We start from the raw sequence: 120758 nt of genomic DNA on the forward strand, positions 1-120758 counted from the left end.
TTTTGAAATATAAAAAAATAAGGTAAATGATGATTATAGATATATTGAGAAAGGTATGAATAAAAGATAATGATATTACGGGCGCTTCAGTATAAATTTACGGAATAATTTTGGCTGATAAAAATTATGGTGTAATATATGAAATAATAAAATGAATATAATAAACTGGGAAAGGAGAGTTAAGAAGATAAAAAAAAAAAAGGTTTATAGCCGAATATGTGCATTGATCCAGAACTAGAAACAGTCTAGCCGTTTTAAAAAACGATTAAACCAATTTAATAAAATGGTCACATTATTTTTCAAAATAATTAAACTGTTTTGCTACTATTTCTCTTAAAGCTGGCAATATAGCTAAGAGAGGGAAATAATGTTTTCTCATTTTTCTTCTTTCCTTTCACCATTTAAGAGTTAGAGAAGTGATAAATAAGAGTGAAAATAAAAGGTTTTGAGAGAGAAAAACACATCCACACTAAAAATTAAAAAAATCAAAGAGAGAGAAGATTGAGTAAGAGAGAGAAAGTGAAGAAAGAAGAGGAAAAAAAGGTGGACATGGAAAATTTTGACTGGTTGGAACTCCAAGCTGAGAATATTACTTGGTAAGGAGTTTTAAACCTAATCTAGCAAGCTTATATGATAAGGAAGGTAATTGAAGTTGAATTCTTGAATTTTGTGTTAGGTTTTACAGTAGAAATTTAGGGGAAATACAAATTAACTGTAGATTGAGTCAATTGGATAAGATTAGGTTGTGATGGTTGCTTAATTAGGAAGAAATAATGAAGAAAACTAGGGTGTACCTAAGGGCTCAATGGCTAGCCAATAGGGGACCAAACTACACGTGATGAATTTGTGTTTATTCAAGCATAATGATGATATATTAGTGTGTGTGTGTGTGTGTGTGAGAGAGAGAGAGAGAGAGAGAGAGAGAGAGAGAAGAATAAATATATAATGTGTCTTATATGAGATAAATTGAAGAGAACTTACATCCTTTTTTGTTGTGCATGTTTCAACAAAATGGGAATAATGATGAAAATTGAGATTTATGAATGTAAAATGATTTAAAATTTGTATAAATTAGTGATGAATGTGTTAAGGAATGAATGGATTTGTTGTGTCTTTTCGGAAGGAAATGAAAGTTTAATATAAGTTGAATAATAAACGATGGTTAATTGAAAGAAAATAACTTAGTATATTATTATATGAAATGTACATGAAATGAAAAATAATGTGGTATACTTGTGAATCTAGGGGAGGTCACGAGAGTTGTGCAATATTAGAAAGGCACTACTAGAACTTCGACAGCAGTTACCTACCTGTTTACCATGTTCATTATACTAGATATTGCAATTGTAAAAAAGTATTGTGATTTCAATTGTGGATTAAAGATGTGAGGAACTAGATTTCCTGATAATGGAACTAGTGCCCGGTAATGGGCAGAGGAACTAGTTTTCCCGGTAATGAGCAGAGAAACTAGTTTTCCCGATGATAAGACTAGCGCATGGTAATGGGGTGAAGAAATTAGATATCTAGTGAAGGATTTATTGCTTGAAAATAGACAGGGAGATTAGTCGTTTAGTGATGGGATATTTATGGATAAGGGTAATGTGAGTAAATGCCAGAAGATGTAAGATTATTCCCCAAAAAAGGGTTAGTAGTAATGGGTCAAGCTGACCCGGGGTTCAAGTTGAATTAGAAGGAATTCGATTGATTCATAAAAAGGAAACTAATTGCAATAGATAAAATATGGTGGAATTGCATAATTAAGTTGTATTCTTATTTGATTAATTTATGTAACAACTTGATTTTATTATGTGATAATCAATTCCAAGTACCTTTCATCAACGAGCGGAATGATAGAGTTTTTTTTAGAATACTTTTGCTAAGATTTAATGAACATGTAATCAATAATCCTTTTGTATTGTAATTTGGGAAGGTAATAAATATTAACCTTATTGTAAGACATATTACTATACTTAGACATCTTTGTAGATTTCTAATATTTTATCAGTTGTTTTGTTGTATTAAAATTATGAATGCACGTGGTTATATTGTGTCACTTTCATATAAATTGATTGTGTGCATATATATGTATATCATCTGCAAGAAATATAATAGTGGACTATAACGAATGAAACATTGTAAATTAAGGTTGGAATGTATTCTAATCTGATAACGAGATGAGTCTAGGATGATTGGACCACCTTTGAGATGTGTATTAATGAGAATTAATGTGTAACAAGAATAAGTTGATAACTTGGGATCTCCTGATATAGAGGAGACTTCGCTGAAATTTTGATAGAAATGTCATTCATTTCATGAGAAATATATGTAATATTGAAAACTAGAAAATGATAAACAAAATGATAATTTAAGGTTCTGGCTTAATCTAGTTGACCATTCGAACAAAACACAATTCCTAAATACATGGAATTAACATGAAGAAATCATGTAGTGATTGTATGTAAATATTGGGGATGTTATACAACAACCTAGAGTCCCTAAATCATTATTGGCTTCCATTTGTTTTTTCATGTTCATGTGTAGAAACTTGATATTTTGTTAGTTCTCTTTCAAAAATAAGACAAGGAAGATCATAAGAATTTGATCATTCTAAAAAGTTTGCTTTGTTTTTTTTTCATGTCATAATTACCAACAATAACATCAATATAAAGTTCAATATTCAAATAAAACTTTATAGTTGTCTTGGTTTTATTACCTTTGAACACTAATGAACTAACAAAGAGGGGAGTTTGTTCAAAAATCGGAACCTTTTCAACCTAGATGGAAATAGGATCCAGATGGAAAGACTTAGGATTAAGTTTAGAATAAAATTATTTCTATGCTTTTTCTTTACTATAATGGACAATCTTGTATATCTGTGTACTTTTTGACAATTCCAACAACACAATTTCAACTTTTTTTTTTAATGAAATCTAGTTTGTTTTCATCTTAGTACAGTAATTTCTAAACAAAAATTATTTTTTATTTGCTTGGATAATTTATGAACAAAATTATTCATTCAATTTAAACAACTAGTTGTATTAAATTAACAACTCAAATCCTTATTATAATAGAGAAAAGAAATTCTAAGTTGTATTGTGATAAATAACCTAATTAGTAGGTCTAAAGTGTAGTCCGTATACACTAGAGCATTTTCCTTACGATCTCCAAGTTGATCCTCTAACCTCTTTATGAGTATCATTTTCCATTTCTTTTTTTTTTTATGTAGGGTTAATATCTTTTCAAATATCGATCATTGATTGATTAAGAATGTAATTCTTCATATTGGTTTGCTAGATGATATGGACCTATGTTTAGAACTTTGACAATAATGTGTAGACCCTTCTAGTTTGGAGACCATTAGTAAGATTTTAAGCCTTTATGGTAAAATAGTAATATGGTTTTCCATACCAGATCACTTACTAAGGAACTTTTTTACCAAACATATTTATTGTATGCTTACTCAACATTTTCCTTGTGATAAATGATCTAATACAACATGTCTCACTTCATCTAAATACTTTAACTATGTCAGCATAACATTATGTTTTCTTTCTAAGCGATTGTACCATGAGCTTCCATATGTAATATATCATTATGATCAAGTTCTAAGATTGTTTTTTAAAGTTATAGATAATTTTGTTGGTTAATTCAACTTGCTCGTTAACTTAGGCATAATAAGGAGTAGAATAAGTAATTTTAAATTCATATTCTTATAGAAATTGCTTCATATATTTCTTAGGAAATTAATCTTTAATTAGTTATGATTGATTTTAGAAGTCCAAGCCTATGAGTGATTTATTCATTGATGAATATGATCATTTTATCTTGATTGAGCAATTGGTTTAAAGAAGAGGGGTTTTTATTCGTGAAAAATATAACAACTTTAAATTCGTGATTTGTAGCAAAACTCGTGAATTTCTATCTTATGCCGAGACTAGATCGAGTCGTGATTATAGCTATAAATTGCAAATGAATGTTAAAAGAATAATGGAAAGCAAAATGTCACTACTTTATTTTTAAATGCGAAAGTTAATAGTCAATTATTCGAATAACATGATGTTGCTATCACTTTCGGCATAAATGACGAATTGGTATAATCTAGGAAACAATGAGTCGAGAGCTCCAAGAGAAAAACCCACGCTAGTTACGTTCCCATATGGTCATCAAAAGTCTTAAAAGAAACCATTTCTTGCAAAATTGACTTGTGTTTATAAAAATTCTTTATTTGTTTACCAAAAAAAAAAGAAATTTGTAATTGCATCCTAAGTTTATATATATATTAGCAATTAAATTCAAATATTCCTCGCATTTTTTGAAGTGGGTCCTTTTGTAAATTCCTATTAGCATCTTCCACCTGATATGTATTTTCTATGCATTAAAAGTTGTGATTGTTTTTTAAAATGCTCTTTACTCAGAAATGTATCAAAATAATATTTTTTTTATTTTTTAAAAATTATTTTTAATATCAGCACATCAAAATGATCTGAAAACACATAAAAATATTAATATGAAGTAAAGAAAAAAAATTTAATTTTTTCATAAACACTTTTGAAACACAAAAACAAACATGGAAATTTAAAAAAAATGGATGGAAAAGTTAATGACATGAACAAAAGGACTTGATGGAGAATTGTCTATAACATTTGTGACCGAATTGGTAGAATCTATAAATTTAGGATTCAATTGAAATAAATAAACAAATTGAGAATTCCCCAAGATGTTCTTTTGCGTGTATTGCCTGCCCAAGTGACGGATATAAAACAAGATATAGGTGGATGGAAGAATCATGTCATGTGGATTAGCTGATATAAAATAGTGTATATCTATGCACTATGCACGCTTTCAATCGTCCGCTAGTCTAGTCTATGACTCACTTTCAAAGTAAGCCTTACACTTTCAATAGTCCGCTAGTGACTCACGTGGGCACGTCATGTGTGTGAGATAAAATAAAATTAATTAGTCCACATTAATCAACATCGTTCATGGCAATATTTATTTTCAGCAACTGCCTGAATAGATGAATCCCAAGACGACCCCTATATTTTATTTTATTATCAACGTATACTAAAAGACTTTGGGATTTAAATACTTTATCCTTTTACGATTTATTTTTTAAGGTTTTTTTTTAATTTTATTATTTAATATTGAATGTAATGGATATTGAATTTCATAATTTGTTTCAACTTATTTTTTATAGAGTTATTCCAATTTTGTGATCCGAGTTTAACAGGTTAACTCGGGTTGACTCAGCTTGTTTTTTGTTTTTTTTCAATTGTTTTTTTTTCTTAACTTCATCTTTCAACATTAGGTTGATTGAGAATTTAGTTTCATATCTTTTTTATCTGCTTTCTATGGGGTTATTATGGTTTCACAACCCATTTTGCGAGTTAATCCAATTGTCTCAAGTTTTTTTTTCTATTTTAATTGTTTTTCAATCATATCTTTCAATATTGGGTTAATTGAAAATTATACTTCATAATTTATTTTGGTTTGCTATCTATGAAGTTATCCTATTCTTATGACTCGGGTCATGAATTTGTTTGGTTGACTCAATGGTTTTTTCATGTCTTTTTTTTTTATTTCATCCTTCAACATTGAGTTGATTGAGAATTGAGTTTCATAATTTATTTTAATTTTTTTATGTGGTTATTTTGGTTTCATAATTAATGTTTTGCAGGTTAACTTAGGTTGACTCAACTCATTTTTCTAATTGAATATTATTTTTAATTTTATCATTTAATATTTGATTGATTAAGAATTGAACTTTATATATATATATATATATATATATAAAAGTATGCTATAAACACTAAATTTTTTTTTTCAAGAATACACATTATTAATCATTAAAGCAACAAGATCCATGGACAAATTTCATATTAAAAAAATTAATTTTTCTTGGAAAAACAATATTCAAAAAACATTGTTAACTAGAATATTATAATAACGGTTTTACCCCTCCATCTAAAAAATCTAATACTGGTTTCAAGAACATTAAAATCTTTTGACAAAACCCATTATTTATTAACAAATTGACCAGAAAAAAATAAGTTTTTCTCTATCTTGTTGTACAATGAAACGATCAAAATACTATTGGAAACAAAAAATTTAAACCTAGTGTTAAGGTGTAATTTTGTATTTTTACAATGATTTTTTTATTATTATAAGTCAGGACTATTTGGTATTTGACCAGATATAAAAGAATAATAAACAATTATAATACAATTTGGTTCTCATTTTTATTTTTATTTTTTTCTCTTTATTAATGTGATCTTTCTTTTCAATTTTATTTTTCAATAAAAAAATTCTTTTTATTTTTTATGTCAATTTTAATTCTCATTCTTTTAGTCTTTTTGCTAAATTGATTTTTTATTTCAATTTCACTATTCGATCCAATATAAAATTTATTTTATTTTTATTTTTATTTTTAATTTTTATTCTTTTAATCGCTATTTTTATAATCATTTTGTATAATTGAAATTAATTTTTGAGAATTGAGCTTTATGAGTTTTTTAGATAAGATGCTTTGGGTCTAATGACTTGGATTACAAGTTTGAAAAGTTGACATGTGTTGATTTTTTCTTAAAAACATTTGCTTTATAATTTTTTTTATTTTTTTGTATTAAATTATTACAGTTTCATAACATAGACCGCGGATTTAACGGAATATCCCGAGTTAACTCAACTCTGATTACTAGTATTATAAGTTTGTCATGCCAACTCAGATTGACCATGGTCCTTTTTTTTTATCCAGTTTTATTATTCTATATTTAATGGGTTGTGAATTGAGTTGCATCATTTGTTTTTTTTTTAAATAATTTTTTTTTCATGTTATCTTAATTATTTTTTTAAAATTTGATTTATCTACTATTATCTTCTATATTTTTTTATTTAGAATCGATTTAAATCTATGACTCGAGCTGTATATTTTTCTTTTTTTAAAAAAACACGTTTGTCCAGTTAGTGCTTATTAATAGGTAGTACAGATAGCATGGATCAATTGAACTCATTTTCTGCAATTCATTTCTCAACATTAAAGTAAATAATTATCATTAATTAATTAATTAAGACAATACAAAGAAGGCGTGGCATTGGATCCTAACATCAGGCACCCAAAACACAAAGCAGAGAGAGACCGAAGACGTACGTGAAGAAGAAGAAGAAGAAGATTAGTGTCAAACTGTTCAAAAAAAAAAGGGAAGAAATTATAACTCCCAATCTCATAAGTGGGTAGGGGTCGTAGAGGATAAGAAAGCCATTTTCTTTCCATAATTCCTCCTACATACGCTCTCTGCTTTGTCTTTTCTCTTCCTCACAATTGCCCCTCCTCCTTTCTCTCTGTGTTTGTACAGCTTTTAAAATAAATAAATATTATCTTTGAACAACCCCCATCTTCTCTCTTTCATCCTCTCCTCCGAAAACCACACTTTTCTTCTTTTTATGTCTGGAACTAGAATGTTGTGGAGATGCAGGAAACTCAAGGACGCAACGAATCCTCTGGTACTCTCTTCCCGTTTCGAATCCCCGGTCCGTTTCTCAAGAGGAATCTCCACGCACCTGAACTACTTAAACATCGGGTGTAACCGCCGGAAGGAATCATTGATCGGAATCCAAGAGCGCTACAAGTGGGAGAATTCCAAGGACGACAGCAATGTTCGGAAAATTAGGGCAGAAGCGAATTGTCCGAGGTGCTCTAAACACATGGATGTGCTCTTCTCCAATCGGAGTTTCGTATTTAGTAATAATTCTAATCTTGATCATCATCATCATCATCATTTGAGTCGCAATAATGATACTGCTAATAATAATACTAATAATACTACAACTGCTGATACTGGCGCTTGTAATGGAAATGGGCATAATAATAATTATCAGGCTGTGAATTTCTGTCCTAATTGTAAGACAGCCTATTATTTTAGGCCGGATAAGATTGCGCCGTTACAAGGCAGTTTTGTTGAGATTGGTAGGATTAGTAATAAGGGGAATGGGAAAAATGGGAATAAGGGAGGTAAGGAAGGGAGTAATGGTGGTGAAGAGGGGGCGGATTATGCCAATGTTACTAATACTATTAATAATAGGTTAAGGGTGTCGTTCTGGGAGACGTTGAGGTCTTATGGAGGGGATCCGCCGGAGAATTGGCCTCAGGGGATTCCTCCTCCGCCACCCCCGGGTGGGAATGGGTTGGCTGTGCATACGCCTCCTGGTCCGCCGTTTGCTCCGGGGGTTAGCGTGGTTAGGGCTTTTAAGCCAGGTGGAGAAAAGAGTGGAGGTGGTGGTGGGAATGGAGGTGGTGAGAAGAATGGTGCTGGATGGGGTGGGTCAAATTTGGGGAAGGAATTGCCGACGCCAAAGGAGATTTGCAAAGGTCTTGATAAGTTTGTTATTGGACAAGACAGAGCAAAAAAGGTTTGCTTTTTTTAACTACATTTCGTTCGTATTTGGGTTTTTGATCTCGCTAGTTGGTATTCGGTTGCAATCAGTTTCTGAGTTTCGATGCTTATAAGTTTTTTGAATTATTAACAGATGTTTGTTGATTATGGTTTATCATTGTGTGTCAAAGATTTCACACTGGTATTTGGGTACTTATGAAGGCTGTCCTGTTAGAGTTTTTGTTGCATTGTATTTAGAAACCCTTTTCAAATTGTCTTGTCAAGTCAATCATCACACTTTTATTCTTTCTTTTCATCTTGGATTGTTTTTGATGAATGTGTCATAGTTGTTTGTTTTCTGGGACATTGTCGACATGACTTTGTTAAGATGCTTGTTGTATCAGTTGTTTGAACCAACATAAGCGAAGTGCTCTGGTAAATTGAATATAGCATGTTGAAGATATCAAATGTTTCTGGTTTGGGGAACTGAGTGATAAAACATCATTTATTTAACAGACACACTGTCAGTTTCCTGAAAGCTTGTTTTTGGATTCATGCTTGACATAGCCTTGAGCAGCTTGTAGTCTTTTGAGAGTACTCAACAAGTGATTCATGTTTATGTTGTAGGTGCTTTCTGTGGCTGTCTACAACCATTATAAGAGGGTTTACCATTCCTCCTTGCGGAAAGGGTTAGTTTCCAGTTACATTCTTGTCTTCTCATAATGCTGCTATTGAAATAATTGAACCATAGAATTGATAATGATTGGTGCTTTATTTCATTACCTTGAATAGCAACGTTTAGTATAATTTTAATTGGTTTAAAAAAGTGGTCTCAGATTATCGCAGTTAATTGACTTGTGAAAGAATACTGAAGTGATGTATTCTAATACTAGGCCAGGAGCAGAATCAGGAACTTTGGAGGCTATAGATGATGAAGACAATGTGGAACTGGAAAAAAGCAATGTACTCTTGATGGGCCCAACTGGCTCAGGTAATGACTCTACACTTTCTCTATGTATTTCAAGTCCCTGTGACTTGCTGTGAAAATCAGTGCTTACCACATTGTTATTTTGTTAGTCCTGCTTTCAAGCTTCTGAATTCTGAATTCTGGACTTCTGTTCTAACTTATATATGAAATAGGGAAGACATTGTTGGCAAAAACACTAGCACGCTTTGTGAATGTGCCATTCGTGATTGCTGATGCAACAACACTAACCCAGGCAAGTCTGCTTTGTATTGATATCTTACTTCAAAGACTAGAAATACCTCATGGTTGTTTTTATTTCACAGTTGGTATTGGACATTCACATATAAATTTGAACTTTCACATTTAGGCAATCTTGAATAATCATATGATTTCTTTGTTTTCAACATGCCTGCATATTTGATGTCTTTCATTAAATCTAATCATGTTTTATTGAAAAGGGAAAATTGGCACCCTCATTGATGGAACTCATTTGTTTCTCTCATATCTTATTCTATTCACAAAAGGGAAGGAAGTCCTAGAGTTGTAATGTATACTTATATCCAACTGTTCAAAGTAAAACTGCTGGGTGTCATTTTAGTTTCTTTTGTCTTGCTATGTATTTTTCCATGGTCACATGATTCTTGATCTTTCTCTCTGTACCTATTCGCAGGCTCATTACTGTTTAACTGAATGAGGCAACTAATTTTTGCAGGCTGGTTATGTTGGTGAAGATGTTGAATCAATATTGTATAAATTACTCTCGGTATATCTCACCTTTTATCTTTTGAACTTATGTAAATTCTCGTTGTTGTTTCTTAGCCTTGGAGTTGCATTGTCTATCCACTTGGTGCCTTTTTGTAGAGGTTCAGTTTCACCAGTCCTGATTTGAGTGAATTTGTGTCTAATTGTGCCTTTGCTATACATTATAAGATACATGTATTTTCTTGACGGAGGAAGGAGGTTGCCAACGATAATTACTGTTCTTCAAAGTAAATATGCCTTTACGAGGCAAAGGAAATTATCTCACTTAGGAAGCAGCAGTGGAATTCATCAAAGAACTTACTAGCTAGAAATAGAATATTTGGTAATTATGGATTTTGATGTTAAACAGGAAACAGCCATGGACGCATTGTAGTTGTAGGAATTAACACTCTAGGTTCTAACCAAGGTTATCCTGGCCTATAAAAAAATGCTAGTTATTTTTTTTTCCTATTTTTTTAAAACAATAAAACTCTGATGAATAAGAGTCATCAAGGCAGTCACAGCAGCTTGTTAAGAAAAATTTGGATATTTTTGGTGGTAGTATTTGAACTTTTTAGGTTCGATTGTCTTAATTGCCGGGGCCTTGAATACTTGAAATATTGTGATAAATAAAGAGGGGGAAAAGTAATTGCAATGCTGATTCATACAGGACCATTTATGTTTCTACTGAAAGGACATAATGGGAGACAAAATATTGAACTAATTTTATTGTTAAACATTCTTGAATTTGTTAGTTGTCTGAGAAATTTTAACTCAATTAATGTTTGTTTGAAATTGTGTTCTCTTCATTTTTCCTTCTGGAGGCTGGGGTTGAATTTAATGCTCAAAAACTCATTCTGGATGGGTTTGGGTAGACTTGTTCAGCTAACACTAGCATAATCCTGTTCCAGAATTGTTTTTGGGTGGGCATTGACTGGTTTCCATCTAGTAATCATGTTCCAGAATTTTGCAGCTCTTCCTGAATTAATCACAGTTCCAGTTTGATCGATTGTTACCTTCGATAAAAGTTTTAACTATTGTTTATGCACATGTACATACAAGTCATTCAAGTTTTAACTATTGTTTATATTTTTTTTAAGTATTCATTCTTCCAGAAATTAAACTTATAGCATTGAAATCTACTGAAGTTGAGATTTTTTCCCTTCAAATTACATTTGTATAAAGTGCAATCAAAGCTATGATCTGTCCCTTTTAAGTGCACGTAGTTGTGTGCTTCAGTTCATGTGTTTATTTATGAGAGGAATAGCCCTTTCAGTTGTCTCTAATAATTTTTTTGGGTATTTCATGTATTCATTCATCTCCATCCCAAACTTTTGCTTTCGTGCATGAATTCAAAGAAGTCTAATGTGCATTGATTCAAAGAGACCTAACATGCTTTCCTCTATTGATGAACACTACTATTTATCATTATTCAACATCTAACCATCTTTATGGGATGAAATTCTTTTTACTGGAATGTTGGCTGCAACTCATTATCAAGCATTTGAATTGTGTACTGACTACATATCTGATGGATGTTTATCCCAAACAGGGTTTGCCTGGAACTAACATTATAATTATGCTGAAGTGTCCTGTTGTAGCAAACTATTCTCTGTTAAGCAGGTGTTTTTTTTTTTATTTAAAAGTTTGATCAGTATAGTTTCTGTTCATGCTTGCTTCACATAATGATGTTTTTATTTTGACGTAGCTCATTCCCAAACACATGCTCTCACAACTTATTAGCTGAATTTAATAAGAATGGAAAACCCCTTGACTTTTCACATATTACAGAACTTACATAGAGTTCCTTCTTGATTTTAGGCAGCTGAATTTAATGTGCAAGCAGCTCAACAAGGAATGGTCTACATTGATGAAGTTGATAAGATAACAAAGAAGGTTCTGTTAATTTTCCATCTTACCATTTAGTTTATGTAACATTCGATGTACACAATCTCTTAAGACTTAAATGTTGTGACAATTTTGCAGGCTGAGAGCTTAAACATAAGCAGGGATGTTTCTGGTGAGGGTGTCCAACAGGCATTATTGAAAATGCTGGAAGGAACTGTGAGTACATGAAACTATACTGCTTACCATTTGTTTACTAGATATCTTGCTACTGTTTCACCTCTGTGAGGCTGATTGCAGAAATTTTACTGAATGATTTGTATGAAATTGTACTTGTCCCATATGATATTCTTATTGTATTCTGGCTTCATTTAGTTGCTGTTTCTATCAAGATATTTGGATTCCTTAGCAATTATGCTGATAATAATTTAAGATATCATGCTGGATATATCATACAAGTCAGAGGTGACATATTGCAATGTAATGAATCTTAAGTTAAATGTCATAAAGTTTTGAAAGAGTAAAAGGTATGCTGGATATATCATATAAGTCAGAGGTGACATATTGCAATTTAATGAATCTTAAATTAAATGTCATAATGTTTTGAAAGAGTCAAAGGTAACCTCTTCATAGAGACCAGTAGACTGGTGAACAGGAGTACTCTTTTGCAGATACCTTTAACAACAGCGTTAATTTGAAAGAGTGAATTGGAGATGGTGTAAGATAAAAGAGATTCGATGGAGTCTATAGGTGGACATTTAATGGGAAGACATTTTTCATTATAGGGATGAATTCCATTTTTTATTATTGGAATGCTTGAACTGCAGGTTCAGCAAATGAAGTAATTTATTCACTTTTTGGACAGAAAGGGGTCAAACAAAAAAGTTGGTTGATAATTTATGATCTTTCAGAAAGCTTCAGGGAGAATTTGAAGTTGAATTGCTGTTAACTTTCTGACAATAAGGGATTGAACTTTGGAAGTTGGTTTAGTAACCCAGTATGCTTGGAAACCACTGCTGAGCTTTAACTTCAAAATTTGTGGTAATTATGATGGTACTGTGCTACTTTTTTAATTAAGAGGAAGTTCTGCTCTTCTGATGTCCAGATGATGCAGGATCTTAATATTCTGCTCCTAAACACTGAGGTTTACAGAAGTTATAGTTGGTTTTGGGTGTAACTAAAGAGATGTTTTGTAGTTTAGGTAGATTTTTTTAAGGATAATTATACTATTCAGGAAGTAAACAAATCAAGAACTAAAGATCTTCAGGAGAAGTCGATTGGTAAAAGGAAAAGAAACCTAGAATCACACCAGGGATCCTAGAAATCACTCCTAGGTATTCTTAGGCATCACACCTATCAAAGTTTGCTGAAATTTCTATAACATACATATTCCTTCCTTTAAAATTGGGATTATGAGTTCTATATATGGATAAGCCAATAAGGAGGTGACTTGTGGAGGTGTTTGAGGAGGTGCAGCATAGCTAGTGTTAGCTGGCCATTTAACTTCTTAATAGTGAAGTGGTGAAGTAGCTAACTAGATTTTACAAAATGACAAAATTACCTCGATGAAAATGAAAATTACAAACTGCCCTGTTAAAACCCCCAAATCCTACACTACTAGTTAACTAAAAATCTTATTTAAACAAGTTCTAGATGAGATTCTAGCCAAATAATGATGTTGATGCAGACAATACAAGAAGCAGAATTACTGTATTTCTATGTGGTTTTTGTAGACAAGGGCAATTCTGTAATTCAGATTTCTTGGAAATATTCAAGGTAAGGTTTATTTCTATTAGCATTTTATTAGTTCTACAAGTAAACAGGTTTTTTAGGTTTTTCCTATTCTAAGTATGAATGATACTCCCACTGGTCAAACATTGTTTCATGAATATGTGGCTCTTATATTCAAGTTTTGATCTTAAATTTAATTGAAGTGCAGGGACCTTTTATGGCCACAACAAATCTCAATGTATTGGTACTAAATTAATGTAATAAACTTATCCATGATAGATTTGAGATCAACTCTTCAAATTCAAGAGATGATAGTTTGATTCTAACAATGGTCAAAAAGTCTCCATTGCTTTGTTCATTTTTCTTTGTTGAATGGATTGCTTGATTTTTAGAACGGAAAAGCTCTTTGAAAGTTTAACCTACTCAACTGCATTGTATATCATACCTAACTATAACTAATCAGAATATAATCTGTTTTAATTACTAGAACTAACCAGAATACAATTAATTTCAGTTAGTTTTTTTTTTATCCTTTCCCAAAATTTAAGAAATCCATATCCTTCATTTTGTTTTTTCATAGAAAATCCATGGCCTTAAACTCTATTATTTACCATTTCTCTTTATGCCAATTCTCATCTTCCTTAATAATTTTAAAAGGAAAGACACAATAGGGTGTGATGCGTGATGTGTGCTCATTTTTTTGAAGTTGTGTTATAAAGGCGCCATGCATTAGAACAAAGTGGTGTGTATTATAATCCATGTTTTAAATTATATTAAGAGTAGTTTTTACTTAACTAATTGAAAAAAGAAAGATATAATGCTACATTTAAATAAGGGATAGCTATAGAACCACGTAGAATTACCAGACTAAAATTAGAATGTTGGGACCAAAGTTAGTGGGTAATGGGGAGTTATGTTTTTTCCCTTGAACCTATATTTTTAGACTCAATGATAACAAGGAAAAGTAAAATGTGTTCTTAGGTATCCATTTATATTCGAAAATTTTAAAAGATCCCTCATGCCATCACCTATTCTCTAATGGCTAGGAAATTGAGAATTCAACGCTTTATTATGTTCCCTAAGGGCACAAGTTAGCCGAACCAAGTATTATATTATATATAATTGTTGTGTCAACAACTTAATGCTTTCATTGGCTTACAATTTAAATTATTATTTTTATCGAAATCACTTTTGTGATCAAAACTTATCATGGTTTCTTTGACATGGCAGTATTACTTCTTGCTTATCATATTCCACTTCTGTTTCGAAGCTAAGAAAGATGATTTATTATTCTGGATGTGAAAAACAAAAAAAACAAAACAGCATTGCACGATTTTGCTTTCTGCTAGCTAAATTTTTTACGCTTTGCAACCCTCTGATTACATTATATTGAGGAGTTGGTACCCCTGAAAAAGAAATGAATTCTAATATGTTGACAGGTATTCAGGCATTTACAGGTTGCTATGCTACTGACATCATGCAATTCTATAATATTCGTAGCACATGGCAAGTCCTATGGTTGTAACTTTTCTTAGTTGACTAAGAAGAATTTTTCATCTGCATTTTACACTATAAGTCTTGCCCATAAAAACTTAATTTAGGTGACGAAAGACAAGGATTCAGTTGCCACATTTAACAGTGTTTTTCTTATAGTGGTTATCTGCAAACTGCAGGTACAAGTGTGAGTTTACTGATGGGTTTTTGTGAAACACAGGTTGCCATATAGGCTTTGCGTGTTGCATTTTTTTCATTATTGTTTTCCTGTACCATATTTTTGTTGTTTTGAAATTTTAGTTACTGTTGCTGCAGCACTTTGTGAACAGTTTGCTGCAGAGGTTTACATGAAAATCTTTAGTGGTTGGATTTTTTTCCCCAGAGATATTAAAGAATGTGAAACTTGTTATAAAATTGCTAAAGCAGAACTTCCTGTTTCCAGATAGTAAATGTTCCTGAGAAGGGGGCAAGGAAGCATCCTCGGGGTGATAACATACAGGTATATGGTCTCAAAATGGTTCTCCTTTTCCTTTTCGTCCTTGAATTTTTGTCATATGCAATGTGTCCTTTATGAGGTAGAGTCTACTGCTTGAGAAATGCTCATCCTAGAATCTTCTTATTTTTGTATTGCTGATAGCTTTTATTTTGTTGGAACCAGATTAAGCATTATCGTACTCCAGATTTCTAACGTAGCATCATTTTATTTATGCATTCCTTTCATTGAGCTCATGAATAATTTCTTTTATATTCTTTCCTCCCAAGTTGGAAAGATATTAAATGCTTGCTTATATTTTTGGTTGGGACCTCTTATGTATTTGCAGCATCCTATTAATTCATATTTCAGAAAATTAATAATAACCAGCAATGATGTTGCCTTGTGAGGATTATTCACCATCATCATAATCAGAGAATTGGCACTATTTTTGTCTTGCTGCTGCTTTACAAATTTAATCATAAATTCATATAAATGTTCTGCAGATAGATACAAAAAATATCCTCTTTATATGTGGTGGAGCATTTGTTGATCTTGAAAAGACCATTTCAGAGAGGTAATTATCTGCAAATATAGTTTTCGTCTGTTTCAGGGTATCTAATCTGAAAATATTTCATGACATTTTATCAGACGACAAGATTCATCAATTGGATTTGGAGCACCTGTGCGTGCTAATATGAGAGCAGGTGGAGTAACCAATGCTGCAATCACTTCATCTTTGCTAGAATCTGTAAGAATGAAGACCTTCCTATGTTAGTGAAATGGGAGTTTAATATTTATAGAGTTTCTACCTTTCTATGTAATATTTCAAGTTTTCAACATAATTAATGATGTTAGTTGTTAAGCATGGAAGGAAGTTACTGGTGAAACCTTTCCTTAAAACTTGAAAAGTAAATTTTGCATTGTCAGGTTGAGAGTGCTGATCTTATTGCTTATGGCCTTATACCGGAGTTTATTGGACGCTTTCCAATATTAGTTAGTTTGGCAGCTCTAACTGAGGATCAACTTGTTAAGGTAATACTCTGTTATACTGGTATTTTTGTGTTTTTATTTTTTATTTTTTATTTTAATACGCCCTGTGCCAGTCTATATTTGTTATCATCCCATTTTGGGCTGTTTGTGAATGACGAGGAACCATTCAGAATGTGAGAGAATAATTAGCAACTGAATGTAGGAATTTATGATGTTACAAACATGTAGGAGAAGCAGTTACATTCAAACTCTAATTATTCACACTACTAGTTTACTGAAAAGAAAAGAAATTTCTTTCAGCTCACTCAAGTTTGCTAATTTAGTTTGTGCTAGTAAGCCTCATTTTTTTTTTACTCTGATTTTCATCATCGCCCTAAGAAGTTAAAGAGTGTCTTTTCTAAGATAGCAGTATATATTTCTGTAGCTAGGAAATTACTGACTTGACATTAATATTTGGGAAATTTTCTTTGGCTTGTAAAATTTCACCACCCATTTTGGTTTGATTAAAATGGAAACATTAGAACACCCCTGCCCTTCCAAATGCGCACCTCAATCTGTGCTTATCATGTATTTTGCTTAATGCACTTAATATTCTTAGTTTCTCCTAGAAATGAGCAGGCCGGATTTGAAATTATAGTTTTCATTATAAAACATTTTCTTGCTAAGGTAAATTTCTGGGCTTCTCTTTACAGGTCCTCATGGAACCGAGAAATGCCCTTGGTAAACAGTATAAGAAGTTGTTTAGCATGAATAACGTACGACTCTCTCTCTCTCTCTCTCTCTCTGATCATTTAGTAGTTAGATTCATTTGATTACTTTTGTGTAATGGTTATTTACCACTTGTATAATTCCAGGTGAAGCTACATTTTACTGATAAGGCACTAAGACTAATTGCGAAAAAGGCAATGGCTAAGAATACTGGTGCCAGGGGTTTAAGATCCATACTTGAAAGCATTCTAACTGAAGCCATGTATGAGGTATGTGATTCCCCAAGGCTTATAAGTAGATATTATCCACCATCTCTATAAAGCATTTGATTATGGATATTGACATATTTAAAGGTTTTGTTGCTTATTTGCTTCAGATCCCAGACATCAAAACAGGAAGTGATAGAGTAGATGCTGTTGTAATTGATGAGGAGTCTGTAGGTTCAGTGCATGCTCCTGGAAGTGGTGGGAAAATCCTGCGTGGAGATGGTGCATTGGAGCATTACCTAGCAGAATATAAGGTAAAGAATTTAGTGGTATGGTTTCAATTTATAGATTAGTCTACGACCATTGGTATGCTTTTATGTGAACTATTTTGTGTTATTTAATAAATCATTATTGTGACAGGAACTGGCTGAGTAGAATCTGTTGGTTGAAAGTCACTTCTAACCACCCTTCATACATTTAATCACCAGCTTCCTTGGTTTTATTTTGAGTAGTATTTTGCCTGTTGAACAATGGACTTCATCAGACAAATTATTGCTTAGTTTTTAATCTATATTATTTGGGATTATTCTGGTTGACATGTGTTTTTGTACTGTAAAAGACTACTAATTGAGCATTTCTTATTTATGTTATAGGACACTGTTGAGGCAGCTGATGGGGAGTTGCAGGACGCTGAATCAGAGGTTTCATCAAGAGCAATGAGCATGTAGCACTACTACAAAGATAACTGTTAACTTAAAGTTACAATTCCTCTTTTTATTTGTAAAAATCAAATTCATGATTGGATGTAATAATCCCTTGTAAAACAGCATAGTTTCTGGTTGAAAAGTTAATTGGATAATAGGAAAAGTAAATGAGGAAAATACGTAGGACATTGTACAAAAGTTCTATTCATTCTCTTTAAGGAGACCTAATTTGTCAATTTTCAATTTTATTTCGTGTTTCCACATACGCATCTCCTTTCACTCCCCGCTGGCCATGCTCCAGAGAAAGCTAAACTCCAGGCCATCTAGTGGAGCTATGAATTATGTTTTCATCATGTGCACTAACTTGCCTTGCAGAGAACTTGTCGTGGATAACTCCATGGAGGTTGGATTTCTGTAATGTTCCTATTTTCAGTAGCTGTGCTTGGACACAGAAGAAGATTTTGAAGGTGCGTAATGCCCTAATCAAGCCAAGAACTGGTAAGATGAGTCAATGCTCATCCCAAGAGGTAATTGTTCCTTTGATATATGACGTTCTGGCATGATGTCAGGTACGGCTTCTACCGGCAAAGGAGCTTGAAGTCTAAAGCGTTTGACCTTGTGTTTGTAAGAGGTATAGTTAAATGAAAACTGGTGCTCCTTTACTTGGAAATTCTGTCATTTTGACAGGGGGTTAGGCCCCCAATCTAATAAGTTGGTGTTCCATGAATGTCAGTTCAAGATGCACCAAAGGATCCTCCCCTGCCAGGATTCGTGGCCCTAGTTGATGCTATGTTCTGTTTTATTACCTCCTTCCTGCCCCCTAAGCTAATATTTTGAGAGTGTGGGATTCATATTTGTGCACTCCGATTTTCATGGCTCTGGTCTTCTGTTTTCACTATGCTTTCTCCTCTCTAGCAAGTATCAAAACTTGTGAGAATCAAGATTTTGTTGTGTTTATTATTAAGCTCAATGTATACGCCAAACAGTGTTGGAGTGATGCACTCAGTCTTCACAACGGTTCTCCATTTCATGTATTTTGCTGGTGATTTGAACCCGTACGATGTTGATAGGGATGGCATCAATGTTGAGATGTTCTATGGATGAAGTCATAGTAATTTAACAACCATACTAATATTGTCTGTTTCGGAAAAGAATCAATAGAAAAAGAAAGAATTTTTTCTGATGATTGATTCAACCTCTAATAGAAACGATGTGTCAAGGTTATATTTCATAGTCTGCTTATGTGTTTTCCTTTTCTCCTCCTCTGTGGGTAGTAAAATTGGACGGACCACTATCAAGTTTTGTTTTAATTTGGGGCCGCCCGGATGGTTAGACAGCCTCTGATCCTGCAGTAACGTCTCACAAAACATTGCTGTGATTTTTGGTGACTCTGCTTTCACTTTTTTAGTTCTTGTTACCCCTACCCATTTCCACTGACATGCCATCGTAGAATAGCCCAAAGAGCTGCAAAGTTCTGTGAAGTTACTTCAAAATCAGCGAAGTCACTTGATTTATTCAAGAGAGAGGGGCTGTCCTTCACTCTATGAGCTCCTAAAAAAACATAAACAGAAGAAAGAGTCACTAGTTATTTGTCAAAGCGTCTGAAACAACTTTTTTTTCGTAAATATTGATAATTCTTTTTTTTTTTTCCCAACGAAAAAGGTGTAAAATTCATTCTGTTTTGGTTGAAATAGCAGGTATATCTCATGTAATTTTAAAAAAATTAGAATAAATTCCATCCTGTTCATATCTTAGATCATTCTGAATTTTTCTTCTAAATTTTTATCTGACATGTTTCAGGTTTATCCTATTCATTTTGTTTCAGATAAAAGTTTGATAACACTAAAGTGTAATTTTATTATTAATCGAGTAAGATAAAGAGACAAAGTGTATTTGATTTGAAGATTTGGTGATTGTTTTTCAAAAATACAACACGTTTTAAGTATAAACCATACTTCTAAAAACTAAAAATACATGTTTTTTTTATTTAAAAAAAACACAAACTATGTCTCATCCACTCCACCTAAAGAGATATCCAAAGGACCTCTTTCCTGTCTAGCTGAAGGAAAGGACACAATACAACTTAGTCCAGCAGCGACATGATTCTTCTTGATTATCTGAGCCAATAAATAAATTTAAGTTAACCATTGATGAGCGTTGCTTGAAATATAAGTTAGTTACCTGGAAAATATAAGGCAACATTCTACATTTCAATGTAGCAACAATTCGTTAAAGATAAGTTAAATTCAGGTAATAACTTTTATTGTTTGTATTTTTTAAATATAAATTCTGTTTTTGTATCTATAACATTTGAATTTATTGAATTTTTATATTAATTAGTTGCATGGTGGGAGAAATTTAGCGATAATACTATAAAATATCAAAAGTTTGCATTAATCAATGTTAAATTACTTTAAATTAAATTTTCTTTAATCTTGACTATTTAAAAATACTTTAAATTTTAAAATTATGTTTAGATGCTTTATATTGTGAGTCTATTGTATAATTTGAATTAATTTATTTTTACATTTGAAATGAAATAATATCTGTTGAAATGCACACATATACATAATACATGATCTTGAAATAGAAGGTCGAAATGCTCTAGAATCAAAATTTATCATTTAAAAAAAAAAAACACCAACAAAATAAAATTGACTACCTTAATTTAAAGTGAAGTTGTTGGTGGAGTGGTTATTCATGTAATCTTTCTTTGAAGATAACAAAAGTTGTTATTATACTACTAAATTTGTTGATTTTTTTCTTTCTTTTTTATCGTTACTTTAATTATGGAAAGAAGGTGGAAAAAATCGAACACAAATAGGAAATAGATCCACTTGTTAAAATTAGATATATGGAATTTCTAGCTTAAAAAGATTTTAAGATGATATAATTTTTTTTTAAAAAAACAATGACTTCTTGAACTGTCCTAGATCAACTATAGCTAAACTGCGAAACCGATGATCCAAGTTATGGATCCAATTAGATTAATAACTTCATCTTTTTAAAACAATTCTTGGTTTAATTATACCAAAAAACATATACTTGCAGAAAAGCAACCAAATAAAATTTTAAAAACAAATATGATCAAGATGGGCTATAAAAAAATGTTTGCTAATTTTATAAAAAAACAACTATAATCTTATTTGAAAACAAATTAAAAATTAAATGATTTTTAATAAAATAATATCTAAAACATAATATAATTAATATATTTGAAAATGATATTCTTAATTAATAAAAGAAATAAATAAAATAATATAATTAATATATTTGAAAATATTTTTTGTAAAATAAATTTAAACTAAAAAAAATATTAAATAAAATCCTAGGCATGCAGGTTGGGTGCCCTATTACTCCTGGTCTATCAAAAACTTGTCAGGTCAGCCTGCGCGACTTGGTCTTTTTTATTTTTATTTTAAAAAGGATGGATGAATATTGATTTTATAAAATACAACAGACGACGTATCATTTGTATGCTCAATTTTCAACCACTGGAAAGGTGGCTGGAAAATCTAAAAGACTTAAAAAACCTAAAAGAATGGATGAATTAGGGCTTTATCTAAGATTCTAACACTTTTTTTTTATAAGTTTCTCAATTACTTTAAGAATGCTAAAATTCACACAATATTCAAAAATAATTTTATCTTTTTAAATTCGACAACAAGGACAATTAATCAAAGCACAAGTAAATTGAGATAGATTGAGAGAGATAAACACACTGATTTTTATAGTGGTTTGGACAACCCCCTTCTCCACTCCTCGAATCTTTATTCAAGTATTCATTATTACACAAAATACTCTTAAAGGGAGAGACCTTAACAATTACACAATTTTTTTTCCGGTTCAAGATTTAAACCCAATTCTTTTACGGGCTTAGGAACCAAACTTTTATCATAATCTTGTTATGGGTTCATGATTCAAAACCAATCATTTTACAGGCTAATGATCAAATCTAACTTAACAATCTTTCTTAAGGAAAAGACTAGAATCTTTATCTGGCTTATAACCAAATAAATAACCAAGTGGGTTTAAGTGCCACTTATACTTTCACAAATAATATATCTCTAACAAGAGAATGATCACACCTTACTCAAGAAAAGATTACAAAGATTAAGCTCATGTATTTATGGAAATGTAATATAACTCAAAAAGGTGAAAGAGAGATTTTGATGCAATTAAGATTTAAAGTTTTTTCAAGAGAATGATTAAAGCTTTTTAGAATAAGAGAAATCCAAAGCATCAAGATGTAAGACATAAAGATATTGAAAAGTTAAGAGAGATCTTACATGAAATCAATTGATTATTTATAGGAAAACTCCATTCCTAGCCATTATTAATCAGAGGAAAAAGGAGAAGAAATTCTTGACATTTAATGTCACACATTCATATTTATATATATATTTTAATGAAAACAATAAAATGAAAATATACTAATAATATATTTGGTTGAGAATAAGCTTTAAACAAGTTTTATACGAAGAACATATCAACAAACATGGTGAATTCTATGAAAAAAATCAATCAAAAAGTCCAAGAAGAAAGCAAAGTGAAGACTTAAATAAAGTGTTCATTCTAGTGCTCATCTTAATCTTTATATTCTACATGATAATACAATTAAAATGAACTCACACACTTCACTTTGCATGCATTAAAGGATTGATACATAATATGATATAATCTAAGATAGACAATTCTAAGAATTCACTAAGATTAATCCGTTAAAATTAGAATTTTACTGGTACCAGTTGACCGTTTGATATGACCAAATGAACTAGTTGATTGCTTATTCATTAGTGATGAATACTTGGAAATTCTTTAGAAACCGGTCGATTAATTAGCTTGACCAATCTAAACCGGTAGACCATTTGAGTTGTTAATGGGATTATAACAGCTATCAATGACTAGTTTTTCTTAGAAATATATATTTAGCTTACATAATTGCAAAATCAGAGAGATATTCTAAATATATATTATCTATTTGAAGAGTAAAAACACTTCAAAATCATCAATTACTCTAATTGGTGCTATTAAACCTTCATAATCTAGCACAAGAGTATTCAATCTTATTCTCACTACACTTAAACACCTTCAAACCCTGTAAGTGTTATCTTATGAGATATAAATATATTAGAACTTTCAAGTGTATTATCCACTCTATTGAGAGACTTAGTTGTGATACCAAAATCACTCTTATAAACTTTTGAGAGTTAGGTAAAAACTCTTGGTATTGGTGAAGTAATTTTACCAAGGAAAGATCTTGAAGAGGGTACATCTTCAAGTGGAAAAAATCTTGAAAATGACATATCTTTAAGTGGTGTAGAAATCTAGAAGAGGGAATATCTTCAAGTGGTGTAAAAATCTTGGTGTGGATTCATCAAGTGGCTATTGTACTATTGAACTAGGACTAGTGAAGGAATACAATACTGAAATATGGGTTAATATTTGAGATGTGAACGTAGGCTTGCCAAACCATGTTAAAAACAAGTTTTCATATTCTCTCCCTTATCTATTTACTTTAAACACTTTAATTATATTGTTGATTATTGTGTTTACTTGAAGCAATTTGTGTTATTTGTAGAAATTAATGATACACCTAATTCACGCCCCTCTTAAGTGTTAAGTTGTCTTAATCATTGAACAACAATTATAAGGTATTTTTAGGAAGAAAAGAATTGTTGCAAAAGCTTGCATCTTAGCTAAAATAGCTCTTGAGTGTTTAGTAAACTTGTTCCAAAATAGATATAAAACTTTTAGTGTGATAAAAAGTGCAAGGACATAATTGACCAAATATATGTTATCCATTTAAAAGCATTATAGTGATAAATACCACAACATGTGATAAAATAATTTTTCATAAGGTAATTTTCACTATGTATTAATTTTGGCAATGAAAATATTTTTGTATGAGAATTTGAAAATAAAATATTTAAGGATGAAAATAATTTTTGTGATGCCAAGTTAAATCCTATAAAGATTTGATTACATATATATTAAGCTTAGACATCTTCAAGCCTATATAGCATCCAAGGAGTTTATATAACATTCAAACGATATGTAGAAATCCCTACAACATTAAATTCTTGGACAAGCATATTAAATCAATTATTTATTGTTATCATAAAAACAAATAAGCCATATGTGATTAAAGATCTCAAAGCTAATAATCTTCTCGTTTTGATGATGACAAACAATAACAACCAATTAATAGATATATATACCAAATAAAATTGTATTCCTCCTATCACAAGCAATATGTGTTAATATGCATCATTAATAAATAAAGCTCGCCTTATCACATGCAGGTCTAAACAAACCCAAAGGGTCATAAGAAAACCAAGAAAAGATTGAAAAGCATAAAGTGGCTAAAAAACTCTAGTTTAAAGGTAAAAAATTTTAAAAAAGTAAAAAAATAAAAATTTTAAAAAATATATTTTAGGGTAACAAATGGATAAGCAATTTGAAGGTGGCAAAAATAGATTGAAGTGGGACTTAATCACACAAATTAGATGAAATTAAAAAGTTTAGGAATTCAATGGTACCAATAGAAGGCTTAACTAGAGAAGAACATTGAAGATTAGGGCTTAGTTGTGGAAAAATGTTGAAGATTATGATGAATCTATAAAACTTGGGACTTAATTGAACTTTTGATATTCTTGATTGGCTTAGTCGCAGGTTTAATTGGAGGAAAAATCAAGTTTGGAATTCAATTTAACCAAAATTGGAAGTTCTAGAACCCAATTGAACTTTGGTTTGGCTTAATCAATTCCATCAGGGATACAATTGAAGAAAATCAAAGTTTAAAAGTCAATTCAGGTCAAAATTACAAGAATTAAAAGTTCAAGGACAAAATTGAAAAATTACAAAACCAAAGACTAAAGTGTAAAAGACGCCAAAAGCTAAGGGTCCAATTAAAAATTCCAGGGTGGTATTGTTGAGATGATTTCCAAGGATGAAAACTGATTGAGGGTTTAATAATGAAGTTTCAAGAGACAGGAGACCAAAATTGAATTGGAAAAGATTGAAAACCCTAATTAACTTAGGGTTAAAATCTTTAATGAAACAATGTGTTTTGAGTAAAATAGTGGGCAATAAAGAGAAATAATGTCATTTTGATTGTGTTCAAAAAAAAATATCGATTGTATACCGTTCATCTTTCTCAAATAACCTTATGGAGCCTGGTCGAGTTCACACCTTTCGAGCCACTGTTCACCCTAATCTTTGAACCAAACCATATTAAAACTAGTACATTCAATGACCTTGATATTCCACTGCACAACTAGAATTTTTTAATTTATCAACAAAATATTTTGTCTATGGTTAAACATTGAATTTGCCGGGATAAATTTTACGGACGGGCTTATAGACGGTTACTGTCCATCAAAAAAACTTGGACTAAAATTTTTTTATTTAAGTATTTTTCACCTAAAAACATAAAGAAACATCCCATAATCGGGAAAAAAAAAACATATAATCTCAAATCAACCTTTAATTAATAAAAAGAATCCCTAGTCTCGATTAATTTTTTCTAACAAAATGCTTAAAAATACAAAAAAAAAATTCCTCTCGTCAAATAAAATCTATTGACAACAATATCAACTAACCAACAATTTTTCCTCTTTTCCCTTATTTTTCAAGGACTCAATTATCTCTCAAATTTAAACACTGAAATATAAACAAAATAAAATTTTAGACCACAAACTAAAATATTAGAACTAAAAGGACTAAAAAAGAAGTCAATATAGAATATATGAACATAACTCAATTTTTTCGCACAAATTTTAAAAAATACATGCAATTTTTTTTCTTTTTTTTTAGTTTGGTCTTTTTTTCTATTAATTGTGTATTTATGCTTAAAATTAAAACTTTATCTTATTAAATTGTCCTTTGAAAATCTAATAAAAACCTTTAATCCTCAAGATCATTTAAATAGAAGAAATAATAAACTTAAAAAACACACCACAAAACAACACATGCAAGGATGCAATAAAAGAAGTTTGATGACAAAAATGAAAAGAGAAAAAAAAAAAAACCCCTACAATCCACGTTGAAAATGAAGAGTGTGTACAGTACAACGGTACAAGTAACCACCATAACTTTTAATTTATTTTGAAATTATTATTATTATATATAGAGGTTTGTACTTGAGACATTTTATGAGAAGGGGGAAATAATACCAGTTGAGCTATGGCTCGTTGGCAAAAATTATGTAGTTTACAATATATTTATTGGAGAAGGAGGAGCCACAAACTGAACTAAGCTACACAGACTTGAAGAGATTATTACTCAAAGTTATAGTGCTTGTCTACACCAACTGCAACATCCCAAGTGCAGCTCATTCCTTTTGGGAACTCAACCAAGTCACCGGCAGTAATCTCAACAGGCTCTTCTGCCCCATCAGGATACACCTTTACTTTGCCTTCCAGAAGATAGCATGTCTCTTTGGCAGAATATGTCCATGGAAATTTGCTGGGAGGACAACCCCACCTGTAAAAAATTGTACACAATCAACATCCAAATGTAGGAATTTCTATTGATGCGTGGAAAAAAAAACACAACTATAAGAGGCAGAACCTCCTTTTCCTTTTTTCTCCCCTCTTCTTTCAGTATGTGCAACTTTTGCAACTCATCAAATTCCAAAGTTCTTTAGAGTATTCATCTTAAACTAAAAAGCACAAGCACATTGTTCTAAAGATCTAAAATTAAAATATAAACTACTTCTTAGCTTTTAACTACATGAAAGGTTCCCAACACAAGCCAAGTGCATAATGGTGTGTAAGTATGCGTGTTGCAATATGTAGTTGTGTGTATGTGCTTGTTTTAAGATCAACACACAGAGTGTGTAGTTATATCACATTTAATTGCTCCAGAAAAGAAAACATAGGAATTGGAAAATCCAATCAGAGCTTCCATGCACGCAGAGATTCAGGTTTATGCAGAACATACAATAAAAAAATTCACAAGATTCCAGGAAAACCAACATCCAAACACAAAACGATCCAATCATCTTCCCAGCACAGAGGGATCAGTTTTGAGAACGGCCATTTAGAAAAAGAAGTAAGCAGTACAAGTGAGGTTGGTTCTCAAGATATTGAGGTTGCAGAAGGTGGGATCACTCCTAAAAGCAAGATTAATCTTATATATGAGAACAAGTATCCAACAATGGCAATAAACTTGGATGACTTCCGTTAGCAAAAGATAGCAATCCAGGAAACAGGAATCTGAATAGACAGAAACCTTGCCATGCCCCAAGGAAAAACTAAGAACAGGGGCATGGCCGACTCACAGTTTAGGTAAATTCTTCGGTCATTTCGTTAGTTTTTAAGGGCCCCTCAAAGTTTTTTTGTGATGGGAATTGCCTAACAGCACTCCAAAGTGAACACTAGACTTAAATGAACAATTCAAGAGACAAACTTGCTTCTTTAAAGGGGCCAGCTTTCGGAAGCAAAGCTTATTCCTTTCACACATAATGCGCATCGATCACCTTCCTTTTCTTCTTCTTTTTTTTTTTGGACATTGAGCGATCATTTTCTTTGCACAAGTGTATTGCTGGGAATCAAGTTTCAAAAACACCATAATTCCCCGCCACAGCTCCAAGATTATTGCTTTGATTTAAAACAAATGCGCAGTTGAAGAACAATGAACCAAACAATATCATTGAACCATTCATTGGAAGGGTTAAATGCTATCAATTATAGATCTAGATTTCAACAAGAAACTGCAAACCTACACCTCTTTTTAACATCAAATTGGTACATAATTTTACGTATAAATAAGTTTCATGGATAATATAGTTTCGACATTCTACTCTTTCCTAAATCTGAAACTTTAACTTCTCATACATAAGGTTAATGGATAATTATGAAAAAAATGGTACATAAACCCGTTACAGAAAACGTAGTAATGAAAGCAAAACAACAACTAAAACTTTAGCTGCAAATTCAAAAACAAAGATATGGAAACAGATCGAGGGCTTTAGAGTTACTTACTTGGGCCACTTGCGGACACCAAGTTCAGTAAGTTTGGACTCCGGAGGATTCCTAACAACCTTAATTCCAGACTTCTCAATAGTCAAGGTCTCTGCTTTTACTATTGGTTTTGCCATACGCCTCAAGCCCACCTTTGTTCTTCTTCTTGCACTTGAAAAAGGAAGAGAAGCACCAAAAGATATAGATGAGTCGATACGTTGTTGACCCTTTTGGCTTTGAGGACCGAGCCTAGACTGGTTCAACAATATTAGTAAACTGGTGCTACTGCCACTCGCACATGCCATTTCGTTTTTCTATTACTCTTTGAGTACAGTGGTTTCTCGGTGGAAAGTGCCGAAGGGGTCTGGAGAGGGTTGATTGATTTTTTTCCATGGCTGGTCTCAGTCCCATTTCATTATGGGCCACTCATCCATCATCTTTCGGTTTACCCATTAGTTTTCCATTATTTCTTAAGGCTCGCAATTTTTGCATCAACTTTCTTTTCACTTTCGCGGATTTTTTTTTGTTTCCAATAAATTTTGTTTTTAATCAGCCCTTTTGTAACTTCAAGTTTTTTGTTCCAAATAATTCTATGGTAAAGTCAAACAATTTAAAAATTTTTGGGTATTATATCATTGTATTTGATTTGATGAGTTTTACTTCCACACGTATTTTTGGCAATATAATATTATAAAAATGTATATTCGTAATTAAAACCAAATTTAAATTGTACTATAATCCTAAAATAAAACTTAAACATATCCACATTTATTTATTACAATTTTAAATATAAATAGCATATCACCCCAACATAAAATAGAATATATGGAAAATTGAGTCTTTAAAGAAAAATTATAAAATATAAATTCGTTCTTAAAATTTGAATAAGTGGTTAGTTATAATTCAAGGAAAGATAAAAATCACCCTTAATGTATCTTTTTCAATAAAAAAATATATTTTCTATATGTTTTTTTCTTAAATTTATTTTATATATACCATGTCTAAATTATTTTCTAAACTTATTGACAAGTTAATTATTGTTAATGGAGTGTTCGTATAGTTAAAGTTGACCTCTAAATCAAGAGTCTTACAACTTGATGAATTTTTAGTTCTTTAAATTAATTAACTATTTATTTGTTTATAATTTTCATCCTTCATCATTTTTTATTTTTCTTATTCACTTTGCATAGGATTTTTTAGTTATTTTAAAAATAACACAGGTTGCCTCAATTTTTTTTGCCTTTATTAAATTTAGCTTTGTAAAGAAATTTTATTTTTAAATTAAATTAAATTAATAGATCTCATCCTCCAACATTTAATTCTTCAAGTGTTGAGTTTCTAGGTTAAGTCCAGATCAAGAATTTAATAAATTGTGGATTTGAGAGTTTAACTTGAGTTTAAAATGTTTACTCGGACTTACTTGATTTTTTTTTATTTTTTTAAGTTTTTTTTTGTGATTTTATCTTCCAACATTCATTTTATTCTCTTTTTATGAGATTTTGTTTTTAAATAACAAGGGTTGCCTTAGGTTTTTTTGGTATTTGTTAAATTTAGCTTTTTTAAAATGAATTTTGTTTTTTTAATTAAACTCAATTAATTGATTTCATTCTCTGACATTAATTGGGCGAATGTTGAGCTTATTAATTTAGTTAATGTCTATAATTTAACGGGTCGTAAGTTTAAGAGATTAACCCGGCTTTACAAAGTTCACTCATGCTTGCTTGGTTTTTTTTCTTCTTTTTTATGTTTAATTTTTTTTAATTTCATCAACCAGTATTTTTTTGTTCGTTTTCTATTGGATTTTTCTGTGGTTTCGAAAGTAACAAGGGTTAACTCGAAATGTTTTTCGATCTTTGTTGAATCTAGCTTTTTCAAAAGAAATTTTATTTTTTAGTTAAATTAAATTAATTACGTGAGAGTAAGCATGAGATGCTCGACTTATGGTATTTTGTTTTTGTTTGCTTTTTAGATCATTTCTCTGATAACAAATGCGACCTTTTCAGTTACCAAATTCTTAGATTTTTCTTACTACTTTTAAAACGTTAATATCACATGAATATGCTTTTGTACGTTGGCAAAAAAACTAACATGTCTCGCAGCGTAGCCCGAGCCATTTATCTAGTAAATATATATTTCAGGTTAAGTTCGGGTGATTTTTAGATCGAGTTTAATAATATCCATACCTTACCCATTATTCATCGGGTCCAAAAAATATTCATTCATTCAGGTCGAGTCAGGTCGATATCTATTGAGTTTGGATTAATGCCCTGTTTGTTTTTGCGTTTTAAAAACGCTTTTAAAAAAATTAATTTTTCTTATTTTTTATTTGCTTTAGATTAATATTTTTTTTTGTATTTTCAGATCATTTTGATGCGTTGATATTACAAATAATTTTTAAAAAATAATATAAATATTATTTTGATGTATTTTCAAGTAAAATCATTTTAAAATACAACCACAACAACACTTATCCCTAAATATATGGCCGAAAACTATTCCCAAACAGATAGACCCAAATTTCCCTGTGGACCACTGGATTTCATAATAGTGTACTTGACCGTTGATAACATAGGGGTAAAACTTAAAACTCCAAAGAGCTGAGTTAGAACAATAGTACTCTAACAAGGTTGTTTTCTCCCTCTTATACAAGTGTTGTGAGTGACCTCAGAGTTTGAAATAGTTTACACTAGTTAATGTCTTTGAGTTAGGGTAGTGTTTCGAGTTAATTTTAAACGTAAGAAAAGAAAGTTTATATGATTTTCATTATTATAAATACTTAATACAAATAAAATTAATTTATCTTAAATTTAATAAAAAAAAGGATAAATTATAATAATCTATTGGAGGTATTATAAGATTATAAAAGCCACCAAAAGAATTATTACTACTTAAAAAAAACAATTAAACAAAAAAAATAAAAATTAAAGAGAATATATTAATTAAAAAAATTAAAATAAAATTAATGAGTTAAAAATTAAAAAGACAAAACATTGTTGGATCATATTCAAAACCTATTTTTATATACATTCATAAGAATTCTAATGATTTATATTCTTGAATAAAAATGTATTTTTCAATCCAAATTTCATTTTTTTTTATATAAGAATTCATAACAATTCTAAAACATGTCTTTTTTATATAAGAACCAAAGTGTTTTAAATAAAAACTTATCATGGTTTTTATAAAAACAAAACAAAAAAAGAAGAATAACTTTATATTTTTATGAGACATTATAAGAAAATAAAAGAATGATTGATTTGATAAAAATACATAAAAAATAACAATGAAAAAATAAAAATAAAATATTTTATTCTCAATGGATATTCCTTGTTGAATTTTCTAAAAAAATCAGGATGTTAGATTTATATATAATCATTCATGAAATAATTTTTAATATTACCATAAAAAACTATAATCTTATTTAAAAGTTATGACAAGATAGGAAAATTTTATAAATATTATCTTGATGGTCTTATTTGAAGAAATCTTTAAAAATAATTAATTAGAATAAGAAAATAGAAGGGAATGGGCCAAATTTTTTTTTTTTAAAAAAAAAATAGGCTAGGGGTTGAGTGAAAGGAGAGTTAGAGAAAGGTAGGAGAATCGAAAACACAAAAGGATGAAGAATATAGAGGGCCGACTGGGATAGCAGTAAAAGGAGAGAAAAACCTAGAGGATGAGTAATATCACTCCCTTGTTTATTGCTTTATGATTTCAAGATAAGGGAGAGGGAGAAACCTCAAAGTAAAAGACTTATGGTTTTTACAATTGTAAATTCACAAAAGCTAAATGAGAAGGTTGAAGAAGAATAGGGAATGAAGGGGACACAATTTTAGAATCTTTACTAGAAAAAAAAATGATGTATATGGATGAACAAACCCTAATTAAAGGCCGGCCAAATCGAAAGAAAGAAAAGAATATGAAATGAAGTGATGGAATGTATAGATTGTGATCTTGTTAAACATCTAGAAACATGTTTGAGCTGAAATAAAAATTATATTATGTTAATGCCTAGATTTTTGCTTATGTGATTGATGAACAAATGTGATTATAGCATGCTATTGTGAACATACTTGTGATATAAATGATGAATTGCATGTGTAAATTAGAAAAAAAAATAGGCTACAATGTCCACCCACGAGAAAAAACCATGAAAGAAAACTTTGCATGATGAACGCCCTTAAAGAAACAAGATATAAGGTGGAAATGGAACTCTTGCTTAATGTGGATTTGCTATTAATTTGTGTTGATGAATTGGAATAATACAATTAGGAATATGGAATGCATGATTGTTAACAACACTGTTCGGCCATGGAATAATGATTAGGAGAACTTTTAGGAATTGTATATGTTGAGACTTGATTGTGTATTGTTTGATAACCTTTTGATAAACTTGAAGAGATTATGGAATGTATATGGTTACGTAGTGAACTAGAATGTAACAACCCGACTTTTTCATAGCCAAAATCGATGTAATTTTGTTTTTTGTAAGTCATTAGGTTCTTGATACTTTTCACAATATCATTTTGTGAATTTATAAATATATTTCATTTATTAGCAAGGCACAACCCATACAGGGTAAAGTAAATCAACATCCCATAAAAGTGACAATACACATTCTCGCAACGATATTTAGGGTTTATTGTAACAGAATTCATCTCATAGTATAGTGCAATACTCATGGGATTTCATAATAGAACATTCTCATAAAAAAGAATATCACATACATCCATTCACCACATCATGTTTACAAGATCGTACTTTCACATTCGTATTTTGTTACAATTTTCGATACAAGTCTTTACAAAAATATCGAATGACAAATATTCAACTAGTTCGTTCGTTCTTATCAAACACATAACACCTAAAACATACTATTACATAGCACATTTTGAAAGTATGAGAGCTCGTGGAACAGGCTTTCCTACGCACCTTGATTGTGTGATGTCGTTGTTACAAAAACAATATGGATACAAGGATTGTAAATAATCTAAACATAATAATAATAAACAATTAAAAGGATGTTATTGTTACTTTTCGTTATAAACTGAAAATGAGTACATTCTTTCATTTACTTCTCATATGTGTTGTACAATCCTTATTATTTCGCTAAATATATTATTCTCACTCATATGCCCCAACCTCTCCATAGGATTTGTGGGGTCGAAGTTTAATAATTGGTCGGGGTTAATTACTTCACGTTAACCCATTCATCCACCTTGGATGCTTTTAGTTGTAGCTAATCGTAACATCTAATCTCGGTCATTTATCTCGGATGCCATTAACCAAAATGAATCTCAAAATCAAACCCATCATCTCTTACATATACTATTAGCCGAAACTAATTATCATAATCAACTTGGCCATCCATCTAGGATGCCATTAGCCTAAACTAATCATCATATTCAACCCAATCATCCCTTTAGGATGCCATTCACCGAGACTAATCATCAATGCAACCTGGTTGTTCATCTAGGATGTCATTAGCCGAAACTAATCATCAACGTAACCCGACCATCCTCTTAGGATGCTATTAGCCGAAGCGAATCATCAAACGCAACTCGCTCATCCATCTTGGATGCCATTAGCTGAAACTAATCATCAATCACAACCCGATCATTCATCTCGGATGCTATTAGGCTAATCATTAATCATAACCCAGTCATCCATCTCGGATGCTATTAGCTGAAGTTATTCAATAACTCAATCAACATTTCATAATAGGTTTAACATTCATCAACAACTTAACCAACATTTCCTAATCGATTTAACATTCATTAACAAATCAATCAGCATTCTATAGTCGATTTAACATTCATCGACAACTCAATCAATATTTCATAATCAGTTTAACATTTGTTAACAACTCAATCAACATTCCATAGTCGGTTTAACATTCATCGACAACTCAATCAACATTTCATAATCGTTTTTACATTTGTCAACAACTCAATAACCATTTCATAGTCGGTTTAACATTCATCAACAACCCCAATTCATCAACAACTCGATCAACATTTCATAGTTGGTTTAACATTCTTCACAACGCAATAATATATCATCCCTAAACAAGTCATTTCATAACATTAACATTATACAAAGAAAAAAAAGGTGGAAACCACCTACCTGCTCCTCCTGTGGGATGTTCTTATTCGGTCGCGAGTCCGATCCCGGTCATACCACCTACCACATCAATGGTCACAAATCTGTATATTTGCATTCGGTAATCACACGGCTCATCACCATACAAATTTCAAGAATACATATGTTCACATTCTAGTGTTCATAGATTACAATCATACAATGCAATCATTTTAATTATTGAACCAGTTCTGATATGTAATCTGCTGCAAAAATTCATCAACGAAACTTGTTCGCGGGTGATGCAGAGTCGTCAGTGAACTGATTCGCTGGGACACAGAATCGTTAGCAAAATTGGTTCGCCGATGACGCACACTCGTCAACGTACTGATTCGCTAGAACACATAATTTAGCAGCAAAATTGGTTCGCTGGTGATGCAAACTCGTCAGCGAACTGATTAGCTGGAACATAAAATCATCAGCAACACTAGTTCGCTAGGGACGCAAACTTGTTAGTGAATTGATTCACTGGAACACAAAATCATTAGCAAAACTGGTTCGCTGGTGACTCTCATTCGGCAGAAATCGCCATCGCATATAGGCCACTACTGACACAGAAATTGTTGACAAGAACTGAGTCACTACCGACTCAGAAATCATCAATACAACACAGTTTTGAAGCTGATGCTGAAATCATCAGAGCATTAGTTTTCGACTAACACATAAATCGTTGATGAAAACTAAGCCGTGATCGACTCAACAATCATCTACGCAACACAGTTGCACAGCTGAAGCTAAAATCTTCAGCGTACGTGGTTTACAGCTAACTCAGAATTCATTGACGTCTTTGGCAAACAAGGTGAAGGACTGACTTTATTAACTTCCTTCAAGATCAATACTAACATGGAATGATTTGAAGAAAAAGTTGGAAAAATTCTTTCCAGCATCACGGGCTGGAACAATTTGTAAATAAATTAGTGGAATTCACCAAAACAATGGGGAAACGTTATATGAATACTGGGAATGTTTTGATCAGTTATGCGCAAGTTGCCCACATCACCAAATTTCTAACCAATTATTGTTGCAATAATTTCATGAAGGATTATTTCCCATGGACTGAAGCATGATAGATGCTATATGTGGTGGTGCACTTGTAGAAAAGACTCTTGTACAAGCAAGGTAAATGAGGTGATGCATTCTAATATTGAGACATAACTTTCAGAACTAACTTCTCTTGTGAGACAAGTAGTGTTGGGACAAGTTAGGCAATCCAAAATGTATGGCATTTATGCAGTCCCAAAACATTCTACTAATATGTGCCCACAACTTTAAAAAGATACAACCCCTTAAGGTGAATGCGATAAGTGGGTTTGGCAGTAAACTAAGGAAATATGAACCATATTCAAACCATTACACCCCTAGTTGGATAGATCACCCAAACCTTAAATATGGTCAGCCCTCAAACCAGCAACCATTTCGGTCATATGCCAATGGCAATCCAACTTTTCCTCCTCGAACATCAAATTCAGGTATGTATTTAGAAAAAATTGTGAAATTTTTAGCCACTAATATGTAGATGCTCCAACAAGAAACAAGAGCTAGCATTCAGAATTTGGAGACTCAAATTTCACAACTTGCATCGCATGTAAGAAGCATTGAGGCAAATAAAAGGAAGCTGTCATCTTAAGCTGAAATTAATCAAAAAGAAAACGCAAGTGCTATTACTCTTAAAAGTGGAAAGGAAGTACAGACCATGTTGCTAGTCCCAACGCTAGAATCAGTAACAAATATGCTGCTAGTTGCAAACCAGATTCATCAGGAAATATACCACTAGTTGCAACCCCAGATTCAGCAGCTACTATGGTACAGACTACCCAGCTAGCTGCAATGCCAGGATTAGCAACTATTATGGTGCAGGTCATATTGTCAGCTGCAACACTAGATTCAGTAGCTATCAGAAATAACAAGCTGGAAATAGAACAAATAATTTTGGATGCACTACGAACAGAGCCAGATTCAGCAGCTACTGTGGTGCAAACTACCCTGCCAGCTGCAACACCAGAATCAACAGCAAATATGTTGCCATCTTCAACACCAGAATCAACAGCAACCAAGAAGAACAAGCTGGAAATAGAATCAACAATCTTGGATGCACCGAGAACAGAGTTAAGTGGTAAGTCCATCTTTCCTATTAATAAGAATCTGGTTGCACCTCCATTTCCTGGTAGATTAAAGAAGGCAAAGAAGGAAGAGTCAGAACATGATATTTTTTAAACCTTTTGAAAGGTTGAAGTTAACATTACACTATTGGATGCGATCAAACAAATTCCATAATATGCAAAATTTCTTAAGGAATTGTGCACCAATAAAAAGAAGTTGAACATTGATAAGAAAATAAGAGTTGGAGAGAACGTGTTTGCAGTCATATAAAGAAAACTGCCTAAAAATACAAAGACCCATGTATGTTCACTATACCATCTGTAATTGGAAATCATAGGGTATAAAGAGTTATACTTGATTTAGGAGCTTTGATCAATGTTATGCCACTTTCAATTTATAAGGTTTTAAATCTAGGACCTTTAAAAGAAACAAAGGTAATAATTCAATTGGTAGATAGGTCTAATTCATACCCAAAAGGTGTTGTTGAGGATGTTTTAATTAGAATAAATGAATTGATTTTTCCTATGGAATTTTATATTATAGATATGGATGATCATTTGCGTTAAACTTAACTCATATATTGTTAAGCAGACAATTTATGAAAACAACAAGAACTAAGATCAATGTGTATAAATGAATTTTATCTTGTGAGTTTGATGGGGAAATAGTAACATTTAATATTTTTTATGCTATGAAATATCCTGATGACTCTGAATCTGTTTTTCATATTAATGTAATTGACCCCATTGTGCAAAATGATTTTGAACAATTGTTTTTGCAAGATGAGTTGAACTTTGTATTATAGCAAAGCAAGACAGATAGGGATGCAAGGCTAGAGAATAATGAAGACATAAAAGAAGCAGTTATGTCTTTGCATTCACTATCTCAAATGCCAAACAGGTTAGTAAACTCTCCTTTGTAACTACCGAATTCTCTTGAAAGGGTTTCACCTTATGTTGAACAAGCTCCAAAGTTGGAATTGAAGTCTTTGCCCAAGCATTTGAAGTATAAGTACTTAGGAGAAAGTGAGACATTATCGGTGATCATTGCAAATGATCTCACGACAACAAGAAAAGAAAAATTGTTGAGAGTTTTAAGAGAATGTAAAACAGCTACCGGATGAACCTTAGCTGATATAAAAGGCATAAATCTTGCAATCTTCATGTATACAATCTTACTAAAAGATGATGCCAAACCCGTGAGAGAGCCTCAACGTAAGCTGAACCCAACCATGAAGGAAGTGGTAATGAAGGAAATTCTGAAGCTACTTGACCAAGGAATCATCTATCTCATATCCGATAGTCAATGGGTTAGTCTAGTACATGTAGTTCCTAAGAAGACAAGTTTGACTCTTGTTCCCAATGAACAAAATAAACTTGTTCCCATAAGAGTTCAGAATGGGTGGAGAATGTGCATAAATTTCAGGAAATTAAATGTTACCACAAGAAAAGATCATTTCGCAATTCTTTTCATTAATGAAATGCTAGAAATACTGGCAGGTAAGTCATTTTTCTATTTCTTAGATGGGTTTTCTAGTTATTATCAAATTGTTATAGCTCGCGAACATTAGGAAAAAACAATTTTCACCTATCCATTTGGGACCTTCACTTACAGACATATGCGTTTTAGATTGTATAATGCTCTTAGTACGTTTTAGAGATGCATGATGAGCATTTTTTATGACTTAATTGGAAATTGCAATGAAATTTTTATGGATGACTTTACTGTTTATGACAATTCTTTTGATTAATATAATTTGACCAAGTTTTGAAACGATGCATTAACACCAACTTGGTTCTAAATTATGAAAAATATCATTTCATGGTCCAATAAGGAATTGTTTTTGGTCATGTAGTTTCAACTAGGGGTATTGAGGTTGATAAGGCCAAGGTTGATTTGATTACAATCTTACTATATCCTACTAATGTTAAGGACATTCGTAATTTTCTTGGCCATGCAGATTTTTATAGGAGGTTGGTTCATCAAAGATTTTAAAAAAACTACACAACCATTGTCAAGGTTATTGCAAAAGGATGTATCATTTGACTTCAAGGAAGATTGTCAAATAACATTTGACAAAATTGAAGACATTGTTCATTTCAACGCCGATTATACAACCACCAAATTAGGATATGCCTTTTGAGATCATATGCGATGCTAGTAATTATGTTGTAGGAGTTGTACTTAGCCAATAAAGAAAAAGAAAAGTCATGTCATTTGCTATGCGTGAAGGACACTAAACTTTGCTCAATACAACTATTCAACCACTAAAAAGGAGCTTTTAGCTATTGTATTTGTCGTAGACAAGTTTAGATCATATTTATTAGGATCTAAAGTGATTGTTTTTTCTGATGGATTCTTTTGTTGCAAGAGTTTGATTTGGAAATCAAGGATTGAAGAGGAGCTGAAAATTTTATGGTAGATCATTTGTGTAGAATTGTATGTGAGGAAGAACCATTGCCCATTGTCGAAACATTCCCCGATGAGCAGCTACTGCATCTGCAAGGTAAGGAACCTTGGTTTGCTGATATGGTAAATTTCATAGTTATTGGAATGTTACCTAATGATTTGAATAAGGCAAAGAAAAACAAAATAAAGCTACCAGTATTAATGATTCTAAGGTTGTTGTAGGATTTCTCAAATCTAACATTTTCAGTAGGTTTGGAATTCCAAGAGCAATGATAAGTGATTAAGGTCCCTATTTTTGAAACCGAACTGTTGAAGCATTGATGCGAAAATATAGAGTACATCGAGTAGCCACAACTTTCCACCCACAAACCAACGGACAAACTGAGGTTTCAAACCGAGAAATAAAGCACATCTTGGAAAAGATGGTGAACCCCAACCGAAAGGATTGGAGCCTGCATTTAAAGGATGCACTTTGGGCATACTGTATAACATACAAAACTCCAAATAGAATGTCACTATATAGGTTGGTTTTCACTAAGTTATGTCATTTACTAGTGGAAATTGAACATCGTGCCTTCTGGGCAGTGAAACAATGCAATCTTGATGCTAAAAAGGCGGGAGAAGAATGAAAGTTACAGCTACAAGAACTTGAAGAAATTCGATTGGAAGCATATGACAATGCAAGGCTATATAGAGAGCGAACCAAATCTCTTCATGATAAGTTTTTACAGCGCAAACAATTTTTTATTGCGCAGAAAGTATTACTTTTCAACTCTAGATTGAAATTCATGCCTGTAAAATTACGATCAAGATGGATTAGACCATTTGTTGTTTTAAACGTTTTTTCTCATGATGCGAAAATATGGAGTACATCGAGTAGCCACAACTTTCCACCCACAAACCAACCGAGAAATAAAGCACATCTTGGAAAAGATGGTGAACTCTAACCGAAAGGATTGGAGCCTGTATTTAAAGGATGCACTTTGGGCATACTGTATAACATACAAAACTCCAATCAGAATGTCACTGTATAGGTTAGTTTTCACTAAGTTATGTCATTTACTAGTGGAAATTGAACATCGTGCCTTCTGGGTAGTGAAACAATGCAATCTTGATGCTGAAAAGGCGGGAGAAGAATGAAAGTTACAGCTACAAGAACTTGAAGAAATTCGATTGGAAGCATATGACAATGCAAGGCTATATAGAGAGCGAACCAAATCTCTTCATGATAAGTTTTTACAGCGCAAACAATTTTTTGTTGCACATAAAGTATTACTTTTCAACTCTAGATTGAAATTCATGCCTGGAAAATTACGATCAAGATGGATTAGACCATTTGTTGTTTTAAATGTTTTTTCTCATGGTGCTATTGATATCCAAAGCATTTTAACTAAAAAAGTTTTCAAGGTGAATGGCCACAGACTTGAGCCTTTTCGTTGAGAATTTTGAAGACACTACTGAGAAGGAAGTAAAATTGGTTGATCCAATATACAAGGATGCATGACACGTAGAAAACTCTGTCTAGCCAAAGACAATGAAGAAAGACAATTTAGAGAGGCAACCCAGCGTGGAGACATTCCACACAAAAAAAAAAAAAGAAAAAAAAATTGCAATCATGGATGCCAAAATAAGGCAAACCCAATAGGTTATTAGGGCAGTTTTCTTTATTTCTCCATCTCTCTTTACTATGTCCATTGAGGACAATGTCCATGCTAAGTATGAGGGACGTAGGGGCTGTCTATAGTGGTAGCACTGTGCTATGTTTTTATCATTCATATTTTGATGAAATAATGCTCTGATTCATGCTCTGTTCTAGCAATTTTTTTTGTAAAATGCACCCGTATCTTGATAGCAGGTTAATCTTTGAGGGGCTATGTTACATCTTTAGCAAAACCAAAATTTGTTATGTTTGGAAATGTTTTGATTGTTAATATCATTAATGAATTTTCAATTGAGTTTATAAAAAAAATCATAACATGATTGAATTGTGACCTTGTTTTTTAAGATTGTTTAGTCAAGCTATGTTCTATGGTTTAAAGTAACTGGATTTAATAGACACAAACCTGTGAGACTTTGAGCTTTATGACCGACACATCTATATCAGTCTCTATTTTCCTTTTATGTGTGATTTTCTTCCATTGGTTTTGTTCCCCTAGAACTTGCTCTGATTCTAATCAAGACCATACTTCTACATGCATACATGAACATGATTAAGATATTTTTTTGTTATGTACCTTATATAGCCTAGCAACCCACCTTTGGATAAATTGTTTCCTTGAAACCTCTTTTGAGTTGATGGACTTTTTCTTTGATTATAAACTCACAATACAAGCCGTAAACAATATAGTGTCTCACCTAAGCTGTAGAACTAATGGAACATCATAAATCATTATATAAGCATAGGAATACATGAAATAAATGTAGGGGTGTTTTGAATTCAGAGACGCTATGTCAGGTGCAGAAGAAAAAAATGAAAAAAAGGAAAGAAAGGAAAGAAAAAAGATAAAAAGGTCTTGTAAAGGTTTGAAGTTTTAAAAAGGTAAAATATCATCCATTAGTTTGAACCAAAATCTTGTTCTGTTGGACAATAAATTTTCCAATAAAGAAGGACAATGTAGCTTTAATTTTTGCCAAGTTCAAAATGGTTGGAGGGAGTGTTTAATATTCTGTCTTGTTTTGGGGTTATTTTGTTTTGTTGGTTTCAGCGGCTTTTAAGCTACCTTTCCAAAGATCTCCTACCTTGAACCAAGCCACATTACAACCCTTGAAAATACCTTATGATTTGTGAAATGCATGTAATCTAAATGACGGAGAGTGAGATGACTTGCAAGCTTATGGTAGATCATTTCCATTGGAAGGAATTGGAGTAAAACACTAACCTTTTAAACACATAAGAATTGAGCGATTATTCTTGTAGGGCCTACTATTTGGTTGTTTTATTCTGAAATAAAAACGCTTGATAAACAATTTTAAAGTGATTGGAATTTAATTCATGATATGTTATGATGTTTTAAGAATTTAATTGTTGTTCGTTGATGGCATTACATTTTTTACATTGAAAAAGTAAAATTGAAATTTTGTCTGAGGACGTGCAAAAGCTAAGTGTGGGGGGATTTGATTAGTGTAAAATATACATATGTTTTTACTCCTTTTACACTATGCTTTTTAATACATTCTGAGCTTAATTGAGTTTATTGGAAGTTATTTTGAGTTTGGCATGCCTAATAGACTTTGTGAATTAACTGTTAAAGATAAGAAATTCTGCATTTTATGTTTTGGACCTAGCTTTTTGTGATAGGATTTTGTCCAAGTTAGAGTTCTCGAATGAGAATGTGGGGTTAATCTAAGTCGAAGTATACATGTCAAGCTTTTCAGGAAGGTATTATGGGAAAAAATCCGATCTCATTTGGATCTCTAATCAAACCTGCAATCTTGGGCCAGAATTCTACTCGCAGCAAGATTCTCTGCTTTCACACTAGATATTCAAACGGGAATATCTTGAGCTTCAGATATTGAAATCATACAATTTAAAAGCCCAATATTACATTCCTTTTATGCCGAAGTCTAAAGGAAATAAATAAGAAGGTGACTTACCTTACGATTTTAAGTAGTCTTAGGAAAGGTTTTAGTAGTTTCTTTTTCTTTCTATCTGTTCCAGCCGGCCCTCTAGGCTCCTTTTTCTTTCATGTTTTTGGTTTTTCTCTTATTTTTCTAACTCACCTATCACTCAACACTCAAGAAAGTCGGCATGCAAGCTAGTTGGGTTCAGTTTTCTCCTTAAGAAGGAGTGTGTGTTGCAACAATGGTTGCTGTTGATTATGGAGGAGAGGTCTAGGCTCCTTTTTCTTCCATGTTTTAGGTTTTCTCTCATTTTCCTAACTTACCTCTCACTCAATACTCAAGGAGGTTGGTATGCAAGCTAGTTGGGTTTAGTTTTCTCCTTGGGAAGGAGTGTGTGCTATAGCAATAGCTGCTGCCGGTTTCGGGGGAGAGGAAGAGTCATCTCTTTCCCTCCCTTACATTTATATCACTCATAAATGTAATGGGGATGTGGGGGGGGGGGTTTGTTTACCTTATTCTTATTCCTCTTTTGGTTAATCTAGAACTGATTTCCCCCCTCCCAAATCCTCCCTAGAGTAGGCCAACTTGATCCACTTAATTCTTGCTTAGTATAGGTCGACTTTTTACCTAAATATTTATCGACTTTTACAATAATCATACAAAAATATAAAAAAATTTAGTAATCTTGCAATCACAACAAAAAACTAGCATGCATACTAAAAAAAATATAAACTTACAAAACATATAGGATAAATATTCCTAGCATACAAACTAAACAATTATAGAAATTATACTCAATATCTCTCCACAAACACCAAACTTAAGCTTTAGAGTAGAAAGAATAAGTATAAGAGCAAGTCTAAGAAAAACCAACAATAAATGGAAGTTATTTACTCCTTTTACTCTATGTTTTTTAATGTATTTTAAGCTTAATTGAGTTTATTGGAAGTTATTTTTATGAGTTTGGCATGCCTAAGAGACTTTGTGAATTAATTGCTAAAGATAAGAAATTCTGCATTTTATGTTTTGGACCTAACTTCTTGTGACAGGTGTTTTGCCAAGTTAGAGTTCTTGAATGAGAACGTGGGCTTAATCTAAGTCGAAGTATACATGTCAAGCTTTCCAGGAAGGTATTATGAGCAAAACTTTGATCTCATTTGGATCTCTAATCAAACCTGCAAACTCAGGCCAGAATTCTACTTGCGGTAGGATTCATTGCTTTCACACTAGATATTCAAATAAGAATATCTTGAGCTTTTGATATCAAAATCAGGAGATTTAAAAGCCAAAATTCATATATACATCCAAGACTACAACTTTCATTAAGGACTCAAAGTCAGATAAAATCGTTTTCAAGGCCAAACTCTGGACATAATCTGAAGGATGAGATGGGTCTCCTGATCTGATCAGGAAACTAACGGTACCGAGCATTCCATTACGACTGAGAGTCTGGCATAAAAACAGTGGGCCTTAGGACCCAAGAAAGATTCAAATCAAGCCTCTAACATGCAATGATTGAATGAATACAGCTGGGATGATCAGATATTGCAAGAAACCAAGTTAGAAACAAAGTCTAAGTTGCAGCAGAGTTGGAATTATAGTACAGTTGTGATACCAACAGAGTCAGTTTTCAACACAAATTTTAAGAGATTTATCCAACTTTAAGGACCAGATAAAGAAGTAACAAATTAAGTATCATGAAGACTTCTAATTAGCCTAATAGTCCTGAAGAAATTTCGTTGCCAAGTGAGAGGATAAATAGAGTAGAATACAACTGAAATAGGGTTCGACGAACATTCCTTTCTTCTCTGCATTTGTCAATTTTCCAGCAACTATGAAATAAACTCCTGAATTTGGTTCAAGAGGGATACACAACATCTCTATTAGCAAGTTGTGAGAAGTAACGTTATCATTGTAATTCTTTCAGATTCAAGTATTTATTTTTTCTTGTTTAGAATTATGCTATTGATTATTATTCAACCTTATTGAATTGTTTTGAGATGACATGTATGGTTTCTAGTTTCTTTCAATTCATAATTGCTGCAACTCTCATCTTGATTTGTTAGGGAAGAATAAATCAAGTTAAATTGTCAAGCTTTTAAACGTTTGATTAGAATAAATGCACAAATTTTATTCCTAGACTACTGTCGACTGAATGAAAATTGCTTTCAATATTACATTTGCTAAATGATAAGAAATTGATTAGAGAGCTTTTTCTAATTAATATACTCTAATCTCATCGATTTTCCTCAACTTTAAAGGATATCAAATTTATTTGTTTGATGTGAAAGAATATTTATTTTACTTCGATGATCAACATAATTATAGGAATGGATGTGTGGACCCTTGAACTGATTTAATGACATATCAATTTATTGCTTTTGAAATTATTGTTTCTTGAATTTTTCATTCAAATCCCCCGTTCTTTCTCATTTCAGTATATTGTAGGAAGATTAAACGAAATTTCCCTTGGGTTCAACCTGGTTTTCATGATCATACTACAAAATTATTTTGTTTGTGATAATTAAGTCAGTATTATATTTTAGTGATTTCGACGACCGACCATGATTTCTCTAAAAAATCATGCTAGGTAATAAATCAAGATTTATTAATTTTTATTTAAAATTATAATTCACATAACTTGACATGTCATGCCACACATATCACAAGACTTAAGCTGGTATGAAGAATATGCATTATTATTATTATTCTTTTTCTCATTTGTGTTTACAATAGTCATAACATTCATTTTAAAGAGGTCATCACAAAGACACTCATATCCTATAAACACTCTATTTTTAAAGAGTACTTGACCACAAGTGAAAAAATTTCTTCAAAATCAATTCTTTTTTTTTTTTACTGAAACCTTACACAACCATTTTGCCTTGTGCCTTAGCTATAAGCAATTTTCTTTAATTTTTAACCTAAACATCCATTTCAGTGCTCTCCTACCTTTACAAAGCTTCACTAACTTGAAAGTGTGGTTCTTATGCAAGAATTTCATCTTTTCTTACATTGCTTTGTCTTACTTTCAATCTTACAAAGCTTCACTAACTTGCTTTACAAAGGCATTAAGGGTAACTGTGAAAAGGTCTTTGATCCGCATTAGCAGAAATAAAATTAGCGGACACTATTTTTTCTTTTTGTTCAAAGTCTTCAATTGTTTGATATTCAAAGACAAGATCTCTACTTCTAACAACTTTTTTTTTTTTACCTAACCTACAACCAAACTCATCATTTTTTAACCCAGGAAAACACATTGATTTGTCTTACTTTCAATCTTAGACATTTCATCTCTAGAAACATGTATAAATGGCCTGCATATCGAACACTTTTTTGAAACATCTTTTCATTTCCATACTCTCTCTAAAACATCAAAGTCAAGAGAAACATCAAAGTCAAGAGGAGCTGATGGAGAAAGGTTTATCAAGGAAACTTTAATCTCCAAAATAATTTAGAGCTTATATCAAATTCTTTCAACAATGGTTATGTTCATTCTCTCAACCACTCCATTTTGTTATGGAGTCTTTTGAACCATCTTCTCCAACTTAATACCATTTTTCTTATAGTAGTTTTTAAAAGGACCGTATTAACTACCATTGTTAGCTTAAATACATTTCAACTTTCTACTAGTTTTCCTTTTAACTTTGGCATGAAAATCCTTAAAAACATCACGCACCTGATCTTTGGATTTTAAATATTTAGCCTAAATTGTCCGGGAATGATCATCAATAAAAATAACAAATTATAAAGAACCTCTAAGAGACTTATTAGTCATAAAACAAACATTAATATGAATGAAATCAAGAACATGTGATCTTCTATATTAAGGTGATATTTAAAATGTTACTCTATATTGTTTGTTAGCTAAATAATGAGTGCAAGTGTTCAAATTCATACCTTTTAAGGGAAGGTAGTTTTTCTTGGAAAGGATGCCATGACCTTTCTCATTTAAGTTTCTAAGACGCTTATGTTGTAAATCGATGAAGGCATCTTTAATTGCATTCACCTCCCTCTTAATCACATTAGCTTGTGATATATAAAGACCCATATTTTTTTTAGCAATAATTAAAGAACTTTTGGAGAGCTTCCATTTACTATTCCTAAACTAGTTATGATAGCCTTCTTCATCAAGTATACCTGTAATAATTAGGTGCATATGTATATTGGGCATATGCCCAACATCTTTGAGTTGCAACTTGCACCCAGTAATGGTTTCTAACCAAATATCTCTAATGCCCATAACACTAACCATACCTTGATTTTCCATCCTAACTTGACCAAATCCACCAACAATGTAGGATGTAAATTCACATGATATCTGATCGCAAAAGTCTTAATTTGTACACTTTTTTTAGCAAATATTTTTTTCCAACATCTTCCAAACCTTGTAGTAGTCATGTTCCTAAGAAATATGGTTGATGGGCTTATAAGATACCCACTTTGTAACATTAGCAGTCACTTTTCTGTTTTTCAGTTAAGCACATTTCATTTTGCCTCCTCCATATCTACAGGCTTCTTTGTTTTGCAGCTATGGCCCAAGACTTGTTTAGGTCCATACTTTCGGGTTTATTAGTATAGGTTTTGGGTTAATTTTATAAGAATATTAATTTTAGCTCGCAAGGGTAGGTCCATTAGGGTTTTTATTTTCAAGAGTTTAAATACTCTTTATAAGGACATAATATTCAGACTTGATAATACTATTGCTACCAAATTTATTCAGCTTGTGTGAGAGAGATTCTCGTATTTTTTGGTTATTTAATGAACTAAACTGACTTATCAAATATTAACTGGCTTTGTGACATCTTCTTCAACTTCTCGTTCACAAATTAATATTCATAGAGTGAGGGTTCTTATTCCAATAATACTAGTGTCTTGGGACATGATTCATTGTTTCACACTTCTATCAAATTTATTTCTACTTTTTTTCATTGTCAATCTTGTTGTGAGTTGCATATTCACCTAATTACGAGGTTCGCATTATTACTTTTCTAATGGATTTCTTTAATTGACCATTTCCTGAAATTGACTTGCTTGATTTGCTAAATCTGCAATGGTAAGAGGCACACAAATATACAGGACAAAAAAAGAGTTTTGTAAATATTTTTGTATTCTCTTTTTATGATTTCCAAAATCTTCACATTTCTAATTCAATATTTAGTTCTTACCCACCATCTTGAAGAAACATTGCGCTTCACCAAAGCAATAAATTTAAACCACTATCCAAATATGGAAATCGTGTGACAGCCAATGAGACGCGTAAGTAACTATAAATCACCTTCAAAAGCACTACTAAAAAAAGGGTCAATAGCATCTAAAATTAGCAATGGAATATTTCAGATGCAAATTTAGCAACTGATTAGTAACGGATTACATATATATTAATTTTTTAATATTAGCAATGGATTTAGCAACAGAAAATCAGTTGCTAAAAAATAAATTAATATATTAAAAATCAACAATGGATTATCCGTTGCTAATACTGTGGCACACGGTTTACAGTCACTGTGCTGATAAAAAGAGAAAAAAAATTTTGACTTATATATAATAATAATAATAATAATAACGTGTCAATAATTAATTGGTACAAGTATATCTTGCAAAAAAAAAAAAAAAAAAACAAAAGAAAACCGTGTGACCTCACATGGGAGGAGACAATTACTCCAACTCAAAATCAGACAACTTTCATTCTCCAAATAAAGAACCCTAACCCCATCGATCTATCCCTTTCTTCTTTTTCCAGAAACCCACCGCATCTTCTGTCACTTTCTCTTAAATTGTTCTCCATGAACATGTAATTTCAAAATGTCCTCTTCCAATAACCCCACTTTTACTTTCTTTAACTTCTTCTGTGCTATGCTCCCAAGGAATCCACTTACAAAGAACAAATTTCATCTTGCAAGGAATACAGTACAACAAATTAAGACAGGTATAATTAAAAACCCATATTTGAGAGATTTTATTTATAATTTAGAGATAATATTTTTTTTATTAACTAATTTTATTGATGAGAAGAATAATTTTGTTCGATTTTTTGCAAATTATTTGTTAAATATGGCTGTTATCACATGCTAATATTTTTAATTATTAATGTAATGTATTTCATTTTAAATTTATTAATTGGGTGAGGTATGAAAAACAAATATACAGAGAGGGGGGGTTGAGCTTTGTGTTGCAGAGCATGCATAACAGAGCATGGAGAATGTTGCAGAAAGTAAAGGAAATTAGGAATTCAATTGTACAGTTACATGCAATAAAGATAAATGTAGGCTTACAGACATTGTTTACATATAGAGAATAATAGTGGTATAGCGGGCTTTATTATAGTAGTTTAGGGTTTTGGTTTGAAATCACTGCCAACCCATTATGTTAAAAGTAGGGATTGATGATAAATATTTGTATTTCTTCGAACACAAAAAGATTCAAATGATCAAGAAATTCAAAGAAACTTCTACATTTATGATTGCTTTATTTTGGTAGCCCTTTGAGTGATTTTCGTCATTTCTAGTGTTAAATTTCTAGATCTGTGTTTGGTACTTCCAATAGAGTTAACATATTTTTAACTGGTTTTTGATGAAATTTTCGGTTTGTTTTTCAGTAACCTAAAATGGCCAGATGTTTATTTATCTGCTTAAGTGTAGGCTTAAAAACTTCATTTCAAGGAAAGAAAAGGATTATATAACATATTTATTAACACTATTATTCTTACTCATTTTTTTTTTTAATTTCAGATTGTTGAACCCATCATCACATTACTTATTTGTATTTGGAGTTGTCAAGTTTTTGGGTTGTGCATATTGCTCCTCTAAGTTTGTCAATGCAACTTACTTTTTATTAATTTTGGAATTACAAAAGATCTAGATACATTTAATGATAATAATAAAAATCCTTTTCTATTTAATTTTACTTCCGCTTAAAGTCAATTACATTCTCTCATATCTTTTATTTTTTCAATTACATTCGCTTATGTTATATTTTATATGTAACAACATTATTATTAAATTTAGTCATTTCAATTACAAAATATTTAGATGTATTATTGTTAGTGACATGATACTTTATTGTAGTAGAGAATGCATTTTTGAGTGAGCTTCGTCCATTTATGGATGTTTCAATTCATTTTTTTCATTTCATTGGTGTCATCCAATTAGGTTTGTATCAAGTTTTTTTTGGTTTAATTAGATTACTAAAAACTTAGTCGAGCAAACACTTTCAAAATTATAATTAAAATAAAATGCAAATCAACTACACCTCACCGAATTAGCTGTAAAACACTAAGCTAAATCAAACCTGTTATTGGTTACACTTGAGTATAATATATATATATATATATATATATATATATATAAAGTAACCTCTGCATTAGTTCTCTTTAGTTCATGAGGTGGCAGGATTGATGTGTATTGTGTAGGAATAATTTGGATGGCATTGAAAGATTCATTACGGCAATTTGACATGTTTTATTATTTCTTCGTACAGTAATGTTGGTCAATAAAATATAGTATATTTCACTGCCAACATATAGTCACATTATATTGCTAATAACTCTCATTATTTTACACCGTAAATGGAACCTTATTTTCTAGAAGCAAGCAATCGCATACACAACTTCTTGGATAAGCCTCCTGTATAAAATCTATATGAGAGCAGTGCATGAGATGAGAAGTTAACAACTAGGTATATATGAAACTCCAAAATCATACGCACACATAAATTAATAGTTTTTAGTAAAACTTTATATATAATTTAAATAATTTAAAATTTTAATACAAACATTCATTATATCCATAGATCTTCATCAACCAACAATTAACAAATTTAAAATAAATAATATATCGGTGTTTCATCTCAAATAAAAAAATATCTCAATTGATAATTTTATTAACAATGCTTACACTGGATTTTTCTCAAATTCAGTAATATTTTAATTAATGTTAAATTAAATCACATCTTATGATCTCTCAATTAGAGAACGTAAAAACATTTAGCAATAAAAGATGTATTATAAGAGTTTTTCATTTATAACTTATTAGCTAGTTATTAATGAAGTTATTTTGATAATTTATTATATAAAGTTTTAAATATAGATTAAGAAATATATTAAATAATATTCTATTTTTTTTTGTTTTAATTATGTTAATTATATTAATATGGACGATCGATCATGGATGTATCACCGTCGTAGGGATGGTCATATTTGTCAGGAATTTATTGCGGGTGTACGAAGATTTATCAATTTTGCATTTTCAATTGATGAAAATGTATCTGGAGGTAAAATTAGATGTCCTTGTGTTAGGTGCAAAAATCAAAAGTTTTTAATGGAAGAAGATGTTTAAAAGCACCTGTTTTCAAGAGGATTTTTACTTGATTATGAAAATTGGATTGTACATGGAGAGCCTTATGTTTCAGAACCAATAATTGCTGGACCTTCATCAGTTGGGTGCAGTCATGTTGTGAATGGTGTTTTTGAAGAAAATTCATATAGGAATATGGTTCTGCATGCAATGGGGGTTGGTGATGCATACTCTAATGATAGAGTTTCTAGTCTTATGGTAGCAGAGGAACTTCCGAATCTAGAGGCAGATAAATTTTATAAATTACTTAAAGCTGCAGAGGAGTCTTTATGGGATGGGTGTACCAAGCAATCTAAATTATCTACTTGTGTACAATTGCTTAATATGAAGTCAACTCTAAATTTAACTCAGACTGCCTTTAACAAATTTACTGAATTTACAAAAAGTTACATGCTTGATAATGGAAATTTGGTTTCAAATTTCTATGATGCCAAGAAATTTATGCGGCCACTTGGACTTGGTTATGATAAATATGATGTGTGTCCTAATTATTATATGTTGTACTATAAGGTAGATGCAATGAAAACAAATTGTGATTTTTGTGAAAGTTTACGATACAAACCTAGAAATCCCACTAGTAAAAGTTCTAATAAGTCAGAGAATAACAAAGCCTTTAGATCAAAGCATGGGGGAAAATAACCTTTTTTTACTGTCATCGACGATTCCTACCTATGGATCAACCATATAGATATCAATCAGACAAGTTTTTGAAAGTAGTAACAGAATGGCTCCCTTCTTTACCTCGTCGATTTGGTTCAAAAATGTTATTTGAAGTGTCTAATTTTACGAAGAGGCATATTAGAAGTTCATCTCACAATGACAAAATTCCAGGCTTTAGTGTTAAACACAATTGGGTGAAGAAAAGCATTTTCTGGGAGCTTCCATATTGGCATACAAATTTGATTTGTCATAATCTTGATGTCATGCACATTGAAAAAAATTTCTTTAACAATATTTTTTATACAGTAATGGATTGTCCTGATAGAAGCAAGGACAATGTAAAGGCTAGGTTGGATATTCAGTTGTATTGTAAGAAGCCTAACTTACATTTGCAACAAGATGCAAGTGGTCGGGTTTACAAACCTAAAGGCACTTATTATCTCTTCAAGAAACAACAACAAGAAGTGTTGTCATGGATGAAAGAATTGTCCTTTCTTGATGGCTATGCTTCAAACATCTCACGGTGTGTAAAAGAGGCACAATGTAAGGTTTCAGGCATGAAAAATCATGATTGTCATGTTTTTATGCAAAGACTTCTTCCAATTGCTTTTCGACCTTACTTGCCTAAGCCACTGTGGGAGTCATTAACTGAATTGTCAGTATTTTTTCAGGACATTAGTGCCACAAGTTTAAATGTCCAACACATGGAGTTATTGCAGATGAATATCATTGAAATTATTTGCAAACTTGAAAGGATTTTTCCTCCATCCTTCTTTGACTTTATGGAACACTTGACAATACATTTACCTTATGAGGCAAAAGTCGGAGGACCCGTTCAATATCGATGGATGTATCCATTTGAACGGTATGTTTTCATGTCATATTATTTTTTATTCTTTTCCATTTTTTCTCAAACTTATTGATATCAATGATATAGGTCAAACTTATTGATATCAATGATATAGGTGTATGTTTTATTTGAAGAAAAAAGTGACCAATAAAGCTAAAGTTGAGGGTTCCATATGTGATACATATTTGACTAATGAAATTACCAATTTTGCATCTTATTATTTTGGTGATGACGTGCAAACAATATGGAATCGAGTTCCAATGAATAATGATGGTGGTCTTAAAAGTCTTGATAGACAACTTTCAATTTTTTCTTACTCGGGGAAAAAATTATCCAGAAGATCGTATAGAAGACAATTGTCACATGCTGAAATGAAAATTGCACATAACTATATTTGTTTCAACTGTGAAGAATTGAAGCCCTATTTAAAGTAAGTATGAAATATTTTTTTTACTTTATTCTTAATAATTTAATTTTAAAAATAAACTATTTATAATTTAGGTAATGTCATCAAGAGCTAAAGTCACAACAACCACATGCGAGCGATGCTGAAATAGAAGAATTATGCGAGGAGATCTTTCTAATTTGGTTAAAAAATAATGTAAGTAGTTTTATATAATGATTTTTTTAATGCAATTTTATTCTTTTAAGAAATTATTTTATTTTTGAAAAAAAAATATTAATTATGGTGTTAAATGTTATGGTAGGTTGAATATCAATCAAATGGAATTGGGAATCAAATCTTTGCACTTGCTATGGGCCCTTCAAATTTAGTTAAATGTTATAATGGGTATTATGTGAATGGTTTCAAATTTCACACTTAAAGTTATGGTCGATTTAAAAAGACGATGAATAGCAGGGTTTGTGTGAAAGGAAGTTGGTATGATGACAATGAATATGATTATTATGGAATGCTTGAAGAAGTTGTTCGGCTAAAATATTTGGGGAGTAAGTGCAAACTATTCATGTTTAAATGCCATTGGTATGATACAAGAAGAAGAATTAGAATGCATCGTTCAAATGGTTTGGTTGAAATCAAGCATACTTCTCGACTATATGGAAATGAACATTTTGTGCTAGCACAACAATGTCAACAAGTCTACTATACATGTCCACCTGATAATAAATCTTCTGAATGATGGGCGGTAATTAAGACAACTTCTAGAAGTCTCTATAACGTTGACATGAGTGAATTTATTGAAGATGATAACAATATGAGATCATTTGATGTCGCTCAGTCAGATGAGATTTCTCAACCATGTCGTGTCCTTCCTACTCAAACACTTGATGATCCAAATATGGTTGTTGAAGCATCATATTATACAGAAATCAACCATTGTGAATTGCTTTAGTTACAAGCAAATTCAGTAGAAGTTGAAAGGGCTTCAGATGAAGAATTTGATGATGATGTTAATGGTGATTACGATAATGATGATGTGGTTATGAGTGATGATAATGATGAGCAACATGATGATGATATATTGTAAAATTTATTTTTTATTTATTGTATTTGGACTTATTTTTAAGTGATGTAAGTTATGTTTGTATTAATGGTATTAATTAAAAATAATTATTTTGTTCATTTTTATTTTCTTATTGTATTAATTAGTTCGTATTCAATAATTAAAAATAATTCGGTTATATTTATTTTATAATGTTGTTTATTGGTGTTAATTTTTTATTCTATTTCAGGTATCTAGCTAAGACCACTTCATCTAGATCAAATGGCCCTTCATCTGGGCCGAATAGCCAAGCATCCTTTTCTCATCAACCTTTTCATCATGAGTTGCATGATTGTCATAATCCTACTTGGAATGCATATCATACTCGGCAAGATTATGGGCGGAGGGATGATTATCGATCGTACGAGGGTTTTCGCTTTCAAGATTTACTTCAAACTCAAGAAAGTTTCCCTCAAGATCACCCATATACTTTTGAAGGATATAATGTTGATGAGGGTTATTATGATTGGAGGGGCAAGGATGTTAGAAGAGATGAGAGAGTTGAGGAAGATAGAGGAGAAAAATATTAGAGAGTAGATAGTGATAATGATGAAGATGAGGGAGATAATGTTAATGCAAGAGGATTAGGTGATGAGGGAGATGATTGTAATGTTAGAGATTTAGAGGATCGAGATGACATCCCATCAATCCATGGTTCAACATCTTCTCCATTGCATCATGAGCAACGGGTTCAAAAGAAGGGTTTTGACACACATAAGGATCCAATTACGAAAAACAAAGAGCTTTATTTATATGGAACAACAGAGTAAGTTGAAATTTATAAGGTTATTGTGTTTTATAATTATTTTTTAAGCTTTATTAATTTAATGAATCTTTGTCATTTTTTTAAGCTTCAATAACTCATCGTGTGGGCGTGAGATTAGACTTATTTTGAGGTCAAAGTTTAAAGGACCATGGCACAATTGGGAAAAAGTTGGTTCAACTTATAAGGACGAACTCTTTAAAGAGTTTAAGGTATGAGATTATATATTTTTATTTTAGACATAATTATGTTAACTTATTAATTAATATTATGAGACTTGAATATATTAATAAATATACGTATTAAGAGATTGTTTAATGGATGGGATGTGATCCAGGATGATTGAATCAAGATGGGAATTGTAATGACATATAATAGAAGTGTTGTCGATAACTTGGTACCAATAAAAATAGAGGAGACTCTGCTGAATTTTTTTTAAACAAAATTCCATAATCTTAGATATATCATTCAATACTTGATATTAGTAAAGAAATGTTTGAGATTTCATGATATTATATTTGAGGATGTTACATTCTTTTTTTCTATACACATCATATCTTAGATATAAGGATTATTACTGTAGTAAAAAATAGTTTTTTTTTTATGGAAGTGAAGACTAAAATGAAATACGAACCTCTTAGATACAATTAATATAAAGAATAGTTTTTTATTGATTGAAAACATAAATTAATATATAATTGTTTTTGCATCTCTAACGACTTCAATTAGGTTAGAACATGTCATGTTATTATGATATAAGACAAATTAATTCTATTTTAGGAATGTATTAAGAAATGGTAAGGTATATACCAAAAAAATATTATAATAATTAGAATATAAGACATTAAATTCCATTTTATGATGTAGTTAAGAAGTTTTTATTTTATCAATATTTTTTGTTCATCTTTTTTACTATTGATTGTGCGATTGTAATTATATAGGCTAGTTAACAACTATGTTGAGCTTTGTTTGTTTTTTTATAGAAAAAATATATATTTTCTGAGGATGATGAACCAATTGTTCGTAAGATTTGGGAAGATAAGACTAGAATTGCTTTGAATCAGCAGTTGACACGAGTTCATAAAAGAGCTATGTCTGACAGAAATACCACAAATATTATGGATTGCATTAATAAAGGTCCAGTTTGGATACACAATGACGACTGGAATCAAATGATTAAAGAAATTTGGTCCACCCCAGAATTTCAAAGGAGATCAAAATCTACAAGAAATAATCGGTTAACTGAAACAGATGGTAAATTAAGCACTCATTCTGGAGGTACGGTGTCATTTGCATCATATCGAGCTAGCATGGTGAGGATTGTTTATATTTGTTATAATGGACTTCAAATTTTTATATTTATATTTTCTAATATTTTTTGTTTGTTGATATCAAGAAAAAGCAGGTGGAAAAGAACCTCTATAGGATGATGTGTTTTTGGTGTTGCATCAGAGTGTCAAGCAGCCTGAAACATTAACAAGTCTAAAAAAGTTGTTGTAAGTATTTTTTAATGTAATTTAATATTATTTAAAATTTAAATGAATTTATTATTATATTTAATTTTATTGTAGGAGAATTACAAAAAAGAGATGATTTCAAGATATGGAGTTGATCGGGAAAATCATCCTTAATTTGATGGAGCAGTTTGGTGTGTGGCTATAGGAGGAGTTACAAAGGGTAGAATATATGGTGCACCTGGTATGTCGAAATCCATGGTTAGTACGAGTGCTTCATCACAATCTTATACGATGGAGTCAACACCTCCTAGCTCATCAATGCAGGCATTGAAAGAGCAAATAAAGGGAAGAGATGGTCATATTTTATCATTACAACAGGAGATGACCCCAATCAAAAAATTTCTTAGTAATATGGGATACCAAGCTTGGGCATCAAATATGGACCAAAGTATGTCGGCACCTATGGCTTCATCTATGCCATCACATGTGGCTCCACAGATGACGACACCTATGTATCCCCTGTCTATTCCAGTATATCGACCTAGGTCTCGACCACCATATACCGATCCCACCTTATGATGGTCAGTATTGTTTTGGTTTGTTTCCACCACCACCCCAATCACCACCTTTATGATAGAACATATTTATTAAATCGTGACTTATCTATTTTGATGTAAGTTTAATGAGATTTAGAAATTTATTATGAAATTTATTTTTATTTGAGTTATTATTTTTTATAAAATAATTTCTATTATTAATTTATGTTCTTTATATATTTATATCTATAATTTTTGAAATATCCACAAATAATAAAAAAAAAATTCAATAGATAGGAAAAATAATTAAAAAAATTCGGACAAATCAGCAACGGATCAGCAACACAGTTTCCATTGCTGATCTGCAACGGATCAGCAACGCAATATCCGTTGCTGGTCAACAATGATGATTAGCAATAGAATATCTATTGCTGATTTATACAATAATCAATCGAATTTCAACAACGGATAATTTGTTATTAAACAATTAGCAATGGATAATATGTTGTTAAAAAATTAGTATTTATTATTTGTATCTAAAATTATCTGTTGCTAATTTCGTTACTGAGTTTTATCAACAATAAATTTTAATAGTATCTGCAATGTACTAGTTAGTTGCTAATAGGATTTTTTTTTTCAGTAGTGAAGGTTGGATTCATCTGGCACTTTCACATACCTCACAATCGTAAGAATTGTAATGGAAACTCATTCTGTGTGAAGGCACCAGATATCCTGACGTGCCCTTTCAAGTTGCATCTAGTGGATACTAGCGCTAATCAAAATTGTGTGACTGCAACTAATCTTGTTGAAAAAAAATGAAACTATGGAATTTGCAGAAGATTTTTACCTAGAGATGATCTTAAGTTATTTCTAACACCTCGGTGGTTTATCAGAAGTACCACCCCATAACACTGACAAGCAAACGGCGGGCATGTACACATCATAGAGATTCAGAGAGAGCTACATTTTGTACCTGAGAGCCGAAAGTGAAATTCACCGAAGCTTATGAGAAAGAAGGCCCATCTTCCATTACTCCTTGGTTCATCCCTCTCATTGTAAAAGTTGTCCCCTATGGTATTCAGCATATGCTACCATATCCCTCTAGAATATCCAGTGAAACTTGGGAGAAACCACAGACACAAAATAGACAAATATCAACCAAGCGAGCAATCCTACAACAGCTGGAAAAAAAACAAAGAATTTTGTTTCTGGACAAAACTCATTATATGCACAACATCCTTTAATAGTAGTGATCCCTGAAGCTAAGGACATTAACTGACAGGAAAATATTGCACTTGGAATAAATAATCTTAAGACAATAATAGCCAAGGCATGGCGAGTTTTTCTCCCTCTCTCTCTATCATGAGGTCGATTTACTCATGTCTTGGTAACGACGAGTTTTTTAAGAAAAAACGTTAGCCACATTGGGTATTTCTTGTGCATATAGGATAAAGACTGCCATTGTGTTACGCTTAAGTTCCTGCCTTATATTATGCATTGACTTCCTTTGCATCACCGATACATCTCCATTTCTCAAATCAGATTGTGAGAAAATATCACTCCAAGCATGTCTGACGGAACACGTGATATCTTTTCAGCTCTTGACAATGTATGGGATTTTTCATTGACGCTTATGATCTGTTGCATTGCATCACTGCTGTGACTAAGCTTATCGGCCGCCTGTACTACTTTGACCCAGTTAAGGGTGCCACAGGTAAACTTCCGACAAACATCAACAATGCGATAACTGGGGTGGCTTTATGTGGAACTCTAGCAGGGAAACTCTTCTTCGGGTGGCTTGGGGATAAACTTGGCAGGAAGAAAGTTTACGGCATCACTCTAGTTACTATGGTGGGGTGTGCCTTGGCTTCTGGCCTTTCCTTTGGATCCACAGCGACGAGTGTGGTTGGTAGTCTCTGCTTCTTCCGCTTCTGGCTTGGTTTTGGCATTGGAGGAGACTATCCTCTCTCAGCTGTGATTATGTCTGAATATGCGAATCAAAAAACTCGTGGAGCATTCATTGCAGCTGTCTTTGCAATGCAAGGAGTAGGAATAATGTTTGCCGGAGCTGTATCCACAATCGTCTCCATGTCATTCTTGAGTGCTTTCCCAGCTCCTCCATTTAGTAAAAGCCAATGTGATATCAACTCAGCCCGAAACAGATTTTGCTTGGCGGATCGTGCTCATGTTTGGTGCAATCCCAGCAGCTTTAACCTATTATTGGCGTATGAAAATGCCAGAAACAGCTAGGCACTCTGCCTGAGTTGAGGGAAACCACAAGAAGGCTGCTAAAGATATGGCCAAAGTTCTTGAAAAGGATATTACTATTGATGAAGCAACTTCCAAGGCTCCTGTTAATCCCAAATCTTCATATGGGTTATTTTCTCAAGAATTTCTTAGAAATCATGGCGCTCAACTTCTTGGGACAGCCAGCACCTGGTTCCTATTGGATATTGCCTTCTATAGTCTCAATTTATAGAGATGTCTATCCATCTGCTGGATTGATAAATATGGCCTCGTCAATGAATGCAATAGAGGAGATGTACCATCTGTCCAGAGCAATGTCCTTAATCGCGCTCGTTGCAATTGTTCCTGTTATTGGTTATTATAGAATCTACGAAAATATTATAAGCATACTCTTATTTTGAAATCTTCACCATTACTATATATATATATATATATATATATATATATAAAGGTTTGCTAACCATTAGGTTAAGCATCCTATTTATTCTCAACGTGGTATCAGAATCTTCTGCCATCAGAATTCTTCTCTCCCTCTCCCCCTTACAGCTGGCCTTCTCTCTACTTTTCCTAATTGGATTCTATTGCTGCTGCCGCTGAATTCTCCCTCACCACCAGTGGTGCAGCCCAGTCGGCCAGCTATCTACAAGTTGTTGCCAGTGGTGTCATTCCTCCACAACAGCAGCCTCCACTTAAAGATCACGTCTCTGACTCTTTCTCGCAAGTTTCTGTTGTTCCTCTGCAAATTATGGAAACACAAACTCCAACTATCATTGCATTATTAAACACCCACCAAGTTGTTTCGTTGAAACTTACGAATGCAGATGAAACCCTATCTCCTTAGTCAAGGTGTTTTTCACTTTGTTGACGGCTCAATATTGTGTCCTCCGTCTCATGTTTCTGACAGTTCTGCTGGTTCTTCCTCTACAATCAGCCCTTCTTTTCTTCGTTGGAAACAACATGATCAACTTATTTTGAGTGCATTACTCTCCTCTATCTTTGTGGATGTGTTGCATCTCGTGGTAGATTGTCATACCTCGCAATGTATTTGGCACACTCTTGAGAAAGCTCTTGCGTCTCCGTCTAACGCATCATGCAACTCCATGATTCCTTTCAAGATCTTCGACAAGGTGACTCATTGGTAAGTATATACATGCAGCAAACCAAATCGTTATTTGATGAATTGGCTACTGCTGGTTGCCCCATGTCCCTTGAAGACTTTAACCTCTATATGTTTCGTGGCCTTTGTGGTGAGTACAAAGACTTGGTAACGAGTCTTATAACCAAGGCAAAATCATTGTCGTATGCTAATCTACACAATCATCTTCTTACCTATGAATTTCTGCACAAGAACTTTCTTCAGTCCATAGACGTCACTGCCTCTCTATTGCCACAACCACTACTATTGCCAACACCACAACTCTCTGCTCATCTTGCCATGTCTCATCACAGCTCAAACTTCAGTCGTAACAGGGGTCGTTCTTGTGGTAATTGGCGTCCCAATAACAACTACTACACTCACTAGAATAAAAGCCAATCTGCTACAGACTGGCGGCCAAACAATTGGCAGCAGAACAGACGCAACACATGGGCTGACTAGTGGTGTGTACAACAGCATGTCCGCTGCTAATTATGCTCCAATTGCAGTCACACAACTCCCCATTATCCCGAGTTTTGCAGTAGTACCCAGCAGCCCTCTGCTCACCTTGTTGTTGGGAATGTTTCTGCTGCGACTTGGTTCCCTGACACTGGCACGAATCAACACGTCACACCTGATCTTGCAACTCTGACCGATTCTACACCCTATCTTGGTAATGATCATTTGCATGTTGGTGACAGTAAGGGCCTTGACATATCACATATTTGACATGCTACGTTACATTCCCCAAAACACATTTTTACATTATCTAATGTTCTCAATGTGCCTCATATTACCAAACTGTTGATATCTGTTTAGAAATTCTGTCGTGATAATGATGTTTACTTTGAATTTCACGCTTCTGTGTTTTATGTCAAAGATCTCATCACCAAGGAAGTTCTCCATTCTGGTCAGAGTAATGATGGTCTTTATGTCCTCCCCGAGTCTTCTTCCACGTCAATTCCTCAAGCTTTTTGGTCTCCTTGCATCTTTGCGACTGACGACATGTGGCATCATTGTTTGGGTCATCCAACCCCTTGCATTTTAAATTTGTTAGTTTCTGGCAATAAAATCGTATGTACTTCTAGACGTTCTTTTGCTTAGTGTCAAACTTGTCCTTTAGGTAAGTTGTTGCATCTGTCGTTACAACCTACGGGTCACAAAACAATTGTCCCACTTGATTTAATATTTAGTGATGTTTAGGGTCCTGCCCTTATGTTTTCCTCTAATGGCATTCATTACTTTGTTATATTTGTCGATGCACATATCAAACATATATGGTATTATCCGCTTATTGTCAAATCTGATGTGTTTTCCATCTTTCAATGTTTTCAAACACTTGTTGAGCGTTAGTTTTCAGTTAAAATTAAATTTGTTCAAACTAATTAGGGCTGTAAATATCGCAACTTAAATAAATTATTTCAGACCATTAGTATTCATCATCGATTAATCTGTCATCATACTCATGAACAAAATGGCATCGTTGAGCGTTGTCATCGATATATTCTTAAAACTAGCCTCACCCTTTTAGGCCAATGTAGTGCACCATTGTAATTTTGGAACTATGCTTTTGAGTCATTAGCATATCTTATTAATCGCATGTCTACTCTTGTTCTCCAAAATAAATCTCCGTGTGAGTGTTTGTTTTGCCGTACTTCTGATTATAATTTTCTGCGTACTTTTGGGTTTCTTTGTTTTTTCTTTTTGTGCCCATACCATGCTCACAAATTGGATTTCCGTTCTTCTCCATTTGTGTTCTTAGGATATAGCTCATCTCATCTTGGTTATCGTTGTCTTGATTTAGCATCTCATCGTATTTATGTATCTCGTCATGTTCGTTTTTATGAAAATATCTTTCCTTTTGCGAATTCTGGACAGATAACACATTCACCAGTACCCTCCACACAGCCTATACACTTACCACCCTTGAAACCTCCCTAACTCTTTCAGCCTACAACTTTACCAACCGGCCCAAACAACACCCAGGTTCTGCCATTTGCCGCACCCCAACAGACCCCCAACTTGCCCACAGATTCTGCATCCCCTTCATCCCCTTTCAGCCTTGCCATACTGTCACCAGCTGCTTGTTTTTCCAATGATCATTATGCAGGAACAGGTTCTCCATCGCTAGATGCTCTTGCCTTCAGGTCTGTTGTTGCAGAACAACCCAGTTTTGCAGCAAATTCGCCGGTGTCTACTACAAACTCTAAATCCTATTATCCTAAATTCTAGTTGATATTGAACCTCAATAGTTTTGTAATTAGGTGATTGCAATTTGAAATGGTATTTGATAACAAAATAAAAATATTCAAAAGTAAAAGAATCACCAAAAATTAAGCTTCTAATGTCTGACTTAACTCTTTTAACTCCTCCTATAATAGCAGTCTGTTTCCATATTTGTTTAACTACTCTTATAGCAGCAGTCTGTTTCCATCCCCTTTTAACTCCTCCTATAGCAGCAGTATGTTGTGCAACTGCAAGTTCTTGCTTGATAGAGATTATCAAACTATTATCCATATGCATGATCCTTATGCATCATCATCAACAAAATATGTATTGCAATAGGGTTTTATCATTCAACATTGGATCAGTTGAGAATTGAGCTTCATAATCCATTTGGATATGCTTTTTATGAGAATATATTGGTCTCACGATCAAGGTCACAAGTTTTGACATTTTAACCTTGGTTAAATCAGGTTATTTTTTTATTTTCTTTTTAAGAGATTATATCGGTCTCATGACCCGAGTCATGAGTCCTTCAACATTGGAATTGCTTTTTATTGGGTTGTCCCCGTCTCATAACCCGAGTCGCAGGTTTGACAGGTTAATTCAATTGACTTATTTTTTCTACCTTTTTTTTTAATTGACTTTTTTTTTTCCAATTTCATCAATTAATATTGTGTTTGATTGGGAATTAGGCTTCATGACTTGTTTCAGTTTGTTTTTAATTAGGTTATCTTGGTCTCATGACCTAGAAATAGTGCCTAATAGATAACTCATATTGACTTGGCTTACTTTTTATGTTATTTTTTTAATTAAGATTTTTACAAATTTTATCATTCAACATTAGGTCCAACACTAGTGATTGAGAATCAAGCTTTATAATTTGTTTTGACTTTCTCTCTATGAGATTATCTCAATTTCAAGACCAAAGTTGTAGATTTAACAGGTTAACTTAGGTTAAATCATGTCATTTTGTATTTTTTTTTTCTATAAGATCATCTCGATCTAATGACTCAGGTCATGAGTTTGGTGGATTGACTCAAGTTGTGTTTTTGTGTTTTTTTTAATTGATTTTTTTAATCTTATCTTTTAATATTAGGCTGGTTAGGGATCAGAATTCATAATTTGTTTCAATTTGCTTTTCATGGGGTTATCTCGGTCTTATGATCCAGGTTGCAAGTTTGACATGTTAACTCGGGTTGTTGATTTAGGTTCTTTTTTTAATTGATTTTTTTTCAATTTTATCCTTCAATATTGGGTTGATTGCGAGACTTCATAATTTATTTTGATTTACTTTCTATAGGTTATCATAGTCTCATAACCAGGGTTATAAATTTAACACGTTAACTCGTGTTGTCCCTGGTCAATCTAGTATGTTGTTATTTTAATATTAAAAAAAGATATCACCTTAAAATTTTATTTAGTCAAATATTGTTTTTAAAAGTTGTATAAGTGTTTTTGGACTAGTAAAATTAATCGGGTTACATTGAATAAATACTCATATAATTTAATTTTTTTTAATAGGAAAACAAACATATATTAGCGACATTTGATTATTTTTTTTTATATTTTAAAAAAATTTACACTCTCAGCGTGGTGCAGGTAAAGCATCTAGAATGTTATAAAATAGAAAGCGATTGGATCATCTAATGGAAAAATAAATAATGCAACTAAGAAAGAGGGGCGAAAGGGTGGGACAGTGCAGGTGAAACATAAGAGAAGGGAAACAACATGAATCAAAGGTATCAAAATCAGAAAAGAATTGCAAATATTTCGAGAAAATAAAGTAAGAGAGAAGAGGTGAAAGGACAACCTCGGGAACTAAAATGGCACGAAGTTGGTGTCAACTCAAAAACTGTATCAAATAAGGAATTATAAAAACAGAAAATGGAAAAATGAACCTAAGAAGCACTATAATTAAAGAGGGTAAGAGAAGGGGGGAGGAAAACAAAACGGGCAAATCCAAAAGCTAAAGCATCAAAGATAAAAGGCGGGAAAAGAAGAAAGAAAGAATAGCTAGGCATGCAAGAGCGATGAAAAAGAACAGAGATAGATGCTAAAATGAAGGGCAAAGTATGTCTTTAAGAGTGAAATAGTAGTTTGGAAGAATTGAACAAATGTTTTCCATATCACAACTTCAGTAGTGCTTTGATAGCTGCTAGGCCTTGTAGTTTTCCGAACAAACACATGTCTAAATATTTTCCTGCATGCATAATGATCCACCACGAAATTGCAAGCCTTTGGTTTCGGAAAAGAAATAAGTTGAAGTAGGGTTTGTCATCTTCTTACATGTATCAAGGGTTTTAATATTGTACGTTGATTAATGTCAACTGCTTGCTAAAGACACAAGTCAAGTTTGTAAAATGGAACTTCTGGTGGCAAAACCCGATCCTCAATACATAATATATACCACATTGCCATGCAAAATATTAGCATGAAGAAAGAAGCAAATCTGGGTTTGCACCACTGCCCTTTTAAGCCAGTTGAAGCAGGAACAACAACATCGAGGTATTAGATAACCAGTATATATGATTATTTTCATCTTGGTTCTGCCCAGATCGTTTCCCATTTTTGTAGGACAACTAGGAATGTTTAGAAAAGGAAGCAAAATCCAGAAACAAATGTTTATAAAAGCACACGAAATTTCTTCGACAGAGTTAAGAAAAATCTTGCTGCATTTTGGTGAGAGGGTGGGGTGATACTGGGAAAGCAACATCAGCACGGAGGTGATTGATGAAATACTTGGCTAAGGATGTACCTTGGGTGTGCTGCAACAGCCAGTCATGGAAGAAGGCACGAGAAAAATAGAGAAATACAGACACAAATGTTTAGAAAAAGGGGGGAGAAATTTGCTATTAATCTATACACTTCTCCGGGCACAAGGAGAAGTCAACAGTGAGGAGTAAGAAGAAAGGAGAAGTTGAAACTGAAAAATTGCTTGAATTACCATGAGATGTGCAAAACTGACTTCTCTTAGTTTTTTCTTTTGTCAAGGTTAATAAAAGAGGTAAAATACTCTGCCTCCATCTTGGTATTTATAAAATTTTAAAACTAATAGACATGTAACTTTCCTTACACCTATTCTTTCCTAGTCAAGACTTTATTTTACCTTGTTAATTGTACTGTTATTTCTCGGTAATTTAGGTAGAGAAGAAAAAAATAGGGGTGGGGGTAAGGTGTAAGAAATTCTTATCCGAATTATCCATTATATATGTTTGATTGGATGAAGTTGTTGACATTTAGAGTTACACTTTCTTGTTTTTATATATTTAATGATAATAATAAAATAAAAAATAAACACTACTAAAAACAGGGGCTATTAGCATCTGAATTTAGCAACGGATAATTCCGTTGCTAAATTCAGTAACAGATTTGCAACGGATTACATTTATATTATTTTTTTAATATTAGCAACAGACTTTAACAACGGAAAATCCGTTGCTAAAAACAACGTAAAGTTTGCAACGAATTATCTGTTGCTAATTGAAAAAATAATTATTTAAATATTAATATAAAACCAAAATTATATAAACCATTGATTACTTTTGATATGATAAAATCTCAACCGTTAATTCAACACCCCCCGGTTTCTAAAACAGAGAAAACAAAACCAACAGTTGAAAATTAATTAATTCCCAGTCTCCTTCATACCTAATAACATCCATAAATGTAGAAAAATCACCCTCTCTTCATCGATTTGATTTTCCTTTTATCCCAAACTTTTCATCTTCTTCTCATTCGTCTTCAGCATCGTTAATTTTTTTCTTTCATCTTCTTCTCCTTCATCTTAACAGTTTCAATCTTTCTCTGTAAACCACCAAAAACACAGACTCATGGCAACATCGCACCAGACCCATCATTATCACCCTTTCTCTTTGTAAACGGGTTGGGTTTTGCACTCTCTTCTTCAATAAATCAGGTAATTAATTTAGAATTTATGTTTTTCTCCGTTGCAATTTAACTTACACTAACAAGTTTTAACCTAACTTTCACAATCTCAGGTGTTGTTCTGGATTATGCGAAAGCAATACAGGAAAGTGTTTTTGAGCAACTTCGTGTTGTTCGTGATGGTCAACTACGGATAGTCTTCTCTCCAGATTTGAAGGTTAAACTTTGGAGAAATTCCCTTTCGCTTTTATAAGCTTCTAAATTCTTCAGGAAGTGTTAGCTGAATTCCTGTCTTCTAAATTCTTCAGGAAGTGTTGGCTGATTTCTTCTGTCTTCTGTTCCTCCATTATTTTGCCAGATATGCTCATGGGAGTTTTGTGCTCGACGGCATGAAGAGCTTATACCTCGAAGATTGTTGATACCACAGGTTACCCTCACTTCACTTAATTAGTTACTTTTAATTCCTGTTGGAAACCATTTTTTACCCACACTATTTTAGCTGATTGACACTGATATGTTCAATATTCAGTAATATATGTACCTTTTTGTGCACAAGTTATTCATTTTGATGATGGGTTAAGTAGGTTAAAAATTGCTATTTTAATCAATCTTTTTCAATCAACATGCTTGATGCATGTGGAATAACATTGATCAGTGTAATCCTTGTATGTTGTTTATTCGAAGTGAAATTAATTGAATTTGTTTGTGGCTTTTGGTGTTAGCTTGTTAGAAATAATGCTTAGAATCAGTTTTGGTATGAAAGAGCACCATTACTAAGTTTTTATTCTTTCTTCTTACTTGTCATGTCATCTTTATGTACTGATGCTTGTTTAACTCATAGCACTAGGAAGATTTGTGCTTCCATAGAGATGGTCAGTGGATCAGGATCAGATAAATAAATTGAATTGGACCTTGATGTAGCTGATTTTGTGATACTTGTGTTGTAGTTTGATTCTATATTTGTTGATTCTATATGGACATGCTGTTAGCAAAGTCTGGTTCGTGGCCCTTTTCATTTCCATAAAAGGCTAAAACAACTTAAATATCCAGTTTATCATGAACAAACATTGATTTTAAGTAATGCCCTGTGGAAACTTTTTGCTTGTGTGGTTGTGTTTATTATGTGTTATTTTCTATATGGTTTATAGCCCTGTGGAAACATTGATCAAGAATTCAGGTTTTTCTGTGATATGGTATCTAGGGGCTATAAGATGATTCCTACTTACAAATATAAATCAAGTATTCAGTGTTTTTCTTTACATTTTGCAGGTAAGTCAGCTTGGTGTTGCAGCTCAAAAGTATCAGGCTGCCACTCAAACTGCATCGTCCAATTTATCTGTCCCAAAGTTGCAAAATAATTGTACCATGTAAGTTGTCTCGCTACATTGTGTTTATTCCATGAGCCTTTGGTTGAGCATGCAGTATCGATAGTGACAAAGCTGCTGCAATTATTTGAGTACCATTGCTCTGGCAATCAAGCTCAATGATTTTCAATATTTCCATTAGATATGTACAACGATCTTTCATTCATTTTGTCAAGCTGAATTTATATGGTGTGATTGTGATATTGAACACAAATGTAAATTAATACTTGGTTACAATGTTTCTTCTCATCTTTGCTTAGGATGTCCATGAGAGATATGAGACTAGACTATCAGTTACTACATTTCAAACATAGTTTTTCTATTCTTCATTAGATGATTTAAGAGATGGTTGAAGGGATGTTTCTAGTTATGTCTTGATTGAGTTTGCATTTACTTAGATTTATGACATGTAAGGGATAAAATTTACATTTATCACAAAGTGATAAAAATTATGCACCTTTCCATTCATCCTTTGTGGTTGACCATTTGTTTCATAGTTTGTAGACTTATTTTCTCTACATCTGCTGGAATTTGTGTTTTTATGAGTTCTGCATCCATTCATTTATGAACTGTTATACATGAAAGCAATGGGCAATGTCATTTTTTGTAATACATGTATGGTGCTGTACATGCCTTCTATTTGTTAATCGATGAGTTATCCTTCTTTAGGTTTGTTGCATCAGCTCGACAACTGGCAAAAGCCTTGGAAGTGCCATTAGTAAACGATCTAGGATATACTAAGAGATATGTAAGGTGCCTTCAGGTGATTTCGTAAATTCGTTTAGATTTGGAACTTTTTTCCCATTATTTGATGCATATGTGCTCTCCTATGCTGTCCTTTTGCTCATTGCAATGAATTTGTACCAAGTAGTCATGCCTAGACAGAATTGCCTTCCATAATATGGTTGCTCGTGAATCTTTGCTCAACTTTCTCAACTAGATTTTTCAGGTGTTAATTTATCTGTTATTTTTGGTATGATTGTACTTGAGGACATATTACATGATGAACATGGATGGCTCACCTTCCTACAAGATTTGGCAGTTGCTTTACTTTTTCAACAACTTTCATTATACTTTACTAAATTCCATTAGATACAACAGTATAAGAGCTGATTTTGTACTGGAATATCATGATTTCTATATGCTTCTAGCTTGCCTCTATGCAAATATGTTTTCTTTTTACCCCAGCTTACATTGTATTGCCTCATCCTCTATTCATTATAGTAATTAATATCCTCTATTCACTATAGATTAATTAATATCTCTATAATATATTGTGGCATTGATTTGCCATTGTAATTATAAATTTTCTTATTTACCATGGTTGTTTGAAATTGTGGCTTGGAAATATCTTTAGGTCTGAACTACTGGTTTTATTGTAACAAACAACTTTTGCAATGATCTGGGGTTGTAAATTTTTGATAATGTAATGAATGCTGGTTGAAGTTGGATGGCTTCTACCTACTTATCCCATGCTTTAACAAATCTGTCACAACCAGCTGAAAATGATCTTAATTATTTTGTCAACATTTACCTATGATTCCTTAAAGTCTGGATATGGCACTGAAAAGATTTTTAACTGTAAGAATGTCAAATGGATAATGGTGATTTCAAGGATGTTTAATGAGGTTGCTAAATTTATCTGCTGTCTGATTGATTTTTTTCTCTCATAATAATTTGTTCCATATCATTGCAGATATCAGAAGTGATAAATGGTATGAAAGACTTGATTGATTATTGCCGAGAAACAGGAACTGGACCAATGGGTATGTTTGACGAGTTCTTACTTGGGCTATTATTTTATTATTTTTACTTTTATGTTGGTGATTTTTTGAAGGTGTCCCCGTGAATGTTTCCTGTAAAAATTCATGCCCATGGTGCTGTTGCTGTGATAATCATACTTATCACCATCATACCATACTTGTCCTATGTTGTCATGTTGGGCACTGAATTATTTATTTACTTATTTTGTTTCAGAGAGTTTGGCCAAGTTCCCTCGGAGGACAGGTTCTTCATCTGGGTTCCATAGTCAAGCTCCACAGCCTGAGGGACAGCAGCAACAACAACTGCAAACAATACCCCAGAACTCAAATAGTGATCGAAGTTCAGCCCAAGTCCCAATGCAAATCACTGCTAGCAATGGTATGGCTAGTGTAAATAACTCACTCACCACAGCATCTACAACCACGTCTGCCAGCACTATTGTGGGGCTTCTCCACCAAAATTCAATGAATTCAAGACACCAAAATTCTATGAATAATGCAAGCAGTCCCTATGGAGGAAACTCTGTTCAGATTCCATCTCCTGGTTACTCCACCTCGACCACTATATCATGATTCATCTTGTGTCGATCCACAATATCATGGTTCGTCTCCGCAACCAGCACCATGATTGTATCTTTTGTTGTTTTTTTTTTATTGTATTTCGACTTATTTGTATTCATGCAAGTTTAACTAAATTTTTATAATAAGAATATTATTTTTATTTCATTTTTTATTAGTGATACAGTTATTTTTAATATTAATTTATGTTGGTTATATATATTCCACAATTTTTAAAATATCCATAAATAATTAATTAAACAAATTAAAAGTCATTTTGATAAATAAATAAAAAATTAATTTAATAAAAATAATATAGTCAGCAATGGATTATCCGTTGCTGATTGTAAATAATTCATCAATCAGCAACGGATAATCCGTTGCTGATTCACAAAACCAGCAACGGATTTTTCGTTGATCCGTTGCTAAAAAATCAGCAACGACAAATCTGCATATGATATTTGCCGTTGCTGATTCCGTTGCTAAATTGTTTTAGCAACGGATTTTAATGTTATTTGCAACGGAGTAGTTAGTTGCTAATTACTATATTTTTTAGTAGTGAAACTAATAATATATTCAATTAAGAGTTACTTTTAAACAAGTTTTAACAAAGAATATATCATTAAGCATGGTGTATTCTGTGAAGAAATCAATTAAGAAGTCTAGCGAAAATATAAAATGAAGACTTAAAATAAGTGTTCATTTTAGTACTTAAATATAATTTATTTTTTTATCATACTTGATAGCACAATTAAAATGAATCCACACATTTCATTTTGTATGCATTAAATGATTGATAAATAAAATTTAAGATAGACAGTTCTAAAAATTCATCTAAGTTAAATTGTTAAAATCTCAAATTTTGTATGAACCAATCGACCGTTTGGTGTTACCAAATAAACCGGTCAATCATCAGTATTGGCCATAAACAACTAGTTCTATTTAGAAACATATATATAGCTTGTCAACATTTTCAACATGTATATTTTCAAGGCTTATCTCTTTAAAATATCATTACACTTTTTCTTTTTTAAAATATATTTACTTAAACATCGAAGAATCCCCAAATTTACCAAAGAAGGTTTTTTTATAGATACCAATCACCAGCCACTTTGACTAGAAAAAAGTAATCAAATTACTAGAATCAAGAGTTAATTAATTATTCAATATATAAATCTTGTTATTAATCCACTTGAATTTTGAATTTTGAATTTTTTTAGATATAAAAAAAGAGAGAGATCCATGAAAATAATGATCGAGGAGGGCAAGGGCTATATTTATTTTTTAATTTTATTATGGTAAATTTTTTCAGACACAAGAGAGAAAAGGGAAGGTAGAAAGTTGCAAAGAATTGTTTTAATTTAATATAGAAGATGTTGATGTGTAATAAGTTAATGAGATGTTATAAGTCTCCAAGCAATAATATTTACTAATTGCAACTTGAACATCTATGCACGTTTTCCTCCTTAAGATATCCAAATAAGGCCACCCCAGGAATGGACTCTGCGTAGCAACTTTTTAAACCCAAAAAAGTGGGAACAAAACAGGACTTCAAGACCCAAGCCTAGCCCTCTTTGTGTAGTGTTGCAGTGCTTCTGCTTGCCACGTGGCCTCTTACCTTTCATGTTTTTTTATCTTTTCAACTACTACTTTGTGCTGTCTATATATATATTTGCAGCAGATACCCTCACGCTTCACACTTCTCTGATATTTCTGCGATACAGACAAATAGAAAGAAAGAAATGGCAATCATTGCTGTTTCAGCGCCAAGAGGGGCTCGATTCTCTTGCTTTAATACTAACCCTCTTCCTCAGGTGACGACTCCTTTCTTATATCTTTGTTCTTTTAATGTCCAGTCTATTGATTCATGTGTGTCCAGAAAGAAATGGCAATAATTGCTGTTTCAGCGCCTAGAAATCTTGTCTTGATGAACTGCTGTTTGTTTCAAAAGTTACCAATTCCAAGCAGGAGATCAAGTAAGCTCAATTTTCGCTCAAAGGGTTTTACCCCTTTTGCCCGATATGCTCAAACACAGCAGGATCTTTTCTCTTCTCGTCTCCAAGGTATTTGTGGTTATCAATATGTTTGACATAATGAAATTATTCTTTTGGAACTCCCTTTCTATCAGATTTTGGAGCCCCCCCAATTCACCTTTATATTCCCCCACTGTAGAAAGACCTAATAAACCTCTTGTTACTTCTACTCCTTTTTGCTGGTATTATACTTCTTTATTGAAAACTTATATATGTTGATGCTATCAGATAGTATTGAAAACTTGCCCAAACTGGTGGAGGATATTGTTCAGACATCTATCAACACCGGTCCACGGGGAGCCCTAAGGTTAGCTCAGGGCGTTCAAGCATTTCTTGGAGGTGGTGGCGAATGGCTGGCAGATGTATCGAAGGTAGTTCGCGCTTCAATAATCTTTTCTCACCCCTTTGAAATCCATAACATTGCATTATTTTAACACAAATAAATAAATAAATAAAACAGTTCCAGTCTTGCATACAATGTATGGATGAGTAATGGCGAGGATTATCTCGTTTGCATGCACTTCTAGTTTTCTGTATGATGCCTGGAAATATTTCTGTAGGATGGCTAGAAACATCAGCAGAGATGTAATTGCTTAGTCAATTGATCTCATTGTGAGAAATGGTTAAGCCAATGAGATTGTGCAAAATTGAACAGCGTTTTTGAACGTGTTTCTTTTCCTTTGGACAAGACTCTGGTTGTAGAGGTTGGAATTCCCGTCTTCTTGAACAGGAGTTAATTTTTGTTTCCTTTTACTGCATATTTATCTTTTAAATCCCATGTATGGCGGGCTTCCAACATACTTCAACCAAATTCTTCAGTGATTCCTATCACCAGGACTGAGTGGTTGAAGGTTAATTTATTTAGTTGAATGGGATCAAGCATTTTAACATAGCATAGCTTTGAAGCATAGTGGCCATGGAATTATCCCAGGTTCAGTTCCTTCTGGCATTGCATCATTTAAAGCAAAAATATGATGCAGAATGAGTGTTGAAGATTTTCTTCGAAAATTATGTATTCCCAGGATGCAATGCTCTCTGGTATGATGAGGGCATTGGCACTTTATTTTCCTGTCCTGTTCTCAGAAGTTCTACCGTGAAAGACTGCTTCGTAGTTGAGATTTTAGGTGGGCCTCTCTTAGATACTTTTGCTAGTTTGTTTCTCTACTCTCTTAGGGTATAACTTGGATTCTAATTTGTTTTTCCCCTACTGAGAATAATTGTAAATCTTGAATTACATCTATATTTAGAATCCAATGATGCATATTATATTGTCTGTGGATGCTAGTGCATTAAACTCATGTAAGTTCTTTCACCCACTTTATATTGATGTCTGTACTGAAATCATTTTCAAACTCCATTAGATGGTTCCTTAAGTTAATGCCAGGGTTAAAAATTGAGGATTAGTAATGTGCTCTGACAGAGGGTTTATAAGACATCCCAAATGATGTGACTATTAGTGCTTACGAGTGTGATTTAGATGGGCATTTATCTAAAAAGGGTCTTGTTCATTTGGATCAGTTCTTAGAAGAGATCTGAGGATGTTAAAATTGTTCTATTTGTCGCATGCTTTACACACACACATTCCTTTTTCCTTAGTTTTCTTTCTCATGATCCCTATGGATGACATCACTATTAGTTTAAGTTCTGATGCAAGCCACTTTTTGCAACAAACAAGGATGTGGATGTCATGGCCTTTGCCAAAGACCTGGACAAGATATTTTCATCAATACAGGCAAGCATCAATACTCGAAATACTCTCTTTAAAGTTTTTGTAATATTCTGTATTGATCATTTGAAATCTATTGGAATGCTACTTTAAAACACGCTTTATTAAAGCCTCAAACACAGTTTATTACTCTAATGCAGGATTTGGATACTGAATTAATTGTTGCAACTGCCAGGGATACAACTACAAATGCAACCGCTGTATCTGCCAATGCAGTTGTTGATGAGAGGCAATTGAATGCACTTTTTCTTGATGTGGTAAGCTGATCTTTCTTCAGCCTAAATATCTAACGATTTAAGTTTGAACATTATGCAAATAAATGTAGTGCAAACTGATTACTATGTTTACTGTTTTCCTGGCAGTTAAATTGTGATTTTAGGACACAGTGTGCATCATGCCAGACCCATTGGTGATCTCTTAAATACAGTGATAAAAAAACACATAAACCATTCAAACGCCCACCTTTTTGTCAGCTATCACCGGGTTTGCAGATTGCTAAAAAATTTTTTATTGCTATACCTGTAACCCATAGGTAATGTTTGTGAAATGATAGTGTGCAGCCAGGATAGATGTTTAGTTTTAACTATTTATCACAGGGGGGAAATTAGTAAACTTTTGTTTTGAGAAGCCAAAGGATCGGATTTATTTTGGACAAGAAAATTATTATGAATAAAAACACAATATAGAAAGTTTAGTATAGACTGAAGCTTGCTAAATTTGCAGAAAGTTTCCGAAGTATTTGGTAAGGGTAATTACAAATACCTAGAATTGGATGGGGAAGCTCAATCTTGGAAAAACCAGAGAATGGTGGTAGCCCGAGGAAAAGCGAATTCAGAAAGGAATGGTGTGGATTTTGACAGTGATGAAGAGAATGGGAATGGAGGAGGGGGAGGAGATCAGGAACCGTTTGATTGGGAAAAGGAGATGAGGAAGAGAGTGAAGGAGATTGAAGAGAGGAGAGAGTTGGTGAAGAAAGCTGAGGAGTTGCAGAACAGAATATTTGATGATAATAGCCAAGAAGAAAAAGAAGAGAGCGAGGAAGAGAAGAAGGAGAGAGTGAGAAAAGAGCTCGAAAAGGTTACACTACTACTATTTTTTTCTTCTAATTACTCTTTTGTATTTGTTTTCCTAGTTTTTATTGTTACCTTTTGTTTTCAAGCAGGTGGCCATGGAACAGGCAGAGAGAAGAAAGACAGCTGAATTGATGTTCGAATTAGGGCAAAAAGCTTATGGAAAAGGCATGTACGTAAGGGCTATTGAGTTTCTTGAAGCCTCACTTACGATCATTCCAAGGTCGACACTGTTTGGTGGTGAGGTTGGTAATATAGTTTAATTTTAGTCTTTGCTTTGCTTTCTTTCAACATAACATTTTGATCATGGAGTGAGAAATAATAGGTTAAAATTTTGTTGTTTAGATACAAATATGGCTGGCTATGGCTTATGAGGCTAATAATCGACATGCTGACTGCATTGCTCTTTACAAGCAATTGGAAATGAAGCACCCTAGTATTAGCATTCGACGTCAAGCTGCAAATCTTCGATATATATTGCAGGCACCTAAGCTTAAGATATCCCAGGAGGAGATGGTCACCATTCCACTCATTGGTTCAACATATGACAGGTTGTAAGTTTTTTCATCTAACTGTTCAAATTAATTCCTGTTTTCAATATTTTTAATGCTGCGATATAAGATTTTGTTATTAGAGATAAATTGGCTAAATCAATAATTATAAAATCAGTCAGTTTGATGATATCTGTTCATTTAGTTTGCACATTCCAAACAATATTTTCAACTCTTTTTGGCTTCATTTCATGTTCTTTTATACAAACAAAACCATGTAGTAAATTTGGTAATTCTTTTGAAGTTAGCTATAGAATCCTTTTTGTTTAGCCAAACTGCTGGAATCCATTTATACCTTCTAGTTGAATGATTTCTTCTGCATGAGTCTAACTTTCCTAGATTAACCGTTCTCTTGCTTATGCACATGCATTAAACACTGGTACAATACTTGTGCAATTATCTTCTTTTCTTTTTCATTTTTTTCTCTTTTTTGGGTGGGGAGATTCATATGTGCATTAGATCAATGAACGAAGTTAATATCAGCTAAACTTATGTTGCAACACAAAGAATGCCAAGTAGAGGTTAACAAAACTGAATAACAAATGACAACTAAAATACAACCTGAAACTAATTACAATGAAGACATGCAAATTGAACAACTACTAGCAAAGAGCAGACTGATCTAATCTACAGTTAAAAGCTAAACTTTGTTGCAACACAGAGAATGCCAGCTAGAGGTTAACAAAACTAAAAACAAATGACAAAAAAAATACAACCTGAAACTGATTACAATAAAGGCATGCAAACTGAACAACTACTAGCAAAGAGCAGACTTATCTAATCTTCAGATAAACACCAATCTTTGCTCTCTATCTCTCTCTCTCTATTTAAACCTTACATTGAAGATTTGCTGCATTCATCCTCATTTTTATAAATGAACTAATGAGGACAATGCTCTTCATAGTTTTAAGGTTGGAAGTGTGTTATCTCCAATTCCTTCCAAACCCAAACCTACTGGAAGGGTAAAATTATCTTGTAAATTCTGTAAAGCTCAATTGAAATCCTGCATCCAGTCCCTCAGAAGTCTGAATGTGCCTCAATTTGACTGAGCTTTCACCCATAGCTGCTTGGTATAGGACAGTAGAAGATAATGTGGTATATAGTCATACTGGCATTACAAAAGAGCAACTTAGGATCAATATTTGACCCCCAATCAACCTGTCTCTCTTTAGCAAAAGCTATTAAGAAGAGCCTGCCATGAAATAAAGTTGAGTTAGGTATTATACGAGAACCCCAAGGTATCCTTGGACTTTTCCATCTAACAAAAACCCAACCTTTGTTTATTGTTGACTGCTTATTAGGAGATATCTTTCAAAATCCAAGCCCTCCTTTTGCAGATTAGGGGAATAAACCAAACATAGCGGGTTAAAAAGAGGGATTAAATCATAGACCTGGAAGGAGGCCATTGCCAGTCACGGAACTCCATAGAAGCTGAAACTTTAGATTGAATTGGCAGATTCAAATAATAGACAATCCTATGTTAGTACAACTGCAAAAGAGGACCGTAAGGGTACTGTGAATCCCACCGCAAGTATTTCTTTCCAGTACTTTTATAAAATCTTTAGATTGAACTGGCAGATTCAAATACAATGGCCATCTCACTAGTTATTGGCCTTAGGTTCAAAATATTTTTCCTGTTTCAATGGCAATCATCTGGAACATTAATGCTCCAAAACCTTCTTTTATTTATGATATGGATCCAAGCAACCAGTAGAGAAGGTGATGTAGAATCTGTAGATGAATCGAATAGGAAAAAAAAAAAAAAAACAATTTATAATGTTGTGGGGTAGTTGTGCCATAGTGGAGAAGGGAAGCAGTAGAGAGAGGCGTGGGAGGAGCAGACAATCTTGGTAGATGAGTGTGTCATAGGTGAGGACTATCATAGAACTTGAATGTCTTGCTAAGGTGCATATTCATTGGCACAAACCCAAAGAAATAGGAAAACCAAATCCGAACATGAATAGGAAAACTTGCTGAATAGGACATAACAGTAGATTCTTTATAAACCAATTTTAACTACTCAATTGTACATACTAATATCTCTAAATAGTACTAAAAATCTTGAAAACTTCTCAAAGTTAAAATATTAATTAATTTCCCTTGTAGTCCTTCATTCCCCAATATGGTGCCTTTAAGGAAAAGACTAAAAAAATATTCCTGAGGATAGCAGCTTGATTCCAATCAGAAATGATTCTAATACCCAGCCCACCCTCCTGTTTAGGTCTGCCTAACAAAACCCCAACCTGCTTTGGCTCCTTTTACAGAGCCTGATTTCTGCTTCCAGAAAAAGGCACAACATTTCCGTCTCACCTTCTTTATAAGACTCTTGGGAGAATTGGTATTCTGGGCCAATAACTTTGAGTGTTAAAGAGACCAGAAATCATAAGCTGAACTCTTCCAGCAAAACTCGAGAATATAGAGGTCCGGTTATCTATCCTTGCAGTGATACTCTCCTCAAGTGGATGACCAGCTGAATTAGAGGCACTTCCTGAAACCTCACTGGCAATTTGCCTACTTTGAATCTTGATTACTGAAGAATGTTTTATTTGTGGAAATAAAATCAAGATTAGTAGGTACATTTTACACATCAATGGATTGGTTTTGTCAGCAGGAGAACTGATCAAAGAGTTTTCCTTTGAGTACTAATCGATCCCTTTCTACCATTCTAGAAAGTGTACGTCTCATCTTAAAAAACAGAGATTAGTCAACTTGCCTTTTGTGCACTTTGGATGATAGAGCATAGTGCCTTCTAGAGCAGCCTTGTCTAACAATTTGTAGAGAATTTGCATTGAGATGATAGAAAGGTTAGGAGATAATGGATCCCATTGCCTTAGTCCTTTCTGATCTCTAAATCAGCTGCATAAACTTTCTTTGCTACAAACTGAATACCTGGGAGAAGTCACTTGTGCCTTAATCCATGAAATAAAAGGTACGAATAAGATTTTCCAGAAACAAATATCTTGTTTTTATAACAAATCTATTATTTGGAGCTTGCCATTATTACAGATTTCCATATGCTTTAGTGATCTTGAAGACCCCTCTATATTCTTATTGGATAATTTATATTAAGATGTATTAGATGAAGCACTAACCTCCATATCTTCATTTAAATGACCTCTGGACACCTGGAAATCTGAATTTCCAGATTTCCCTCTTTTCCTGCCTTACCTTACTTCAGAAACAGCTACCAGTGAGCTTGCTGAGACATTTTAGTATGTGATATGTACTAATGGATATCTTTCACAAGGAATGAGCAAGGATTACTCAATCACTCAAATGTGTTTTTCCCAGAGCACTACCAATACTGAGCATCCTTTCAGCTTCAATTGTCTCAAACTTGTTTGAAATCCTTTGGATTCTGAACTGAATTAGTTATTCTCATGTCCAATTTTGATCTCAAGTTGTTTGAATTGACGAGCAATTTATGACCCTTTATTGATCTCTACTTGTTTTTGAAAATTTAGTCTTGCCATCAGTTCATCATGTGATTGTGATTTACTTTTAATTCTTTCTTAGTCCTCACAATGGTAGACTGCTTTCCTGGAATTTCCACATCAAACTTGGCCATGCTGTGGTGTGTCTAGCTCTAGATGGTCCAGACTTGGACTTGATGGAAGCTAGCTGTGTATCTTTGCAGGGTTATCACCCATTTGCAGGCTTTAGTGATATTGGTGATGTCATTTCTTGGTTCTGGATGCTAGCTGTGTAGCTTTGCAGGGTTATCACCTATTTGCCTTGCTTTAGTGATGTTTTGTAATTGGTGATATCATTTTAGGTCATGGTTTTATAGAGATTAATAAGCATTAGGCTTCTCCAGAATGTGAAAATCGGTGGAAAGAATTGTAATTATAATTGATCTTAAATAATGGATGATGTAGCTGTCTTGAGGAATTTTTTGTTGATCCATGAATCAGCTTTAACAACAGCTTTGAAACCCCATTATTTGATGCATATGCTGCGATTTAAGAAAAAAGTGGTGATCTCAGCATCCTGCTATCATTTCACGCGTCTTGAAGTTGTTTGGAAAGTATATCCATGTTGAATCACTCATCCGTCTTGTCTTAATAATCACGTACAACGTGTACATTATGTTTTACCAACAGTTTCTCTTCATTTGGTGCTTTGTTGAGTATTACTCTCCTTTTGGTTGATAAATTGTTTCCCCGTGCCTTGAAAATTATCTGAACGCCCCTCAATATCATCACTACTCAGTTGATTCCTAGCACTTAGAGAAGTGACAAGGTGGGATGTGTTTAATGCAGCTATGCGGCATCATGGAGTGATAAGTACAAGGAGAAGGATCAAGAGAGAAGTTGGACAACATCCAATCAATTGCCATCATCTAGAGATTTTATGGGGGACTTTCTGGTCTGGCGACCTCCAACTGGACTGGAGAAAAATCGAGCTTTTTGGTTTGCTTTAGCTTTGTGGATGGGATTGGTTGGAGTTGCCCTTTTTCTACAAAGATGAATCATACAAAACACACAATCACCATATTGTAACTATTGTACATGAATTGTTCGTTTGATTATATATGCATTCATCAATGTACCACCATGCCAATGGCATGTTGACATTATGGTATGTATGAATCAGTAAATTTGCTTGCTTATTCTTGAACACTATTTTTTGAAGCATGTTTCCTTGGCTGTATGAAATACAAGCCCCCCCCCCCCCCCCCTCCCCATCCTTGAAGGCGTCTTTTACCTTTCTTGAGCAAGCTTCTAGTGTTAAAATTGTTGAAGGATGAGGGCGTAGTTATGACCTCATTTGGCCATATGATAAGCAGGATAGCCAGTGATACATCATAACTTGTCCAAAAGTGTGAGTATAATGTGTAGAGGTTTTCAATGATTCATCAATGCTTCATAATAGCATCTTGCGATAAAACTAAGCTGTAAATGTGGTATGGGCGACAGTTAATCCTCAAATCCAGCTTCAATGCATCTGACCAGCACATATCAAGTTCCTTTCCATCAGGATTACCTTTCTTTGGATTTTACCTATCATTCAAACACTTAATCTCTAGATATTGATGTTAGCTTAATATGTTTTATAGTTAATTTATAATCGGATGGTTATTGGTGCTGTTATTATATTTATATAAATATATATTTATTATTAATAAAAACTTAATTTATTTTTAATATTAAATTAATGAATCTATAGTAAAGATAAAGCACATGGAACAAAAATATTTTGCAAAGAAAATTATAAAGTTTTTATAATTATGAAATTTATATTGCATCAAAGCATTGTTTCTAAAATGTTCTTTGTCGATACTCTTTTAAATACTGGACATTCATTATAGCCATAAAACTAATACATATTATATTCTTTTCTTCATGAAATGAAGTAGTTATTCTTATAAGTTGAGATATAAGGGATACCTAGAACTAATATCTAGATGCTTATCATAAGACATGTACACTGAACCGACCCGTATGAGAATTTCATATGGAGATATCATCTATGTCTATGGAAAGACGCATGTGACGGTTGTGTAAGTGATCATTAGACTTGAGATCACTAAGTCATCTTATATAGAGAATGTTATACTTTGATCTTGTTATATGTTATCTTCGTCGAGGTAACAAAAGGGCAGATATTTGGTATAACATGAACTATATGAAGGTATTTGAGTGATCAAGAGATAATTTATCACCGTAAGTGAATTAAGAAAAATGTTTCATCTATTTTGAAATAGTATTGACTGAAAAATCATTGGCCACGATGGAATGAGATTTGAAAAGAATTTTAAATGTTATTCAAATGATCAATTATATAAAAAACAAACATGACTTAACATGACAAATATACTTCATGCTTTAATGTTAAATCATAACATTATTGATAAAAAGATATTAATTACACTGAAAAACTTATCACAAAAAGGTTAAGTCAAATCATTAATGACTTTTCTAATATTTGAAGGATCATGACATGTTGTTAGACGATACACTTAATTTTCAAATATAAATTAATCAATTGTTTTATTGATAATAAACTAAACTGTTTAAATTATTTAATTCTATTTAATTAGAATTATAATTTATATTTGGGTTAACATATTAGGAACTTAAGGGGTCACACACATTAAAAACCATTAGTCATAAATTAAACTGTGATGATTTAATTAAAATATATTTTAGAAATTAAGAACTATAATATAATTAATAAATGGATTATATTTCTAGACCTAGAAAAATAAAGTAAGGACTTGATTGATTTAATTTATAAAATTATCCTGAATTAATATATGGATATTATTCAGAGGGTAAATTGATATTTTGCCAATTTATAGAGTTTTTCAGATTTTTCTATAAATAGTAAGTGATGTCTCTTATTTTTAAGAGTTGTTGTTTGTTAGATAAAAAAAACTATGTAAACACAAAATTAAAACTAGCATTCTAAGCATAATAATCCCTCCCTTCTAAATAGAGATTTAGAAGATTTTTCACGTGTGATTCGTGTGGATTACTGTTGGAAACCGGACAATTAGATAACTTGTGGTTTACGACAACTCAGCCTTTAAAGAATTATTCAAAACTAAAAAAAAAAAAATCTTCAAGAAATAAATCCCTAATAACTCTAAATCTATCTAATAAAATTCTAAAAACTTCTAAATAATTTTATTTTATAATTTTCACTACTAAGTGTTTGTTATTTAGAAAAACCAACAACAGATACGCTTTCTTACATGTCAATATTCTTGAAATCGAAAGTGTGTGCGTGGATCAACGCACAGAGACATCTGTTCATCTGATGCAGCTTGTATCACCAATGGTTCAAGTTGAAAACATACACTGCAAGCTTCTGCTAGTTGTTTGTTTGTGCCACCATGAGCTTTATTATTATTGTCTTTCTTTGTTCAGTTTTCTTTACTTCTGTGTTCTCCTGTCGAATGGAAGTCTGCACAAAGACAATGGTCAACTGGAATTGAACGAGCTTGACTCAAGTGATGATCATGCATGGAGAAGGAGAAGCTAAATGGATAATGAAAAATAAAAAACTAATATTTTAGTTTTTCTTTACTTGTTTTTTATACTTTAAAGGAAAGTCAAACAAAATACTAAAATGTTTTTTCTTTCCTACAAATTATAATTCTTACTTATCTCTTAAAAGAGCGAAAATTAGTAAAGTGGAGCCAACAAAAGAATAAGCCAATTAAATCTAGCTATGTAAAAAAAAAAAACATCAAAGTCATTAAAAAAATAAAACACTTATTTATTCTACTCTAATAGAATTAGCTTTTCAAATGGTTTTTTTTCATTGAAATATACATTTTCAAATGGTTTTTTTTCATTGAAATATACATGATAAAAAAAGCTATATTTATATTATTTAAAATACTATTTTATTAATTTATTTTTTTAAAATAACATTTTTCATTGAAAATGCAATTGGAAGCGAGGACGAAGCCACCCGTACATAGCCCAAAGTTTCATGTCCAAAATTAAATGACGTGAGAAACTGGTGAGGAATTTAATATTGATAATAATTTATTGGACACCGAACCCAACAGACAAAAAGCACCCTAATGAATCTCTTCTTTTCCTTTCCTTTCATGTCCAATCGTAAACATTAAACACGGAATCATGATCAATGTTTTTTCCTTTTCCATTTTATTTAAAAATACATCACCAAGCTAGCTATGTTTTGCGTTGTCAATGTCAAGTGCTGAACAACAACTTCTCACTTGCTGTTATCAACCATCAACCATGTGAAGAGGAAACTTTTTAACAGAATTGTTAATGTTTCATGGCTCGAAGAAACCTTCATTTTCATGCAAATACAGCCATCTCTCTCTCTCTCTCTCTCTCTAGGATAAACAACAAGATGCATGGAACTTTCCACTTGCGAAATGCCGACATCAAATGGCCCACATAAATGAGACCACCTGTATAAATTTGCCAGGGCAGGGCTTTCTTGTACAAAATGGCATTCTCTTCTCTTTTTAGCGTTTATGCGGACACGACAAGGACGTGGACTTCACTCATGGAAGCCCGTGCCTCATCCTTCCCGCAATTCTTGAGGTGCCACCAGCTCCTGAATCCTCTACCATATACTTACACGTGCCATCCTCTTTGCGTCCCCTGCTTATCCTTAACCCATCAGAGGAGAAGAGCCTTTATATAAACCAGCCAGACCTCGAAAACTGCAAAGAGAAGAGCCTCTAACCATGGAAACACTTATTTCTCCCACAAAAACACAACCTTTTTATTCACCAAGTCCTCTCCCACAAACCAAACACCATCAAAGTTTTTCTGATCCATTGACTAGCTTGAGGTTCAAACTCAGAGAGAAGCCTAATCAAGGTCTATGTTTGGCCCAAAGATTGAATCATGTGGTGGCAGCTAGGTGTGGTAATCGGGGTCCGGTGGCGGAGCTGGAAAGAGATATGGAGGCTGAAATGAACCTAGAAGGGGAAGATGATTGGATTGTGGAGATTGGGAAGTTGAGAGAGGAATGTGAAGAAAGCAAAGGAATGGTGGAGCTGTTGGAATGCTTGGAGAGAGAAGCAATCATGGGAGATGATGAGGGAAGAGACCCTACTGATTACAACAGAAGAGCTCAGATTTTTAACAAAAGTTCTCAAGTTTTCACTGCTCTAAAGGAACGTACCACACTTTCTCATGGCCAATCATGAATCCGGACTTGTGATTTTGTAATCATGGTCATTGCTAAACTATGATGATGTTGTTATGCATGTTTTAACTCATGAATGATGTCCTGTCCCTATTATTTCGAATCAACAGAACCTCTGTCAAAGAATAAGCATGGTTTCTGCAGGTCATGAATCTAGACAATAACAACAAAGTAACAGAGAGATCTCAAGCCAAACTGAGTATCTTTGTTCCACTTTAAGCAACTTTCTTCTTGAGGGCTTGATCTGTTTTTCTCAAGAGATCCAGCAACATGCAAGCATCTTATGTTTTTTTTTGCGCCCCCCCTGAATGGCTGAGGTCCAAATTCCATGAACATCCTAGAAATTCAACAGCAACGTCCGAGTCTCTGACGCACAGAATGATGTTACTGGTTAATTAGCCACTTGCGAGAATGAAATAAAATTTCTATCAAACCAATAGAAAGGAATATCCACGGCTTAGACTTCAATGCTGTCGTCTTTCTCAACATTATGCTGTCAATAAATTTCACAAGCCATTTTTCTCGAAAGAACAGCTGCTGCAGTTAAGATCAAAACACGTGATATTAGTATTAGTTACGTCAAAGGAAAGGGATCTCTAAGTTATGTGCTATTCGTAGTAAAGATTGCGAAAAATAAGAATGGTGCCTCTCTCTAGCTTCAGGTGATTGCCACGTCACTGGATTGGAGAATTCTGGGGAAAGAAATCAAGAACGAAGACAGCGTGTCATTTGTGATGAAGTGAGAAACCAAAAAACAATATGTCTGAATAAGTTCATTTTTTAAAGATCAATTAAATATCAATAAATTCTATTATATTTTTGTTAGCTCAATAAATTCAATTCTCAAGCTTTTCTTCCAAATAAGTCCATATCTTCTTATACTTTCCTGAAAGATCTATTTAAAAATTTCTTTTACCTGTTTGTTTTCTAGGAAAATACTTTACATCAAATTTTATTATATAGCATTTTTTGTTTATATTTTAATTTCCCCTAAAACATTTTGAGATTTTTTTAAGAAATTAGAGATTTATAATTATTACAAAAGGTTGAGAACACCTCATCATGCTAAGGGTTATCAAAATTTTATTTTTAAAAACAAAATTTAAGAACATATATATGAGGAATTATATTTTTTTTTTACTTTTCCTTTCATAATTGTAAACTATTTTACATGTGATCAAAGAAATCGAACATTAAGAAAAAAAATATTATGAATGGTTTTTTTTAAAATAAAAGAAAAGAAAATCAATTAATTGGTAAGTATATAAAGATGGTAATATAGGCAGTACAACTAAATATGATTTTCTTAAAAAAATATAAATTATAAAAGTGAATTTATTGATCTTAAAAAATTAACAGAGAATTTATTAGTAATTTGACCTCAAAGTTCTTATATGATGCAAGGTTTTAATATGTACAGGAGCAAAATGAATAAATAAAAGATAAAGAAAGTGCTGCATTAATCAATAACGTTGAAATTGAACCAATTAAACAATAGGGTTGTATGAATGCTCACCTGGTAATTAATAAATAAATAAAACAAATCAACTAATGCAATTTCTTTCCCCTTCAGAACTTGAAAACCAATAGTCAAAACAGAAACTTAAACTCTTCTCGCTCTAACATGCAAGCAAATTGTTGGTAATTACCACATGTGAGTCTAGTCCAAGTATTTAAAAGAATTACTAATCTTTTTTTTTTTTCAAATAAATAACGGTTATGTAACTGTCATTTGTTAATTAATTAAAATAAAGAAGAAAAAAATCTATCAATTAATCGTGTGAATTGGTAACTGATATTTTATGGTGCCGGCTATAGGACGTCCACCACTATGGGGTAATTTCAATAAGTCCCAATAGTCAATTGGAAACTGCCATTTGGTAGTTGAGAGAAAAAAAAATCATGACAACACATCTGATTTGACAAATGTGTAACTGCCATTTGATATTGAAAAAAAAAAACACGAGAGGCAATTAATATTTAATTATTTGTTAATATAAATTGATTAATTGTTACGAATTCTACATGGAACATCAAATGTTAATCGTTCTCAATTCTCTATCTAAAAAATAGATGTCAATATGACTATCAATGGAATATAGGCTAGAATTTTTAGATTTCAATAATCTCGCTGATGAAATACTGTTTGAGAGGGAACGTTGGTATACTGAAAAAGATATATGATGCACTGGAAGAAGCGCAGGTCGTTTGGATACTGGTGCTAAATTCATTTCATGGTTTGAGTATAATGAACTTGGAGGAGATGACTTTGATGAAGTAGATGATGTAATTGGAGACCCTACTTATGTACCTGCAATACAAAATAATTCTAAAATTTATTATTCTTAATTTTGTATTTTTTTTATTTAAGTATTTTTTTGTTAAGATAATTGATTATTTATTTTGAATTGCATATTTTATGTAATTTAAGTTTTAATTAAATTATATGAATGTATATGAAAACATCTATAATTGATCAGTAGGAGTTGTTAGTTGAAACTAATAACTCTAATTTTGCACTCTTTTAAATTTCCAATAATAATTAAACCATACAAATGAAAATTGATTAAGTGTTTAATATTCTTTTCATTTATATTGTATGTGTTAAATTATTATTTGTTTAATTTAGAATGTAGTTGTAATAAATGTCATTTAAATTGTACTAGATACTAATATTTGTAAGTGGTGTTAATAGCGCTCAATGTGGCTGCATTTAAGAGTATTATTGCTGATTTGAACCATGGAGATAAACTAAGTGAAAAGAATTACGATGTTTGGCATCATAAGATTGAGTATCTCCTGGAAGAGCAGGAAATGCTGGAACAATCACACAACCGATGGTTGAACCTGAGTAAGAAAATACTACTCAGTATAGGCTTGATATGGAAGCATATCAAACTTATAAGCGCAAGGATCGTGTAGCTCACATTCTGATGTTGAGCAATATGAGGAATGATATAATGTTGCGTTTTGAAAGGCATTGTTCAACCCAATCAGTTTGTGACGCAATAAAGATTCAGTATGGGGGAACCTCCACTACTAGACTTCGTCAGTTAACCCTTAAATTTGATGGTTATAAGAAGTGCCAAAATCAGACGATAAGGCAACATCTTACAATCATGTCTAACATGATCAGTGAATTAAGGGGTGTTGGGCATGAGATGACTAATGAACAACAAGTCCAAGCTGTTATCCGCTCTTTGCCAAGCAATTGAGAACACATGTATATTAACCTTACCCACAATGATAACATCAAGACATTTAATGATGTTGCTCGTCATGTCAAGCGTGAAGAAGATTGACTTCACAATAAGAAGCCCGTAAACAAGGCTTTCATATCTAAGACTAAGATGTGTGAAGCATATGGCTCTAAATATAAAAAGGATAAGGGTAAGGGTTCCAAATATAGCAAGAAAGGAATAGAAGCAAGTAGTAGTGGACATAAATACAAGTGTGGGAAACACAGCAGTAAAAAAGACAAGAATATGAATTGTTTCAATTGTGGTAAACATGGTCACTTTGCTTGTAATTGCACTAAACCAAAGGTAATGTTTAACCACAATCATCCCTCTAACTTATACATTAGCAGTTGTTGAATGCTTGCTGAATCTATTTCTTTATGGACTGTAGACTCAGGAGCAATCAACCACATAACAATGGATCAAACAACCTTTGTGGAATATCATCAAATTCTAAAGGGAAGTAAATACATATACATGGGGAATAATGCTTTTACTGTTGTGCTAGGGATAGGTACCTGCAAACTAGATTTGCAGGGCGGTCACACACTTTATCTTCATGATGTACTCTACATTGTAGAAGTTCGATGAAATCTTATGTCTGTTCTTGCTTTACTACAATTGGACTTTAATATTGTGTATGTTGGTTGTTGTGTAAAAATATATTTGGATAATATTTTTTATGATTTTAGTTTTGTATTAAATGGTTTTATGGTGTTAGACACCATTAATATACCTATTAATGATGATGTTTCTATTTATGTTGTTCAAAATTTCAGCACTACTAATAATAGTGATATCATAACATGACATCCTAGATTATGACACATTGGGCAAGACCGATTACATAGATTGGCAAAAGCTGATCTTTTAGGATCACCTACTAAAGAGATATTGCATGTTTGTGAGTATTGCCTTGTTAGAAAAGCAACTAGATTACCTTTTGGCAAAGCTAAAAGAGTTAGAAGTCCATTACAACTTATTTATTCAGACATTTATGGCCTAATAAATATGAGGGCAAGACATGGAGGAAATTATTTCATCACATTTATATATGATTTCACACAATTTGGTCATTTTTATTGATCTCACATAAGTCTTAAGCATTAGATTGCTTCATTCAATACACCAATCTTGTAGAGAATAAACTAAGCACCAAGATCAAAGCTTTGAGAACTGATCGAGGACGTGAATACTTGTATCTGAACAATTTAAAAATTTTTATAAAGAAAAATGTATAGCTAGATAGCTAACTATTCCTTATACTCCATAACAAAATGGGGTAGTAGAAAGGAGGAATAAGACCCTATTGGACATGGTTATGTCAATAATGACGCATGCTAACTTACCGATTTCCTTTTAAGGAAATGAATTGTTAATTATTGCCTACATACTTAATCGAGTGCCCTCTAAATCTGTCTTATCTACCTCGTATAAACTATGGAACAACGACAAACCTAATCTAGGTTATTTGCATCCATGGAGGTATGCAACTTATACTCATAATAATTCTCATGAATATGGGAAACTTGGTCCTAGGAGGAAGATGTGTATCTTTATAAGATATTTTGAACATTCCAAATGATTTGTATTTTTTGGTAAAAAAGCTGATGGAAGAGTGATGAAGATTGAATCGCGTAATGTTGTATTCTTAGAAAAGGATTTTCCAATGACATGTGAGGTTAATAAAGATTTTCAATTATATGAAATGAAAAATCTAGATTATGGCACAACAAGCCATTCAGTAGAGGACTTAGAAGAACCTCTTAATTCTTCTGGAAATAATGAGAGTGACATTTTGTCAATTCCTACTCTTATGGAGCAAAATCATGAGCAATCTTAACCTCGTATAAGCATTCGTGAACCAATTCCTCGCCGTCGATTTGAGATTGAAGGGGAAACGTTCATGATTGCTCCACAAGATGATGAAAAGCCTAAAACATTTAGTCATGCTCTATCTGGTCCTGAAGCAAGAGAATGGATTAAAGCTATGGAAGAAGAAATGGAGTCGATGAAAACTAATCAAGTTTAGGACTTGGTTGATTTACCATCAGGACGAAGATTCATTAAAAATAAATGGGTTCTTAAAATTAAACATAAGGCAGATAGGTTAATAGAATGTTATAAGACTCGACTAGTAATGAAAGGTTACACTCAAGAAGAAGGAATTGATTATGAAGATATATTCTCACTAATTATGAGGATTACTTCAGTTCACCTCATTTTATCTATAGTTGCATATATAGACCTAGAGCCTGTTTGGCTCTGCGGTTGAACCTGCGTTTGACCAAATTTCAAATTTGTTTTTTTTTTTTTTGCTAAAATTGAGTGCGGTTTGTACTTTTTGGATCGTTTTGATGTGCTGATGTTAAAAATGATTTTTAAAAAATGAAAAAACATCATTGGCATGTATTTCGGCACGAAAAGCTATTTGAAAAGCAACCACTACCACACTGTCAAACACGCTCCTAGAGTTATACCAAATGGATGTTAAAACTGTATTTCTCAATGAAAAACTAAATGAGGAGATCTATATGGATCAACCTTTAGGATTCGAGACTAAAGGATAAGAGTGCAAAGTTTGCAAGCTTAAAAGATCCATATATAGTCTTAAGCAAGCTTCTAGACAATGGAATGTCAAGTTTCATCAAACTATCCTTAAGGATGGTTTTACAATGATGAAAGAAGATCATTGCATATATTTAAAATGTTGTAACAATAGTTTATAATATTATCCTTATATATTGACGACATCTTAATAGCTGGAAATAACAAAGAGATGATTGATATTAATAAAAGGTGGTTATCATCAAACTTTAAAATGAAAGACATGAGTGAGGCCAGCTATGTTCTTGGTGTGAAAATCATAAGAGATTGCACTAAAAGGTTTTGGGTTTAACTCAAGAGACTTCAAAAAAAATGTTAGAGCATTATCACATGCAATATAGCAAACTAATGGACACCCCTGTTCATAATAGCTTGAGCCTGAGCAGTAATATGTGTCCCAAGACTCTAGAAGAAAAGGAGAAAATGTCCATAGTACCTTATGACAATGTTGTCAATAGTTTGATGTATGCAATGATGTGCACACATCCCGATATATGTTATGTTGTTAGATTGGTTAGCCGATATCAATCAAACCCTAGTAAAAAACACTAGATGACAGCTAAAAGAATTCTCTGATATCTGAAAGGAACTTCAAATTACATACTATGTTAGCAAGGAAAGAAAGACTTGCGATTGATTAGTTACTCTAATGCTGATTGGGGAGGAGATGCCAACCAATCCAAATCAACTTTGGGATATGCTTGTTTGCTTAATGATAGTGCAATCTATAGAGGAGCAAAAAACAATCCTGCATAGTCTTATCTACTATAGAGGCCAAGAATGTAACTTGTTCCGTAGCAACACAAGATGTTATTTGGTTAAAAAATTGCTTATATCATTTGAAAATTGTCAAATCAACATCAAACTCAGTGACAATTTACTATGATAACACTGCTACAATAGCCATGGTCAAAAATCCAAAATACCAAGGAAAGACCAAACACATCAAGATGAGATATCACTACATTAGAGAAGCAATTACTAAACATGACGTGATCCTAAAACACATTTCTATAAATTCTATGGTTGCATATCCACTCACAAAATCAATAACATGGGATGCATTTGTTAGACATGTAAGATCCTTTGGCATATGTAGAATGTAATTAGTAATATAACTAGTTTTAAGTATCATACGAAGGCTTACAGTGATTGAGTAATGAATAAATGCTATTAGAATATCATTTTATTTATTATTTGTTTTATGAAATATATTGAGTATTGTATAGTACAATTTGTTCAAGTATGTCAATATATTTAAATTGGCTCACTCATATGACCAGTGTGCATCAGGTCGTATGATTTGTTCGTCAAGTATGAAATTCTCGTGCAAGTTTGAAATATAATGTATTAGATAGATTCAGTTTTTCATGGGCGAGTGAGAGACAAATAATACTAGATGATATTATTATTATCATTATTATCATAACTCAATTTTGGATCCTCTAAAAATTGTTTTATAAAAAAATACATTTTCCTTTTTATTCAAAAATAAAAAAAAATCAAAAATTTAAAATACAAAAATATTTTCAGGACACAAGGAGATGAGCCCTCAAGTTGCAACAAACCAAAATAACCAGATTGAGATATTTTGACACGATGGGCTGAAAAAAGACTTAACAGAAAGGGTGAACAAGTATGATGATTTGGTAAATAAACATGTGATGATGAAAAAAGAACTAGTTACTCTAAAAGGGGCTTTCAAGGGCAAAACAAGTGCTGACAAAGAACTGATTGCCTCTTTAAAAAAGAAATGAGATAATAGTAGAAAGAGGTTGGAAGTTGAGAAAGAGAAAAACAAGTTGGTCAATCTCAGCATTAAAGAAGAAACAAGATTAAGAGCTCAGTATATAGCTCAAGCCAATGATGAAAGAGAAGTTCAAAAAATAGTTGAATCATATATGAGGGATTACCAAGATTAAACAAATGCCTTAAGAGAACGAGTCACCATGGTTCAATTTGAGCTAGAAATCCAAGAGGAAGAATTAAAGAAGCTGAGAGGGCTATATCTAGAGGTTGAGGAATAGTTGAATGAACTAAAGAAAAAATTCAAATAATGACAAGATTACAATAGCAAATTTGATGTCCAGATGAACACAAAGATAATTGAACTTTACATTGAGCGAGAAGAACTTCAAAGGGCTAGGACCATATCCAACAGCTGGAAATGATAGTTCAAATACTAAGCAGAAACAAAGAGTCATTGGCCACAAGCAATAGTGCACTGCTACAAGACAACACTTTGATGCATTACAAAATAGAACAAACAAACAAGTTAATTGATAGGGTGGCTCGAGAGGTAAATGAATTGCATGTGAAGGCCTCTTTGATCAGCAGCAATGCTAGTAGATAACTAGAATACTTGAATGATGTTTCAGCCTTTATTAGAAATGTAGCCAATATAGGTATTGCTTTTGAGAATGAATATATATGTATAGGAATCGTATCTCTCCATATGTAAGAAAATCTTCTTCATATGTAAGAACTATTTGTTTTTATTGAATGAAAGAGGCTTAAACCCATCTTTTTGTATTGTACTCTCCAACATGTATGGGATTTAACTGAGATGAAAACGCAAGAAAAAATCTCTTCAAATTTATCAAACAATAGATTTTTCCTATATTCAACAATAGATTTCTCCAACATGTCATGGATTAGCTTTTTGAATCGGCTAATCCATATTTGATGTACGTGTACATATACTCTTATTTACATTCATACATGAGAATACATGTTATCGCACATGTGCGACGTCGTCACAATCATCCGTTCAGGATCTCTCTGGTAATAGGAGAAAGAACAAGAAATTCTTGTTTCTTATCAATAAAAAAAAATGAATGGAGTCGCCACCTAATATTTTGGTCACTAGGAACCCTAATTGATCTAAGAGTCTGGATAAGGGGACTAGTTGTGTATGGAGAGGACGTATCACCCCTAGTACATCTTACTTAAGGTAGGCTGCATTATTTGTTTGTCTGAAATAAACTAAGGTATTGTTATGTTTTCTAGTCGTTGGTCTATCTAAAATTTAAAAAAAGTTCTCGGTAAGAAGATTTTTATTTTATCTGATTAAAACCTAATTGTTCTAATGTCAAAACATATAAATAAAACAAAGTGTCTTTTTTGGTTCAATATTAGGAATATATCTTACATATAAGTTCATAATCTCGTATATTAAAGGAAAACAAAATATATTTTTTTGGTATTTTTGAAATGTAGCCAAGTTTTCATGGCTTTAATAAACTAGTTACTAAATCTAAAAAACCATGTAAAAATAAAAAGACTATTTTTGTGATTTTTTAGTATGCTAAATCATGCCTTATATATTTTTTTTTATTGTTTATGCAAATATGATTTTTATTTTTATTTTTTAAGAGACTTGGGTATATACACATAAATAAAAACATATTTTTTGTATTTTTTTAAATAAGAAAATTTTGATTTTTTGATTTGATTTTTTGAATTTATTTAAAGAAAAACACGCATATTTAATATCAGATTAAAATCTTATAGTATAAGTCTACAATCTAGATATTAAATGAAATGGTTGGAAAACATGCAAGGGACCTAAAAATAATTTTAAAAAAGACACTTTTTCAGAAATTTTTGTAAATTATCTGGGGTCTGTTTGGCAAAAGCATAAAAAATTAGAAAAAACATTGCTGGAAAATCAGTAAGGCGTGTTTGCCAAACACGCTCTTAACTAAAAAATTAAGACTTAAAAAATATCTTAAGGCCGTGTTTGACAAACACATCTTAAGGACAAAACAAATGTACTTTTCTTTTGATAAAAATAAGACATGTCGAACATGGTGTTATAGAGGAAATAAGCTCATCCCAACCACATAGGTTGGGCTTCTTGGCCTAAAGGCCCAAGCCCACCAACAAAGTCCAGAAACAGAAACAAAGATTTGAAGATCAAACAAGGTCTTATCTTGAATCTAATGAAGAACATGAATGATATAAGAATAATCCTAGAAAAAGTAGATTCAATTTAAGATCAGATTTTGTTCAACAAACAACATAAAAAGGTGTAACTTGCGAAACTAAAACATAATCATGTATCAAACAACAAAAATGAGCTCTGATATGAACAAATCAAACCTAACAACAACAAAACCCTAAACCCACATTCAAAAGCTTTGGGGATCGATTAATCCAAATAAGCTTTAAGAGGATCAAATAAAGGTGAAAAACGATCATGTAAGTGTTATTGCTTTGATTGGAGCTCAAATGGAGCTTTAAACATCAACACTTGAGAAGACCTTAATTTGGGTTCAAGAACATTCAAAAATAAAAACCTAGAAATTCAACCTTAAACCTAGAGAAGGCTCTGCACACTTTAATCTAAAAAAGCATAAAAACCCAACAATGAGGCCTAAATATAGTAACCCTTACTCAAGCACACTCATGTACACTTCAACAAACATAAAAAAAAAATTAAAAAAAAAGCAGAAAAATAATGCAATAGTATTTAGATCAAGCTTTATAACAAACATATCTGGAAATCTAACAATCTAAGAACATTAATTTTCCACGTCTTTCAAGTTTTGAAAACATGAACTTATGCTTGTTGTGACTAAAAAATACACCAGAATAACAAAAATGCATATCTGAAACTAAACTTCCTAAATGATTCAACAAAAAAAGAAAGTAATCAAACTAGTTAAGAAACTTGATAAAACATCTCTTAAATTAAAACATATCATTGTATTAACATTCATAACACATTAAATTATACACCTAAAACTCTGCTTTTTCTTTCCCAACGCCCCTTTCCTTAAAGAGCAGCTGCTCTTTTATAACAAAAAACCCTCTGAAAGTTGTTGCTTAAACAAGAATGGTTTTGCATAAAAAGGGGTGGTTTTGCGTATGAACAAGTTTTAATCCATTTAGTATAGTAATCAATTACTACTAAAATGAATCTGTGTTCATTGCTGGCTTTTAGATTAATGGGTCCAATAACATCTATCCCCCACATTGAGAATGGCCAAGGTGACACCATGTTGAATAAAAGAACTGGTGGCATATTGATCTTATCTCCATGTACCTAGCACTTGTGAAACTTCCTTACATAATCTACGCAATCCCTCTTTTTTTTTTTGTCATTATATGTCCATTTACATATGTAGCATAGATCCCTCATGTATTTTATGCAGTGCTTTCCTTGTTTCTTCTTCATTCAAACTCCTTAGAAGAGTCTTATCAAATGACCTCTTGTATAAAACTTCTGCATCTAGGTAGTAATCTATGGCTATTCTTCACAATGTCTTTTGGTCTGACTTGGATGTTCCCTTGGGGTATTCTTAATACAGGATAAATTTCTTTACATCATAGTACCAAGGCTTCTCGTCTGTTTCATCACCTTTTGAGCAACAGTAACCAGAGGAATTTTTTATTCTTATGTGTACTGATTGTACTCGATCCCCATAATCAATCTGATATATGGAGGAAAAAGTTGCTAGAGTATCACCAAATTGGTTTTTATCTCTTCCTAAATGTGTAAAATCTATATCATCAAAGTCCTCTACTAGTTTAGAAATGTACTATTAATATGGCCTCAACTTTTTGTCTTTGGTTTGCTATTCTCCTTTTACTTGGTGGATTATCAACATTAAGTCTCCATATACATTGAACTTCTTTGTCTATATTTTTGCAACTGCTTCTAGGTCATAAGTGCATGCTTTATACTCAGCTATATTGTCAGTGCAACTAAATTGCAATTTTATTGAGATGGGGTATTGTTTATCATTTGGAGAAATTATGACAACTCCAGCTCCATTACCCCATACATTCACAACTCCATCAAAGTACATCATGCACCAATCGTTCCATTTTTCCTTTTCAATTATCAAGACATCTTCATTTAAGAAGTTAAAGCTCAAAGGTTCATATTCCTCAATGGCGTTCTCAGTCAAATGATTAGCAATGATGCTTTTTTTACAGCTTTTTTAGTCATATAAGCTATATCATTGTTAGACAACAAAACTTGCCATCTTACAATCCGACTTGAAAAATATGGTTTCTCAAATATGTACTTCAGGGGATCTATTTTGAAGATGAGCCATGTGGTGTAATATAACATATAATGGTGTAATATATTAGCGCTTCATGCTAATCCATAACATAACTTCTTAATCATATTGTAATGTGTTTCACAATTTGTGAACTTCTTACTGATGTAATAAATGACTTGCTCTTTTCTTCCCATATCATCGTGTTGTCCTAACACACTGTCCATAGCTGTTTCATTGACTGTTAAGTATAGTATGAGGGGATTCTCAGGAATTGATTGTACTAGTCGAGGTGGGTTCACAATGTATTGCTTAATCTTCTCAAAAGCCTATTTACAATCTTCATTCCAAACCCCAGGGTTATTCTTCCTCAGCAAGCTGAAGATTGGTTTGCATGTAGTTGTCAACTTGGAGACAAAATGAGTTATGTAGTTTAACCTCTCTAAAAACCCCTTCTTTCTTAATCTCGGGTGCTGACATTTCTTGGATGACTTTGACTTTGTCTTGGTATACCTTGATTCCTCTATTACTCACCGCAAATCTCAATAACTTCCTAGATTTAACCTCAAATGTGCATTTTGATGGATTCAACTTTAATTGATACTTCTTTAATCTCTCAAAGAGCTTCCTTAAAGTTTGCACATGATTTTGTTCTGTATGGGTTTTGGTAAGCACATCATTAATGTATAACTCAATATTGTTATGCATCATATCATGAAAAAGTGTTACCATCGCTCACTGATATGTGGCTCCAACATTTTTCAAACCAAATAGCATCACCTTGTAATAGAAAGCTCCCTATGGGGTAACAAAAGTTTTCCTTTTCTTCATTGGCCATTTTGATCTAGTTATAACTTGAGAACCCATCTATAAAGGATTGTGTCGATTTCTTTTCACCATTGTCTATAAGCATGTCAATGTGAGGGAGTGGAAAGTCGTCTTTCAGGCTAGCTCTATTCAAGTCTCTAAAATCCACACATAATAGGATTTTATTACTTTTCTTGGGAACTACCACTATGTTTGATACCCATTAAGGGTATTTGACTACTTCTATAAAACGTGCATCCCATTGCTTCTTCACCTCTTCTTTCACTTTAGTTAAGATGTCTAGCCTCATTCTTCTTAGTTTCTGCTTCACAGGTTTGCACCCATCTATCAGAAACAACATATATACCACAATATTGGTATCCAGTCCAAGCATATCAGTGTACTTCAAAGCAAATACATCAAAGAATTCTTTCAATAAGGATACTAAACCATCCCTTTTTCCCATGCTCAGTGCCTAAATCCACCATTTATAATATTTCTTCAACGAGTTTTATGGCTTTCTCAAACTGCTTAATTATCTCAATGAATTCTGTTATGTCTTCTTCTTCACACTCTTCCTCATCCATAACAAATGTGTTTTAATCAAGATTTGGCCAATTATTCTCAATACGAGGGGTTTTTTTGTTTATTGAAGTTCCAGTATTAGATTTCTTAAAAGCAGAAAGTGTTTTTTTATGAATAAGCAAAGGAAAGAGATGAAAGAAAAATACACGATCTTATTAAAATTTAAAGAGTGGCTCAAACACATAAAAAACCTTAAATTGATATCTTGAGCCGTGATTATCAATTGAGTGAACATGTAGAAAAACACCAATAAGAAAGAAAGGTCTTATTAAAAGCATGTAAAACTAAGCATATCAGACATAAACATTTTTGGATGGAATTACTTTTTTAGGACAACTAGGATATCTTGAGTCTCCTAATTATTTAGTTCTTCTCCTTTAGCAAGCTTCCTTACAAAACATCTTGTAAGGGTGTCTTCATATGTATTGATCATTAACTAGGGTATGAATAGCTCAAGAGGGCTTTCTTCAAATTCCTTAGCTTCTTCCAAACAACTGATTGTAGCATTAGCAAAACTTTCCTCCAACCCCTCTAACCTTTTTCCTACCCTTATCATGTATTCTGGTCATGGGAAATTTTTTAGATATGTGGGATCTTTATTTTTTTTCTCATCAGGCTCCATTCTGAAATCCGAGCTATTTTTCTTTCCCTTTGAATTCTTTCTACCCTTGCATAGTCTTTCTTTGAGGGTATGAACCCCAATCCAAATATTTGACCAGCTGCTCTTAAATTTTTTATGTTTATCCTCTCAGGCATACTAATGATTGGGTTGTACTAAAAAGGTAACTCATGCTTCAGAAAGCATTTTGCAGCCATGATTGTGGCGACATTGGCTTGGAATGACTTTGAGTCGGAGTTTGAGAACCAATTCTACTCCATCACAAGGTGAAAAAAACAAGAGTTCCTAGCATTGAAATAGTGAGAGATATTGGTATTAGAATATGAAAGATGGTTTCATGATCTTTCATTGTTTGCCCCACACTACGTCCTGACAGGGGAACATATGATAGAGAAGTTGAAGGATGGGTTCTATTAGGAATTGAGGTAAGGATTAATTGCCTTATAGTTTAAAACAATGAGGGAACTAATTGAGGCAGCACAGACACTAAAAGTTTGCATCGGAGAGGGCCATCAGGGACAACATAGAATGGGTAAAAAAAAAGACATTGACTATTCTGCCAACATACCGCTACTTCTAAAAAAAGGGAAGAGTGGAATGTTTAACTAGTTTTAGAGGAAGGGGATGACGTCATAGCTTTTAATCAACAAACAAGTGGAAGAGTGATAGAGGGACAAACACATTCAAGGGTTAACCCCTCAGGGGGATCTAGCGACTAGAAGAATGTCACCTACCTTTATTGCATGAGATGTGAACAAAGACACCTCAGTGACTGCTCAGTTTCCCTAGGGTGATGTTTCGTATGTTGGGGAGAAGGTCATAAGAGGAGGAACTATCAGTATCTGTGGCGAGGATGTCATTACTGTGGAGAAAGAGGACATTACAAAAAGGATTGTCCCAACAAGAACATTGAGCACGTATATATTTTGAGACAGCCAAGTCAGAGTCATCAACAGTCAGTCATAGTGAACAGCCAGTTAGGTCTACACAGTCAGAGGCAAATTCCAACCGAGAAAGGCCAAGGACACAAAAGGATCGAACCTCGGGGAGGGTCTTCCACATGACATAGGAAGAGGTTAGAGTAGCATTCAATGTAGTGGTAAGTACACTACAAATGAATAATTTAAAAATACATGTGTTGTTTAATCCCGGTGCCACTTATTCATTTATTGTTAGAAGAATTGTAACCAAATTAGGGAAATAAGTAAAAAGGGTAGAAAAGTGGTTTATAATTGGGTCACTGTTGGGATATAGGATGGAAATTGATAGTATGTATGTAGGAGTGAGAGTTAGCCTAGCTGGATATGAAATAGAGGTAGTCCCGATACCTTTAGAATTAAATGATTTTGATGTAATCCTAGGCATTGATTGGTTAAGTAAACACAAGGCCCAAGTGGATTGTTATACCAAGACCATTACTTTCCAAAGACTTGAGGGTAGAAAGGTGGTCTTCAAAAGAGAAAGGATTTATATCCCAATCAACCTAGTTTCGATTGTAATTGCTGGGAAGTTGCGAAAAAAGAAATGTGTGGGATACCTTGTGTACGTCTTAAATTCTGACGGGAGAGAACCAAGGCTAAGTGATATGCTAGTTGTAAGAGAATTCTTGAACGTGTTCCCCGAGGAACTACACGGACTACCCTCAGATCGAAAGGTTGAAGTATCCATCAATACCTTTCCAGAGGTGCCTCCGATAGCACAACTACCATACAGTTAAAAACCCAGCTGCAGGAATTACTGGATAACGGATTTATACGACCCATCAATTTTCCACGAGGAGCACTGGTTTTATTTGTGAAAAAAAGGATGATACTTACAGACTTTGCATAAACTACCGCCAGCTGAATAAGATAACAATGAAAATAAGTATCAGCTATTGTGGATAGATGACTTGTTCGATCAACTAAAAGGAGTTAGGGTATTCTTTAAGATAGATTTGAGGTCTGGATATCACCAAATGAAGATTAAAGAATTGGATGCATCGAAAATTGCATTTAGGACCCAATACGAACACTATAAATTTTTGGTGTTACCATTTGGGTTGACAAATGCCCCGGCCCGTTCTATGGACCTAATGAACCGGGTTTTCCAACCGTACCTTGACAAATTCATGGTAGTGTTTATTGACGAAATTTTGGTCTACTCAAGCTACTTTGAAGAACATGAATGGCAGTTAAAACAGGTGATACAAATTTTGAGAAATCACCAATTATATGTTAAGCTGAATAAATGTGAATTCTAGTTGGAAAGGGTAACATTTCTAGGATACGTCATCTTTGCGAAAGGTGTCCTTGTAGACCCCCAAAAGGTTAAAGTAGTTTTGAAGTGGGAAAGGCCAACAACAGTAACTGAAATATATAGTTTCCTGGGACTTGCGGGATATTATAGAAGGTTCATTGAGGGGTTTTCTTTGAAAGCGACTCACTTGACGCAATTGACTAGAAAGGATAAAAAATGGGTATGGTCAAAAAAGTATAAATAAAGCTTTTAAGAACTGAAAAAGAGGCTCATAACCGCTCGTATGTTGACACTTCCTTTAGAAACTGAAGGTTTTGTAGTGTATAGTGATGCCTCGAGAAAAGGGCTTGGGTGTGTCTTAATGCAACATGGGAAAGTAATTGCCTATGTGTTAAGGCAGTATAAGACTTATAAAGAGAATTATCCAGTACACGACCTAGAGTTGGCCACTATGGTATTTGCTTTGAGAATATGAAGGTATTACCTCTACAGTTCCCGAGTTCAAATCTTCACCGACCACAAATGTCTGAAATTTTTTATGTTGCAAAAATAGTTAAATATGCATGCACGATCAAAGAGTTGATGTCTTATCCCAAGTGCAGGAGTGTCGAAGTAATAAATAACCCGGCAAGACTGGAGTCGAACCACAGGGAGGTGAACTATATAGAATTATAAATAAAAGAAAAGATTTGAAGAGAGCTTTGAGATGTGATAATGATGTAAGAATTTAAACAAAGATAAAACAATTGTCAAGGTTAGAGGATCCACTAATGGTATTTCTAATAAGTATAGTATAAACTCTTTTTATTACTTGACTGGAAACCACACACAAAGGAGGTTCCACTCGGATTATAAATTGTTAACATGATTGCATTAATTATCTTATTCGAGTAATGCCAATACTTGTAAATATTATCAGGTATTCATGGTGATAACTTATGTTAACAACAAATCAAGTTCCTTTCATAGCACAGGTGTCGGTTATACCATACAGTTAGGCTATGAAAGTGTCAAGTATTTGTTGTACTAAGGGTTGTTCAACACAAATCTAGATTAATGATTTAACAAGCAAGATATTAAGAGTAAGTAAGATAATAAATATAAAACATGTTAGTATTAAACATTAAAGTTCATGTTGAGTTTATACTATACTTATTCTTACACCATTAGTGTAACCTTTTCACCTTGACATAATAAACTTAGCTGAATATTATGAATAAGAGAAACGTAGATAAACAAGAGGAAAACATGATTATATAAGTATAATAAAGGAAATGAAAGGCATAAACAAGAGATTAATGAAAGCAAAACTTAAGCATTACAAAAGTATAAAGAGAGAGAGCAAGAACATGATCTTGATCTGAAAACCAAGATGCCCAAATGCATGGCAAATGCGAATTTGAACAGATGGTCTTCATGAAAGTTCTAGGAAATTGTCTCAGCTTTCCAACCAAAAATGAATCGGTGCATTTGGACTTCTAGAACTCGAGATATGGGCTGAACACTAAACAGTGTCTGAGCTGTAGGATAGATTCTGACTTCTCTGTTGTTACTACATTTTGAACTTGAAAACGGTCATTTTGAATCTTGGACTCTTCATGAAAGTTTTAGGCCTATGTCTTAGCTTTCCATAAATATAAACCAGATCTAAATCCAAGTTCTACAGCTCCAATTATGATCCAATAACCGAATAGTGTTCCAGTTTGGACTGAACTAGCATCTCTTTTCTAAGCTTAGCCCTCTATTTGTCTTCTCAATTTCAGTAGTTAAACACATCAATCAATCCTTTGATTTATGTGATAGGTCTGCATTTAAGATGAATATTTACCATAAAGTAAAGGTATCTTATATTATTAGACATGCTATTATAAAACATGCTCTAGTTAAGGAGTTATTGATACTTCAAGTGCAAAATGATGATATAAAACCTTGATAAAAATGCACTTTTAAGTACTAATCAATGCAACAAAAAAGATTGATAGAACTCATCAAAGACTATGATTGCACCATAGAGTACCAACCTAGAAAGGAAAACGTTGTAGCGGATGCCCTTAGTTGTAAAAATAAAGCAACCCTGGATAAGCCATTTGTATGGGACGAACAACCACTAATAGAGCTGAGTTAAATAGGGATGCAATTAGGCATTGACTTCGGAGGAGTGTTAATGGATGACCTAACAGTACAACCAATATATCGAGAAAATATATTACAAGCTCAACTCAGTGATATTGAGGGGTCTAAGATAAGAACTAAAATGGATGTCGGGATCAAAACCCCATTTTGAGTAGCAGATGATGGGACATTAATTATGGGACAATGTGTGTATGTTCCTAACAACGAGATGGTTAAACGGAAGGTTTTGCAAGAAACACATGAATCCAAGTTTTTCATGCACCGTGGTAGTACCAAGATGTACCAAGACCTGAAACCCCACTACTGGTGGCCCTACATGAAAAAAGAGATAGCTAACCACATGTTGAAATATGACATTTATCAACAAGTTAAGGTAGAGGGGAGCAACTGTCATAACTAAATTTTTACTCTTTTCTTTTAGAAATTTTCCAAAAAAATACTAGATTCTTATAAAATATGTTTCGACGCAATTTGACCAATTTCTGATCATTTCATAATTTTCAACTATCTCTCTTGTTGTTTTCATATTGATAATTTTTTCTGAAAAAAAAAGAAAAAAAATTAATCAAGCAAAAACAAAAAATAATAATAAAGACCAGTTTAGAAAAAAAAATTGAATTGCATAATGTTGTTTTAAAAAATAGAGAATTTTAAAAATTAGAAGCTAAAAGGTGGTAGAATTTCTTAGAGAAATCAAGAAAATAGTAGATGGGTGTGGAGGATTGTAAAGATTAAATATGAAAATAATATTTTGAGTAGTATAAATAAGTGGTTATACACATACAAAAAGAAAAGAGAAATTAGTGAGAGCATTAGCCATACAAAAAAAAAACTCACACCGAAAACACTTTTCCTCATCCTTTCCAACACACACCATCACCCTATACATGCAAAAGCACTCTCTAAAAAAATAAGGTAAATCAACAAACAAAAACCAATTATGACACATCAATTAGCCTCTACTCCCACCAAGACCCTTTATCTTCCCCAATAGCAAAGGTCTACTCTAGCTCCACTTATTCCATAAAAGCTCAAGCTCTCCACACAGTCCAGCTTCTCACCTCTATTGTCAACTATAACCAAGAACCACTTATTTTTTTCCCTACCTTCATAAACCACACAAAAAAAAATCATCTATAGTATGAAGATTGAAACTAACATGGACCCGAACATCAATCCCACTATAAACGCCACCAACACTAGCTTTTAACTAGCCATCAACGACAGTCAACCATTCATCTTCCAAATCACCACCAGCAAGGACAACCTCCACACGATAGCTATAACACATATACTTCCAACCAAAACCTTCCTAACCAAAACCCATTAACTGAAGCTATCAATAAACATAACAACCATACATTCCCAGTTGGGACCATAAAACAAACCTCAATCTTGTCTCTAACACCCACCAATCACAACCCTTTAACCTACAAATTCCACTTGAGTCACCCCAACAAACCTTAAATTGTCAGTCACTCCATACTTCACCACCACATCTCATAAACTACTATTCAGTAACCCGTAAGCTTTGACCTTTTCACAACACCCTCTAGTTGTAGCCTCCTCCATTATGATAGACTCCATTGAGAGAAAGAGAGAAAGAAAGAAAGAATCGTGATAGTACCTCACCCATTTATAGTTGATACACTAGTTTCCACCATTGATAACAACACTGACAATAACCCCTCTCCTTCCTAGGTCATCCATGATTGCCTCTTTAGCAACCGACCATTGGCATAACCTTTATACACCTTTGAACACATAATCTATTTCCTCATCAAACCAACCACGATCAGATCATCCAAACCAATTATGGAGAGAGAGGATCAAGAAACAATAGAGAGAGAAACAAATTTGTAAAAAAATAAGGAAATAAAGCCAAAAGTTTGTGTGAGGATTTCCATTTTTGCAGGTATGGGTGACACTTAACACCACACAGGGAGGAAGAGGAGGAGGAACTACTCCAGATCCACCTATTTTTTTGTTTCACCTATAATGATGCGTTAACCCACGCACTAGCAATGGTGGTGGCACATGGGACCCACATATCATCATTGTTCCTATATTTTCAACGATATCTATGCTTGATTCTAATAGTTGTTGGACACGTTAAACACCTCGGAAGGACGATCCATAACCATTAATCATGTTTTTGACAAATTGTTAAAATGTTGTGAAATTAGGGACAAAATGCACATGTTATGTATAATCTTTGGATTGTTTGGACAATATTGATTTGGATTAATGTATGTTTTAAGATGATTTGGTAATTTTGTTGGATTGTGAGTTTATTTTTATGGTTATGATTGCTAGTTGAACATTGAATGTTGGTTCATGGATTATGCTTGAGCTTATATTAATTTGAATATTAAATATTAATTAATGGATTATGCTTGGGTTTGTATTGATTCATTTGATATAGTACGCGATTTCAATGAAGTTCATGAAACTAACAAGAATTGAGTTGATTTTGGTATTGTTGGATTATTAAGTTGGTGAAAGATGAATAAATGGATTGTTTTAAGTTGATATCTTGATTAAAACATATTATTATGTATTTCCAAACTTGGTCTTAGTCTAATTTTAAAAAAAATCAAAATTTTGGAAGACCTTTATGCAATTAATTTTGGGTCTTTCATACCATTTCTTACCCTTTTTATATTTAATATTTAGGATTGTGACTCACATATGAAGTGTTTTTTCAATATTAAATAAACTAATTTTCTTTAAGAAAATAAAAAAATAAAAACAACAAAAATCTTTCTATCAAAAATACTTTTAAATAATTTTAAATTATATATGGTTGAGCCTCTCAAATAAGAATCATATTTTCATAAAAAATAATACATTGCATGATTTAGCATTTCTTGAAAACACAAAAAAAAATAGTTTTATATCTTTGCATGTATTTTTGGATTTAATAACAAGTTTATTAAATATCCATGAAAACTTTCTCTACATTTCAAAAACATAAAAAAAAAACAATTTTGATTATTTTTAATACCAAAGATTATAAATTTATATGTAAAATGTATTTCCAGTATAAAAAAAATGCAAAAAATATGTTCAGAATGGTTAGACTTGACCCACAAAACTATAATCTACTTTATTGGTGTGGTCCAGTTTTAATCAATAGACAAACCAATTGTTGGAAAATAAAAATGTCTTAGTAATCAGACAAATAAACAATATAATTTATCTTAAATAGAATATACTAGGAGTGATATTGACCTTCCTTTACCCAATTAATCTTCTTATCTAAACTTTAAAAACTAATTTTTTATTTTATTTTTAACTAATAAAATATAAATATTTCTTATTCTTTCAACCCACCCACCGACGACTGAATATCCTAATCTTAGAAAACATGTGCGACACAGGGAAAAAAAAGGAAAGCTTCAAGGTTTTTGGCATCAGCCTTGCATCATAGTGAAAACGTAACAACGCTTATGTAAGCAATATTATATGTTTGGAAGGAATTTTCCGTGAACCTTTCTCCATTGCCTCCTTCCATCAATCTTCCTTTATTTTACCTCTCTCTTTCCTCATATCTTTTCAGTCAAAGAAAGAGAAGGGCATAAAAGCCAATCTTTATCTTCTCTTTTGCTAACTCACCACTAATATATATGATCCAAATATCCCATTTCTGTAGTATATATAGTAGTTAGAAAAAAAAACAAGCAGGAAAGAAACAAAAACTGGAAATAATGGGCACTTGTTTGAGTGAAAAACTATCATCAAGCAGGGAAAGGGTGATAAAAGAACTTGTTCGAGGCCATGAATTTGCAGCCCAACTTCAAATTCGCCTCCAGAAACCTTGTGGAAATTTTGATGGGCGTTTTTCTTCAGCGGGTGAGCTTGTAGGGAAGATCTTAAGATCTTTTTCTGAGACTCTTTCTGTCATTACTTCTAGTGAATCTGCAGGTGGTGAGATTTGTCAAAATCTAGCAAGTTCACTAGGAGACTCTGCGTGTTATGATGACCGGAGGTCTGAAGATTCCGGCGAGAGCAAGAAGAGGCCGGCTACCACCAAGGATAGGAGAGGTTGTTACAAGAGAAAGTAAGTTTAACCATATCCATCGTTATTATGTAAATGTTAGTTATACATCCAATTACTGCACTTCTAACTTAATTAGTAGTTAACCATCATAATTAAAGATATTCATGATAATGACCTGCACTTCTGATACCTTTAGAGGGGGGGATTGTGAGATTTTCTTTTTCTTCTGGATTGTGCTGAATTAATGTGAGATAATTGGTGATACATTTGCATGATTTATTTATTTTTTAAATTTTAATGAAAACTAATACAAACATCTTTGCTTGCTCCCAGAAAGATTTCCCAATCATGGACTACAGTCTGTCCTACGATTGAAGACAGTCATGCATGGAGAAAATATGGGCAGAAGGGGATCTTGAATGCTAAATACCCAAGGTAAAGAACCTCTCATTTCATTTGATGCTTCATTATTCCGATATATAATTATGGATCCATTAATTTTGAGTCTCGTTGCAATCTTGAAAAGTAGTGGAGTCCTCGACCATTAATTTTCATAAAGCAATCAAAAGTGAAGATAGAAAAGGGAGCACTAGTGGAGAATGATTGGCTTTTGCGGCTATACATCACTACATATAGTTTAAGAAATTGCACATGTACTGTGAAGAAATTATTGTTGCGCTAATCTCACTTCGTTGATTGATTACAGGAGTTACTTTAGGTGTTCTCGCAAGTATGAACAAGGTTGCAAGGCAACAAAACAAGTCCAAAGAATGGAAGACAACCCAGACTTGTACCATACCACATACATTGGCAGCCATACATGCAGAAACATCCCTGAGGCTCCACAAATCATCACAGATTCTGATCCCTGGGAATCTTACAATCTTACGAGTAGTGTGATCAGTTCTCATTCAAAGATTCCTAGATATGAAGAACAAGATCATCATCCCATTATGGGGTCACCCTGTGAAGTAGAGCAAGAATCTAAGGAAGATCAGACACCAAGTGGTCTAGCAGACAATGTTTCGTCTTTAGATTCATTCATGTGGAAGGATCTCATACCATTTGAAGAACCAGTGGATGAGCCTTCCATGATATTGAGGTCTGATTATGAGGCAGTGGATTCTATACACTTGTTCTCATGTACAGAGGTCACCTCTCAAAGTTTGGACATGGATTTTGTCGTCAAGTCTTTTGATTTTGACTGTGATTTTCATTTTGATTAGAGCAAGTTTTCTAGGCGGCTACAATAATTAATTAAATCCTGTTTAAAATTAGTATTCATATATACACCCCCACCTCAACAGAATATATTCTGCATGTGTATACATATTTATCTATTATAATTAATTTCTGCTGTTCGTGGTGAAGAAAGATTGTAATGATCCCTAGCTAATTAAAGCATAAATCGGAGAAACTTAGGTTATATATGTTTTGCATGATTTTTATATTTTGAATATTTAAGTTAGTTAACGCTTTCATTCTTAACTCCATGAAAAAGTTATAAATATATTTGACTACTTCAATTTTTTTACTTAAATTAAAAAAAAAAAAGGTTAAAATTTATAACTTTTAATTCTGATATTTTAATTTATTCTAAGTTATTTATAAGAACATTTTTTAAAATATAATTACTCAAAGTTTTAATAATATTGTTTGCAATAATTTAACTATATATATATATAGGTATTAGCAGGGACCCCATGGCAATGATCAGCTTCCACTTTCACACTAGAAAAGCTCATGCATTAATTAGAGAGGTAGACGTTTCGTTGAAATATTTGATCAAAAGCTCGTCTCCATCTAGAATATTACCGACACTTTGCACGTATACGTGTGTGTGTGTCTGTGTGTGTCTATATATATATATATATATATATATATATATATATATATATATAATTCTCTTTCTTTTTGCTTATTAAAAGAAAATAAAAGGGATAGTGATATTACTATGTATTTTTTACTGTTGCTCTATACTCATTTGCACTGAAATGATGATTTTGCCCCTATAAACATAACATAATTAACCTTAAGAATGAGGGTATAATGGTCTTTTTTGTTATGTTTTGCGTTCTGGAATTTCTCATGTACTCTTGGAGGCAAAAATTAAAATATTTACAAGTAAAGCTCTTATGACTTTTTCACTTTAGTTACACAATATAATTATCACACTGTCTTTACATCAAAATTGTCTTTATCTTGAATCAAAAAGTCTTTTTATCTTTTCATTTTAGTTTTTTTTTTTTTTTGTAGTCTTTGAGATTGGTTAGGGTAGTTTAGTGTTTGTACATAAATAGATTATTCTTTAATTTAAAAAAAGTGGTTGTGCGTGTGACTGACCTTGACATGGTTTTTGGACGACGCTTACAACGTCGTCTAGTGGCCAAACTCCAACTTCAACGACGACATTTTAATCCTTACGACGTTGTTTTTATTATTGGGCAGCATGTGTATTGAAAATATGATGGGTTTTTCACCGGTGGTAGTTTCTTTTTTTTCCTTCTTCCTTATCTCCTCCTCGGTTCTAGAGTCAACCCGTGCACATTTTCAAAGCAGTCTTTTAATTTATTTTTGTTTAAGATGTGGTCCTCTTCTTTTTATTATTATTTATTTTATTTTATATTATCCATGGAATTGAAGTTTTCTTTCAAATTAATCCTCCTTTAGTTTTTTTGGCTTTCAGATTTGTCCTCATTCTTTTAATTTTGATTTTTTATTTATCTTTAATTATTCTCTTAAATAAATTATTTTTTCATTTGCATTCCTCAATATTTTATATCATTCTCTTAATTGGATAATAGTTTCAATTATATCCCTCATTATTTTATATCATTTTTTTAATTGAAATATTTTTTCAATTGCATGCCTCAATATTTTACTTCATTTTATTTTATATCAGATTTCATCTTTATTTTTTTTATTTATATTTGTTTTATTTGTAATCCTTTTTTATTGGAAATTTATTTTTATATTTTATCCCTTAAAATTTTATTGATCGAATTTTTTTTATTAACCTTTGGAATCATGAGTTTAAAGATTTGACCGAATTGGCTTGGATCTTTTTATTAATATTTTTTTTTTTTACAATTAATTTTTATTTGTGCATTTATTCTATAGAGTTATCTTAATTTTTTTTCTACAGAGGCAGTGGATTCTATACATTTGTTCTCATGTACAGAGGTCACCTCTCAGAGTTTGGACATGGATTTTGTCGTCAAGTCTTTTGATTTTGACTGTGATTTTCATTTTGATTAGAGGGAGTTTTCTAGGCGGCTACAATTAATAATTAATTAAATCCTGTTTAAAATTAGTATATTCATATATACCCACCTCAACAGAATATATTCTGCATGTGTACCTTTTTTCAATACAATACTGTTCACAATAATTTAACTATATATATAAATTTATTAGCAGGGACCCCATGGCAATGATCAGCTTCCACTTTCACACTAGAAAAGTTCATGCTATTGGAGGATGGATTAATTAGAGAGGTAGACGTTTTCTTGAAACATTTAATCAAAAGCTCGTCTTCATCTAGATTATTACCGACACTTTGCACGTGTTTGGTCCAGATCAAATATATTTTTTAACAAAAAAGATATTATATGCACAGTTTTTTCATATATATGTTTTTGTAGTTAAAAAACTTCAAAATGAAAGTCATAAAATTTATACATTGAGAATGATGTGTATTAATAAATAAATAAATAACTATATATAATAACTAAAAATAAAAATAGAAAAATCAAGAGACAGATATGGATTAAGATATTTAATCTCGTAAAATGATATATTTATCCAATTGTATTTGCTAAATTTATTATTAAAATAATTGTTTTAATCAATCAAACTATAATAGATATATATATATTAAATTGATTGAATAAAATAAATAAAAAAATATTATACAGGGCTATATTTAGCACAAAAAAAAACTATATGGAGATTAACTTGATATAACTTGGTCGACTTGACAGGTCAAAAACAACTCAGACGATAAATAAAAAAATAGTTTAACTAAAATCATTCAAGATAACATCTTTTTGAAAATATTAAAATGATAATTTATTAGATCGACTCATATCAACTTGGGTTAACCTACTAAATTTGTTACCCAAATCATGATACCCTGAAAACCTTATAGAAAAAAAATATTAAACAAATTCTCAATCAACCTAATGTTTAAGGATGAAATTGAAAAAATAAATTAAACCAGAAAAATGAGTCAAGTAAACCTAGGTTAACCTATCAAATCTAGGTCATGAGATTGGGATAAACTCATTAAAAACAAATCAAAATAAATTATGAAACTCAATTTTCAATCAGTCCAATATTGATGGATGAAATTAAAAGAAAATCAATGAAAGAAAGAACTTAAAAAACTACATGAGTCAACCGACCAAACTCATGACTTAGATCGTGAAACTATGAGAACTTCATAGAACACAAACTGATATAAATTATGAAACTTAATTCCAATCAACTCAATATTGAAGGATGATTTTGAAAGAAAAAAAACTAAAAAAAAGACAAACAAAATTCAAATAAAAAAAGATAAGAAATGACCCGAGTCAACTCGGGTTAACCTGTCAAAATCAGGTCAATAGATCGAGATAAATTCATTAAAATTAAATAGAAATAAATTATAAATTTCAATTATCAATCAACCAAATATTGAAGGAAGGAATTTAAAAACAAATATTCAATTAAAAAAACAACAAACAAAAATTTGAGTCAACCTTGCTAACCTAAAAAACTCATGGCCTAAGTTATGAGACTGTGATAACCCTATAAAAGTAAATCAAAAAGAAATTATGAAGGTCAATTCTCAATCAACCCAATGTTTAAGGATGAAGTTGAGAAAAAAAATAATAAAAAAAATAACTCAAGTCAACACAACTAACCCACAAAACTCGTAATCTCGGTCATAAGACTGAGATAACTCCATAGCAAAAAAATCAAAACTCCAATATCTAGTAAACTCAATGTTGGATGATGAAATTAAAAAATAAAAAAAATAACTTTATAAAAGAAAATTAAAACAAATTATAAAATCCAATACTTAGTAAACTCAACGTTAAAAGATGAAATTAAAAAAAAAAACTAAATTTGAAATTTTATAAAAAATAATTCCTCAAAATTTTTGAAGACCAAAGTCAAAAAGACATTGTCACTATTCATTGTTAAAGTGAAATTTAATGTATATATGTGTGTGTCTGTATATATATATATATAATTCTTTTTCTTTTTGCTTATTAAAAGAAAATAAAAGGGGTAGTGATATTACTACGTATATTTTACTGTTGCTCTATACTCATTCGCACTGAAATGATGATTTTGCCCCTATAAACATAACATAATTAACCTTAAGAATAAGAGTATAATGGTCTTTTTTGTTATTTTTTCTATACTGAAATTTCTCATGTACTCTTGGAGGCAAAAATTAAAATATTGACAAGTAGAGCTCTTATGACTTTTTCACTTTAGTTACATAATACAATTATCACACTGTCTTTACATCAAAATTGTCTTTATCTTGGATCAAAAAATCTTTTTATCTTTTCATTTTGTTTTTTGTTTTTTTTTTGTAGTTTTTTAGATTGGTCAGGGTAGTTTAGTGTTTGTGCATAAATAGATTATTCTTTAATTTTTAAAAGGTGGTTGTGCATATGGCTGATCTTGACACGGTTTTTAAACGACGCTTACAACGTCGTCTAGTGGCCAAACTCCAACTTCAATGACGACATTTTAATCCTTACGATGTCGTTTTCATTATTGGGCAGCGTGTGTGTTGAAAATATGATGGGTTTTTCACCGGTGGTAGTTTCTTTTTTTCCTTCTTCCTTATCTCCTACTCGGTTCTAGAGCCAACCCGTGCACATTTTCAAAGCAACCTTTTAATTTATTTTTTGTTTTAGATGTGGTCCTCTTCTTTTTATTGTTATTTATTTTATTTTAAATTATCCATGGAATTGGAGTTTTCTTTCAAATTAATCCTCCTTTGGTTTTTTTGGCTTTCATATTTGTTCCCATTCTTTTGATTTTGATTTTTTTATTTATTTTTAATTATTGTCTTAAATAAATTATTTTTTCATTTGCATTCCTCAATATTTTATATCATTCTCTTAATTGGATAATAGTTTCAATTATATCCCTCAATATTTTATATCATTCTTTTAATTGAAATATTTTTTCAATTGCATGCCTCAATATTTTACTTCATTTTATTTTATGTCAGATTTCATCTTTATTTTTTTTATTTATATTTGTTTTATTTGTAATCCTTTTAATTTTATTGGAAATTTATTTTTCTATTTCATCATTTAAAATTTTATTGATCAAAATTTTTTTATTAACCTTTGGAATCATGGGTTTAAAGATTTTACCGAATTGACTTGGATCTTTTTATGAATGTTTTTTTTTTTACAATTAATTTTTGTTTGTATACTTTTTCTATAGAGTTATCTTAATTTTATATACGAGATCATAAGTTTCATGTATTAACCCATCAGAAATGTTTTTTATATAATTTATTTATTGTTATTGTTGTCTAATTTTGTTTTTATAAAATTAACCAAGGTCATGCTATTAAATTTGTTTTAGTTCTTTAAAAACACAACCATCTTTTAAGGGTTTTTATTTTATTTTTTGAAGTTGAAAAAAGTTAGGTACGGCCATGGAAGGTAGGGTGCCGCTACATACAAAAATAGTAGAAAACAAAAGAGGTGCCGGAGTGTGAACGGAACAGATATATATAATTGGTCGACAAATTAAAATCAAAGTCCAAACGTATTTTAAAAGGTAAAGTGGGAACTGATGGAAAACTCACGAAAAGTAGAAGCAGTAAATAGAAATCGAATCTTCCACGGATTAATCTAGTTTAATTAATTTTATTTTCGACCCCTTTAATTCTAGTTTATCAATTTCTGCCCACAACATTAATATTCGTCACCTAACTCCATAATTAAGTGATTAATTATCAACATATATATTTCTATACAAGTGTGTATATATATATATATATATATATATATATATATAAAAGCCTTAAAATTTCGAGGCAGCAAGCCAATCCAGGTTTTCTTTCATCACCTGAGTTTTCGTTTCACACACTACCTATTTTGAATCTCATATAGAAATGACACAATCCTCTCCCACCACGTATAAGTATCAGAAAAAATACAACTTTCACTACTCTTTTAAAAAAATTATTTATATATATAAAAAAAACTAATCCAAATTCAATTATATTTCATGTTAAATTTACCATGGATGCATTGTCATTGTTGTTTTTCTTTGTTTTTTCCTATCCATTCTCTTTGTTCAACATTTATCCCAATTTATATTTAGAAATGCCATTATCTTTAAATCTATGACATAACGCATCTAGGGTTATAATAAAATGTTTGCTAATATTTTAAAAAAATATAATCTTATTTAAAAATAAATTAAAAAATTGAATGACATTTAATGTAATAATATCTTAAATATAATTTTAAATTATTTTATTTTAACAAAAATTAATTAAATTTTAAAAAATAAAAAAGAGCTTTATAAAAAGAGTCCATGTGTTTGGGCCTAGGTGGGCTGACTAATAGCCCAAATAGAGAAGGCCGAAGGTTCGTGGGTCTGCAAGGCTAGACTAGAACATTTAATCCTCTTTTACTTTTTATTAAATTAGGTGGAAGATGCATCGTTTTTTATTTTTGTTTTTTTGAATGGTGATGTCATGTCACATGTAATGACAAACCATAAGTTCTCTATGGTTGAATTTTAACCTCCTCGTACACCAAAACATTAGGATCCAAATTCTAGGATTTAAAAAACCCATTTCTAACCTTAAACTAGTCTTTAATGGTAAGAAAAGATTATACATTTCTTAACAAAATAAAACATTAAAAAATATTCTAATGACACTTTTTTTTTTTCAAATTGAACTTATTAACAATGAGATCAGTTTTTTTTATTTTGATCGATAGAGAACTTTCTCTTTTTTTTTTAACTTTTTAATGATTCTCGCTTCTATTTCTGAAATTTAAGAACTGAAATATAAACAAAATGAAGTTTTATATCAAAACTAAAAACTCTAAAAATAAAGAGACTAAATGAGAATATGTAAAGAGTCATTATTTTTTATCCGGTTCTCAGTTTGGTTCGTTTTCTTTCAAACAATATCTTTATACTGTAAATTATAAGTAACTAATTGAGAAGAAGGGTGTTTCACTGTTGCAATAGACCTTTTGACACTATGGATTCATAGAGTGCCATTTGTTTTGAAGACGAGAGATTGCATACTTTAAGTCATAAGAAGTGTTTAAATATATATATATATATATATATATATATATATATATATATATATATATACACTTGAAATCAAGGTTTTGAAAACCACCCCACCCGGCCCGGTCATGATCAAATGAGAGAACAAAGAGGTTCGATCGAGGGTTAACTAGCTAGGGATAAAATAAAGTTTAAATCAAACTTAATAAACTTAAATTATTGAATACGATGTAAAGTATATAACAAATAATAATAAAAAATTGTAAGATATGTTTCATACAGAGATATTATCACGTTAGAATATTTGTTGTTATTATACGTAAAATGTTGCACAAATTATTTAATATATAAATAAGCGCAGATTGATCACAAGATATTTAAAATTTATTGCCTCGTTAATTCTTTTTCCAATTAGTAAAATAACAAATAGGAAACGGGTAATTATATATTTATCTATTATTAACAGGAAGCATGTACGCAATAGAAACAATAAAATAAAATAATTTGAGAATTTTTATAATCTCGTTAAATAAATCTAGAATTATTTAAGGATTTTATTACTTGAAGACCTGATCTTCTTCAACTTTGAGTAATTCTTTTAAAGGCTAGGTTATCACAAACAATAGGTCGTTAAATTTTTCAGCCTCTAATGGTAATCCATATGAACCACCAGTGAGAAATCTTATGCCCAGAATGCTAGCTCCATACTCTGTGACTTGAGTAGTTTTTCTATCTAACAGACAACCATACAAAAATAAAGAGCATGGCTTACTATTTATAGAAAAATCTAAAAAATCATATAAATTGATAAAATATCAATTTTACCCTTGAGAAATATCCGTCTATTAATCCAGGAAAATTATAGAAATTAACTCAATCAAGTCCTTACTTGATTTTTCTAAGTCTAAAATATAATCCTTGTATTAATTATATTCTAGTCCTTAATTTATAAAATATATTTTAATCAAGTCATACTTAATTAAATCATCACAGTTTAATTTATGACTAATGATTCTTAATGTGTGTGACCAATTAGGTTCATAATATGTTGGTCCAAATAGAAATTTTAATTTTAATTAAATAAAATAAATAATTTAATTATTATTAATTCAACAATTGATTAATTTATATTTGAAGATCAGGTGCATCGTCTAGCAACGTGTCATAATCCCTAAATATTAGACAAGTCATTAGTTATTTGACTCAACCTTTTAGTGATCGGTATCTCAATGTAATTAATATATTTTCATAAATAATATTCTGATTTAATATTAAAGCATGGAGTATATCTATCATGTTAAATCATGTTTGTTCTCTACATAATAGTCATTGATCTTTTAAATAAGATTTGAAATAATCTTTTCAAATCTTATTGTATATTGGCCAATGATATTCTTAATCAATACTATTTAAGAACAGATGAAATATTTTTTTTAATTCATCTAGATTGATGAATTATTTTTTAATCACTTGAAAATCTTTATATAGTTCAAATAAAAATGTTTATCAAATGATCGATCATATCATAGCTGGTCCTTCATTCCATTTATGCTTGATATCTTTATAGGAAATTATTTTCTACGACTGTATAAGAAATTAATTTTAGACCCAAAAGATAAAATTAAAAATGCGTCACTTTTTGAAAGAGGAAGGAGGAGAAATTTCATGCTATGGGAGCAAAACGTTGTGAGGAAACATCTTGTTGGAGCAAAAAAAAAACAAAATTGATATTCTGGTCTATAAGGATCATAATAAATAAAAAAACAAAATAAAGGGAGCTGGATTTATTATATCCGCGAAGGGTGGGTGAAAAACATTTTATCTATGGCAGCTAGCTCTTGCTCGCATCTGCCTGGGTTTGTTTGCACATGAAAAAACTACTTCGCCGGCCGGCCGTTCAAGAGAGGAGGATGGAGTTATTTTCCGATGCCCCTCCGGTTCATTTCATCCTGATCCAGACGTCCATGGACAGACCAAGATAACCTTCTCTCAGCACTTGTTTAATTTAATAACAAGTAAAATTACATGACATTATTTTACATTTATGTGCTCAAAACCCACAAGGTTCTGTTGAGACTTGTTCCCTGTCATTGAAGCATTCAACCACATAAAATGAAGAAAAAATCCCTTTCAAAATCATATTCACGTACTAAAATAAATATATATATATATATAAAAAAAAATAGTACAAGTAGCACACTCACGTACAAAATCATATTCACGTCTACAATTCCAAAGCGATGCCTTAATTAATGAATAGAGAATGACCTATGAAAGTAATTTTCAGTGGGTTAATTATAGAGTTGAAATATATCCCCCCACGAAAGAGACAAGAGATTCACTTATTCTAACTATCTAGCACACTCAAGGCTTTTTATCGCTTGCCTGATCCCATTTTTCTTCCAATATGGAAGGGAAAATAAACTCCATGCTATTGGTGCTACTGCTGCCGGAATTAAACATGGCATCAGCCATGTCTATTATAGGGCAGTCAGCTTCTTTACTGTATCGACCAGCGGTGGAGGGACCTTCACCACTACTACCAGCACCTGCAGCCATGCTGCTACTGCTGCAACCAGCGCTACCTCCAGAACCCAGACTAAATTCCAGCCATCTAGCGAGAGAAGTTGCTGCAGATGGCTGAGGCTGAGCACTCATAGTTTGGGCCATCTCTTGTGCAATATCTGCTGCTGCTGGTGGAACTGATGGTGCCGTGGCAGACATGTGGCAAGTGTGCTCGCCACGGTACGCCACCTCGAATGTGTAGGGATCGTCATCAAGTCGCTGAACTTGTTTCTTGGCTAGACAATGGTACAGCTTCTGGTGGGTGCACCTGTAGTAAGCCCTGAAAGGGACAGATCGAGTATATAGTTAAAATAAACAACAAATGTTAATGGCTCAAGTAATTAATTAGTCCTAATAAACATGATTTTAAGGAACTTGGTCGATTTGATTTTTCTAACATTCATTCTTTCAAGTCTGTTAATGTAAAACGATGATCTTCTTTGGGCGTTTACTAAACACGTTTTTGCCAATAAGCAGTCAATGGCTCAATCTTTTAGATGGTTGTATACCAAGTCAATGTCTGAAAGAAAGGTAAAAAAAAGCTAGCATGAAAAAAAAGCAATTTCAATATATTATAAAAAGACTTTTCCATGTCTAAGAAGAGCATTCATATATACATATTATGCTTTGATTGTGTCATATAACACGTGTTATCTAGAAGAGTTAACAGTATTCTCTCTTAGTCGTGCATATTTTGATTCAGTACCTCGGGAACCTTGAACCGAGTATCTCTTTCTGTCCATATTTCCTCCAAGTGAAGCCATCTTCTGGTGGGATTTCAGTATTGCCAAACTGCTGAGCAGGAACCCTCACTGTCCGTCTTTCGGCATCATCCTTCCTGCATATTCACAACCATATATAGTAGCTAGGTAGCCATTATTAGCCTAATAAAACGAATCCGAACTTGTTGAGAAGTGGTCTGATAATTCCTAAACAGGATTAATACACATGCCATGTATATAATTGAAGGAAAGGTATGCATGAATATACATAAATTATAATTATAAATACCTGACAACATTTATAAGTATTAGTATTATTTGAATGAGATAACTAATGTAATTATATTAATAATTTATAATTTGATTAGAATCTTTTTTGTGTGTGGTTTCTAGTTAAATAATAAAAATTTATACTATATTTATTTGAAATATCATTAATGCATCCTTAATTTTTTAAAATTTTTAATGTTCAGACATGTTCACAGAAGAAAAAATATGTATAGCACGAACAATATGATACCGACCATCTTTCCCCAACAAAAAGGGTTAAATGGATTGCTTTTATGATATACTTTCCTTACAATTTCATGCGTATGTGAGTCGTAAAGCATGTCTAAGAGCAATTCACATTGAACTATTGTAGGTTTACAAAGATGATTCTGAAGTAAAACACAAGCCATCTACAAGATGTTACGGTTACTAAGGTTTTGATGTTATGCAAACTAAACATAAGCATTGAAATTTCTCACCTTCTTCGAGGTCTTTGTGACGATGATGAAGAACCTCTGCCAGGATCTGATGCATCTATTGCTTGAACATGATCTGATCTACTACCTAATTCAATAACAAAGTCTCCTGACCCCATTTGCGTCTTCTCAGGAACAAGGACCTGTGATTGATGAAACAACGTCTCCATGGCTGATGGGCAACTAGTCCTTAGCCATTCCTGGAGGCTAGGATCAATATTCTGTTGTTGCTGTAATTCCCGTGGCTCGCGAAACAACATGTGATGAGTGTATGAAGTGGTGTCTTGTTGATGAACATTTAGCCTTTCCCTAGCATTAATAAAAACCCTAATGATATCTTCACATGACCTGGAAAATATCTCTGGCTGGCTGGCTAGGTTTGCTAGGTTTAATTCAAGGTCTTTAGCTAACTTGCACCCATGAAGGATCAAGGAAATGGTCTCGTCCATATTGGTTTCTTGTTGTTTTCGAGGTTTTTTGAACATTAGAAGAAATTTGAATGGGGTTGATAATTAATGGAGCTTTGAGGCAGGAGTGCTTTCTATGTTGGTGCTTGGTGCTTAATCTTAGAGAAAAAGTGGGTAAATTATTCAAAGTATTTATGTATCTTTTACACGGAATGAAAAGGAGATTAGGACTTGGAAAGTATGACCAAGTCACGGTCTCCCTGGCATGCACTTCAAACCTTTTGGTGAGAGTCTAGGCGAAGACCGTGCTCCTGTTGAAACCCACTTTGTTTTGGACCTTGAACAGCTGAATTTCCTAGTTTTGAAGTTGATTGCGACCATGACGTACGAGAGCTAGAAAATTCCCCCTCTCTCTGTGTATTAATCTTTATAGGGCATTAAATATTAAGGTACTTGCTGAGCAATATTAAGACAGGAAAATGTCTCGCTAGCAAATCTTGGGAAATAAAATGATTATTATTTTATATATATATATATATATATATATATATATATTCAGAAGCGAATTTCATCCTTCTTTATTCTTCCTTGAAAGAAAGCATGCTATCTTATAACAAGTACTGGAAGGTCAGAAAATAGTAATCTGAGGCTCGCTAGCTCTTAATTTGGCCTTAATTAAATCAACAGTAATCGATTTGAGGTGCACAATGGCGAACATGTTTGGCATATGATTTTCCTCAGGCAACTCGCCACTGGCTAGAAATACTACAAACCTGTGCGCACAGCACAGCACACCACACACCACATGGTCGATTTCTCGAAGATGGACTTTTCGTTAAGTGCCCTGCGTCGTGGGTCATGACCGTTAATTGGTTTGGTCCTAAACCCCTAGAAGGACATTCTTGCATGCATAGAGATAGAGCCAAGCAAGGGTCAAACCTCCATGGGTCCCTTGCCATTTCTGCGATCAGCTGGGTGGCGCAGCTGGGTTTTCATTAATCAGGGGGTTAACTTCCTTTGTACAAGGGGTTTTCAATCTTCCACCTCCAGCTTCTCCGTAATCATTGCCTCGTTCAAGGAAGACTTCATGACTTTCTTCTCTTCCAAACTTTCTGGAACAGTGACTATAAGACCTAACACTACAAAAAATTTCTCTGTTTTGCCTGCTATCAAGTATCAACAAGTATTTAAAAGTACTTTCTATATACAAAAGCGCAACTATTATGGCTATCTAGTTTTTTATTTTTAGAATTATTGTGGGTGTGCAGCGCCGCTGCAATCTTCATCTTGGATCGGGTTTTGGTGTGAAAAATAGAACGATTTCTTTTTTATTTTTTTTTGGTTTAAAGGCTTGGAGTGCATCTAATATTTTAATCATTAAATTAAAAATTCTAGTTAGTCTATAAAATCAGATAAGATAGGGATAAGTAAAAAAACTGAAAAATGAAAAAATTAGAAAACAAATAATTAAAAAAACCAAACCGTGAAAAAAAACCGATTAGAATTTTGAAAAAACCAACCGGTTCGGTTCGGTTTTGGTTTTATAGGCTTGAAACCGAAAAAACCGAATCAAACTGAACCCAGACTGAAAAAAACTAAAAAAAAACCGAGCTAAACCGGGTTTTGGTGTGAAAAAAATAAAGAATTCTTGTTCTTTTATGGTTTAAAAGTTTAAAGTTGTCAGCTAGTATTTTCATCACCAAGAACTTTAATTGACCTATAAAATCTGACCAGTTATATATAGAAAAGATTATCACTCTTAATACTCCCTATCTAAGGTGAATCATGATTTTATGAGTCAAATCTAACCATTCTAAAGTCAAATAATATTTCATTATATTTTTATTTTTTTTTCCTTTTAATACTAGGAATATATCTGAGTTTGTAAATCCTAAAATATTAAAAAAAAAGTTTTTTTATATTTTAAAAATTTAGACTAAGTTTTCTATGAGTTTAATAAACTTATTATTAAATCCATAAGACATACAAAATATAAAAACTTGTTATAAAATCATGGAATATAATTTTAGTTTTCTTCTCTTTTTC

General features: G+C 32.4%; 6 protein-coding genes and 1 pseudogene across 13 annotated transcripts; 5 read left to right on the top strand and 2 right to left on the bottom strand.

Annotated features, from left to right (window-relative positions):
- The first annotated feature begins 7140 nt into the window (after positions 1–7140).
- On the top strand, positions 7141–18478 carry LOC18104285 (CLP protease regulatory subunit CLPX3, mitochondrial). Of its 4 annotated transcripts, none has more exons than XR_002977354.2 (15): positions 7141–8406; positions 8997–9058; positions 9263–9360; positions 9510–9589; positions 10049–10099; positions 11899–11973; positions 12064–12141; positions 15590–15646; positions 16126–16196; positions 16271–16370; positions 16550–16654; positions 17305–17367; positions 17467–17589; positions 17674–17840; positions 18186–18478. XR_002977354.2 is itself a non-coding variant. In XM_024583552.2 (15 exons), exons 1-15 carry the CDS (start codon positions 7441–7443, stop codon positions 18252–18254), a joined length of 2142 nt encoding a protein of 713 aa, XP_024439320.2. In that variant the 5' UTR covers positions 7148–7440; the 3' UTR covers positions 18255–18478. The 4 variants fall into 4 exon arrangements, 3 of the variants coding, with proteins under 3 accessions (XP_024439320.2, XP_006376103.2, XP_024439322.1); XM_024583552.2 differs by having other exon boundaries at positions 7148–8406; positions 17697–17840; XM_006376041.3 differs by having other exon boundaries at positions 7153–8406; positions 17697–17840; positions 18180–18478.
- A 7845-nt stretch (positions 18479–26323) lies between these two features.
- LOC18104284 (uncharacterized) lies at positions 26324–28593 on the bottom strand. Its single transcript, XM_006376040.3, has 2 exons — positions 28220–28593; positions 26324–26717 (listed from the first exon to the last, which is right to left on the bottom strand). The coding sequence occupies exons 1-2, from the start codon at positions 28501–28503 to the stop codon at positions 26513–26515; spliced, it is 489 nt and encodes a 162-aa protein (XP_006376102.1). The 5' UTR covers positions 28504–28593; the 3' UTR covers positions 26324–26512.
- Positions 28594–58142: 29549 nt separating this feature from the next.
- LOC18104281 (uncharacterized) lies at positions 58143–69752 on the top strand (annotated as a pseudogene).
- Positions 69753–71355: 1603 nt separating this feature from the next.
- LOC7494390 (uncharacterized) lies at positions 71356–79723 on the top strand. 4 transcript variants are annotated; one of them, XM_024583687.2, is made up of 9 exons: positions 71356–71523; positions 71661–71772; positions 71971–72113; positions 73418–73474; positions 73609–73725; positions 74192–74545; positions 74631–74783; positions 74884–75092; positions 79352–79723. In XM_024583687.2, exons 1-9 carry the CDS (start codon positions 71452–71454, stop codon positions 79557–79559), a joined length of 1425 nt encoding a protein of 474 aa, XP_024439455.1. In that variant the 5' UTR covers positions 71356–71451; the 3' UTR covers positions 79560–79723. The 4 variants fall into 4 exon arrangements, with proteins under 4 accessions (XP_024439455.1, XP_024439456.1, XP_024439457.1 ...); XM_024583688.2 differs by lacking the exon at positions 79352–79723 and adding an exon at positions 78606–78988; XM_024583689.2 differs by lacking the exon at positions 79352–79723 and adding an exon at positions 78606–78988 and having other exon boundaries at positions 74884–75089.
- A 3376-nt stretch (positions 79724–83099) lies between these two features.
- Positions 83100–83961, top strand: LOC7494389 (uncharacterized). Its single transcript, XM_002319845.4, has one exon. The coding sequence runs from the start codon at positions 83272–83274 to the stop codon at positions 83737–83739; it is 468 nt and encodes a 155-aa protein (XP_002319881.3). The 5' UTR covers positions 83100–83271; the 3' UTR covers positions 83740–83961.
- A 21609-nt stretch (positions 83962–105570) lies between these two features.
- On the top strand, positions 105571–109301 carry LOC7497365 (WRKY DNA-binding transcription factor 70). Of its 2 annotated transcripts, XM_052446276.1 has the most exons (4): positions 105571–106043; positions 106317–106418; positions 106690–107134; positions 109167–109301. In XM_052446276.1, the coding sequence occupies exons 1-4, from the start codon at positions 105691–105693 to the stop codon at positions 109239–109241; spliced, it is 975 nt and encodes a 324-aa protein (XP_052302236.1). In that variant the 5' UTR covers positions 105571–105690; the 3' UTR covers positions 109242–109301. The 2 variants fall into 2 exon arrangements, with proteins under 2 accessions (XP_052302236.1, XP_002319879.4); XM_002319843.4 differs by lacking the exon at positions 109167–109301 and having other exon boundaries at positions 105573–106043; positions 106690–107411.
- A 7137-nt stretch (positions 109302–116438) lies between these two features.
- On the bottom strand, positions 116439–118860 carry LOC7497364 (WRKY transcription factor 55). The gene is made up of 3 exons (XM_024583529.2): positions 118309–118860; positions 117544–117675; positions 116439–117117 (listed from the first exon to the last, which is right to left on the bottom strand). Exons 1-3 carry the CDS (start codon positions 118788–118790, stop codon positions 116637–116639), a joined length of 1095 nt encoding a protein of 364 aa, XP_024439297.1. The 5' UTR covers positions 118791–118860; the 3' UTR covers positions 116439–116636.
- Between the last annotated feature and the right edge of the window lie 1898 nt (positions 118861–120758).

Source organism: Populus trichocarpa, chromosome 13 (assembly GCF_000002775.5).
Source record: "Populus trichocarpa isolate Nisqually-1 chromosome 13, P.trichocarpa_v4.1, whole genome shotgun sequence".
In the NCBI taxonomy this organism is placed as follows: Eukaryota; Viridiplantae; Streptophyta; class Magnoliopsida; order Malpighiales; family Salicaceae; genus Populus; species Populus trichocarpa.

Bases quoted from the DNA above. Each gene is read 5' to 3' on its own strand.
- LOC7494390 (XM_024583687.2), top strand. From the start codon at position 71,452: ATGGCAATCATTGCTGTTTCAGCGCCAAGAGGGGCTCGATTCTCTTGC. The intron at 71,524-71,660 runs GTGACGACTCCT...TTGTTTCAAAAG, and splicing joins ATACTAACCCTCTTCCTCAG to TTACCAATTCCAAGCAGGAG. The intron at 71,773-71,970 runs GTATTTGTGGTT...TGATGCTATCAG, and splicing joins TTTCTCTTCTCGTCTCCAAG to ATAGTATTGAAAACTTGCCC.
- LOC7494389 (XM_002319845.4), top strand. From the start codon at position 83,272: ATGGAAACACTTATTTCTCCCACAAAAACACAACCTTTTTATTCACCA.
- LOC18104285 (XM_006376041.3), top strand. From the start codon at position 7,441: ATGTCTGGAACTAGAATGTTGTGGAGATGCAGGAAACTCAAGGACGCA. The intron at 9,059-9,262 runs GTTAGTTTCCAG...TTCTAATACTAG, and splicing joins CATTCCTCCTTGCGGAAAGG to GCCAGGAGCAGAATCAGGAA. The intron at 15,647-16,125 runs GTATATGGTCTC...AATGTTCTGCAG, and splicing joins CTCGGGGTGATAACATACAG to ATAGATACAAAAAATATCCT.
- LOC18104284 (XM_006376040.3), bottom strand. From the start codon at position 28,503: ATGGCATGTGCGAGTGGCAGTAGCACCAGTTTACTAATATTGTTGAAC. The intron at 26,718-28,219 runs GTAAGTAACTCT...AATTTTTTACAG, and splicing joins GGTGTCCGCAAGTGGCCCAA to GTGGGGTTGTCCTCCCAGCA.
- LOC7497365 (XM_052446276.1), top strand. From the start codon at position 105,691: ATGGGCACTTGTTTGAGTGAAAAACTATCATCAAGCAGGGAAAGGGTG. The intron at 106,419-106,689 runs GTAAAGAACCTC...GATTGATTACAG, and splicing joins TTGAATGCTAAATACCCAAG to GAGTTACTTTAGGTGTTCTC. The intron at 107,135-109,166 runs GTCACCTCTCAA...TCATGTACAGAG, and splicing joins ACTTGTTCTCATGTACAGAG to GTCACCTCTCAGAGTTTGGA.
- LOC7497364 (XM_024583529.2), bottom strand. From the start codon at position 118,790: ATGTTCAAAAAACCTCGAAAACAACAAGAAACCAATATGGACGAGACC. The intron at 117,676-118,308 runs GTGAGAAATTTC...GTGAATATGCAG, and splicing joins TCACAAAGACCTCGAAGAAG to GAAGGATGATGCCGAAAGAC. The intron at 117,118-117,543 runs GTACTGAATCAA...TGTCCCTTTCAG, and splicing joins CTCGGTTCAAGGTTCCCGAG to GGCTTACTACAGGTGCACCC.